Here is a 121,896-nt window from a genome sequence, read left to right on the forward strand (position 1 = left end):
ACTCCATTAATGCAAACAGTAGAAACGGGGGGGGGGACGCAGTTCTATATCACATTCTTTTCTCTCCTTCTCATCTTAGTTAGTAAGAGGAGAGTTATATTATTTATTACATGTTATATTTTGTTACTCCGGTCAAATTGAAATTAGTGTGTTTTGTTTTCTAATGTCATATAACCTATTTTAGTTAACTATTATGTTATTATATTCAGGGAACTCTTTAAAAAGGCTCCATGCAGACCATGTACAAACATAATTGTCTTGTGTGTTGTTCGCGCGTCAGATAGCAATACTCCCATACGCATGATGGAATTAAGTTCTGTTATCCAGTCACCAATGGGTGGTGTATGGCTCTTTTTCCAATATCTGGGTATTACTATCCTGGCTGCTGTCAATGCAAAAGCTAATAGCGCCTTTTCCGTGATGATGATGTAAGTCGGGGGAATTGACAGAAGTGCTAAAGCAGGGACTGAGGGTCGGTCAGTGGCCATTACTTGCGAGGTGCATTTTAATATTGCTGTCCAGTATCCTTGTATCGTAGAACATTCCCACTAAACCTCTCTGGAGGTTACATCTTCAGCATGTGTTGGGCGAGGTGGGGAAAATCTAATGTAATACCGCTGGACATCTATACCACCGGGAGAGGATTTTATAATTGCTTTTCTGGCAGGTCCTGGCCAAGTTAGTTTGGCAACCTAGGGAAGGGCTCAAATCAGCGCCCTAACCCCCTGTCCTGCGTTAATATTTCCCACCTTACCATTATGTTTTTTTAATAAAGAAAACACATTAATGAAACTTTTCATTTCTGTAAATATAAATACTTCAAGTTTACAAACAAAAATAAGGTACACTAAAAAAGTTGTATCCTGTTAAACGAACATAGTGCAAATGAGGGGTTCAAAAATACTGGAATGTTTTTGCTTTTTACACAACTTCTATGAGAAAATTACCTGTGCCAGCAGCCATTGCCCATTAGCCATCAATATTGCCCCCAAGACCCAAACCCCCCATCTGTACACTGTGCCAGCAACCATTGCTCATTAGCCATCAATATTGCCCCCAAGTCCCCCCATCTGTACACTGTGCCAGCAGCCATTGCTCATTAACCATCAATATTGCCCCCAAGACCCAAACCCCCAAACCCCCATCTGTGCCAGCAACCATTGCCCATTAGCCATCAATATTGCCCCCCCATCTGTACCTGTGCCAGCAGCCATTGCTCATTAGCCATCAATATTGCCCCCAAGACCCAAACCCCCCATCTGTACCTGTTCCAGCAGCCATTGCCCATTAGCCATTAATATTGCCCCCAAGGCACAAGCCCCCCAATCTGTACCTGTGCCAGCAGCGTCACAAATCACAGCAATAAAAAAGCCCGGCAGGTATTCTGTGTCTCTTCAGTACGTAGCGTCAGAATAGAAAGCTTCAAGTACATTCCAGGGGACAAGTGGGGAGCGCCTTCAAAACTTAAAACTTAAACAAATGAGAGGGGGTTGGGGCAAGTGGTTTTATTAAGGATAATCAAATCATTAAAGGCCAAGCATACCAATGTGGAACAAACATGGAAGAAATGACTGCGCCCGAGGCAGTGCCTACTCTGCCTACCCCTTGTTCCGGCCTTGTTTCCTGGACCTAACAAACAGTTTCCATAACATGTGTCAGCTTAAAGCTTGTGTGCCACTCTTCTTCTGTTATTCTACATTTGAGGTATTTTGCCCACTTTTCTGTGAATCCTGAGGTGTCACTGTTTGAGGTTCTGTATTATACTGTTTTGTAAAGTTGTGAAATGGTATGTCTTGGTGGCTCTTTAGTTAGGCACAAATCATGGTGTTGTGTCTTTTTTTTTTCTCAGGATGTGTTTGAATCCAGTGTACTGGTTAATGGTACATAAATTTAAAGGGGAAGAAATATGCCTGTTCACCTACTATGGTATTAAGGGGGGCTATTCCAGTAGGTTTTTTAACTAGTATGAAGTGAAGGGGAACATTTACGGTCTTCGTTTATGGAGGAAGCCTTTGTTTAAAATTCCTGGTGGAAAGGTTCTCAACAAGGGGGGTCATCGGTCCTGGTCATAATGAGAGGTTGTGTTATTATTATTTGTCCCAAATTGATAGAATTGCTTGTAAAATTAGGGGTAGCGATTGTTGGATCTATTGGATGTTTTTATCCTGGGTAAGGCTGTTAAGGGCTGTTGTACTTGGCTTTGTTCAATTTGAGTCCATGAGGCAAATTCACTAACCTGCGGAAATTCATCAGCGACGTCTTCGCTTACATCGCCACACTTCCCCAGCCGAAAATTCGCCAGGACAACGCTAATTCACTAAAATGCAAAATTGCGTCCAGGGTGCCGAACGATGGCGAATTTTCGCTAGCATTAATTTGGCAAGCAAAGCGAAGTTGCGCTAGCGTTGGCTAATTTGCATACGGCGGAAAGTGAAAGTTAAATGGACGTATATGTTGCAGCAAATACATTACACTACACAAGCCCAGGGAACCTTAATAAAATAAAATAAAGTTGTTATATTGCCCTACACATGAGCCCAGTGTATAGTTTATGTGCCATATGTTAGGAAATGTAGGGGGAAGCCGGGTACCCTAAAAGAAATGTAATCCAACCAAAATTGGGACTTAACCCCCAAAGACTCCTGCTGCTGGGTAATACAATATGACAAAAGATATATCAATATAGTGTTAAAAGGCAATATTTAGTCACAACCATGCCATGAAAGTATATATAAAATCATGTTAAAAACAAGCAGTACTGCATCTGAAAGGAGGGACCCCCCCCCCTTTTTTTGAGGTTCCTAGACTACACCATCTAATAAATGAAACCAGATGTAAGAAAAAATGAATGGTGTGGACTTAACACTGTGTTGGTAGCTCAATAAAGTTCATGCTACAGTGTGTTAGTGAGCATAATAGCCACATTTTATGGGCATAACAAAGTTAGAAAACCAACTTGAATCCAGTTAGTCCAATGTTTGTGTGCAGGGGTTAATTCCCAAGTTGTAAATTCCTTGTGGTGCACAATGATTGACAAAGCTACTGTAGTAGCGAATATCATCGGGTAATGAAAGCATAAGGTGCTGTTAAACACATTCCTCTGGAACTTCACAAATTGGAGTCGGCTCGCTGGCAGGAAGCCTAGATACAGTATACTGTCTGTATAAGCCTTATCTTTACTTGATTTATATTCAACCAGCACCGGGAGCATGTGTGGCCAATACACCATTGAGTAATATGGAGAGCAGAACTGCATAACTGCATTACAGCGATTGCTATCCCGCCAAACATCTAACGGGACTGAACAGTTTGTTTCTGCCTTATATACATGTTTGATCATGGGATAATACACTTCAACTCCATGAATTATACTTCAAATACCACACTAGACAACACCAGCACCAGTAACATTACTTTGGATGACCTTTAACCTGACGGCTGGTTGGCCTCAGCTGCTGAATACATCTTACGGAACACGCTACATTAATCATTGTGCACCACAAGGAATTTACAACTTGGGAATTAACCCCTGCACACAAACATCGGACTAACTGGATTCAAGTTGGTTTTCTAACTTTGTTATGCCCATAAAAAAAGTGGCTATTATGCTCACTAACACACTGTAGCATGAACTTTATTGAGCTACCAACACAGTGTTAAGTTCAAGTCCACACCATTCATTTTTTCTTACATCTGGTTTCATTTATTAGGTGGTGTAGTCTAGGAACCTCAAAAAAAAGGTGGGGTCCCTCCTTTCAGATGCAGTACTGCTTGTTTTTAACATGATTTTATATATACTTTCATGGCATGGTTGTGAATAAATATTGCCTTTTTACACTATATTGATATATCTTTTGTCATATTGTATTACCCAGCAGCAGGAGTCTTTGGGGGTTAAGTCCCAATTTTGGTTGAATTACACTTCATTAATTGTTTGGGGACACCCCAGCCACTCCAGCTCCTGGTTACTTCTTAATTTAGCTTGCTCTGCTTGAGTTTCAGGTATACCCTAAAAGAAATTTACGATCTTTTGCACCCTGAAAAACTGAAAAGCCGCCAGCGTTTTTTGGGACTCAGTACAATTGTCAAATTTTTTTTTTTAGGAACTCCTATCTACTCTATTGCACTTCGCCTGGTCTGAGGTGGCAAAGGCAAGTCTGGCGCAAGAGGTAACTTTCCCTAAAATCCGCATCTTGGTGAATTTGCGTAGTTACGTCCATTCGCCAGAGCAAAGATGTTGTCTAAATTGATGAGTATTTTCAGAAATGTTTCTCATCCTTTACATAAAACTTTGGAGTCATATCGTAGCTCTTTCCAGCAGGTAATTGTATTTTTTTAGTTAACCGTGATGTGTAATGTATTATAATGTAATTATGTACAATGTGTGTTTTTTTCGTGTGATTGTATGTTAAACAAGTAAACTCTGGCATAACAATTTCCCTTGGGATTAATAAAGTTTTCATCTATCTTTTAATTTATATGTAAAACAATACTTTTTAAAGTCAATTTGTTAGACTTAACACTGACCCCATACGATATTAGTCTTTAGTCCTTGCACCCAGACCTCTGAGTCCAGAAGTCCTTCCATACTTTCCGCAGTTCGTCTCCCTTATAATGGTGCACTGTGATCAACTTGTTAAACTTGCAGCAGTCATAATCTATCCTGTGCCCATTAAATATATTAGGAGGTGGATTAGTGGGTGGGATCTTCAGTTCATACAAACAGATTCCCATAAACGAATCCTCCATTGGCACTACCCTAATGGTCTGGGCTACATCATAAATCTTTTTTGCCATATCTGCAGAAAAGGCATAGCCAGGACCAGAGCAGTATGGGGGATAGGTGTCATTAGGATACACTTCCTTAGGGACATACCACTTGTATTCCTTGCCTCTTAAAGGACCTGTGTTGGCTACAATATATCCTGTAAAATAGTTCTGATGGACTGGTAATCCTGGTTGCAGGAGGTGGTGGACAAGATATTCCACATTGAGAAACATATCATTGTCTATCTTCATTACGTAACTGGCACCAGGACAATATTTAGAAATCCACTCCATGCCCATTAGGGTTTTAAGAGTCAAATTATAATAGGTATCCATAAAGTCCTGCTGTACTATGTCCCCATAGGTCTTCATTTCCTCTTCTAACAGCTTCTGACTGGTCTCCGTTTTAACACGAGGGATACCTATCAGGAAAACGGTGACCACAGCAACATCTCTGTAGTTACTTTCATTTCCCCAGGTTTCCCGAATGGTTAATCGTGAGTTGGCATCATGGCTGTCTCCAATCACAAGTAAAACAAGGAAGGGCTTCTGCTTCTGGCATTTTTCTTTTGGGTTAAGGAGGAACTTATAAGGGTAAGGATAAGGGGGTGTCAATGGGTGTCTTGTAGTAGACAAAGGTAACGTCAAGCCAGGGTTCTCAGTTGGCTGTGGCTTGAGTTCTGTATAGTTTGTTTGTGGCTTGAGTTCTGAAGGGTTTGGTGTTGGCTTGATTTCTGAAGGGTTTGGCTTTGGCTTGAATTCTGAAGGGTTTGGCTTTGGCTTGAATTCTGAAGGGTTTGGCTTTGGCTTGATTTCTGAAGGGTTTGGCTTTGGCTTGAATTCTGAAGGGTTTGGCTTTGGCTTGAATTCTGGGGGGTTTGGCTTTGGCTTGAACTCTGGGGGGTTTAGCTGTGGCTTGAACTCTGGGGGGTTTAGCTGTGGCTTGAATTTCGGAAAGTTTGGTAATAGAGATGAAATGTGAACATAGTCATTCCTCATAATGAAGTAGTAGAATGCAGATAATGAAAATATAGTGAGGACTGAAAGTTTAAAGTACCTCCAAAATGTACGTTCGCCAGCCATTCTAACTTCAAAATGATGCTGTATGGAGAAGAGCAGATAAGTCAAATGTGTGAATTGGAGGCGGAGTATTGCATAGGCAGCTAATGTTAGCACTGTTGTCTTTTATATTCTTCCAGATAATGTAATTGAAATTGTATTTATTTGATTAATTTCAGATTATGGTTTTAGGCCTGAAAATATGTGATGCACCAACTAACTGGTCTTCTGAGTGAAAATATAACTGAATGTAAATGTAAACTCTAGAGATCATAAACAGCCATATTGCAGGAGCTAGAAAAGCTTTTCCACCAAGAGAACATCATCCTTACTTAAGACTTCATCCTTTGGGAAAAGCTTGTCCGCCCCAATCCAGGCACTACTGCCTCTTAACTGGGTATATTGACTGGAAGGTCAATCAGTCCTTTGGAGGGACACATTGTGTTTACAGACCTCCAGACATCGCTGGATAAGTTATCTGTATACTTAATATTTATTATTAGTGAGGACAGCCATCATTCGAACTGGAATAACTAATCCTCAGAGTCTATGAAAGACCTCCTGAATCTTCAGGAAATCTTTTGGCATGTTGATTTTACTCCACAATAACTTTAGTGACTCATTCTTTAAAAGTGGGAGTATCCTTGTTTTAGTCTGCAAGAATGGTAACCTGGACCCAGCAAATGTCGTTGAAATAGAATATGCAAACTGTATATAGTGTGAATCTTCTCACACACAAACCTTTTCCTGTGACAGGCTTGTGATTCATCAGTGGCATTTACATTTGCATTGCTCTTCCCTAATTATCAGATTTACCTGTAAATACCTGTTTGTATCAGGTTCCACCCTCTCCAATAATCTAAAAGATTAAATAATCTTGTGGGGTTGCGGCGATAAGGTCCTGCACTTAAAGCCCATAAATGTAATCAGCTAAAGGGATAATAGTCTCTGGGAAGTGAGTGTGACTGTGGGATAGCAGGTATAGTAGGGAGAGATGGTGCCTATAGTAGCAGTGGGATAATAGTCTCTGGGAAGGGAGTGTGACTGTGGGATAGCAGGTATAGTAGGGAGAGATGGTGCCTATAGTAACTGTGGATAATAGTCTCTGGGAAGGGAGTGTGACTGTGGGATAGCAGGTATTGTAGGGAGAGATGGTGCCTATAGTAACAGTGGATAATAGTCTCTGGGAAGGGAGTGTGACTGTGGGATAGCAGGTATAGTAGGGAGAGATGGTGCCTATAGTAACAGTGGATAATAGTCTCTGGGAAGGGAGTGTGACTTTGGGATAGCAGGTATAGTAAGGAGAGATGGTGTCTATAGTAACAGTGGATAATAGTCTCTGGGAAGGGAGTGTGACTGTGGGATAGCAGGTATAGTAGGGAGAGATGGTGCCTATAGTAACAGTGGATAATAGTCTCTGGGAAGGGAGTGTGACTGTGGGATAGCAGGTATAGTAGGGAGAGATGGTGTCTATAGTAACAGTGGATAATAGTCTCTGGGAAGGGAGTGTGACTGTGGGATAGCAGGTATAGTAGGGAGAGATGGTGTCTATAGTAACAGTGGATAATAGTCTCTGGGAAGGGAGTGTGACTGTGGGATAGCAGGTATAGTAGAGAGATGGTGTCTATAGTAACAGTGGATAATAGTCTCTGGGAAGGGAGTGTGACTGTGGGATAGCAGGTATAGTAGAGAGAGATGGTGTCTATAGTAACAGTGGATAATAGTCTCTGGGAAGGGAGTGTGACTGTGGGATAGCAGGTATAGTAGGGAGAGATGGTGCCTATAGTAACAGTGGGATAATAGTCTCTGGGAAGGGAGTGTGACTGTGGGATAGCAGGTATAGTAGGGAGAGATGGTGCCTATAGTAACAGTGGGATAATAGTCTCTGGGAAGGGAGTGTGACTGTGGGATAGCAGGTATAGTAGGGAGAGATGGTGCCTATAGTAACAGTGGGATAATAGTCTCTGGGAAGGGAGTGTGACTGTGGGATAGCAGGTATAGTAGGGAGAGATGGTGCCTATAGTAACAGTGGATAATAGTCTCTGGGAAGGGATTGTGACTGTGGGATAGCAGGTATAGTAGGGAGAGATGGTGTCTATAGTAACAGTGGATAATAGTCTCTGGGAAGGGAGTGTGACTGTGGGATAGCAGGTATAGTAGGGAGAGATGGTGCCTATAGTAGCAGTCCTCTGCAGGAACATATCACATGAGTAAGATTAAGGGGACAGAGAGAAAAATAATAATAATTTGGAGGAATGCAGGGTATTGCCATAGTGAAAGAAACTGTAGAATTTGGGGAGCAAAAAGGGGCTCCTGGTGACTAGTCTAAGGAGCAAAAATCAAACAAAAAGGAATATGAACAGAAGAGATAACAGAAATGGAAAGGAGAGGGAGAAAGGGAGCTTGGATAATTCACACTGAAAGAAAGTTGCCGGAGAAGAAACTAACCCCAAGGCTCAAATCAGAAAGTGACCAAATAAGAAATTAACATTGATGTGGTAATAAATAAGATAATAAAGAGGATGAGACACAGAGAGAGAAGAGACAGAAAGAAGAAGTAGAGGAAAAAAAGAGAGACTCATTGCAGAATCAGTGCACAATATAAACCAATAAAGCAACAGAGAACAAGAAGCATTAACAACATGTGATCAAAACAGCACCTTGTTATACAGTTATTGGGAGAGTAGGTAGGAGCAGGTGAGGAGAGACCATCTCACTCTGGGGGAGGGGGGTTTTTATGTCCCTTACCTGGCAGTCAGCCTGCAGGAGCTGCTTTCAGATGAACTCAATGGCAAGTGCAGAGCTCACAGGCACCTGCTGCTGATTGAGGGAGGGACACCAATTATCACTGAACAATCCCCTAAAGGGGTGGTTCACTTTAAAGTTAACTTTTAGTATGTTTTAGAATGACCAATTCTAAACAACTTTTCAATGAGCCTTCATTGTTTATTTTTTATAGTTTTTAAATTATTTTCCTTCTTCTTCTGACTCTTTCCAGCTTTTAAATGGGGGTCATTGGCCCCCTCTAAAAACAAATGCTCTGTAAGGCTACACATTTATTGTTATTGCTACTTTTTATTACTCCTCTTTCTATTTAGCCCCTCTCCTATTCATATTCATATTTAAGGTAAAAATCTTAAAGGATAAGTAAACCTTTGAAATAAGTGAATGTAAAATTGATGAGGGGGCTATTCTAAGGAATACATGTGCTGTTAATATGAATGGATTTTGATACAACAGCGCCACCTGCTGGTCAGTTTCCCACCAGTCTGACCACCAAGTAGTCAAGGAACTTGTCAGGAGAGAGAAAGAAGCTGCTCTGATGTTCTTCTGCTTAGGAAAACAATTAGAAACCTTTCTCACATCTTTACATGTGAGAGATGTCTGTGGGTCTTCAACTTGGAATCTGAGCAAAGAACTTGCAGCACTGAGGGGGCAAACGTGGGGAAGGAAAGGAGCCTCACAGAGCAACCACTGGCAGGGGCAGTGGAGGCTAATGAGGGAGAAAGGTCTGTTACAGTCAGGAGGGGAAGTAGGGGAAGGAAGTGTTGGGGGGGCTGGTCCACAGCTCACCCAAAGCAACAGATTCACCATTTTGGCTGAAGATGCTGGGGAGGAAAGCTCTGAACTGGTGTGTATGGAGCAGACTGACTCTCACAGCACCCTGGGAGGCAGTGTCTCTAATACGGGTGATGGGGGAGTGCAAGGTAAGAAAGGCAGGTTTTAGTTATAGGGGATTCAAATACTAGAAAGGTGATAGGGTAATCTGCCGTAAGGACCCTTCATGCCGAACAGTCTGCTGCTTGCCTGGTGTAACGGTTCTGCATGTTGTGGAACAGTCTGCTGCTTGCCTGGTGTAAGGGTTCTGCATGTTGTGGAACAGTCTGCTGCTTGCCTGGTGTAACGGTTCTGCATGTTGTGGAACAGTCTGCTGCTTGCCTGGTGTAAGGGTTCTGCATGTTGTGGAACAGTCTGCTGCTTGCCTGGTGTAAGGGTTCTGCATGTTGTGGAACAGTCTGCTGCTTGCCTGGTGTAAGGGTTCTGCATGTTGTGGAACAGTCTGCTGCTTGCCTGGTGTAAGGGTTCTGCATGTTGTGGAACAGTCTGCTGCTTGCCTGGTGTAAGGGTTCTGCATGTTGTGGAACAGTCTGCTGCTTGCCTGGTGTAAGGGTTCTGCGTGTGGTGGAACAGTCTGGTGCTTGTCTGGTGTTAGAGTTCTGCATGTGGTGGAACGAGTGGAAAGATTATTGGGAGGGGCTGGAAATACCCGGCAGTCTTGGTACACATACTGTAGGTAACATTGACAAAATTAGAGGAAGTGGTGAAAGTCCTCTAGAATGATTTTAAAAAAACTGTGTAAAGTTGAGGGTAAGAATTTTCTCAGAGATATTACCTGTGCAACGAGTTTAAGGAGATTAATGCATAACTGAGAGATTGGTGTAGGGAGGAGGGTTTCGGGTTTGGGGAGAACTGGGCTTATTACTTGCAACATGATCTTGACAAACTGGCTGCCAAGGTCGGCTCCCTAAATCCAGAAAAGTTGCCAAGCTCCCTGGTCACATCTCTGCTGCCGCCTGTAGCAGCCGCCTTTGGCCTCGGGAGGAGCCCTCCACTACTCAGATGCCACCAGGTCTTAATAAGAGAGGAGCCAAGCAAGAGTTCTGGACAGACAAATGGGCACAATTGTTACCGACATTTTGGATGGAAGGCAACAGTTCAGGGTATAGACGAAAAGCGTAGTCAGGCAGGCCGGGGTCAGTACAGGCAGAGTTCAAGCAGGGTCAGACAGGCAGTGGTTGGTTCAGGTGGAGTTCAAGCAAGGTCAATCAGGCCGGGGTCAGCCCAGGCAGCGTTCAAGGAATAGCCAGGCAGGCAAGGGTCAATACTGGTAGAATTCAGAGTAGTCAGGTAGGCAAGGGTCAGGATTGTCAGAGTTCAGAATAGTCAGGCAGGCAAGGGTCAAAACAGGAATCAAACGAGACAGGAATCGCATCCAAGGAAGGAAGACCATGCAGCAGGCGTCCCGCCAGGCCACTGGACCACCAGGGTACGTTACACTGGGCAACTAAGTGGCAGATGAGATTAAAAAATATAAAAATATCCACTTGATGGGACTGCACTAGGAAAATCTATTATGGAAAAGGGCATAGGGTCCACGATTGGATCAGCCCAATATCTCCCACTTCAATGTGGGCATATCGGGCATCGCCAAACAAGAGGATCTCTACATCTATGGCCACCTTAAGGCAGGTTAAAATAGACTTAAAAGGTTGAACTTGATGGATGTGTGTCTTTTTTCAACCTAACTTACTATGTTACTCCCAAGAGACTTGCTTATCTTAAATTGTTACAAATGTATCTAAGTGCAGGTGCAGTGTGTTCTGCACCTAGGGACATATGTTTGACTGTTAGAGGAGTTAGAGGAGTATTGACATCATTCGAATTCTTTGGGATATATTGAAATGCCTGAGTTTTGGAACGTTTGGTTGGATTTACCCTGTCTTTGACTCTTTGATGATTTATTTGTATCAGAGATACAGAATCTTGCCAGAAGCTTTTTAGCAACTCAGATCAACGCTTTTATTACAAAAACCAGAATTGCAGCTTTGAAAGTCATCAATTGTTATAGACATTGTAGATGACATCTGCAGATATGTGCAAAGATACTTGTAAAACTTTTATGGGTTGAAACTAAGCCACGTTATATGTTGTGTGTGAGCAGCCTTTACGTCACAGCAATGATAACTGCTAAACTGTAGGGCAGAGATCAGGATCATTCAAGGGGTTGTTCACCTTCAAACACTTTTTTCAGTTCCATTGGTTTCAGATTGTTCACCAGAAATAAAGATTTTTTTCCCCAATTACTTTCTATTATGCATTTTAATATTGACGTGTTAAATTTCATTTTTCACCTTCTAAAGCAGCTCTGGGGAGGGGGGGTCGCCGACCCTTTAACTGTTCTAAATTGATACATTTAGTTGTTACATTTGTTATCTTTGTCCCTGCTGAGCAGAATCCCTGAGTTTCATAAAAGGCAGCTGTTAGACTTGATACAATAATTGCTAATATTCCACAGATACTGCTGAGAAATGTAACAACTAATTGTATCAAATAAATGGAGCAAATTGTAACCGTTCAGAATTTGCTCCTGGATCTGCCAGACTGAGGACATTCAACTTTAAGGGGGTTATTTATCAAAGTCCAATTTCATCTCAATTTTTTATGCTACAAACTCCTATCAAATCCAATCAGGTTTTTTACGCTTATTTATTATTACATTTTCCCATTTGCGGGAAAAAAAAATCAGATTTTCACTATTTTTTCAGATTTTTTACCTGAAAACCCAGATTTCTTATGCTTTTTTCTCGAAAACTCCGAAATCTTTTTCGAGTATTGCCCGAAACCCATCGCACATCAAAAAATTATTTGTGACTTCTCCCATTGAATTATATGCAACCTCGACAGGTCTGAGAAGCTGGATTTTCTGATTCGGACTTTTCCATCCTCAGGGTATAATAAATTCTGAAAAATTTGTGATTTTTTTTAAAAGTCAGATTTTATACTAAAAAATCACAGATGTTTCAGGATTTTTGCATTCGAAGTTCACTAAATAACCCCCTATATGTAAATTTTTGGAAAACGGTTAAAAAAAAATAAAAGATGTAAAGCAATTAAAAAAAGTATTTGTTTCTGGTGAATAATCTGAAAACAACTGAACTGAAAAAAAACGCCCTTTAAACTAATTTGTTCTGTGTTTACACAGAATAGTTTATGGGACAAACAGAGCCAAGCCATCTGGTCATCCTAGGCAACCTGGCCGGCCACTTTGCCCCACAACCCCCTTGCCCATGTGACTACTAGGAGTGGAGGGTCAAGGACTTGGATTTGGGGTAGGCAGATAGAGGAGGTGCCCAGCACGAGCCTCTTCTGCCTATACCTAGTTCTGACCCTGGGGACAGACCTGTATTTTTTCCAAAATCCCTTTTCATCTGCCTTATGTTGTCTTTGTAGGGGGCAAATAATTTTGGAGGACTCTCCCTCTCGCCACGAGTTGAGGTTGAGGCATCAGGGGTGGAGGGGAGATGCAGCACTGACGTTGGGAGAGGGGACCCTTGATGTCATTCTCTGTATCATTTATATGGGACATGGCAAGTTCCTCTTGGGGGTAATCATTTGCCCCTGTCATCATTATATATGCCCTGTATATATTGATTGGATTATACACAATAATGTTTTTGATATTGTTTTTTATGTGTGCATGTGTGTGTGTAGATTTCCTCCAGGATTCATTTCAGCCTTGCTCCTTTAATTTTCAAATAAGGAAATGATGAACCAATAAGCACATATTGAATTCCACCAGATTACTCACCGCATTCTATCTGCGGACACTATTGCCTAAGAGTAAATTGCAGCCATCCTGTTCTTTTTATAGTCTTTAAATACATGTTAATAATACCAGGAAAATTGGTAAAAAGCTGGGACAGTAGAATTTAGGGCAGGAGGCAGTCTTACGCTGATAAGATCATTTAAAGGATTAACACCATAGTTTACATAAGTTGAATATTTTACAGGTGCCTGTGATTGTGAAGCATTTGTAAAGAGACAAAATCAATGATCTGGCATGTGGGTCCTATGTAGGGATACACTGAATCCACTATTTTGGAGATGGCCGAACCCCCGAATCCTTTGCCAAAGATTTGGCCGAATACCGAACCAAATCCGAATACTAATTTGCATATAAAAAAGGATTCATCTTAATCTGAATCCTGCTAAAAAAGGCTGAATCCTGGCCGAATCCCAAACCAAATCCTGGATTTGTTGCAGCCCTAGTCCTATGGGATCTCGCTTGATACTTGTAGGGCCAAATACAAGCCCCCAAAAACACCAGTTGACTCTGCTTGGTGCTCTTCTGTTTTTGTACAGAAGACTTCATACAGGTTAGGATTTCCATTTTTAGGAGGCACAGGGCACTCTGTGCATCCCTCCTTACTGTCCTGTTTTCTGCAGGACAGTCCCGATTTTGACATCTCAGCCTGCAGTCCCTGGTTTCTTACTGAAATGTCCCGAGTTTCTCTTAGATCTCCTGTACTGACGCTATAAAAATACAAAGTATCTGAAACTTAAAGGATAAGTAAACCTTTAAAATAAGTGGATGTAAAATTGATGAGGGTTTATTCTAAGCACTTTTGTCATGTGCATTCATTATTTATTTTCTTTCTATTCCAAGATATTAAGGGATACATGTACTGTTAATATGAATGAATTTTGTTACAACAGCACCACCTGCTGGTCAGTTTCCCACCAGTCTGACCACCAAGTAGTCAAGGAAGTTGTCAGGAGAAAGAAAGAGGCTGCTCTGATGTTCTTCTGCTTAGGAAAGATGTGAGAAAGGTTTCTAATTTTTTTTCCTAAGCAGAAGAACATCAGAGCAGCCTCTGACAAAAGTGCTTAGAATAGCACCCTCATTTTACATTCACTTATTTTACAGGTTTACTTATCCTTTAATTAAAAGAAGAGAGGTACAGAGCCCAGAATGTCAGCAGCTGCACTTAGATACGTTTATAACAATTTAAAATAAGCAAAGGAATAATTGTAACTATTGAGGATAAGCAGGTCTCTTGGGGAAATGGAGACTGGCTAAACTGTTATAACTATGGCTATGGGGTCAGTAATTCCTTCACGGAGCTTAATTAAATTGGGGAATATGTAAAATACATGTAAAATAAGAGAATGAAGTTGTAGTGTCAGATATGTTTTAGCTTCTGCGGTGCCTGTGACTTGTCATTTAAGGATGTGGTTGCTTCAGAGATTAATTTGTACAGTCACACCTTGACAGACTATGAAATATTTGTTTAAATGTAGGTGTTGCTCTGTAGTAACTTAAAATAAACTTGGCCTGGGTGCTTGGCAGCTGCAAATATCATTCCACCCTGAGATGAGGAAGCTGATCACAGCTGAAAATACATACGAAAAGAAGTTGGTGGAGGGCACTCCCAATATTCCCAATAGAAAAAATACTTTTTTAAGGTATATGAGGTGCAAATAACCCCAGGTAATCCCACAGTCAGTTACCCAAAACAGTATATAGAAATGAAGAGGGGTTGCACACTCAATGAGACTTAGTAGAAAAGGTATTTAAAAAAAAAATTCTTTTATAGTAAATGGCAATTATTTTTTTTACATCAGACAGGCTGGTATATCAAATACAACAGTATTAACATAAATACTGTATATACATACCACCAAGTAACAAGATCAAGGCAAAAAGAGACAAACCACAGGGAGCAGATACACTTGCCAAAAATGAGAACACCCCAACATTTCAGCACGAAAGCCATTGTCAAGGGGAATTCAGTCGGAGAAACAACAGCCTGCCAGAAAGCAGTTCCATCCTAAAGTGCTGGCTCTTTCTGAAATCACATGACCAGGCAAAATGACCTGAGATGCACCTACACACCTATATTATAAAATTATACACTTGTTGGTTCAGGAATGACATTTTATATTGTAGAGTGAATTATTTGCAGTGTAAACAGTGTCATTAAGAAATAAAAACTACATCATAAAAATCATGACAGAAACCCTTGAACTCCCTCTGGGATAATGTGGAGCTCCATTGAGTTCCATTGACCCTCTGTCTCAGCTGGGCCCTCGCATACATGTGCGGAGGAAGGGAGAGGTAAACATCCATCTTGTTCCACAGAGGAGGAGTAAGCTGCACCCAGGGCCGTAACTAGGTGTAGGCAGAATAGGCACTTGAGACTTGGAGGGTGCCAGGTATGTACCTTCTTTGTTTCCTTGCCTCCCTCTAGTCCAGCAAGTGTCCCCTTACTGAGCAGTTCTGCCCTACAAAACGCTCCTATGTGCTCCATATTGCACGCTTACATGTATGCGTCTCACCTACCCACCCTGGCTCTGATAATGATGATAAAATCTGTGTACCAGATAAGGTCATTTATTATTGTTAAATATTTGCTGGTTAACTAATCATTCTGAGTGTATAGTTTGATATGACATTTCACAGAACAAATGATGAATGAGCAACGATAAAGGAAAACTATACCCACAAACAATGTAGGTCTCTATAGAAATATACTGAATGAAACCGCTCGTGTGTTAAACCCTGCTTCATGTAATATGCTTTTTTAGTAGTATGTGCCAATGGTCAATCCTAAATGGAAAATTATCATCTTATACAATTCAATTCATGGTGCAAACAAACCAAGGGCACACATACTTGTTGGGTCACATGAACCAATGAGTGCACAAAGTTCTGTCTTTTGCTCCCACACTTCTTCCTGTTCCAGTTAGAGCTGCAGTATGTCTGGTCAGGTGATCTCTGAGGCAGCACACAGACACTTGGCAATATTTGCTTAAATATATATTCCAGTTTGATAAGATTTTTTAATGGGCCACTTAAAGGAGAACTAAATCCCCTTTAGCCAAAAGTCCCCACTGATCCCCCTCCGCTGCCCCCCCCCACCCAGCCTCCCCCCTGCACAGTCATGCATTGTTTCCCCTCTAGAAATACTGACCCCACATACACAGAGTCAGAGCAGCAGAACTCACGGGTGCCATCTTCCGGTGCTTCGGTATTCTTCGTGTCTTCTTCCTTTCCTTCTGCAGTTTCTGTTGCTTTCTGCGTATGCGCAGTTGTAGCAAACCGGAAGATTGCTGATCTGTTGTATTGAGTATTCATTCTGGGAGGTATAGTTTTCCTTTAAAGGAGAACTAAAGCGTAACTAAAGAAGTAGCTAGAAATGTTGTACATGATGTTTTGTGCTTCTGTACCAGCCCAAGGCAACCACAGCCCTTTAGCAGTAAAGATCTGTGTCTCCAAAGATGCCCCAGTAGCTCCTTCTTTTCTGCTGATTCACTGCACATGCTCTGTGCTGCTGTCACTTACTGAGCTTAGGGACCCACTTACAATATACAGTACACATAGAATAGAAATGTCACAATATAAGGCTGATTAGTAATTAATACACATAATTACTACATGACAGCACAGAAACCAGTGCAATTAGCATCAGAATTGAATAATCAGCAAACCTGTAGCATCAGCTTATATTACAGCCAGGGAAGCTCATTTTCTGCTGGATAATTAGTGACGAGCCCTAAGCTTAGCTTCTCAACAGCCAATCAGAGCCCACTGAGCATGTGAGTGTCACAGACACTTTCCAAGATGGTGACCCCCTGTGACAAGTTTGAAGTCCTGGATCATTGCTGCTATTGAAAAGCTCAAACTTTAGCCTCGTGCAATAAGTTCACTATAGAAAATATGCCATTTTTAGCCACATTCATTTTTAGGGTTTAGTTCTCCTTCAATAGTGTCAATGTCTGTAATAGATTTTCCAATATGCCCACATAAGAGCATGGAGATCAGAGTCAGTGGTGTAAATACTGGGGGTTGTGCATGGAGGTCGTCAGGAGACAGTTAGAGTAAAAAGAATGGGGCGGGGGTGCATGGAAGTGTGGGGCATGCCTTTAATTTATATGGTAATACTGTATGTTGGACATTGTACAGTTACGCACAAGGACGCCCAGATATTACAAAGCTTAATTCTGTTGTGAGATTATAAAATGACTTTTGATAACGCTCATGAGTTAATTTCTTCCCTCCCACATCCTAAACTGTATATGTGACAGGCACTAGGACAATTAAAAGAAAACATTGTCAGCCAGTCGTTGATTTTCTGTTGGTAGTTCCATTAGTGCCACCGTGAACAATGTGCTTTTCTTTGCCTGAACAATATCTCGGGTCACAAGTTGCCCCTTAGCACACTAATGGCTTTTATCTCACCCTGTATTTGCTGGCGTTTTCCCAATCCACCTGGTGCCTTTTCCCTCCAGGATGTCACTACCTGCTGCAGCGACTGTTGGTTTATGCTGAACTCCATCGACTCACTTCAACTCCTTTTATATGTGAACCCATACGCTGGGACTTGGGCGATTGTATTTTCAAAGTGCAGCTAAAAAGCTAATGGGCTTCTTGCACCCCGTATGCCCACACCACTGATTTTTCTGCAGTGACGGAAGACAGAGTTGTTTTATAAATGTTCTATGTTACAGTTATTTGGAAACAGTGAGGGTTGCATTTCAGGAAAACTGGAAGGGTCACAGGTCAGGACAGTGGTCCCCAACCAGTAGCTCATGAGTAACATGTTGCTCAACAACCCCTCGGATGTTGCTCCCAGTGGCCTCAAAGTCAGTGCTTAATTTTGAATTCCAGGCTTGGAGACAAGTTTTGGTTGTATAAAAAAACAGGTGTACTGCCAAACAGAGTCTCCTGTAGGCTACCAGTCTACATAGGGGCCACATAGAACCTCCTCTCTCCCCCCCCCAGCCTAGTTTTTACTTACCCCTCGGTGCAGATTCAGGGATCGAGTTCATGGCAGCCATCTTCCGGGTCTTCGGTAACTGAGAACAAGACCGGTGTGTTGGAGTATGCACAGTTGGACAACTGAGAATGCGCTAAAATTGCTAAAGCACCAGAAGAAGACATGGAGGCCCGGAAGATTGATGCCGTGAACTCTGATGCACCAAGGGGTAAGTAAAAAGTTAGGGGCATTTGCCTAGGGGGCAGTTAGGCTGGGGAAGGAGGGAGGGGGTCTACGTAGGCTAGGGTTTTTTTTATTAAGGGGTTTGTTTCTCCTTTAACATCTCCAGTGGCCGGAAGGAGACCAAAGCAAACACCTACCACCACAACAGGTGTCTTTATACTTGGGTGGGTAAGAGACTCTAATTTTCTATTGATCTACCAAATAATATCAAGGCTCATATACTAATTGCAGGGGATGCGGCAAAATATAAAAATGGTGCCCTACGACTCTTTTTTTCAATTTTGCCCTGTCCTACACATGGGCAGATTAATCAAGGGTCGAATTGTAAATTCGAAAAAAAAAAATTATGTTTAAAACTCGACTAGGGAGTTATTCAAATTTGATTTGAATTTTTAAAAAAATTCAAATTAAATTTTTAAGATTTTTTCATACTCTGGCCCTTTAAGAACTCGAATTTGACTATTCGCCCCTTAAAACCTGCCAAATTGATGTTTAAGCCAATGGGAGAGGTCCAGGGATCAATTTTGAGATGCTTGCAGCCTTCGTGACATTCGAGTTTTTTTCAGAGAAAATTTGATACAAGTTTTCAGGTCGAGAAAATTCGATTCAAAGTTTTCAGGTCAATTCTTTTTATCTGAGTTTTAAAAATGTGATTTTATGAATACATTTAGAATTTCAAGTTCATGGGAGTTTATGGGAAAATGAACCCACGTTAATTCAAAATTCGACCTTTGATAAGCGTGCCTCTTAGCACCTGGCAGCCATTCAAATTTTTTCTTTCAATGTTCAACTTGCTGGCTACAAAAAAATCACTGTTTGTTTGCTGCCTTTGTGAAGTTTTGCACAGTGTTTATAAATGAGCCCCAACATGTTCCAAATTACAGAAACCCCCCAGGTCCCAACCATTTAAAATAATTAATCCCATACCTGCAATACAGGAATTCTGCTCTACTATTTTTTCCAAAATCCCTTCCCTGTTTAAAACCCACTTAACTTTCTCAACTTCCATCATCATTATTAGTACCATTACTATTGTGCATTACATTGTAGCCAGTTCTAACCAAACATCAAAGCAAAAGGAAACTATGATGTAATGCCTTGTGAAAGTGTCAGATATGTCCTGATTTTAATGTTCAATAAGGCAAAAAATCAACAATGTGGTGCCCAGCAATGAAAGATTGATTGATTGATGATTATTTATGAACATATTCTGCTATTCAGAATGAATCTGATGAGCCTGTATCTGTAGACTGGTCTGGCAAGAGGGTGGAAATGGACTCAACAAACACTGTGGGTGAAGGGATTTATTTAACGACACTCTCTCTCTTTATGTTAATGCTTTAAGACTAAGCATTAACACACTCAGATTCGGGGAGATTAGTCGCCATCGACAAATTTCCTTTTCTTCGGGACGACTAATGTCCCTGAACTGCCTCCCGCCGGCTAGAATGTAAATCGCCGGCGGGATGGCACTTGGAGCGCTTCATTTTCCGAAGTCGAATGCCGGCTAGATTTACATTCTAGCCAGCGGGATATAGTTCAGGGAGATTAGTCGTCGTGAAGAAGAGAAGATTTGTCACCAGGCGACTAATCGCCCAAATCTGACCCTTACAATGCTCTTAGATTATAGGTTTAATACAGGACAGGAAGTAGGTCTGGAACAATCCCCATTGTGCGGCACTAACTACAATCATAAATATCGGCACATCTATGGAATTGCCACTGCTATCTCTGTTTTCCTGGCAGTTGGGATTCCATCTGTAACCCAAGGTTTCTAAAATATCCCCTATCCATCTGGCTATAAGGCACAGGGGCGCCACACCAATGAGGTGAGTTGAGAAGGGGGCAGCAGCAGAAAAGCCACCTCAAGGTAGGAGAGGGGTCAGGATAAGCGAATCTACCATCTCTGGTTTTTCAGAGTTATTAGCTCATAGAAATTAAGTTTGAGTCTTATTTTATAACCCTGGGCCGAGCTAGTGAAGCCTTTAGCATCTTTCACTGTTAAAAAAGAAGTTATTAGCTCTTTAAGATCAACTTTTTCCAAATGCCCCATTGTTGCTTTAAATTTGAACACACAATCAACCTGTCCAAACTGTCATCATTCTCCATGACCTCTTGCCCTGTTTCATGAAACCTTTCCACTTTGCTTTTTGACAAAAGAAAAGGAAAAAACAACACTTTTTGATATTTTTAACCATCTGCAAATTAATTATTGTTTATGATCTCATGGGTGGGGACTTGAGTGTTGAGATGTAAGGCAGTGTGCCCCATATTTATCCACCTTGAAGGTCCAAATGTTGGTCAGGGCCCACAAGGTTAACAAGAAAACATTTAGTGTATTGTTTCCAATGCTACAGTTCCAGGGGTACTCAGGGGTAGCAAAAAGATGTTTATCCAAAATGTCACAATAATTTACCATCAGCATGGTCTTTCTGGTGTAGCTTTCAGAGCAAATAAGCATTCTCCACAAACCTCGCCCAAACAAAACTTGAGTAGGCCTGCCATTACTCCCAGCCTGGTGCAATAAGTTCACTATATAAAATATGCCATTTTTAGCCACATTAATTTTTAGGGTTTAGTTCTCCTTTAATAGTGTCAATGTCTGTAATAGATTTTCCAATATGCCCACATAAGAGCATGGAGATCAGAGTCAGTGGTGTAAATACTGGGGGAGATAGTTAGAGTAAAAAGAATGGGGGGGGGGTGCATGGAAGTGCGGGGCATGCCTTTAATTTATATGGTAATACTGTATGTTGGACATTGTACAGTTACGCACAAGGACACCCAGATATTACAAAGCTTAATTCTGTTGTGAGATTATAAAATGACTTTTGATAACGCTCATGAGTTAATTTCTTACCTCCCACATCCTATACTGTATATGTGACAGGCACTAGGACAATTAAAAGAAAACATTGTCAGCCAGTCGTTGATTTTCTGTTGGACAATTAAAAGAAAACATTGTCAGCCAGTCGTTGATTTTCTGTTGGTAGTTCCATTAGTGCCACTGTGAACAATGTGCTTTTCTTTGCCTGAACAATATCTCGGGTCACAAGTTGCCCCTTAGCACACTAATGGCTTTTATCTCACCCTGTATTTGCTGGCGTTTTCCCAATCCACCTGGTGCCTTTTCCCTCCAGGATGTCACTACCTGCTGCAGCGACTGTTGGTTTATGCTGAACTCCATCGACTCACTTCAACTCCTTTTATATGTGAACCCATACGCTGGGACTTGGGCGATTGTATTTTCAAAGTGCACCTAAAAAGCTAATGGGCTTCTTGCACCCCATATGCCCACACCACTGATTTTTCTGCAGTGACGGAAGACAGAGTTGTTTTGTAAATGTTCTATGTTCTATTACAGTTATTTGGAAACAGTGAGGGTTGAATTTCAGGAAAATAGGAAGGGTCACAGGTTAGGACAGTGATCCCCAACCAGTGGCTCAGGAGTAACATGTTGCTCAACAACCCCTCGGATGTTGCTCCCAGTGGCCTCAAAGCGGGTGCTTATTTTTGAATTCCAGGCTTGGAGACAAGTTTTGGTTGTATAAAAAACAGGTCTACTGCCAAACAGACCCTCCTGTAGGCTACCAGTCTACATAGGGGCCACCAATAGTCAATCATAGCCCATAATTGGCACCCCAGGAACTTTTTTCACTTGTGTGTTGCTCTCCAACTCTTTCTAATATTTGATGTGGTTCATGGGTAAAAAAAAAAGGTTGGGGATCTTGCATTTTGGCCCCTTTATGTAAATGAGACAAATTATATCTCTGCTTATTAAACAATATCAGGTGCATCAAAAGATTCAACGGCACACTTTTAATTGCAGATTTAGGGGAGGATTTATTTAGCCCTCAACATTCAACATTTGTATGTATGTATGTATATTTTTATTTGTAAAGCGCTCCTTGAGGGCAAAGCTCTGTACAACAAAACAATAAATTAGTAGTAACAAACAAGGGGTCTTTGGAATAAAAAATAACAATAAGTGCAGTATTAGAAATACAATTCACATAAATATAAAAAAATATAAAAAATATTGCCCTTGAGGGCTAAATAAATCCTCCACTTGATGTTCCAAATTACAGAAACCCCCCAGGTCCCAACCATTTGAAATAATTAATCCCATACCTGCAATACAGGAATTCTGCTCTACTATTTTTTCCAAAATCCCTTCCCTGTTTAAAACCCACTTAACTTTCTCAACTTCCATCATCATTATTAGTACCATTACTATTGTGCATTACATTGTAGCCAGTTCTAACCAAACATCAAAGCAAAAGGAAACTATGATGTAATGCCTTGTGAAAGTGTCAGATATGTCCTGATTTTAATTTTCCATAAGGTAAAAAATCAACAATGTGGTGCCCAGCAATGAAAGATTGATTGATTGATGATTGTTTATGAACATATTCTGCTATTCAGAATGAATCTGATGAGCCTGTATCTGTAGACTGGTCTGGCAAGAGGGTGGAAATGGACTCAACAAACACTGTGGGTGAAGGGATTTATTTAACGACACTCTCTCTCTTTATGTTAATGCTTTAAGACTAAGCATTAACACACTCAGATTCGGGGAGATAAGTCGCCATCGACAAATTTCCTTTTCTTCGGGACGACTAATGTCCCTGAACTGCCTCCCGCCGGCTAGAATGTAAATCGCCGGCGGGATGGCACTTGGAGCGCTTCATTTTCCGAAGTCGAATGCCGGCTACATTTACATTCTAGCCAGCGGGATACAGTTCAGGGAGATTAGTCGTCGTGAAGAAGAGAAGATTTGTCGCCAGGCGACTAATCGCCCAAATCTGACCCTTACAATGCTCTTAGATTATAGGTTTAATACAGGACAGGAAGTAGGTCTGGAACAATCCCCATTGTGCGGCACTAACTACAATCATAAATATCGGCACATCTATGGAATTGCCACTGCTATCTCTGTTTTCCTGGCAGTTGGGATTCCATCTGTAACCCAAGGTTTCTAAAATATCCCCTATCCATCTGGCTATAAGGCACAGGGGCGCCACACCAATGAGGTGAGTTGAGAAGGGGGCAGCAGCAGAAAAGCCACCTCAAGGTAGGAGAGGGGTCAGGATAAGCGAATCTACCATCTCTGGTTTTTCAGAGTTATTAGCTCATAGAAATTAAGTTTGAGTCTTATTTTATAACCCTGGGCCGAGCTAGTGAAGCCTTTAGCATCTTTCACTGTTAAAAAAGAAGTTATTAGCTCTTTAAGATCAACTTTTTCCAAATGCCCCATTGTTGCTTTAAATTTGAACACACAATCAACCTGTCCAAACTGTCATCATTCTCAATGACCTCTTGCCCTGTTTCATGAAACCTTTCCACTTTGCTTTTTGACAAAAGAAAAGGAAAAAACGACACTTTTTGCTATTTTTAACCATCTGCAAATTAATTATTGTTTATGATCTCATGGGTGGGGACTTGAGTGTTGAGATGTAAGGCAGTGTGCCCCATATTTATCCACCTTGAAGGTCCAAATGTTGGTCAGGGCCCACAAGGTTAACAAGAAAACATTTAGTGTATTGTTTCCAATGCTACAGTTCCAGGGGTACTCAGGGGTAGCAAAAAGATGTTTATCCAAAATGTCACAATAATTTACCATCAGCATGGTCTTTCTAGTGTAGCTTTCAGAGCAAATAAGCATTCTCCACAAACCTCGCCCAAACAAAACTTGAGTAGGCCTGCCATTACTCCCAGCCCCCCAAGGGTGGAATGCCTCAAAGTTTATGAACAACTGTCATAGAGTACAATACCCTTTTTTGCATCCTTTGTTAAAAGTCCCATTAGTACAGGAGAGTTAGGTTGTGTATCCACATAGTATAAGTGCTGAGTGGGACGGTAGTTACTTATTTTCTGTTCCATTCATGAAGAGGGGGAGGTTTTGTCCAGAGTTAACATTGGAGTAGACTTTATAGAAGCTGTGAGTGATAGCCTGAGGTGGTGCAGTCAACCCTATTGATAACAATTATCCAGAGAGTTGTTCAGTCCTATGTGTAGTTGGTCTACAACAACCATAGGCAGTCTTCAGCTCCAGTAAAAGGATAGTAACCTCGGTGAGTACATGAGTATTCCTCCTTTTTTGTTTACACTATTTACTTCTGATTTTAGGTGTTCTTCGCAATTATGTCACCTACAAAAGTTTTAAGACGACTCTGTAATTGTGGCCAGTATCAGAGGGGGACAAGATGCTGAGTGTGATTGGTAGTTTTGTGGGGTGGTATAATGTCTACATTTAAATATGGCCAAAACTAAGGAGTTAGTAATGGATTTTAGAAAGTTGAGAACTGCTCTTCAACCAGTCTGTATAAATGGGGTTGTTGTAGATGTGGTAGAGGAATATAAATACCTGGGTATTTTTATTGATAATAGGTTGGACTATTTAGGAAGGGCACGTGTAGGCTTTTCTTCCTTAGAATATTAAGATCATTCAAGGAAATGATGCTAGTGTTTTATCATTCAGTGGTAGCTAGTGTTGGGTTTTTTGGTGTGTTGTGCTGGGGAGGTTGACGGAAGGCAGCTGTCATAAATAGACTTAATAAATTGAATAGGAGGCAGGTTCTGTTTTCAGTATGATATTAGAGACCTTAGATATGGTTTTGAGGCAGAGATACATGCTCAGGTTCGGGAGATTTAGTCGCCCAGCGATAAACCGCCTCTTCTTCAGGGCGACTAATCTCCCCAAACTGCCTCCCGCCTGCTAGAATGTAAATCGATGGCAGGATGGCACTCAGAGCGCTTCGTTTTTCGAAGTCACTCGACTTTTCGCTGTGAGGCAACTTCAGGCTCGACTGCGGAAAGCAAAGCACTCCAATTGCCATCCCGCTGGCGATTTACATTCTAGCCGGCGGGAGGCAGTTCGGGAAGATTAATCACCCCCCGAAGAAGAGCGTGCGTCTCTGCCCTTACAGAAGAAGATGTTGTGTAAATGAATCAGCATTTTGGGAAATGATTCTCATCCTTTACGTGAAATTTTGGAGTCATGTTGTAGTTCCTTTAGTAATCGATTGATTCTAGCTACATGATATCTACTGATATTGTTATAAGAAATGTTTTTAATTCTTCTCTTTTAAGCAGATAGTTTTTGTTTTGGTTATTTATGACGTGTTATGTATCATAATGTAACTATGTATAATATTTGTGTTCTGTGTGATTGTTAAATGAGCAGACTCTGGCATAATAATTTCCTTTGGGATTTTTATCTATCATTTATCAATCTAATTGTGAACACTACTAGAGTTTTTCATAATTCTGGTTGTAAAGCTCTAGTAAAAGATGGAAACAAGAAAAAGGACAACAACAAAAAATAATTCAAGTGAAAGGTAACAGATTTTGGGGTAAAATCTTTACTTCACAGTGATTAATGGCAAAATATGTTACTCCCAAAGAGTCATCAGCTGCACCTTCTGTGCACAGAGCTGGATACAGAGTGGCCAAACCCCTACAAGACAAATGGAATGTAACTTGCTATCCGCAAGACTGGACACAACAGACAACTTAATAGGTCAAGAGTTGCGCATCAGGACTCGAAACACAAAACTAGAATTAAAACACAGTATTCTAATCATGTACGGATACAAACAGATTTACACTTATACAATGGACACAATCAACCCATGGGACGGTCATATAAACAATACTGTACCATTATTATACCTGTTTATCTCAAAGACCAACATTTATTTGGAGAATGGGTTTCATATTTCTACAACTACATTGGAGTTTGGTGGTTGCCACCCTATCAAAAATATGCGCTCCAAAACCCGTTCCTTTAATGGTGGACTTATGTGTTTGAAAAAGGATATTGGTCATAGAGATGTCTAAGGTACAATAGGAATAATCACTTGTGCGTCCAATGCTTTGGTCAGGAGACACTTTACCCCAGACAATGCAGCCAAGTAGAAGGGTGAAAGTCTATGAAAATTATGATCAGAGGTAAAGAGTTAGGGCCACCTTATGGGGCTACTTTGATATTGGTATGATGGTTTAATGTCTAGTCAATAATTAAGAAACCTTCTCTTTTTTTTTTAAATGTGTGCACCTGCTGAGAATGTCTTTGTTAAACAATGAGCTTTCAAATGTGCATTGATACATGTTTTGAGCATCTAAGACTAAAGACCAGCATCTCTAACACTGAATGGACCGTCCGAATTTGGCAACTTTAGATGTTTCCCATCCAATCTGTATAAAAAATAAGGATCCCTAAACCTCAAGATTCCTTTACTGCTTTAGGTGTGAGGATGAAGGGTTGGTTCCCTGATTTGCTGGTGAATGTTACTATGTAGAAACCCTAGCAAATCCACCTCATTCACTTATTTTAAAGGTTTATTTATCCTTTAAGGTAAGACCACACTAGCAGCTAAGGGGGGAAAAATGAGGAGTCAAAAATGGTGCAAACATGATCGCTAACGGTGTTTGCGAAAATTTTTGGCACTAACAAAACATATCACATTCCCCCATAAGTCTTTGAAGTGCCTCTGGATGTATAACGTTGGGATATTGAAACCCTGTAGGATAAATCTTACTTTCTGATTGGAACAACAAACAGGCGCCATGAGAATCATTTGATTTTCTAAAGTCTAGGGACTCATTCAATATTCAATATTCACCTACTTACTCCATTACTTTTTGCTGCTTGTGACTTATTTTCCAGAAGGGGCTAGCATGGCTACAAACCAGTTTCTCCTGGCCCTGCAACCAATAACTTCTTTGAAATAACCCAGAAGCCCTCAACTCATGAACTGAGAGGGCATTGTAGCTGGCAAATCATCTCCCTTCTTTTAATACATTCATCTAGTCGTATAAACCAGAGGATACAAAGAGCAGAAAGTGCCTGCATGTCTGAGAAGCCACAGGACAAGAGTTATTTACAGGGTCAATGAGTAGAGTGGAGATCAACAGGTTCCTCGCATGTTACCAGGACGTGGCAATGAAGCCACTATACATTTTCACTGTCAGACCCAAGAGAGACAATGTCCCCACGTCATGACCTTTTCTTGTCCTTCACTTCCAGAATCTCACAACGTTATCCCGCAAGATTTGACATTACAGATGGGTGCTGTCTTTCATTTCATATACCGTGCCTTCCGAGCGGGTAACACTAGCTTTGCGAGACTTCAGAGACACTAGAGTAAGAGGGTCTGGTCGGATGAGGTAACTGCAAAGTAAACAATATATACACTTTATAATTGAATTTAAAGGAGAAGGAAAGGCTAAAACTAAGTAAGCTTTATCAGAAAGGTCTATATAAATACACCAGTAAACCCTCAAAGTAATGCTGCTCTGAGTCCTCTGTCAAAAGAAACACCACATTTCTCTCCTTCTATTGTGTACTCATGGGCTTCTGTATCAGACTTCCTGTTTTCAGCTTAAACCTCCAGGGCTAGGGCTTGAGCATGCTCAGTTTGCTCCTCTCTCCCCCTCCCTCCCTCCCTCCCTGTTGTAATATTAGCTCAGAGCTATGAGTGAGCAGGGAGAGACTAAGATAGGAAGTGATGTCGCTAATATGGCAGCTGCTATCCTAAACAAACAGAGAGCTTCTAGAGCTTTTTATTTAGACATGATAAAGCATTCTGCAGAATAAATACAGTGTTATCTCTTGCACTATTGTGGCTAATCTTTTGGCAATAAACTGCTACGGTAGCTTTCCTTCTCCTTTAATCCCTGGTTTGCATATTCAGATTTGTGAAAAACAAAAACAGAAAACTGGTATGGGGTGCCACTGTGGATGGGGTGGTGGGCCCCAAACACCCTAGTCCAACATTGCTCAGGCATATATTATATATAAATACATTCCATCCTGCTAGTTTTCTTTTGAATGGAAATCATTGCTCTGTGAGCCTCTAGGTGTGTTCTAGGCTTGATAGATAACATTGAAGCAATTCAGTGTCTGGTGATATTGATGCATAAACAGGGGCTATTGGGATCTTGGAGGGGTATAAACAAGATACATATGTTATTGCATTGTGAAGAGCACCCAGACAACAATGAGTTGTCATGAAAAACAGAGAGAAAAACTTACATAACATCATTCAGTTCCAGTTTGGTATCCGGAGAAGGGTTTATTAGGATATAGGACAATGTGTTGTCAGTGTCCATAATGTCCACTGTAAAAAAAAATTAGATTTAGATTTAGATTTTAGAATAATAATATTAATACCCATGCTCAATATAAATCTCATTGCCTTGTTCCTTATTATTTACAGTAGGGGGTACATTATCCCTTATAATACATGAGTGATACTCAGAGTTCCCTGTATAACTCAGCCTGCAGCCTTGTGTCTTTATATGGTCACAGAACAACCCCTCAGTGAATTCTAATATCCTTATCATTTACAGTAGGGGGTACATTATCCCTTATAATACATGAGTGATACTCAGAGTTCCCTGTATAACTCAGCCTGCAGCCTTGTGCCTTTATATGGTCACAGAACAACCCCTCAGTGACTTCTAATATCCTTATCATTTACAGTAGGGGGTACATTATCCCTTATAATACATGAGTGATACTCAGAGTTCCCTGTATAACTCAGCCTGCAGCCTTGTGCCTTTATATGGTCACAGAACAACCCCTCAGTGACTTCTAATATCCTTATCATTTACAGTAGGGGGTACATTATCCCTTATAATACATGAGTGATACTCAGAGTTCCCTGTATAACTCAGCCTGCAGCCTTGTGTCTTTATATGGTCACAGAACAACCCCTCAGTGACTTCTAATATCCTTATCATTTACAGTAGGGGGTACATTATCCCTTATAATACATGAGTGATACTCAGAGTTCCCTGTATAACTCAGCCTGCAGCCTTGTGCCTTTATATGGTCACAGAACAACCCCTCAGTGACTTCTAATATCCTTATCATTTACAGTAGGGGGTACATTATCCCTTATAATACATGAGTGATACTCAGAGTTCCCTGTATAACTCAGCCTGCAGCCTTGTGCCTTTATATGGTCACAGAACAACCCCTCAGTGACTTCTAATATCCTTATCATTTACAGTAGGGGGTACATTATCCCTTATAATACATGAGTGATACTCAGAGTTCCCTGTATAACTCAGCCTGCAGCCTTGTGTCTTTATATGGTCACAGAACAACCCCTCAGTGACTTCTAATATCCTTATCATTTACAGTAGGGGGTACATTATCCCTTATAATACATGAGTGATACTCAGAGTTCCCTGTATAACTCAGCCTGCAGCCTTGTGCCTTTATATGGTCACAGAACAACCCCTCAGTGACTTCTAATATCCTTATCATTTACAGTAGGGGGTACATTATCCCTTATAATACATGAGTGATACTCAGAGTTCCCTGTATAACTCAGCCTACAGCCTTGTGCCTTTATATGGTCACAGAACAACCCCTCAGTGACTTCTAATATCCTTATCATTTACAGTAGGGGGTACATTATCCCTTATAATACATGAGTGATACTCAGAGTTCCCTGTATAACTCAGCCTGCAGCCTTGTGCCTTTATATGGTCACAGAACAACCCCTCAGTGACTTCTAATATCCTTATCATTTACAGTAGGGGGTACATTATCCCTTATAATACATGAGTGATACTCAGAGTTCCCTGTTTAACTCAGCCTGCAGCCTTGTGCCTTTATATGGTCACAGAACAACCCCTCAGTGACTTCTAATATCCTTATCATTTACAGTAGGGGGTACATTATCCCTTATAATACACGAGTGATACTAAGAGATACTCATTTTTTTTAAAGAAAGAAAAAAAGAGGCTGCTCTGATGTTCTTCTACTTAGAAAAAAAAGTATAAACCTTTCTCAAATCTTTCCTAAGCAAAAGAACATCAGAGCAGCCTCTTTCTTTCTCCTGACAACTTCCTTGACTACTTGGTGGTCAGACTGGTGGGAAACTGACCAGCAGGTGGGGCTGTTGTAACAAAATTCATATTAACAGCACACGTATGAATGTAAATTACAAAAGTGCTTAGAATAGCACCCCCATCAATTTTACATTAACTTATTTTAAAGGTTTACTTATTCTTTAAAGAAATCTTAAAAAAGATTTTAATTCTTTAAAAAAATGTAGTCATGGCCACTTAAAGGTTTACTTATCATTTAAGAAACATTTAAAAACTATGAAAATATAAATCTGTTATGCTGATGATGTAAAAATCTACATATATGACACATTAGTATTGGGTGTACTCTGTTTCATACTGTAGTCAGCAGCAGAGAGCCCCAAATGCTTCATCCTGGCCTTGACGAGTGAATTAAGTTCCTGCCGCTCAGATCGTCGGTACAGACTCATTCGCTGCTGGCTGATTCTTTCTGAAGCCGATTTCCCAGGCTGCCTTACTCCCTTGCGGCTGAGCCTCCTGGCCCACTGCATGCTCTTTCTGCGCAGCAGAGGGTGCTCTGATTGGTCACTGGAGGTTGAGTTCCGGTGAAGCGGTCGTCCCTGGTTAGGGTCTCCCCAACGAGTCTCTCTTGTATCTTCATAATCCTCAACACTGATTGATACCTGAGACTTCAGAAGGGGGGTTGTAAGAGGTGAATGTAAAGGAGGAGAGAAGAATAATCAGATGTGAATACTAAGAAAATATGGGCAACATGGGCAAAAAGAAAGATTGACCAATAGTGATCTGGCCAAGAAGGTAAAATGGGGAATGGAGGTCATCAATGGTACCTCAGAGGCAGGCAGTAAGTGTGTCTCAGTACGGTATATACCAATGGGAATATCCCCAGTAGTGGAACAGAGCTTCTGATATAACCGCCCATAACTTCGGATCCACAAGTCTTCTTCTGTCACTCGCAGCTAAAAACAGGTAATTTAAGTCATAAACTGTGCAACAGGTCTAGTAACCAACAACCCCCAAACTGCTCTCCGGTTTAGGAGCAAAGATCCCCTTGCTTCCTATACTGCACTAGACTTTTGCTACATCATCATCCCATTATAATTGCAGGCTTGAAATTAGAAGTTTCAGAGAGTGAGAATTCATAGAGTGATCTAGGCCAACATCAGGAGAAAGAAGACCACGGAGGAAAGACTTACAGCACAGAGGAATCCAGAACCAGGCATTGAATCCAGGCCAAGCAAAAGTCGTGTGATGGAGATCATGTAATCCTTAACAAATGACTGCAAAATACCAGGAAGAAGCAGAAGCAACAAAATAAATTATAAGAGGCTCTAGGCAAAGCAATTGTGTGTTTATATAGATTGATGATGGGTGTAGAACCTATTCCAGAACAGATCAGATTCATGCAATAGTATTCACTAAATTATTTGCAGTTATTTTTCAGCCTGCCACAAGGGCTCACTGGGACTCTGGATGGTAGGGTGCTGAAAAGAGGGTTATTTGGTTGGAAATTGTTCACTTTGAGAACATTTATATACATTGCGTTAGTGACCAATATTACATTCTCCCATAAGTGAGAAGTGAGGGGGACAGCTGGTTAAGACTGACCATCAAGGCCAGATGGAGTAAAAGGGTTGGGTTTTCAGAGGAAATAGTGAGAGTATAATATATAAGGTACAAAGTGTGCTGCAAGTCTAGTAACCCTTAGCAACCAATTAGTAGATGACAAGTCAGTTAAAAGAAGAGCACATGGAGCTAAATTTATAGTCCTGTTTGCAAAAAGTTGCTCTTCAGTTCTGGGACCAAAGGACCTAATAGAGACAGGCACAATGACTGGATCAAGCATATTTATGTGGGTAAAGTATATACTGTATATGCATAGTTGCACAAAAATGGAGTAGAGACTTGGTGCTTTGGTGCCCAATTTCAAAGCTGCTTAATGGACCAGTAACATAAAAAAATTTTTTTAAACATTTTGTTTCTTTGTAACAAAAAAAAACCACCAAGACAGTTTTAACTTTTAAATCGCAAAGCTTTTATTAAGAAATTACTTACCGATTCTCTGCATGCGCTCCTCTTCAGAAACGGCGACAGGGCGACTATCCATTGTGCGGCACTCGGTTTCTCCTTTCTGCCTTCTATAGGAGATAGCCAAGGAGGAGAAATCGAGCGACGCACAATGGATCGGTAAGTAATTTCTTAATAAAAGCTTTGCGATTTAAAAGTTAAAACTGTCTTGGTGGGTTTTTTTTGTTACAAAAAAACTATTTTTTTAATTTTTTCTTATGTTTCTAGTCTTTTAAAGGATGAGTAAACCTTTAAAATAAGTGAATGTAAAATTGATGAGGGGGCTATTCTAAGCACTTTTATAATTTACATTCATTATATATTTTGTTTTTATTCCAAGATATTAAGGGATACATGTGCTGTTAATATGAATGAATTTTGTTACAACAGCGACACCTGCTGGTCAGTTTCCCACCAGTCTGACCACCAAGTAGTCAAGGAAGTTGTCAGGAGAAAGAAAGAGGCTGCTCTGATGTTCTTCTGCTTAGGAAAGATGTGAGAAAGGTTTCTACTTGTCTTCCTAAGCAGGAAAACATCAGAGCAGCCTCTTTCTTTCTCCTGACAACTTCCTTGACTACTTGGTGGTCAGACTGGTGGGAAACTGACCAGCAGGTGGTGCTGTTGTAACAAAATTCATTCATATTAACAGTGCATGTATCCCTTAATATCTTGGAATAAAAACAGGAGGTGGGGTATCACACATCACGAACATATCACACACTTTTGTACCTGGTATAGGAGGGTGTCTAACATGCTGACACTGAAAACCTTCCCAGCGGCAAAGGGCAGTCTGAACATGAAGACCAGGTTGGAGCCCCGTTCCCGTTCCCTCTGTGGGAGGAGAGAGCTGTGAAGAAGGGACAGGAAGAAAAAGAAAGAAAGACAGAAGGGGTGGGTGAGAACAGGAAAGATGGAGCGGGAAGAGTCAGAGGGAGGAGAAAGAGAAGGGAGACGCAGATATTAAAAGAATACTAAAGAGAGAGAAGATGATGGTGATTACTGAAGAGGTTACAGCAGAAGATATGGGTACCTTCTCCAGCTTCGACAGTACAACAGAGTATTTATCCTTGGCTTTGAACTGCATGAACCTCATGTTTGCTGGATGCGTTAGTTCTGTGATGATGTTCAAACCTGGGAATAGCCTAAGAAAATAAGAGAGGAAAACTAACAGGATTATGGAGCAACATGGTCAGTTGTCAACCTCTAACAACCAATAGCCACATGCTCCATGATAGTCTGGCAGTTGATGTAGAGCAGCGTTTGTTTGAGTTTCTCAGTTCAAGTTCCTCCTTGGAGGTCCATCATTTGCCTACCCACCTCTCTATGTTACAGGATAAATGGAGTGTCAAGACCAGTGGCTATTTTGCAAACTTCAGGACGGAATGAAAATGTACAAAAAACATGGCTACTGACTTGCAAATAATTGGCTAAATCAAGTTGCCCTAATAATTTGAGTATTGTGCTTTTTTTGGATACAGGCTGGATATATCTACTTCAAAGTTGGACAAACAGAGTAATGACAGCCTCTAAAACAGTAATAGCAGTTGTGCCAAGTGACTGGGTTACAGCCAAATGACCAAGAAAAGTGTTTTTCTACTTCTTTATAAGAAGCAACCTCAAATACACAGGGGTATTGAGCTTCAAACAGGCCACTAAACTCTATACCTGAATAAAGTCTGAACATTGACAATAGTGCGTGCGTCAGCCATGTAGTCCTCTTCTGCAATCATAGAGCTTTCCTCTCCGACAACCACCATGTGTGCCGCATAACTGACCCCACAGCGGAGCATATCATCTAGACTGGGGAGAGAATGGAAGAACCATCATAGACATTTACAGACTTCTTCAGATAATTCATGTACACGTACAATTTCTAAGTTTCTGGAACCTCTCCTCTGGCTGATATAGGCAGGTGTCACCCGGAGTGTTGCTCATAGTTACTTACTTATCAATGGATCCAACCATGTAATAGACCAGAGGGAACCAGCATATGGCTTCTAGGAACTGAACATCTGGCCTGGGGGAGAAATTTATATAAGTATTCACAATATGCAATGAAGATAATTTGATAATACTTGTTTGGTCAGATAAACAGTGACACACATAAAGTGACTGGTCATTCAAACCATCTTAAAAAGAAAAGTTTACCTAAATAGTAATTGTTATGTAATTTAAACCATTATAAATAAATATAAACCATTATACATAAATGGGAACTATTATATAGCGAAGTTGTACCAGTTACAGGCAGCGTTACAAAGACCAACTGGAGGAATTTAAGGGAAGTAGTTGTATAGATCAGTTATTGGGTGGAGTTTAATGGAGCAATAAGAGCTGCAAAAGCTTGAATGGATATTAAAGCATAAGTAAACCGTTAAAATAAGTGAATGTAGAATTGATAAGGGTGCTATTCTAAGCACTTTTGTCATTTACATTCATTATTTATTTTCTTTTTATTCCAGATATTAAGAGAGTTATTTATTAAAGTCCAAAGGTAAAAAAATTTAAAATCCTACTACTTGGTGGGAAACTGACCAGCAGGTGGCGCTGTTGTAACAAATTTCATTCATATTAACAGTACATGTATCCCTTAAAGGGGTGGTTCGCCTTTCAGTTAGCTTTTAGTATGTTATAGAATGGTCACTTCTAAGCAACTTTTCAATTGGTTTTTATTATTTATTTTTTATAGTTTTTTAATCATTGGCCTTCTTCTAACCATTTATAGTGTTGAAATGGGGGTCACTGACCCCATCTAAAAATAAATATTCTGTAAGGCTACACATTTACTGTTATTGCTACTTTTTATTACTCATCTTTCTATTCAGGCCTCTCCTATTTAAATTCCAGTCTCGGAAACAAATCAAAGCATGGTTGCTAGGTAATTTGGACCCTGTCAACCAGATTGCTGAAACTACAAATAATAAAAAATGAAAACCAATTGCAATTTTTCTCACAATATCACTCTTTACATGATACTAAAAGTTCATTCAAAGATGAAGAACCCCTTTTAATATCTTGGAATAAAAAGAAAATAAATTACAAAAGTGCTTAAAAATAGCAACCTCCTCAATTATTATAACACACATACACGTTAAAGGGCCCTATACATGGGCTGATACAAGCTGCCGACAGACCGAGTCTGCATCTTATTGGCCCACGTGTGGGGCCATCCTACAGGCTTCCCCGATCGATTGGGCAGGTCAAAAAATCCCGTCAGATTGCAGCCTCATCTGTGTGTGTATGTGGTCCCGCAATCCGCCCGTCCGTATCGGATGCATTATGATCTGTTCGTTGGGCCCTAGGGCCCACAATTGGATCAGCCCGATATTGCCCACCTCAATGTGGGCATATCGGGGAGAGATCCCCTCGTTTGGCGACATCTCCAAACAAGAGGATCTCTGTGTCTATGGCCACCTTCAGGCCCCCTTACTGGCGCCAATAAAAGCTGCCGACAGACCGAGTCGGCAGCTTATTGGCCCATGTGTGGGACCTCTGACGGACTTCCCCGGTCGATATTTGATTGAAAGTCGGGCAGATCTCGATTGGGCAGGTTAAAAAATCCTGTTGAATCGAGGCCGCATCTGTGCATTTATGTGGTCCCTCGATCTGACCACCCGTATTGGATGCATTATGATCCAATATTTAGGCCCTAGGGCCCACAATCAAATCAGCCCGATATCACCCACCTCAATGTGGGCATATCGGGGACAGATCCAAATGTTTGATGACATTGCCAAACAAGCAGATCTCTACGTCTATGGCCACCTTAAGTCTTATAACTCCTCTTACTGAATAATAGAACCTCTCCTCTTATTGCTTCATTTAACTCCGCCCTATTTAACCCCCTTCCTTATTATTCCTCCAGTTGGTCTAAGTAACCCTCCCTGTAACTGCTATAATTGCGCCATATAATGGTTTCCATTTATTTATCCTGTATATTGTTTCTCACGAGTTCTCCAGCAGCAGGATGATGGGGCTTAGCTCCTTCTTTCCTCGGTAGTAGGCTCTTAGTGGAACAATAAAGTTATACAGCCCATTTCCAGCATGTTCTGCAGACACTATCACCAGCGCATTTTTAAAGCCATACGCCCTCGCATCTTCATATGGGTAATGTTGGCAGCTCTGTGAACGGGGAAAAAGAAAAATTTTACATACTTAGTATGGAATAGAGACCAATAGTGAACTAGGAATACAAGCAAGATTTGAGTTATAGTTGATAGATTACATATCAGAAGACCGGTACAGATAAACTGGCAATATGGTACCTTGTCAAGGCGCAGGCAACAATATGGGCTCTTCTGCTGGAGCAAGTGACACAGAGTAGGGGAGCTGCCAATATAAGGTGTGTTTGATGGGTATCCCTTTACCAAGCTGAAGAGATAAAAGAAGAACTTTGAACTCAGTGTGGATTATACTCTCTCTCTCTTATTCAGTATTTGAGTGTGTGCCTCTTCCATATAAACATTTAAAATAAAATATGTGGTACTGTGTTGCCATATAAAAATCCCCCAAGTCTACTTTCATAACACCTACTTGATGGAGTTATCCAGTTCCTCGTCAGATTGGCTGGTCTCGTCTTCTGATTGGTCACTCAGGAGGTCGAAATTTGTACTGCTGTCTCCATCCACAACATCTGGCACTGCATCGATACTGTGTTTCCTTTTGTGGGTTCCATCAGCAGGTGGGCTCAGCATATTTCCATCTACACTTTCTGAGCTTCTGGACCCCTGCAGATCCATGGCCACCGTTCCTAAAGAAAGGTTAGAAATTGTCTATGCCGTTGTATATGTGAGGACACAAACACTACTGATTGTTGCTCATGAGTCATAAATTCTTACGACTTTTTGGTAGTTATTTCAGCTTAGCTTCAAAGCACATCTTTCTAATTTCTACATCTTATCTATTTCTCCCCAAATGCAATTTGTTGGTGTAATGTTTGTTGTAGAATAGCGTAGTGCTTACCCATGCTTGCTATAATACTGTGAACAGGGAGCCCCGTCAGGCCATGGTAGGTAGACTTTAGGTACCCTGATTTCTTGGAATCTTCGTTGTCTTTCAAACTGAATGCTGAGTTCTCTTCTTTTGAGATATTTATGTAGAAGCAGGTGTCTGTTGAGGACATTATATGACAAGGCCCTGGATTAAGCAGGATGCTGGTTTTGTTATCCCGACGGACGCCAATCAAACAGACCCCATACCTGTAAATATCAAATGGGTCACAAATTACAATACTTTCAAGGTCATCTTTGTAGGGACTATCATTGGGATTAGTTTAGAAACCCAACAAGCAAGTTTTGGTTTGTCGAATACTCAATACTCATGTCTGCTAAATATTTCTTAACCTTTAACTGAATCTATTAATTTTGAAAACAAAAGAATGCTGCAATTCTTTAAATGGAGGCCCATGAGACCTATTGTTTTTGGGGCTAGGTGTTGCTGAGGGGTGGGGGTCTCCCTTAGGGCCGCCGTTAGAAATCACAGAGCCGCGTACAACAAATTTTTGGGGGCCTCTAGGCCCTTTGGGTCTTTTCGCCGCTTCAGGATTTCAATTTCGGCTGTTTTTGTGACTTCGGGTCTTTTCGCAGCTTCCGGACTTCGATTTTAGCTGTTTTCGTGACTTCGGGTCTTTTCGCCACTTCGGGACTTCGGCTTCGGCTATTTTCATGACTTCGGGTCTTTTCATAGATTCGGGACATCAAAACTTTCAGCACTTCCGCATTTCAGCTGTTCGGGACTTCAGAAGGAGGCGGCACAGCTTCGGCTCTGTCGTAGGGGGCCCGGCTCTTTCGAAAAGTTCAGCACTGCCAGGACGCCCTTCTGGCCCAGGCCAGAGACACTTGTACCCCCTGTGCCCCCTGATGGCGGCCCTGGTCTCTCTAGTTGTTTGTTTTCAACCCCCTCCCCTTGGCTCAAGGTCAGGATGGGAGGGGAGGAGATTAAAGTTTATAAGGTGAGGTGGGGAGGAGAGGGGCCAGATAACCATTTTGTTCAATGGTTTGGCAGTGGGCTAAAAAGGAGTGTGCCCCATAATCTGGTTTAGGAGTCCCCTATTTTTTAATGGCATTTTTGAATGTGGCAGGACAGAGAAAGCACCAGAGAGTAGGGTCTATGCCCAGGCTAGCAGGCTGTGATCATATGGTTAGGCTTGTGCGAATACCTTGGGTATGGAACATCATGGGGCACACTGAGAAGAGAGAAACCAGGGAGAGCAGCGCAAAGGGCTCTGGGCTCCTCCTTGGTGCTCTTAAAAATTACATGTGATGTCAACTGGGCCACATTTGGTGGAGGGGACTTAATATTTGAAATGTTTAATAAACCTGTGACCTCTACTGAAGGGGCGAATCTATGCCATTTTTGCGAAACGGAGAAAACTTCATTGAAGTCAATGATGTCAAAATAATTTTGATCCATGACAATTTTGACCTGAGGACAATTTTTATACGTGCGACTATTTTGTCCAAATGCATTAAAGTCAATGGGCGTCCGAATAATTCTGACGCGTGACTATTCTGACGAGCGACAATTGTTTTTGTTCCGGTGAATTTTTTGCTGCTAATTTTCACCGCAGAATTTATTCGCTGGTGGCGAAACACAGATATTCATCGCAAATTATAAAAACATTTGTAGCTGTCCTGAAAATCCCCAGTGGAAGAAGATTAATTCAGTGGAAGAAGATTAATTCAAGATTAATTCCCCAGGGTTTTGATAGCACACTTTGTCCTGTGCTCAATGGGGGAGAGTGAGTGAACCATTACAAGAAGAAATCTAGTGGGGAGGGGGTTTGAATCTTTAAGATATTTGTTAGTGATTAACACATTCTCTGTTGGGGTTATTTATTAAAGTCCAAATGCCAATAACTTGAAAATTTGGACTATAAAATACGAATTTTTAGTGGAAAAAAAAACTTCGAATTATTCAGGATTTATTATACCATGAGGATGGAAAAAGTCAAAATCCAAAAATCCAGCATCTCAGCCCTGCCGAAGTTGTATATAAGTCAATGGGAGACGTCCCGAAGATATCCTGATCTGGGTTGGGTTGGCAAAAATCTTTTCAAAAAATTTTGTGGTTTTGGGAGGGAAATTAAAAAAATTCGTACAATTCTAATTTTCGGATGATTTTCGCATTTTTTTTCCAAGTTATTTCCTGAACTGGAATTTTTCGAGAAAATGTATCGATAAATAACAGGAAATAACCCGTGCAGATTTGGTCGGAGTATATTTCAGAAAATTATGGGATAAATTCAGATTTTGATAAATAACCCCCTTCAAGGGGTTGCTCACCTTAAAATTGACTTTTAGTATGATGTAGAGAGGGATATTCTGAGACAATTTGCAATTGGTCTTTATTTTTTATTATTTGTAGTTTATTTAGTGTGAGTTATTTAGCTTTTTATTCAGCATCTCTCCAGCTTGTAATTTCAGCCATCTGGATGCTAAGGTCCAAATTACCCTAGCAACCATGCATTGAGTTATAATGGCAACTATGGAAGCAAATCTTAACATCCTTCTAGAGTATTGGGTAACTCCTCCCATATATACAGTATATAAAGCACCGTCATTATTAGCTGCATGCAGTCATTAAATAAATTCATATTGAATAAACTTACAACAATCACCATACTTGCACAAGGAAATGGCATCATAATGACAAGGATTGTGTAGAATTTGAAGCATGATTGAGAAAAGACAATTGAAGATGTAGTTCTGGTTAAACAAGGGACGGGCCTCATGCCAAGCAAGTGTCGGACTGTGATTTTAATCACATATTAAAGTGGTTTGGGTTTTTGCATCGCACCACTACAATCACTGTGTTTGTGCGCCTCTTTTTGTCAACTGCAATCAGATTTGATTATTTTATGATTGCGGTACCTGGGTGCGTGATAGGGGGGCCTTTAATTTGTCTCCTTCTTATTAACCACGTGCATGGGAGGATAGTTGCTTATTATGTTTTTGCATGCTTCCAATCATAGGATGCAGCTGACTGAAGAGCAGATAATAAGGCATAAAGGCAGGGAGGCAATTAAGTCATTAGGTGACACTTTAGGCTTCAAATTGCTGTTGCAGGGAGTCTTTGGGATCTGTCTTTGTTGCACCTGCACCTAAAAACATACACTATGCCTGGGGTAATGGGCAATAAAGGTCTTTTTATTAGTAAGATGTTAAATCAAATGTTTCTAGTTATAATAGATAAATGAAAGCAGAACTAAACCATAAATATGGCTAGCAATGACACATCATGGCTAGCAATGACATATTAAATATGGAACTTACTGTACCAATCTGCAGCTCTATGTCACTAATGCACCATTATCATTAATTAAAGCAGAAGGAACATTTTTTCCCCCTCTGAGGCAAATTGGAGAGGGTTCAGATGGGGTTTTCACCTTCCTGAGGATCAACTGGCAGTTAGGCAAGTTATATATATAGACTTAAAAGGTTAAACTTGGTGGACGTGTGTCTTTTTCAACCTAACTTACTATGTTCCCCTTGGATTTTTTTTTTCAAATTTTCAGCTTGAATTTGACCTGCAAAGTGACCCATAGGAGAAAGAGATGAAAAAGGCGACGGCAGCTTGAATTCTTCTGTGCGTTGAACCAGAAGTCAGTTTGGCCTAAAGCACTTTTGGACTAAAGCAGGTTTGTTTTTAGCGTCTGCAGCTTATATTTATGTTTTTATTCCATTGAACAGCTTTGGGGGTAATGAGCATATATTAAAGGATAAGTAAACCTTAAAAATAAGTGGATGTAAAATTGATGAGAGTGCTATTCTAAGAACTTTTATAGCACATTTTTTATTTTGTTTTTGTTCCAAGATATTAAAGGAGACATATAGGATAAATGAAAAAATCCTAATATTGTAGGCAATTATGAGTAATATATGGTTTTGCTTTTACATGGTGCTAAAAATTAATCTATAAAAATAGCCCCTTTATTAGAGCTCCCTATAGATGTTCTCTGGTCCCTGTTTCAAATGAGGGGTGGGCGTGTCCTAACGGTCCCTGCCAGAAGCACAGTAGGAGGGGACAGCCAATCACAACCCTGCATTCACACAAGCACAGACAGGCTTCAGTTCCCTTTCAGGTCCTGCTAGCTGCTGATTGGTTCCTGTCCTACAGTGCAGTGAACTGAGAGCTGCCAGCTCCCCTGCACAGCCTGGGAATTCAGGGAGCAGGAAGTGGCAGAGAAGGGAGGGATTATTAGGATTTTTGCAGAAATATTCAATAAATCAGCCTGAAACACTACTTTTTTAAGCACAATTCTTCTATATCTAAATGAGTATAACACACTGGTACATTATTATTTTTCACACAAAATGTCTCCTACACGTGCTGTTAATATGAATACATTTTGTTACGACAGCTCCACCTACTGGTCAGTTTCCCAGCAGTCTGATCTGACCAAGTAGTCAAGGAAGTTGTCAGGAGAAAGAAAGAGGCTGCTCTGATGTTCTTCTGCTTAGGAAAGATGTGAGAAATGCTTCCTGGGACACCGGGAAAAAACCCGGCGGGCCCCCGACCCTCATGGGCCCCCGCCGGGCCAGACCCCCTCTCCCATTATCGACACCGTGCAGCGCATTTGCGCATGTGTGCCGAGTTGCACTGTTTGTGCATGGCGCTGTTTGGGCATGCGCGCCGAGCAACTCCTTCATGCTTAGCTCCTCACAGTAGTGGAGCGGAGGGGGGCCCTGGACAGCAGTCCGGTGGGCCCCAGCCCCCCCAGTCTGACCCTGTCCATCACAGCTAACAATTCCACTATCTCCCCAGGCCCGGTGCCTTGGAGTTATCCTAGATTCTGCCTTGTCTTTCACTCCTCATATCCAGTCACTTATTACATCATGTCACTTCCACCTAAGGAACATATCCAAAATACGATGATTTATCACCCAAGATGCTGCCAACATTCTTATTCACTCTCTCGTCATATCACATTTAGACTACTGTAACTCTCTTTTAATTGGCCTCCCCCTCCAGAGACTGTCACCTCTCCAGTCCATAATGAACACTGCCGTGAGGCTCACGAGCCTCTGCAACCACTCCTGCTTTGCCAGTCCCTACGCTGGCTTCCGCTACCTTTCAGAATACAATTCAAATGAATGACCCTGACATTCCAAGCACTTCATAACTCTGCCCCACCCTACATCTCTGAACTCATCTCTTTATACTCACCCAACCGCTTACTATGCTCCTCTACTGACCTGCTACTCAACTCTTCTCTCATTACCTCCTCACATGCTCGCATTCAAGACTTTGCAAGGGCTGCGCCCCTCCTCTGGAATTCCCTCCCACGGTCTGTCTGACTTTCTCCCAACCTTTCTGCTTTCAAGAAATCTCTTAAAACGCACTTCTTTAGAGAAGCCTATCCTCACTCTGCTTAACTACCAAATGCAATACCACATACAGTACCACATCTCTCACCCACTTAATTCTGATCTTGCCCACTCCCACACCTGGTGTATTATTCCCTTCCCTTTAGATTGTAAGCTCTTTCTGTACAGGGCCTTCCTCACCTTTTGTACCAGTATTGATTGTGATGTATGTAACTCCATATGTTACATAGAGCTGTATGTTAATATAACCGTAAGAAATCAAAACACAGAACAGAAGTGGATAGAAATAAATAATTCAGACATGTTTATAATGCAGGAAGTATAGCAGCATCTTATAAAAAAATCAGTAAGCTGTAAGGGAAATTAAATTGCAAAACTGAAAGAACCAAGAAGCATTTAGCAGGGTGACACCCAAGAAAATCCAATTTTTGAAGGCTTGGATTTATCTGATTTGCTTTTCTGTTGCAGCTGATGCTTGGACCTTTCTATAATGCAGCTCGCAGTGTAGCTGAATGCAGGTCGGAGGCCAGGCTATTTCTGTACTCAGAGATAGAATGCAAAAAGCCCCTATTAATGGCATTTTCTTTCCTTCTAATAGATCTGTGATGTAAGGGGGAATACTATCGAGTTCTTTCTGTAGGCAACTATTAGTCATTATTTTATTAAATAACTATAGTTTCCCTTTGTATCTGTCTAGAGGAAGTTATAATATAGTATGTAGATAATTATGCTCAGATTTGATTAGTTTCCCTTAGCTCTTATATAGGCTCTCCTTGAACATGCTGCCTTGTACAAAATCCCTACTGCTCTCATTCTATCCACGTCTTCTGCCTCCCACAAAGAACTAGTGGTATAGTTGCTGAGGTTAAAAGAAGGCACATATTTCAACCTTTTGCTTCTAGTTCCTATCTAACTATTGGATGATATGGAAGAAGGTGGGGAAAACATTAACATGAAGCTGCCAGAAATGGGAAAACTAATCCATAGAGCTCCATGAGCACTTGTGTAAGATGGTGCCAGATCAACAAAAATGCATCCCACAAGTCGGATACTGTCTCATGGGTCAAAATATAATGGGAAAACTCTGATGCATAAAATAAATGTAAATTTTCCATCTGACATGGCACAATTGTCGCATGTGAACGCTGCATGCTACTTCTTCATCCGACAAGATTAAACGGATGGTGTCGGAAAGACTTTTTTTTCTTATTGACATATATCGACTGTGAAATGTAAGCACATGAAGAAAAGACATTCAAATTTATCTGAGCCAACTTTACATTCTAGCCTAGGGGGATTAGATTTTGTAGCATCCTACAGAATCTCATGCTGTTGTGTGTTGTTGCATGGAGGATCGGATCTGACCCACAAAATCTGATGAAAAGTGCTTGTGGAGATTTAACCAGGGTCGGACTGGGCCGGCGAAACACTGGGGAAAAAAATCTGGTGGGCACCGGCCCTCGTGGGCCCCGCTGGCCCAGATCCGTTTCCCCGATCTGCTGGACCCCAAAAGAAAAAAACAATGCACGGCACGCGAGTGGTCACGCATGCGCGCTGTGGCCCCCAGAAGTTTGGAACCTGGTGGGCCCTCAAAGCTCCAGTCTGACCCTGGTTTTATCCTAATTCCAAATAAACCAGCACTTCAAAAAAAGCGATGCTCTTGTGTTGTCCAGAGGGATCTACTGGTAAGTAACCAAACTGAGAATTAAGGGCTAAACTCCACTGGAGATTTTGTAGGATGGCGTCGGATTGACAAAACGCATCCTGCAAGTTAGATGTAGTCCCATGAGTCAAAATATAACGGGACTGATACAAAAACCTTAAGTGTTAACTGCATGGAAAATTTTCCATCCAAAGTAATGTGACGAATGGGAATGCAACATGCTCCTTCTTCATTCCGACGAGATAAAATCTGCAAATGTATCTGATCCGACTTTACATTCTAGCTATAGGGGGATCAGATTTTGTAGGATTCTACACATCTTGTGCTGTTGAGTGTTGTTGCACGATGTTGCGTGGTGTTGCATGACAAGATCAGATAAAATCTGTGTAGTTTCCATAACCATTTATACAAAGCGATCGACTCACCCAGCAGCACCTCTCTCACTAGAGAAATGGTTTTTAATAAGGGCTACTCACTTTTTATGGGCATGGAAGGATGAATAAGTGAAGCTTTTTCCTTCGTACTCTCCAAAGAATTTGCTTTCGCTCAGTCGGATATGATAGACCTCATTAGCTGAGCAGCGGCTGTAAGTGTTCTGCCACTGATCCGGAGAACTGGCGCTGTCTCTAGAAAGGCAAAATAAATTATTATATTAGTATATATATTACTCAGCTGAGTTATAACAATATAAATGTTCCTTGGGGGCAGTTCTGGGGAAGAAAGTAAAGAATAAGCATGGGAGGTTCTAAACTGAAGAGGTGGCCTCAAATGGAACACAGGGCACAACAATTAAGTGTGTTAACCTTAACATTATGCATTTTAGAGGAGCTAACACATTGCTAGGAATGATGACATCTCAACTGCAAACAACTTCAAATCAATTTTCTGGTTTTGCATTTTGGTTGATACCCCCCTTTCCCCCAATTCTGAACTACGCCGATGAAGACAAGAAAATGAAGCGACACAGGATGCAAGGAAGAGAGAATAGTTCGTAAATAAAGACCACTTGCACTTACTGCCCTCTAGAGGTGTGGATGAGCAGAGTGATCAAGGTGGAGGTCGCTGGGCAGACACAATTCAGAGCCAACATGGCGTACTTAAATTCTTCTTCACAGACTACATGATCTATAAAAGAACATAATAGAAAAGGAGGTAAAAGAAGAAGAAATATTGCACATTCTGGTGGTAGATTATGTTATCAAGAAACATTTTACCTATCCCTTCAGTGTTTTAGGGTTGTATTTAACTAATACTCAAACTCAGGCCGTCAATACCTCCTATATCTATATCTCTGTCTCCAGTCCTCAAAATACAGCACACAAACGACATGTTATGTTTGTTGGAGCCACTAGAGGTCTCACTTGTCTGGTGCAGGGTGAGAATTTCTAACAAACTTGTTGCCTGTAAGTAGTGGAGCAAACGAACATTACTAATGGCCGCAGCCGTATTTCTCATATAAGGTTCTCCAGGATGTACGTATGACACCATAACAAGGGGTTCCCTAACTTTATTCGAAAAAAAACCAATAGATTTTTCAATTAAATATTTTTAAAAAAATGATATCATCAATCCTTTAAATATTATTTTTTCATATACTTCCCTGTGCATATTCATGAGAAACTATAAATGATAACAGTTTTAGTGCTGTTTAACTTCTTCAGACCTCAGTTACTGGTCTCCAGCTCTGGGTGTATAACCAGCAGTGCAAGGGGCCTTTCTGCTACACCAATAACTGACTCGTGACAGTTACCTGCAAATTTAATATGAAACTTGTTTTCTGGTTTGAGTATCTGAACGTAGAGGGGACAGTTGGGTGCAAAGTCCTTCACGGCCCAGGCACGCAGGATTGTCTGATGATCCTACAGGTAAGGAAGAGCATGACAGATATTACGTCTCCCCCCAAAGAATTGGATTGTCATTTTGGGTCTTTATAAAGTAAGTCTGATATATCTGCTGGTACCCTGGTATGCAGGTGGAAGCATTACCTTGTACTTGATCCCAACTAAGATATAATTAATCCTTATTGGAAGCAAAACCAGACTATTGGGTTTATTTAATATTTACATGATTTTCTAGTAGACTTAAGGTATGAAGATCCAAATTACAGAAATATCCACTATCTGAAAGATCCCAAGTCCCAAGCATTCTGGATAAGAGGTCCCATTCCTGTATGATGTAGAGAGTTACATTCTGACATAATTTGCAGTTGGTTTTAATTTTTTATTATTTGTGGTTTTTGAGTTATTTAGATTTTTATTCAGCATCTCTCCATGTTAGAATTTCAGTAATCTAGTTGTTAGGGTCCAAATTACCCTAGTAACCATGCATTGATTTGAATAAGAGACTGGAATATGAATAGGAGAGTCCTGAATAGAAAGATGAAGAAATAAAAAAGTAACTAACTATAAATGTGTAGCCTTAGCGAGCACTTGTTTGTTAGATGGGGCTAGAAGGCATGGCAAGTACAGTAATTTAAAAACTGTTAAAAAAAAAATGAAGCCCAACTGAAAAATTGCTTAGAATTAGCCATTCTTTAACATGCTAAAAGTTAACTCAAGGATAAATAAACCTTTAAAATAAGTGAATGTAAAATTGACGAGGGTGTTTTTCTAAGCATTTTTGTAATTTACATTCATTATTTATTTTTATTCCAAGATATTAAGGGATACATGTGCTGTTAATATGAATGAATTATGTTACAACAGCGCCACCTGCTGGTCAGTTTCCCACCAGTCTGACCACCAAGTAGTCAAGGAAGTTGTCAGGAGAAAGAAAGAGGCTGCTCTGATGTTTTTCTGCTTAGGAAAAGAATTAGAAACCTTTCTTACATCTTTCCTAAGCAGAAGAACATCAGAGCAGCCTCTTTCTTTCTCCTGACCACTTCCTTGACTACTTGGTGGTCAGACTGGTGGGAAACTGACCAGCAGGTGGTGCTGTTGTAACAAAATTCATTCATATTAACAGCACATGTATCCCTTAATATCATGGAATAAAAAGAAAATAAATAATGAATGCAAATGACAAAAGTTCTTAGAATAGCCCCCTCGTCAATTTTACATTCACTTATTTTAAAGTTTTACTTATCCTTTAAAGGTGAACCATCCCTTTAATAACTCTGTGAATCCGTCTAGCAAATTGGCCCCTAATTCTTCTATATCGTTTGTGTCATTCTCTCCATCTGCTGGGGGGAAGGACAGATGTTTTTTTTCTGGCCACAGTACTTAGATGAATCACGGTTATTAGCAGTACATCTAATGGCAGTCACCCCCCTCATCCCCAAGCCCTGTTAGACATACAGCTGCGATGCGGTCTCGCTCAAAACGATTGCTGAGTATAAAACAGGCTTCTGCGTCATCAATTCTAGGAAAAATCAGAAAGCAAGAGGAAAAGAGAGGAGATGGGGAGGAAAAACAAGGGGGAATCATATCATAAGGTGAAAGTTTGGTGGGAGAGAAGTAAGTTGGAGTCGGACACATGAGGGAAATGGAGGGAAACAGACATGAGGAAAGATGGAGTTATTGAGAAGGTTGCAGAAGGAGCAGGGAGTGTATACCGAGGAGGGAGACGTTGGGGAAGTAGGGAAGGGAACAAATATGGTATGGTTAGTATTGTTACTGACTTAACTTGGCAATACAACACAAAGTATGCCCACAAATATCGGCCATGTTGGGCGGGGCAACTAGTCACAATATCATATGGCACCATTAGGGTTGCCAACATTTTAGTTCCTGGAAACTGGCAGGAGTCGGGGCAGACGATGTTGGGGGCGGGCCAGTGATGTTGGGGCGGGCCAGTGATGTTAGGGGCGGGGCTGATGCCGTGCCATGTCATTAACGTCATTGTCCTGTCCAGATTTCTTAATTTGGAAATCCAGACAGCCACTTTTCACTAGGGATGCACTGAATCTAAGATTTAGTTCGGTATTCGGCCAGGATTCGCCTTTTTCAGCAGGATTTGGATTCAGCCGAATCCTTTTGCCTGGCCTGAACTGAATCCGAATCATAATTTGCATATGCAAATAAGGTATGGGGAGGGAAATCACGTCAAGTAAAAAATGTTTTTCTCCTCCCACCCCTAATTTGCATATGCAAATTATGATTCGGATTCGGTTCAGTATTCAGACGAATCTTTCGCTAAGGATTCGGGGGTTTGGCCAAATCCAAAATAGTGCATCCCTACTTTTCACCCAAGCAGCCCTTCCAAAAACCAGGCTGTCCAGGTGAAAATCTAGACAAGTGGTAACCCTAGGCACCATTCCACAAGGCACACTGCAGGAATGGCCAATCACAACATGTCTGCCCAGGACTTCAGCTGTATTGCCAATGGCTGGCCTCCTGCTTCTCCTCAGTGCACCTCTTGCTTAGCAATACTGGCTCCTCAATAGAGCAAGCTCTACCTATAAGATGAGCCCTGTCTATCAGCACCGCATAGGAGGAGGAGTGGCTTCAAGGCTAGGCAGAGGGAGGAGCTTTAGGTTCAAGTGTGTGAGGGAGAATTTTCCAGCCTCCATTTTGTGACATGAGCAATCACAAACAGTAGATCTGGGGGAGGGACTTTGTTTCATCAGGGGTACAATAGTTCTCATTAGTTTAGTTAGGGATTGAGTGGGTAGGTGAGTTATTGGTTAGTCAGCCTGTTGATATAGAGAAGTCAGAGCTTTGCACTCACTTGGCTCTCATGAGATCCTGATCCTTAAGGGCAGAACCCTGAAGATAAATGACCCGCTGGGACCAGAGAGGAATTTGTAGGACTTTCCTCACAGGCAGATCCATCTCCGTGGGGCAGAGGAGAACAACATAGTGGTCCTGTATATAAGACACAGATAATTCTGGTAATTACATGTATATATACAAAATCCCCTTATAAAATTCACTAGAGACTAGACAGCATCCCCCTATCAGGGTAAATTTGACTTTGTCTGATTTCCTCTGGATCCAGTAACATAACTAAATGTAAATGTTCCCTTACATATATTTATATACAACAGGGTTTAGTTGCTTCCCTCTGCTTTCACTAGAGGGAGTGGCTTCTTTATTTATCATTCTATATATATATATATATATATATATATTAATATTGCCTGTATTTGCCAACCTGAAGCCGGGGATGAGCATAGAATTCATTGAGGAAATCCATAAGCAGGTCAATCTTCAAGGAGCTGACGCACAAGACCACGTGCTTCTCTGTCTGGGCTCGGTACCGGCTGTAATTCCCGCCGGATTTCTGTCTTTCCATCCATAGGAAGACGAGCTGCTCAAACTGACACACAGAGCAATCCATTAGTATCATCTTGTGCTTGGACAATGACCATCTTGCCCTTTAATACCTCATTCTTTGTGCAATCAAAAGGGGTTTATTCAGTAACTGTTTCTGTTTCTTCCAAGCAACAGAACAGCATCACTTCCTTACTTTATGGCAAGCATTCTAGATGCACACCCTTGTGCCATACATGAATAGATTTGCAAATGAGTGGATGTTTGCCTGGTTTGTTATTCATCTTCAAGGCCAAATCAGGCTGTTCCAACTGTTGGCGGGGTAGGGCTGGATCTAGGGTTAGGCAACTGTGTTGGGGGGGAGGTGCTAGGACCCTAGGCACATAGCTCTTCTGCCTCTGATACTGGCATGGCACACACAGTGGCTGTTGAAAGCAGTTTGCAATTCAGAATTGTAAATGGCAACAGAAAAGAGGGTAGATGAATGACCAACAGGGAGCAGGGGAGGGTGGCGTTGGGCAAAGTGGTATTGCTACTTGCCCAGCTCTAGGCAGAAGCCAAGAACTGGATCCTAACAGAGACCTGTTGAGAAAAGACTGCACCAGTTCTCTGATGTGTTACTCGCCCAGAGTTGGACTGGGCTGGCAGGAAACAAGGTAAAAACTCAATGGACCCTGACCCTCATGGACCCTGTGGAACCAGACCTGATCCCTGCCTGCCCTCCTCTGTCGCTCCTCAGCTGCCTTCCATCCCCCAATCACAGCAAGTATAAGGACTGTCTACTGGGGGAGAAGCTGGCAGTAGTGGAGGCCCGTGGGGTAGCAGCCCAGGGGGGCCTTGCACACCCAAGTATGACCCTTTTCTCACCAGATAGAATTTTCAACCCTGCTCAAGATTGGCTAATGGAATGTGCCCATACATGAGCCCCTCATGAGCCTATGACTAAGTGTCCTTGACATGAAACGCGTCAGGCATGAATAGTTTATACAAATAAAGATTTCTATTTTTACTTAAATACTGGAGTGCCTTGCTCCAACATTTTTGCTTCCCCTCCAGACCAAGGCAGCAGGCATTCATACCTCCCAACATTTTGTAAATAAAAAGAGGGACAGACAAAGAGAAAAAAATATTTAACCACGCCCATTTTTTGTGGCCACACCCCTAATTGCCATGTTCATTTTACAAAATTTGTCAAGTTATGAAAGTTTGACCATATTTCTGTGTTTTGTTTTTTTTTTTTGCTAATGAAGGTGAATTGCCCTTTAAGATGTGAGTCTAACATTTCCCAAGGGACCTGTTATCTTATATTGTTACAATTACTTATTTGCTTATCTAGAAAGTGTTACAAAAGTATCTGGAGCTGTGGCTTTTTTGGGCCAAAAAGATAATCAGCTGTTCAATGTAGAGAAAAATAAGACTTTCCAGTACAAATGAGGGACTGCAGATTGAGCTGTCACTCTAAAAGTTGGGAGGTATGGGCATTATGAGTCCGTGTATGGCCGGTATTACAGGGTATAACTATGAGGGTGGAAGAGATAAGAGACAGGAATGTCCATTGAAAAATTGTGCAAAAAAATTAATGGCATAATGCAAAAAAGATCGGATAAATATGGGATGACGGTATCTCTATAAATATTCAGACGAACAAGAGAGGCAGAGGAGCCTTCTGACAGGTTAAGTGATCCGTTGTTTTTTAACCTTTAAACATGACTTATTACATGGGCCCTGAGTCTGGGGAGAGGTGACAGTGAGTGTTTTGTTGTCTTCCTTTTTCTCTTCCCTGTTCTATTATCTGTCATCTCATCTAATCACAAGTGTCATTGGCGGCCGATGAGATTCCGCCAGGAAGCTCAGTGTGTCTCCCGCGTTCAGCTTGTGATTTAGAGAGAGGAGAGAGAGGAAGAGGAGATTGTTCAAGGCAGAGCGAAGAACAGAAAGAACAAGTGACAAATGTGACAGCAGAGGCAGAAACACAGAGGCTCAATGTGATCAGGGTGAGAGATAGAGAAGAGAGGGCCTTGACTGTCAGGGGATGATGGGAGATGTAGTATAAGAAAATATAACAGCTTTCCTTCCTGGAGTTAATATCTTGGATAAAACAGAATGTACTACAGGTATGTGATCCATTATCCGGAAACCCATTATCCAGAAAGCTCAGAATTACAGAAAGGCCTTATCCCGTAGACTTCATTTTATCCAAATAATCCAAATTTTTAAAACCTATTTGCTTTTTCTCTGTAATAATAAAACAGTCGCTTGTTATTAATAACAGCCAGCCCATTTGGGCTGATTTAATGCATTCATGATTTTCTAGTAGATTTCAGGTATGAAGATCCAAATTACAGAAAAATCCGTTATCAGGAAAGCCCCAGGTCCCAGAGCATTCTGTATAACAGGTCCCATACCTGTAGTAGGTCGTGTGCAATCTTATGAACAATTTTAATAATACATACTATTAATGCATTAATGATACTTAATAATGGGCCCTTTTTTTTTGCAAAAGGGCCAGAAGAGGCTCTAAGGACCAAAGTTAGCGACTGCCCCAAAAAATAGGGACAGCTATAAGGTAAAACTCCTTTCCCCCATGCCTAGATGGAATATTGACAAACAGTAGGTGACAGTTGTTACCTGGATGGGCAGCACAATGAGTGCCACACAGATCATAATGACAACCAGGAGCTGCGACGGCCAGATCTTTGGGGTGACATCTCCAAAGCCCACAGTGGAGAAGGTGACAATGCAGAAATACAGCGAGTCAAAGAGGGTGAGGTTATTGCCAGCTCTCTCTAGATGCTGAATCCCACAGATACTGAAAGAGAGGCAGTAAAGTGAGCAAGAAGGAAGAGCATATAAGAGAATATGACATGATGGCAAAGATGACATCGTCTGTAGCAGCAGATATGAAGGACATCACTGCTGTAATTCTAAATATGATACCATTTCAAATATAACAAGGAATCTACTCCAAAACAGTGTTTATAGCTTCAATGACTGAAATATCTCAGTGGAGAAGAGGTGCCCCCCCCTCTATGAGTTGACTTACCCCCCCTATGGCTTCTTTTAAACTACAGAAAATGTTGGAAATTGTTCTACCATAGTTTAACCAATTCACCTGTAAAAAATATATGTTATACTGTATGTAAATTCATGTGAAGCAAATACTCCGGCAGCCTTACAAAGCCCCAGAGAGGCCTACCAGGTGAACATGAGGCAGATGAGGGTGCATATCAGAATGAAGACCTGGTTAAACATGGCCGAGTGGGTCCTCTGAATGGCTCGATGCAAGTCATTCTAGGAAAGAAAAGAACAAACTTGTAAATATAGGGAAGAATACAAAGTATGCACAGAATTCATCATTTTGGGGTTTGGCCAAAAACTTACAAAATGTGGTAGAATCCCAAAGCCTTATTTGCATATTTAAATTTGAGCAAAATTTAAACAGTCATTGTCTAAAAAGAAAATTCTGGATTCAATGCATTAGCATTAGTCATTCACTAGAATGCACCAGGCCTATCACAGCTACTACCTCATTGGCTGATTCAGATGCATCTTAATGTACTGGTGCACCTAGTTTTGCTCCATGAGTAGCACCAGTAGCTAAGTAAAGGCCCAAGGCCCAAGATGCAAACCCAGATGCAACCCAAAATGTCCACTCCCCCATGACCACTAGTTTCTTAATCTCAGCCATTTTTCCCACTCATATCTCTGGACCTTGAGTGTGGGGTTGTTCCTTGGACACTTGACACACATTTTTTCTGGTTCAAGATCCAAGGTCGCCACTTTGTGCAATAGGACTTGCTCATCATGAACCTCCTGAAATGGAGCCTGAGAAAATCAGAAAAAGTGACAGGCTTAAGCTGAACTAAGCTCTCCAAGTAGTCATAGGTGTTTTCCATCAGACCCAGGGCCCTTGTTCACATTCATTTTGCCTAAAAAACATTTAAAGGGATTGTCATGATTTTTATGATGTCGTTTTTATTCTAAATGACACTGTTTACACTGCAAATAATTCACTCTACAATATAAAATTTCATTCCTGAACCAGCAAGTGTATTTTTTAGTTATAATATTGGTGTGTAGGTGCATCTCAGGTCATTTCGCCTGGTCATGTGATTTCAGAAAGAGCCAGCACATTAGGATGGAACTGCTTTCTGGCAGGCTGTTGTTTCTCCTACTCAATGTAACTGAATGTGTCTCAGTGGGACCTGGATTTTACTATTGAGTGCTGTTCTTAGATCTACCAGGCAGCTGTTATCTTGTGTTAGGGAGCTGCTATCTGGTTACCTTCCCATTGTTCTGTTGTTAGGCTGATGGGGGGAGGGAGGGGGGTGATTTCACTCCAACTTGCAGTACAGCAGTAAAGAGTGACTGAAGTTTATCAGAGCACAAGTCACATGACAGGGGGCAGCTGGGAAACTGACAATGTGTCTAGCCCTATGTCAGATTTCAAAATCAAATATAAAAAAATCTGTTTGCTCTTTTGAGAAACTAATTTCAGTGCAGAATTCTGCTGGAGTAGCACTATTAACTGATGCATTTTAAAAAAAAAATCCATGACAGCATCCCTTCAAATATTATATCCTTTGTCAGCCACTGACAACTTGTTTGAGATGAGCAATATGAACATTGAGGAAAAGGACTTTTTATACACATTTGCTTTTTCTGAGTCCTCTGAAACCACAATACCAAGATCTTTAATGGAGTTGCCTGCTCAACCTGCAAAGGGTTTTTGTAATGCATCTCTGCATGTGAAGCAATCTGTTCTTCATTTTCTAATTAACTTTCTTGATTGTTGCTTTACAAAACATGTTGTAGTATTTAAAGGTTCTAAAATAGGGGGTCTGTCCCCTCTAACGTAAGGTGACCATACACGAGCAGATTAAAGATGTCGATATACATTTTATAGTAAACAAAAAAAACAACTTTTTTGTGTTTTTGGCATTTGAACTTTCATAAATAACCCCAAAAAGGTTTTTGTAATGAATCGTTGCAAGTGAAGCAAATCTATTCCTAATTTTCTGTTTTTGCTTTCTTTATTGAATTTATTTACTCATTGATTGCCGCTTTATAAAACTTGTAGTATTTAAAGGCCCTAAAATAAGAGTTTACGCATTAGTGATGCACAGGTTGGGAAGCCTGAGCTTCAGAAGGGACTTTTATACCCGCATGACCTGTCCTTTATGGCAACATCATAGAGAACATCAGAAGGGAAGAGCTCAGCCCAGAGTTATATTACCAATAAATGCTGGCAGGGTGGGGAAACCAGCTAGAGCACCCAGTTACTGTGTATTATGGCTGCTAATAAGCAACCAAACAAGCCAGATCTGGATGCACAAGCTGCAGCCTGGACCTGCCCAATCTAAGATGTTATAAGTTCCTCCAGGTCCATGAACTTATAGAGTCATACTTACGCATATTTAAATATTTGCTTTCATCATTCTTAAGAGTTTTTGACTGGCAAATGCTAACTCTTCGCTGGTTGCTATGGGTTACTTTACCTGGAGCAATTTTGTCCCTCCAAAATTCACTTAAAATGTTTTTTACTTACTATCATGTTCTCCAGAGCGTGCTTAGCTAACCAGCAATTGAGGAAAACAGGAATGAAGATATTCCTCAACGGAGGCCAGAAAATCTGGGAAACAAAAGACCAAAGTCAATCAGTGAATACCCAAAGGAAACCAGTGAGTGAGGAGGAGGAGGAGGAGATGGAGAAGAAGGACTGACACAATACAGTCATTCCTTTATTTGTATGGAAACTACAAAGAACACAATATGTATGATAATGTGGGAATGTACAGAGAGCAGGCAATTTCCTCCTGACAATTTCCCAAGCAATAATAATTCATATACAGTGAAGACTGGGCCGCCTCTGATGGGAAGCAAAATGCAGATGTCTAGAGGGAGTAGCCAAATTTACACTATTGTACTTGAGAAAAGTAACAGCAAAGACAAGCAGTGCAAAATGCCAACATTAATTATAAGCAATGGAAAATACCCACCCCAAATGTATAAGTAAAGCACAAAAAGTAAATATAGACGAGGAAGAGTCTTACAGTTCACCCCAATCTAAGGGTGCATGATACAAACTCAAAAATAGAAGAATGGTGTAAGGTTCCCAAAAATTAAAAAAGTATTTAAAAGTAAAAATAAAATCTTCTATTAAGTACCCCAAGAGGCACAAATTCATAAGGTCATGGTTTTCTATGTCTTAATAAAACAGGTTTGGTTTTTTTTACAACTTTTGGGGAATCTCACGCGAAACGCATTAGGTCATCTTTTGTATGTCATAATAAAATTTTTTTTTTACTTTTAACTAGTGATGCGTGAATGTATTCGCTAGGCGCAAATTCACAGTGAAATTGCGCGATCCGCTGCCGGTGAATAATTTCGCGAAACGGCCACAAAAATTCACCGGCGTCAAAAAAAATGTCAATGGCGTCCAAACGGACGCCATTGACATTGCCGGCTGCAGCGCACGCAATCTGCCGGGGGCGCCCTGCAGGGGTGCAGACCCTGGCCCAGTTGCACCCCCTGCTCACCCGCTAGTTACGCCACTGCGCTCATATCAACTTGATTTGCCCTGCTATTGGGTCAGAGGCAGGCCATCCAGGCTGGCAAGCTCTCTGCACCACCCTCATGTACTCTGCCAACTTGCCCACCACGCATGTGTGTATGACTGGGCCCGCACACTGATGACCCAGCAGTACAGAGAAAAAGTGGCAAGTGGTGAAGGCACTAGGGCTCAGAACAGGGATAGGCGGCAGAAGAGGCCATGTGCACTGCACCCTAGGCATGTGCCCAAAGTTCTGGCCCAGCAGTAGGTGGTCAAGTGAAGCCAAGATCTTCTCATTTGATGACCTTAGGCAGAGATACGTTTTCAATATTATCAATACAAACCCTCACTCAACTGGCTACAGACTTGCTCATCAGCAGCCAGCACTCCTGCAAGATTGAGAAACCAACCTGGTTAGAGTGAGATGGGCTAAAAGAAGCCAAAAAAGCCCTTTACAGTGCAAGATGTGCAGTGTAAAGCCTTCTGGAAAAATAAGGGTTTTTCATGCTACACACACTTAAAGGATAAGTAAACATTTAAAATTAGTGAATGTAAAAATGATGAGGGTGTTATTCTAAGCACTTTTGTAATTTACATTCATTATTTATTTTCTTTTGATTCCAAGATATTAAGGGGTACATGTGCTGTTAATATGAATTCATTTTGTTGGAATAAAAACAAAATAAATAATGAATGTAAATTAAAAAAAGTGCTTGGATTAGCCCGCCCCCTCATCAATTTTACATTCACTTACTTTAAAGGGCATGTAAAGTCTAAAATAGAATAAGGCTAGAAATGCTATATTTTGTATACTAAATATAAACATGCACCACAAGCCTAATCAAACAAATAATTTATGCTTTCAAAGTTGGCTACAGGGGGTCACCATCTTGTAACTTTGTTAAACATCTTTGCAAGACTAAGACTGTGCACATGCTCAGTGTGATCTGGGCTGCTTAGGGATCGTCATAAACAAAGCTGCTTGAGTTCTGCATGGCTGGGAAGTAAGGCGGGGGCTCCCCCTGCTGTTCATAAGTATGATTGTTTCCCTGCAGAGCAGTTAGGGACCGTCTGACAATTCCTATCCACAGCAGTAAATGAAGGGAGAATTTCACTGCATACAGTCAGGTTTCTTATAAAAACGGTACACATCTTTTAATTAAAGTATATTGGAGATAGGTTTCTTTTTCATTAAAGAAAGTAAAAATGGGATTTTATTTTTTTGCCTTTACATGCCCTTTAAAGGTTTACTTATCCTATAAAAAATTATGGGCAGAGACATGCAAATCACTCCTTTATGTCCCCGTGGCCAACTATGCATCCAGAACTGCTGGTTTGATAGCACAAATACAGCCTAATAGTTCAGAGCCATATTTCCATATTTTCAATTCATTGGGGCCCCATTTTACTTGTTTGCATGGCCCTCCATTCAAAGGACCCTGTTGACCAGTAGGCTAATAATTGTGGCCCCCTGTGGGGCTCCATGATAACTGATCAGCAACTATAAACCTGGAGAGTCTGCCAGTTCCCAGGCATTTGGTGAAGATGGAATCCCTGAATTAAAGGGGAATTTTGAGCAATAAACATTAAAGAGATAGAGGCAGAGGAAAGAACTAGTGTCTCTGAGAACAGGCCGTGTTTGCTGAAGCTGTTGGAGAAATGACATCTGTAGCATACGGTTCCCATTGTCCCTTATCTGGTGCGTGTGTTTAACAGAGAGAGACACCCACAATGAGTGGGACGTGGGGCCTGTTTGACAGGTTCTATTTAGGTACTATGAAAGCTCAAGAGTGGGAAGCTGGAAAAGAAGAGTATAAGGAAGGAAGTAGGGAATGTAAATATGTAGGAGAACTGTGTCAGAGAGTTGGAGGAAGGAAACTACAGGTATGGAACCTGTTATCCTGAATGTTTGGGACCTGGGGTTTTCTGGATAACGGATCTTTCTGTAATCTGGATCTTCATACCTTTAGGGCAGAGACAGATTCGGGGATTTTTAGTTGCCTGGCGATAAATCACCTCTTCTTCGGGGCGACTAATCTCCCCGAACTGCCTCCCGCTTGCTAGAATCTAAATGACTTGCGGGATGGCACTCGGAGCACTTTGTTTTCCGAAGTTTCCTCGTGAAAAAATTAGGGTTGCACCAAATGCACAAATTTGCACAAATGCAAATAGAGCTGCATCCCTTTGGTGCCTATATATAAATACAGCCCAGGCGCAAGAGCTCCTTCTATGAGCAATAATTCTTAATATTTTGTACATTTACAACACATGGGCAGTTTGGTTTGATTCATTAGCCCTCGTTTTCTCTTGTTATCTGGGAATGTGTGCATAAAACAGCCTGTGGTCTAGCGTTGGCAGCCACAGAGAAAGGACAACGGACAATAAGGGATATAAAGACACAGAGAGGAAATAAAGGGGACAGGAGAAAGTGACTACTCACTGTGACAAAGAATGGCAGGGTGTTCAGCATCTCTAGAACGAAGGGGATTCGGAGGAGCTGCTCCCATATGTTTCCCTGGCAAAATAAAGCAGCATGTCAGCCGTCAGGACACCCACTTATGAGTCAAGGGTTTAATTAGCGGCACAAGTCTGTCATTGGCGGGAAAAGCTGTAAGTATGGCCATCTGCAAATATGCTTGGCCTCACGGACTTGGACTTCTCCGTGGTTAAGCTTGCCCACTTACATTTGTTCCAGACGTTGCCGGCTCATACAGATAATGTGACTAATGCCCTAAAAAGTAAAGAGCTAGCAAACTTTTACAGCTGTATTTGTTAAAAGGGACTATTCAAATGTAAAAAATTAAAATGTCATTCTTTCTCTCTTTAGTTTTTCAATACTGCAGGAGCAGCCCCTTAAATTTCGATCAAGGATTGGGGATATTTACCTTGTATCCAAGGTAGGTGACAAGCATTGTTTCCCAAAAGCTAATTAGCGCCACTAGTACCTGTTTGTGGAGAGAAAGGGAGAATTTCATGCAAAGAGAACAGTCATGAATGAAACAGGGCAACGGGGCTGGACAATAGACAATGATCCATGTATATGGGAAGGGCTGTTGGAGAAGAAGCAGCTAATGAGTAAATCTAGGTGGTTATGTTGCTAATCTAAATCTTCTTAATTAATCTCTCAGCCTTTATTTCCACCATAGCTACAGTCTCAAGCTGCTTTATAAAACCCATGAGGTAGAATCCCCAGTTGTCTCTTCATCACAAGCACTTGAGACTTGGTATTGGGACTCCCTGGTGTAAAAACCTTACTGCTCAGCAATAACAGTCCTTACAATGGTCCTTCTCAGACCCTCCTATTTTTACAATGGCTCTTCCCAGACTCTCCCAATATCCTACATTTCCAATTAGAGGGCATACAGGATATCCCTCAACAGTGAGTGTGATGGGGGAGAGGATGCTAAGGTGATGGTGCCCCTTTGATTTAATATCTTACAATAAATAGAGAAATGCCCAGAACTAAGCCTCTTTCCCATGGTCACCTGCTTACCTGAAGACCCCATAGGGGAAGAGGTCTGTTCACCCAAATGATTGGGGTCCTAACAGGAAAGTAAATTGAATAATTAGTCATGTCATTGGTTAATTGTTTAATTACCATAACAAGCAGCACATTTTTATTACCAGTCAAATCTCTGCTGTGCAGAATAATTCTGTTTGGTGCATTCCCAGCTGAAACAAGAGGAAAAAACAAATAAATATATGATTGGCAGAGTCGTAACTATAAAGGAAGTTGACCCCAAGTCTGGGCTGCAGATACACGGTGGGTGCAAAGTAATGGAAGAAGATGAAGTACGGCAAACTCACCATCCTCCCTTGCTCTCTTTTGGGTCATCGAGAAGGACCCTTATAATGTACAGGAGACAACTCAGTAACTTCAGGGAACAATTAAAGACTCTGACTCTCAAACCTGAAGAGCAGACAAAAGACAGTGGGTAAGAATGGAGGAGGGAAGGGGAATATGGAGAATTTATAATGTATTGTATTGGAAGTGCAAGTCTTTAGGGAAGTGAGAATAGGAAGCATCTGGCCCAATCATATTTAGATCTCCAGAGCAAAACATGTAGGTAGGAAGACTGGGGAACAGTAATGGGGCAAATTTACTTAAGGTCGAATATCGAGGGTTAATTAACCCTCGATATTCGACTGTCAAAGTTAAATCCTTCGACTTCCAATATCGAAGTCGAAGGATTTAGCACTATTCGTTCGATCGAACGATTTTTGTTCGACCAAACCAAAAAAAACTAGCAAAGCCTATGGGACCTTCCCCATAGGCTAACATTGACTTTGGTAGCTTTTAGGTGGCGAACTAGGGGGTCGAAGTTTTTTCTTAAAGAGACAGTACTTCGACTATCGAATGGTCGAATAGTTGAACGATTTTTAGTTCGAATCTTTCGATTCGAAGGTCAAAGTCGAAGGTCGAAGTAGCCCATTCGATGGTCGAAGTAGCCAAAAAAACCATTCGAAATTAGTTTTTTTTCCTCTATTCCTTCACTCAAGCTAAGTAGTAGCTGGTCAACAAGATGATGACAGTAGGACAAGATGGCAATATTAGGGTAAGATGATAACAGTAGGACAAATGGCAATATTAGGGTAAGATGATAACAGTAGGACAAGATGGCAATATTAGGGTAAGATAATAACAGTAGGGCAAATTGGTGACAGTAGGGAAAGAGGATGTTGTATGAGCAGGATGGCAGCAGTTATTGTTTATAGGATCCTTGCCCTTAGATGCCCACCCATAGTGAAGGTACAGACTGACACTAGTATAGTGAGCCTTGCCAGCATAGTAGATAGGCTATAAAGAACTAAACTGAAACCTCATGACTGATAGAAAATGCTTTGCTTGGAGCATGTGTAGGATGTTACATTATATCTGTGTGACTGTGACGGTGCATTTATAGGGCAATGATCAAAGGTGGTGACACATGGGCTGCTGTGTTGGTTACACGGGTGTGTGGCTAAATTGCACATCTATCACAAATAGCTGACACATCAGATTAATCCCCTTCCGGTTGGCTAATGGCTCACTTGGCCATGGTGTTTATTGACCAGAAGGAATCTATGGCAGGAGAATAATAGAGGCTGCTGGGTTCATGCAGAGCTGACTTTCACATTGACTCTTGTTTGAGCAGTTGTTTCAAGCAAGAACGGTTCCGTCTCTCTTTGGTTGTATTCCTGGAAGTACAAAGTCCTCGGGAAAAAGAAGCAATACTTACTTGATCTCTGATTCTTTATAAAAAATAATTTTAGTCGTTCCTTAAACGAGTTTTCATTTACATAAAATTCCACATGGACCCTAAAAAAAACAAAAAAACAAGTGTTAGAAATGTGCTTCGTACTGCGAAGGGGGTTTGGGTGGAGTTCCCCTGCAAAAGGCAGTTAGTAACAATTAAAATCTCTGAAGAAGAATCAGAATCTTCATGTTTTGTCTAGGGCCAAGTTTACCCAATCAGCAGTTAGCTCACTTGTCTAGTTGAGTTACAATACTGAAATCAAACATCTTATTGGTTAGTAGACCTGGGCAAACTTTGCTTTACTATTACATTCCACCAACTAATGAGCAGGTTGAAAAATAATAACCCAAAAGGTTTTGTTTAACTTAAGTATGATTTAGAGAGCATTCAGCAGCTTCTCAGTTTGAAATATCAGCAATATGGTTGCTAGTATTCCAATTCCCCTAGCAACCATGCATTGATTTGAATTAGAGACTATATAAATAGGAGAGGCCTGAATTGAAAGATGAGAAAGTAGCGATAACAATACATTTGTAGCCTTACAATTTGTTTTTTAGATGGGGTCAGTGACCCTCATTGGAAAGCTGGAAAGAGTCGAAGGCAAATAATTAAAAAAAAGATTGAAAAGACATAATCAAGACCAACTGAAAAGTTGCTTAGAGCCATTCTATAACTATATACTTAAAGTTAACTTAAAGGGGTTGTTCACCTTTGAGTTAACTTTTAGTATGATGTAGAGAGTGATTTTCTGAGACAATTTGCAACTGGTTATCAATTTTTATTAACTAAGATTTTTGAGCTATTTAGCAGCTCTTCAATTTGCATTTTAAGCGATCTGGTAGCTAGGATCCAAACGACCCTAACAGCCATGCATTAATTTATATAAGAGACTGCAATATGCAGCGGCGATTCTTACTAAGGAGCCGCCTGAGGCGGCTCCTGCAATGCCGCCCCCCCTCACCAACTTACGCGTCGGGAGGGGAGGCAGAAACACTATTGCGGAGAGCGCAATTGCGCTCTCTCGCAATAGTACAGCCGAATTTCCGGTTCAAAAACCGGAAATTCGGCTCTTAAAGGTGCAGGAGCGGCTTTTTGCCGCCCCTTGAATCCTTTCAGGCGCTGCCGCCTGAGGCGAGCAGCTCAGCTCGCCTCATTGGCGGCGCGCCCCTGGCAATATGAATAGGAGAGGACCTTACTAGAAAGATAAGAAATAGAAATTAGCAACATCAATACATTTGTAACCTTACAGAGCATTTGCTTTTTAGTTGGGGTCAGCAACGCCCATTTGAAAGCTGTAAAGAGTCCGAAGAAAAAGGCAAAAAATTATAAAACTATAAAAACTAAATAATGAAAACCAATTGAAGGGTTGCTTAGAATTGGCCATTCTATAACATGCTAAAAGTTAACTTAAAGGTGAACCACTCCTTTAATGTTTGTGGATTAGGGTTGGAAGCAGGATGAGTTTTTCCTGACCTGTAAATCACTATTATGTAGGAGAGGAACATTAGTGATGTGTGAGCCAGTCAGGCGGGTTCTAGCCAACCTCACTGCATTTGTGGGTTGCAGGTGGGGAGAGCAGGTAGAAGAGCTCAATCTGAACCCACCAGCGACCCGCAAATGGTGCAACGAGGTTGGCCTGAATGTGCCAGATCCAACCTTACACTGCCGACTTCTGGCTTCTGGTTTTATAGGCGTGCTCCTGCCCCCCCCCTTATGTGATGTCATCAGCGGGGGGAAGCCAGGTGCAGATGGGTGCAGATCAGGTGGGTTCGGGTCAGATGCAGGTCATGTTTTTCTCGAATCGCACATCACTACAGCACATGCCTGGGGCACAGGTTGGGGGTTGTGTGATAAAAGGAGGGAAGAACAGCAATGAGGAGCCTGTTCCATTCCTAATGGAGCACTGGTTTGTGCCATGGGGTTTGTTTGGCTGAGACAAGGTCGGTTTGAATGAGTGGGCGGCCTGGCCAATTATTATTGCCTTGGGGAGAATACTTTTTAGCCTGACTCTTGTGTCACAAAAGGCAAGACGAAAAAGGTAAAACTAAAGGCTTAGGGGAGAAAAGACACTTTAAAGGAGAAGGAAAGTCATTTAGCACTTGGGGGTGCCAAATGTTAGTCACCCCACCTGAAACCCCGGTCTGGTGCTCCTATCAGCAGAAAACTGCACTTCTTCTTTTTTCCAATTTCCCAGGGCAGGCGCATGCGCAGTAGAATGAAAAAGCCGACTTTTTAGTTAAAGTTCGGCTTTTCACTCTAATGCGCATGCGTAGCTGCGCGAAGAAAGAAGAATCCGGAAGAGGATGACTCCGTGGTGCTCACTGGTGTAACCCCCTGGGCCCGTGCAGTTTTCTGCTGATAAGAGCACTGGCCCGGGGTTTCAAGTAAGTATAAACAATCACTTGGGGGTGCCTAATGTTTGGCACCCCCAAGTGCTAAATGACTTTCCTTCTCGTTTAACAGTCTGGTCCATGTACTGTATATGTAGACTGCCCCCCCCCACAACCCAAGACCACCAGATTATGTATCAACTCAGTGAGTGTCAGACTAACCTTCCAGGACACAAATAGATGAAGGTGCTCTGGCAAAGCAGTATATATATATATATTACTATTTATATAGGCCTGCTTCTATATGCAATCAGCACTCTGCTCCAGGCAATAAATGTCAGTGTGCTGCCGTAATGAAAACACAGCGACTCTGAAGTACGGAGATTCAGAGAAATGAGCCTCTCTAGCTGCCGCCTTGAATAAAACATTAGCAAGACTTTTCAGTATTCAATTTCGACTTCCTTGACCCAAAGTGGGAGTTAAGTTTTGAGGAGGGTGACATGACACACTGTAGAAGCCATGGCACGGGTGAGTGGCACCATAACAAGAGGACGTGGGCACCAATACAGGCGGCTGTGATTAAGTGGCCTAATGAGCGAGTAATCCTGTGCATGAATTGGCTGCTGAAGGAGCTCCCGGGGAAAGAAAACCCACCCGTCTGATAATGAATTCTGCAATGTGTTTATTCAGGGTTGGCTGGTAATTTCATGCTTGAGAGGGACTTGAAAGTACAATAGCAGGCTGGGAACAGAAGGGGCAAAAAAAGGAGATAGAGGGATGGGGGGCGGGGGCGGAGGAAGGAGAGAGCGGAGAGCGAAGATAGGAAAAGAGCACAGAGAACAGAATTAAAGTGGAAAGATAACCAGATGGAAAAAAGAAAAATAGCAAAAACAGAAGCAAAGTGACGTATCTGCAACCCAAACTTTAGAAAGCAGATCAGGGGTAAGTAACCTGGTACCAGTGGCATAACTAGATGTCACCCACAGCAAATTCATTTAAGGACAACATATCCAGTGGTTGTGCTGCTTTACCAATAAATAATGAAATTGCACATTAATCAGAGGTCTGCTTCCTCTGTAGGTAAACTCCTGATATTAAAGAACTACACCTCCCAGAATTCCTTGAGAGCCTATAGAAATGCCTGAATATAGAATATAAGATAAGGAGGATTTACACTGGAATAACAAAAAGGGAGGGTAATCAATCATTTCCAATGATCAAGTGGGACTTATTGGCTTTGCACCCAGTGACCCAGTGATGTAATGGATCTGTCACTTTAGGTTTGTCACCAGAAACAGCCACAGTGGCAATGGGGCCAATATATTCAACAGGTGCAAAATGTGTTCTGGGTCTATTAACGCATGGCAAATAGTAATAGTAGATTGTGTGGACTTGTCTGCTTGAAGAAAACGATTTCATAGGTTGCTATGTGACACTAGACCTGGGGCAAACTTTCCTTTAATAAAATTACCTCCTCTTATCTGGGACTGCATAGAAACATCAATATGCATGAGTTTGCTTCTTGTGTACTGTGTTCTATTTATATGCCTTCCTTTTGCAGAGTCTTGATCTCTCTCTGTCCATCCCGTTATCTACCTGCCTATTCTGGACTGTCTCATCTGACTGCCCAATATCTGTCTGTCTCCTGCTGAACTGTGCCTGACCTAACTGCCCAATAGCTGCCTGCCTCTTGGATAATGCCAAGGCAACCACAGTTTAATCTTGAGCAGGTCATTTAACGTCCTAAGGACCCATTTTCTTGCAGCGTGGAAACCCTTCTCTTTGAGCATTTTACACAATTCCCAGCATATTCTGGCACCAATATGTAATTCTTGCTTAGCATTATTTTCTTTGAAAATTGAATACATACAAGGGAGAGAAAAATATATTGTACCCAAAATCCATGGCTGATCATGCAAAAAAGGTCTCACAAGGTCTCATTTTGCATCCACACATTTTCTACTTCCAGTAGAGTTTTTTTTTACTTGGAAAAGATTAAGGCCTACAACCTTCCCTTCTATGCAACCAAACAAGGAGAGATCTGGCCATACGTTAAGTATCTCTCAGAACCCCCACACCCAACAAACAACACAGTATGTGTACCCTGTACACTTCATAATCTCTGCTTTAAAGGGAAGCTAAAACTTTTATGAACACCACCAATCTGCTAGGCTTGGTGATCCAGTGCAGATGCTCAGAGCCCCCTGCAGAAGGGTCAAAGGAGAAATTATAGTTATAACTTTGTTCGCTACTTTACCTATTTTTGGAAGAACCTGCAGAAACCCACAGGGCACTGTTTAAGGTTGGCACTGTAAATGGGGAAGATATGGGCAATGTTGATCAGGAATGTCCATCATAGTGAAGTGTTGGATTTCAAAGAGAAGTCCCAAAGATCTAAACAGCCTGGGTAAGGATTTCTATTGAGAGGATAGCATTACCCAAGTCTGAAGTTCCTCCAAGTGCAGATCCAGGTACTGTGCCTTCTAGGGGCATAAAGACGGGGAAGTAAACCCTAAATTGCTGGGGTAACCCAAAAATAAGGGGTTCTGTACTGTTCCTGACTCCAGTAAATGTTCCTTTAGGTCAGCAGTTTATAATGGTGCACTCACAACTCCACAATACTTCAGTATATCATCAGACAATGGGTCTATTTTAGGAATGGAGTCCTTCATTCAGTATTTAGGCCCCAAGGCCCACAAATTTATCATCATACGGGGGTAAAGCTTGGACCTCCCTTTTGTATACAGAGACAATATCTAAGAACTATTGCACATCATACTTTTCCTACCAATTTCATATTTCCATATTGTTGTTCCTTTTCTTCTTTCCCTTCAAATTTCCTTCCAAATTCTACAGTACCTTTGCCTGACCACCTTATACTGTACGTCTATGAATCTCATTAAATCTTGGCTGTGCATATGCCTAGAAAATTTCCCTCCCACCCATTGGATCAGGGTTTATTCTGATATTGATTAAGCTTATCTGATAATCCCACCAATCAGTGACTCCGTAGGGACCCCATCTATGGCACCATCACTTGACAACATGGGTGGGCAATTCAAAAATGAAAAAAATAGGATGCAATAAATATAATATATAAATAGTCTGTTACCCATACTAATAAATATTAACATTTCTCTGGGCATGCCCACGATCAACCTGAAATCCCACACAGTTTCAAGCAAACTCTGCTCTTTAAGGGAACATTTAAAAGAGAACTGGAGGAGTTCAATCTGATGGTCTTTTTTTCAGCCAAATTTAACTGAACTATGGACTGTACAACCTTAATTAGTCATTGTTTGTCTAACTCCCCCTTTTGAGTCTTCCATTCTTTCTTTCAGGATATTCCCTGAGTATCAGTCAAGTCCTGTACACATATGGGATCTGTTATATGGAAACCATTTATCCAGAAAGAGCTAAACTACAGAAAGGCTGCCTCCCATAGACTCATTATAATCAAACAATCCACATTTTTTTTTAAATGATTTCCTTTTTTCTCTGTAATAATAAAACAGTAGCTTGTACTTGATCCCAACTAAGATATAGTTAATCCTTATTGGAGGCAAAACCAGCCTATTGGATTTATTAAATGTTTACATGATTTTCTAGTAGACTTAAGGTATGATGATCCTAACTATGGAAAGATGTGTCATCCAGAAAACCCCAGATCCCAAACATTCTGGATAACAGGTCCCATGCCTGTATTACCTTTCTACTAAAACCCATTCTATATACTAAAGTTTACCACATTGGGATACAATCTAAAGCTAAACAGAAAAATATCATTTTGTCGCCACTTACCCAGAGTCCAAGGTTGGCCCAGGGAAATTCACTCCCCCAAAGAACTTTAGATCCACCATATTCTTCTAACCACAAGTTCTCCTTTAGTTTTCCACTTTCATGATATTATTGATCTACCTCTGTCTTGTTTTGAGGCCTACGGCTTTCACTTGCTTCCGACCCACATTTCACATATCCCGTCACTTTGTGTCCCAACCAAAAACACCACCGTCTCTGTCAACCTGGAAATTTGAACCCCCGGCTTCTCGCAGTTCCTTCCTCATATAAGAACAAAATAAAATGAGTCTTATTGGAAAGATGCGGCGCGCAAGAACACACGTACAGAACAAGAAAGCTTTTCCCTGGCAAATGAAGGGAAGAAAATTAACGGCTTGTTAGCAATTTGGCTTCTCTTTAATTCCCTCCCACATTGTGTAATAGGTTTAAATCCCCTCTTTTTTTCTTTCTAACGATGCCACCTCGTTAGGATGACAGAGACCATAGCAGGGACACTGATGCTTAAGGGGGGTTGCCATAGCAATATGGGCCTGCACAGGAGGCCAGCCCCTGGTACTTCTCTAAATTAAATATAGGGATTGAATAGCACAGGATGGGAAATCACGTTAGAAATACATTAAAGGGCTCAACAGATGTTATTCTGAGCCGACCGAGGAAAGGTTGTTTTGATAACCCAAATAATGGCTTTTTACCCTATTAGCGAGCTCCGTATAGCCAAGAGTAGAGCCCACTTACCTTTAAATGTAGCTATTGGCAGTATTTGAACTCAGGGATGAATAGTCAACTGGAAAGATGGAGCAAGGAGAGAGGAGAATGAAGCAGGCCTTTGCTACCACTGGCCCTATGAAATTTAAGCAAGCATATATTTTCATGGCGGCATAAGGGGCCTTGACTTTATTGGGTCCACATAGAATATTAGTTGTAAATGGAGTGGGTAATCAAGTAGGTGAACTTTATATCACTGTTCCTAGTCTGAGGCCAACAGTACCTTCATTAAGAGTCACTGGGTACCGTATTAATTAGTTAGAATGATCCTCTCCCCAGGGGGCCCAAATTAGTAACCCATTGGTCACTTGGGCCCTTGGGTGGTGGGACCTGCCAACCAGTAGAATGGAGCCACAATGAAAAAATGGCCTGTGCATGCACAACCACACCCCTGACCCAACTCAGTCACAACTTATCATGCCAAAATCTTGCCACAAAGTCTATCTGCCACACAAGCCCTGCCCTCCCCATGACCCACTAATGCACTTTTACATTGCTGCCACAGTGCCCTTCACTGCAGTACCCCCTGGCCACCCTCGGAGTCCAGCCACAACTACTTCACTGCATATTAAATTCCACAGGACCGATGATATGCCATAGAACAGGGGTCCCCAACCTTTTTCACCCATGAGCAACATTCAGATGTAAAAACAGTTGGGGAGCAACACAGGCATGAAAAATTTTCCTGGGTGGTGCCAAATAAGTGCTGTCATTGGTTATTGATAACCCCTATGTGGACTGTCAGCCTACAGGAAGTTATGTTTGGCAGTACATCTGGTTTTTATGCCACCAAATCTTGCCTCCGAGCCAGGAATTGAAAACTAAGCACCTGCTTTGAGGCCACTGATAGCAAAATCCAACAATGGAGCTCACAAGGATTCTTTCCTTTGCTCCAGCTCCTGTCTAACAAACACATCTCTTAAGGTCCCATAGAGCAGTGGCTCCCAAATAGTGAGGCTAGACCCCTGTTGAGGGGGCTGGAGCAAAGACGAGGCATTCACCTGAAGTCCAGTAAAGGTGATATTTCTGGACAATGTCTGTTTGCTCTCTGTAGTCAGAGAATACTGTAACCTCCCCAAAAGAAGACCAACTACAATATGCTCTTTTAAATGTGTGTTCTCCAATGAAAAGTTGAATGAGGGTCACACCACATTAAGAAAGTGCCCCAGGTGCATTGCCCTGAGCCCTCAGCATGGAGAGCGGATAAACCAAAAAATACTGTAGAGCAGGCACTGAAATGAAGGCAGTCTTCCACCAGGTAGTTGAAGCCAAGTAGAAAAGTTTATTGTATCCACAGCCTGTCAACACAATAAACGTTTCTGCTTTGCTTCAACTACCTGGTGGAAGACTGCCTTCATTTCAGTGCCTGCTCTACAGTAAATTTCCAATGAAAAGCCTTCTATTGTTAGCCTTCCCACACAAAAATGTCCCCCTCCTCCCCTGTTGCTCTCCTAAGTTACTTAAAGCCCAGATTGCCAGTTAGGGTGAGATTTGAGGAAAATGCCAAGTTGCATTGCTGACCCTGACAAAAAGTTGGACCTGATCAGTACCAATAACAACTACTGTAGAGAATGAAATGCCCCAAGTCATATTAGTCTGAATAAAAGAGATCGGTTTGCTCTGTCAAAGTTTCAGCATGCACGCCAGCTGAATTCAGGATGTTTGCGGGTGCCTTTGTTACAACTATCGATTTAGCAAAAACATCTTTAGCTTTAATTGCTATATAGGTTATTTCTTGTTTCCAAGGGGGCATCACAGACTAGTCAACCCATCAGGGCTGCTTCAATTAACTAGCAGAGCCAGAGCAAAGATCCCACAGGCCTCGCTATCTCCCACAATACTTCCCATATCCTACTTAACACACAATAACTTCATTTGGTGCAAGTGTTTGTATTAGGCCTGATTGGAACAAGAGCCAGCGTTCCTTCAAGGCTGCACATCAAACACTGATGCCTTCTACAAGCTGAACTCCCTTCTGTGCAGCCGTGAAGAATTCATCTTAATTAGCTGCTAATGAGAGTGAAGCATTGGGATTAGCCGTATATTAGAGGATTTGGGTGATTTGTTGATTTAATTTTATCCATACATGGAGAAGGGTTACCAACAGACACCTGTTATAAAGAAATGGCTAAACGATTCCCATTTGGCAACACAAACTATCTTAAGGGTGGTTGTTGGAAACGCAATCTCCTCCAGGTACCCATGAAAGCCTTTTCTAGGGCGGTTCATCTCCAGTGTTGGACTGGGAATTTAGGGGCCCACCAGAAAATCATTAGACCATGGACCCACTCATAATCATATTTATATAAAGGTGTGTTGATGATAATGATGCCCATGAACTGCCCTTAGAGTAGGGGTCCCTAACTTTTTTTTACCCGTGAGCCACATTCAAATGAAAAAAGAGTTGGGGAGCAAGCATGAATAAAGTTCCTGGGGATCACAAATTAGGGCTGTGATTGGCCTCTATGTGGACTGCCAGGAGGCTCTGTTTGGCAGTACACCTGGTTTTTATGCAACCAAAACTTGCCTCCAGGAATTCAAAAATAAGCTCCTGCTTTGATGCCACTGGGAGCAACATCCAAGGGGTTGGTGAAAGCCACTGGTTAGGGACCACTACCCTAAGTTGGCCATACACACAGAGATCCACTCATTTGGCGATTTCACCAAACGAATGATCTCTCCCCTATTTGCCCACCTTGAGGTGGGTGATATCGGGATGATCCGATCGTGGGACCTAGGGCCCCACGATCGGATCATAATGCAGGAGTATGGGCAGTCAGATCGCGGGACCACATCAACGAACAGATGCAGACTGCCATCCGATGGTATTTTTATCTCTGCTCAGCCGACATATGACCGACTTTTGTCCAGATATCGATTGGGGAAGCCCATTGGAGAGCCCCATACATGGGCCAATAAGCTGCTGACTTGGTCTGTATGCAGCTTTTATCAGCCCGTATATGGCCACCTTTAGACTAACAGAACCCTTCCCGTGCTGATTCGGAAATGCCCATTCCTGCAGAGTAGAGTAATGGAGCACCCTCAACAGAAAAATGGAGCACCCTCTACAAAAAATGACTTCAATTAGGGGTATCATTTTGCAACCATGGGTCCCCCAGTCTTTCTAGGGCCACACACCCCAAATTAGGATTCCCGGCTAACCCAATCTGTCAGTTTTATAATGTGCCACTTCTGGCCTGATGAAGATATCACTGTGACATCTTTAACTTCAGATCAAGAAGTTCATGGATAAAAAAATACCACCTATTTTTGGTGATGTGAGTTTTAATTTGAATCTCTGGTAAACATCCTCGCCTCCTTCTGTCCAAAACAAATTTAGCTGTTCATCTCCGATAAAACGCCAGCGTAAATAAAGCACAGATGTCTGCCGCCCAGACCCAGCCGCTTTGATGTGCTCCGAGATACTAAACAAATATGTCAGCATGGATTGCTTTACAACATGTAAGATAAGGATTCAGGCTTTTCAGAATATTGTGGAGCAAACACACAAGAGCAGGATTTACACAGCGAGCAGCTAATGGGTTTGGGGGCCTACCTGCCACTCGCTTGCTCTTACCCCTCCCCAGCACATAAACTGTCAGCCTACCCTTGACTTTACAATCTGATAATGAAGAACTCAACCCAAACTGTTTTATGTCTAATAAAAGAAAAGATCATCGTTCAATCAACCAATCAATCGAATCAATTTCCCAATATACAATCATTCCTCATTCTCACTGCTTTTATAGTTATTTGTAAATGACAGTGTTTGTTAATCCCTTTCAGTTCTCTGGGTCTGACTTTTGAAACAAATGTCATTTTCTTTCATTAGGCAAAAGAAAAAGCAGATTGCTGAAACTATGAACTGCAGAGCTGCTGAATAAAAAGCTAAATATCACAAAAACGACAAATAATAACCAATGGAAAACAATTGCAAATTGTCTCTCTACATCAGACTAATGTAGGAGACTGGGAAATATATCCCATTTACTTTACCTTCCCCTAGAGATTGTGCTTAACGGAACAGTAACCCCCAAAAATGAAGGTATTTTAAAGTAATGAAAATATAATGTAGTGTTGCCCTGCAGCGGTGTTTGCTTCAGAAACTCTACAATAGTTTATATAAACAAGCTGGATACACAGTAGATAACAGATAAGTACTACTATAGTTTATATAAACAAGCTGCTGTGTAGCCATGGGGGTAGCCATTCAAGCACAGGATACACAGTAGATAACAGATAAGTACTACTATAGTTTATATAAACAAGCTGCTGTGTAGCCATGGGGGCAGCCATTCAAGCACAGGATACACAGTAGATAACAGATACGTACTACTATAGTTTATATAAACAAGCTGCTGTGTAGCCATGGGGCAGCCATTCAAGCACAGGATACACAGTAGATAACATAAGTACTACTATAGTTTATATAAACAAGCGGCTGTGTAGCCATGGGGGCATCCATTCAAGCACAGGATACACAGTAGATAACAGATAAGTACTACTATAGTTTATATAAACAAGCTGCTGTGTAGCCATGGGGGCAGCCATTCAAGCACAGGATACACAGTAGATAACAGATAAGTACTACTATAGTTTATATAAACAAGCTGCTGTGTAGCCATGGGGGCAGCCATTCAAGCACAGGATACACAGTAGATAACAGATAAGTACTACTATAGTTTATATAAACAAGCTGCTGTGTAGCCATGGGGGCAGCCATTCAAGCACAGGATACACAGTAGATAACAGATAAGTACTACTATAGTTTATATAAACAAGCTGCTGTGTAGCCATGGGGGCAGCCATTCAAGCACAGGATACACAGTAGATAACAGATACGTACTACTATAGTTTATATAAACAAGCTGCTGTGTAGCCATGGGGCAGCCATTCAAGCACAGGATACACAGTAGATAACATAAGTACTACTATAGTTTATATAAACAAGCGGCTGTGTAGCCATGGGGGCATCCATTCAAGCACAGGATACACAGTAGATAACAGATAAGTACTACTATAGTTTATATAAACAAGCTGCTGTGTAGCCATGGGGGCAGCCATTCAAGCACAGGATACACAGTAGATAACAGATAAGTACTACTATTGTTTATATAAACAAGCTGCTATGTAGCCAGTTTTACCACTGCAGGGCAGTAGTACATTACATTCTCATTCCTTTAAAACAGTTTAATTTTTTGCTGTTACTGTTCCTTTAAAGAAGACCCTTAGTCTAAGGAAGGGAGTAATTCACCACTTCCTGGTCATAGTATGACTCATAGCTATCCCAGATTTGGCCACTAGGTGGCAGTGTGATAGAATATATAAGACCGGAGCCATGTGGCTTCCGGAGATTCTGCCAGGGGCTTTGGTCAGGGTTGTTAGTAGGGTTGTCACCTGGCCGGTAAAAATGATCCCTAAAAAAAAGTTGATCCCTTTATCCAAAGTAACTTCGGCAAAATGTTATTATCTGTGTTTCAGCTCTAGGGGCTCCTCTGTGCTAAAGCTTCTACTCACCACGTTGTATCTCCAATCATTTTGGACTATTTAGGAAAGGATGTAAATATCCATTTAAGCACTGTATTAGAAATAGTTAAATCTTGTCAGTGAGCTCTCCTGCTTTTAACCGTAATTATCTATTTATAAATTGTTATTTATATGGAGCAGACATATTGTGCAGATCTTTATAGAGATTATACATCATTCCCAATCAGTGTCTGCACCAGTGGGGCTTACACTCTAACATCCCTGTCACAGTCACTCGTTAGGGTCACTTTTATCAATTAACCTGCCCGTGTGGGAGGAAACTGGAAGACATGGGACAAACATACAGAAGGCAAGCCTGTATCATGGTCTTTTCCCATTTGTGTATGTGAACAAAGAGGAGATGGAAAGATGGAAGAATTTATAATACTCTATAAAGTGAAAAGACTAGAAGAATAAATAGTATGAGGAGAGGGGAGAGTTTGGAGAGCAGTCCCATGGTTTTTTTTGCTGCGTCACTGGCATCTGAAAAAAAAAACTCGGGAAATGGAATTTCAATTAAAGTCCCTTTAAAGGAGAACTAAACCCTAAAAATGAAAATGGCTAAGCAGCTGTTGAGAAGCTAAACTTAGGGGGTCGTCACTAATTATCCAGCAGAAAATGAGGTTGGTCTGTAATATAAGCTGATGCTACAGGGCTAATAATTAAATTCTGATGCTAATTGCACTGGTTTCTGTGCTGCCATGTAGTAATTATGTGTATTAATTACTAATCAGCCTTATATTGTGACATTTCTATTCTATGTGTACTGTATATTGTGAGTGGGTCCCTAAGCTCAGTAAGTGACAGCAGCACAGAGCATGTGCAGTGAATCAGCAGAAAAGAAGATGGGGAGCTACTGGGGCATCTTTGGAGACACAGATCTTTACTGCTAAAAGGCTGTGGTTGCCTTGGGCTGGTACAGAAGCACAGAACATAAAGTACAACATTTCTGGCTACTTCTGTAGTTATGCTTTTGTTCTCCTTTAAACTGGCAGACCTGTCACAAAGCTTGTATTTTAAGGAGTCATCCATATTAATACCCCTGTTTAGGGTGGAGTAGGAGCAGCGTTGGACTGGGAGGGGGTCCAGGCCCACCGCAGCTGCTGCATCAGGAGCCTGCACAGCCCCTAGACCTCCCTCCACCCCACGGGCCCACCATCCCTGCCAGCACATACATTATCTATTCATGCGGTTGGGCAGGGGGAGGTCAGGTGCTCGTGGTGAGTGGGTCTGGACCAGCTGAGCCCACAAGTGCTGGGGACCACTCAGGATTTATAGGGGTCCAACTGCTATTGTTGTCAGAAAAGAGTAAAATATATCACCCAGGTCACTAGACCTGCTATGGCCCTGCCTTGATCCAACCCTGATGGTGGGTGCTCCATAGAGGGAAGCTTGACAACACGATGATGTAATAAGGCCCATAATTCATGCATATAACTTTATAGGAAACCAACTGTGTCTGGAAAATGAGAAACACCAAATCCACATTGTCTACTTTTTCTCTAAATTGTTCAATTTAATATCTTTTATGGAGCCCCAGGAGGACAAGCTGCCTCTTGCCCAATATACAGAGAGCGAGAATGACAGTGCAGCCTGGGATTTTGTTTTTTTTTGGGGGGGGGGGGGGATTCTAAACCTGAGATTTCCATGGAAACCCTACTGGCAGATCTCCCAGGCTTTGTATTATCTAGCTGGCAGCAGGAGTTAATATTGATTTGTGCTCTTTCCTCTGATAAGTGGTAATCATAGGCACACAAGGAAAGGAACAAGGGGTCAAGTACACTGACTCCGGCAGTGAAAATACAACCAGAAGCTGGGAATACAGGCAGGGAGGAAAGAACTGTCACTCATACAACCATCGCCTTAGGTATCCTTATTTAACAGGCCTCTTGTTCTACTGCAACATATCTAAGGAATATCCAGGTAGCCCCTATCATTTTAATGGAGTCTCACCAGTTAATAGACAGGTTTGCAGTCTCGAGTAGGCTTGCACTCCATCCAGTACAAAAAGTCACAGTGAAAGTGAAATCACTCTGTCCCTGAACTTCAGGGTAATGGTGTCAGGAATACTGATGATCCATCAAGGGATGGTCCAGACACACAACAGAAAGGTACAGAGGTTTCTATACAGGGCCCTGCCATTCCTGAGAATGACCGTGGAAAGCAATGAAAAGGGGAGAAATGAAGTTTATTATTTGGGGCTCCAGACTGCCAAAAATGTTTCCATTATATAATCTTGTCAAGGCCCAGAAAGCCCTACAAAATAAAAGGCTATTATTAGACTAAAAATATAATTCTTTAAAGGAATGCTGCTGTTAGAGTACATCTTAATTTTAATAAGGAGTAATAAGGCATTTTAGCTAGAGTTAAAGGACCTTTAAAAACCTCAACTTGAAAGGAACGTTAGAGCCATTAAAATAGCTACTAGAGAACAAGCCAAACCAAGTTGGGTCACCATCTGGAACTGCAGTGCTAAAAATGGGCTCATGGTAAATGGGGACCAGTTGAGTTGTTACCTCAAATATGATGGCTCTCGTCTGGGGTTGTTCTGCTGCTTAGGAAAAAAATTAGAAGCTTTTCTCAAACCTTTCCTAAACAGAAGAACATCAGAGCAGCCTCTTTCTTTCTCCTGACAACTTCCTTGACTACTTGGTGGTCAGACTGGTGGGAAACTGACCAGCAGGTGGCGCTGTTGTAACAAAATTCATTCATATTAACAGCACATGTATTCCTTAATATCTTGGTGCTTAGAATAGCCCCCTCATCAATTTTATATTCACCTATTTTAAAGGTTTACTTATCCTTTGAAGATGTACTCAGTTCCTGAGAAATTCATAGCTTGGAGACTGGGCAGTCCCATTGAGCCTTCCAGGGGATCAGCCATGGTGCCTTGTCCTGATACATCTCGTGTCTCACACCAGCACCCACTTATTTCAGGAGCAAAGAAAGTTCTGGAAACTTAACGTAGGGAATGAAGTTTTGCAATAATAACTTTATGAGCATGAAGATCTAATAATGATGAAGTGGGTGTCTCATGCTGATCTAGGAGACTGACTCAGAAGCTAAGGGTGCCTACAGAGGGTTCATCAATTATTAGCAGAGAAGAAGGCTGTCTCTGTCTTTTTGTAGGCACACAAGAGAATTTCTAAGTAATTAACTGGTAATAGAAGATATTATTGATCATTAGAAGCTGGAAAAGCACTAGGGGGTTCCTTAACTAATTAGAAAGTGATGGTGTTATTACATAAATACCCTTTTTACACAAAAACTCTTGTTTTGAGGCATACTAATTTCCATTTGTATAACCCCATTAAGGTTTAATCACTGACATGAATTACATTAGTTTGTTGGTTCTTCATTTGGGTTTGCCGTGCTGGGTTGACCTCATAAAAACCTAACACAACATTGGATTTAACCCTTTTAGAAGTATTGATTAGGAATTTGTGTTCAAAATTGTTCAACTTACAACTATAGACTGTGGTGTGACATAAAAAAAACTATATTTTTAAAGGTTGTGTAATTATTAGGCAGGAGCCCATCTCAGTAACATTCTTGGAAATAAATGCTGCATTGTGGGTCAAAAAACAGGGCATTTTGCACCTGTTAATTGATGTACTGCCTCTAGGTTGACACCTGATCAGTGCCAGACATTGGGCTGATTGTGGACAAGGCAGGACGCACTACCAGGGTCGGACTGGGCCGACGGGACACCGGGAAAAAAACAGATGGGCCCCGGCTGTTTTGGGTCCCACCGGCTCAGAGCTGCTTCCTGCTAAAATAATCTTCAGGTCATGTACCTGCACACATTTGCACTCACGGCTCACCCCAGCGGGGCATGGGGCAAGTGGCAGTGGTCCCAGAGGGGGGCCCCGGAGACAGCAGTCCCAGTGAGCCTTGAGCCCCCCAGTCTGACCCTGCCCACTGCTTATCACTTCTCCCTCCTGCTGCATCCCCACCTCTGCAGTATATTTCCCAACTGCACAGCTACTCGTACTACAACAACAAGCTGAGTGGGTCAGGGGAGAAGAGGGAGCAGTGACAGGTGGGTTGAGAAGGAGCAGCCAAGTTGCTGAGGAACAGCAGAAGGTTGGGACAGTGCCGGGCCAACCCGGGCAGGCGCCCCAGGCAGCCTGGCCCGGTAAAGCGCCCAATACCCGAGTGCGCATGCGCGAAGAAAATACGAGTGCGCATGTGCGAAAAAATACGAGTGTGCATGCGCACTTCCGTTTTTTCGCGCATACGCCGGCCAGAACAGGGACCGGACTAGGGGGATAGCAGAGGCAGAGAAGGTGCGTGCCTGGCGCCCCTCCAGCTTTGCACCCTAGGCACGTGCCTTCTCTGCCTACCCCTCGTTCTGGCCCTGGGTTGGGAACTCTAATTGGGCAGGCAGAAGCAGTACATGCATAGTGCTCCCCCATTATTGCACCCTAGGCAAGTGCCTCTTTCACTTACCCTTAGCTCAGGCCCTGCACCTGGCTATTATTTCACTGGGTTTTTCCAAGTATCCCCAGGGCTAGTCAAACGCTGCATACAATTAAGGTTCTGCTGCTTTATTCAACAGTAGATCCTCGAAAAATCAATACAGCATGTTTTTAAAAATGCCATATTTTATATAGTGAACTTATTGCACGAGGCTAAAGTTTGAGCTTGTCAATAGCAGCAATGATCCAGGACTTCAAACTTGTCACAGGGGGTCACCATCTTGGAAAGTGTCTCTGACACTCACATGCTCAGTGGGCTCTGAGCAGCTGTTGAGAAGCTAAGCTGAAGATGAGAAAAGAAGATGGGGAGCTACTGGGGCATCTTTGGAGACACAGATCTTTACTGCTAAAGGGATGTGGTTGCCTTGGGCTGATACAGAAGCACAAAACATCATGTACAACATTTCTAGCTACTTCTTTAGTTAAGGGTGAGGGCACACAGGCAGATTCGGGGAGATTAGTCGCCCAGCGACAAATCTCCTCTTCTTCGGGGTGACTAATTTTAGCCTTCCTGTTGGCTAAAATGTAAATCGCTGGTGGGATGGCACTCTGAGTCATTTTCTGAAGTCGCCCAAAGTTGCCTCACAAGGAATCACTCTGAGTGCCATCCCATCATTTAGCCGGCGGGAAGGCAGGGGAGGCAGTTCAGAGGGAGATTAGTCGCCCCGAAGAAGAGGAGATTTGTCGCCGGGCGGCTGATCTCCTCGAATCTGCCTGTGTGCCCTGATACTAAAGGGGAACTATCGTGAAAATGGAAATTTTATATAAGCTTCATCGTACTAAAATGAAAAACTTTCAAAGGGGGCTCCTTTCCTAGCAGATGTATTAGGGCTCACTCAAATAACTGATTCCAGTACAAACAAAATAACTGCCTTTTGCACAAATTCTGCATGTAGAGAGACATGATGTCTGGTGAGTTTAATAGAGTGAGCTCTAATACATCTTCTAGGCAAAAGGAGCCCCCTATAAGATATATTGGATTATTCATCTGACACCCAACTGCTGCATGAAGAGAGAATGAAGAGAAACAGATGCTGAGAGAGGGATAGTGAAGATAAACTTGATTATTTCATAAGCAATGCAGAATATTTAATTGATTGTATTTAGAACGTTTCTTATTTCAGAATGCTGAAGCTTATATTATTTTTTTATTTTCATGATAGTACCCCTTTAAATAAAAAAATGATCTGCAAAATTTTTCACATGTGAGATGCATGGAGAAAAACACTTTGGCAAAATGTTGATCCCGGAACTGGTCAGACTGACATTTTTTTGGAGACCCTATTCCTGCCTCTTGTGGATCAGCTGTAAGTTGAGTAGAACTTTCGTAAAGCAAAGGTTGAACCTGATGGACACATGTCTCTATTCAATAACTATATAAGCAGACAACAGAGGTTACTAGGAGTAACAATATCATATACATCTCTATACATATTCAACCATCCATCTTCCCCAATGTTTTTAGTGGAGGTACTACCTTGCTGCAGGTTATCCTCCATTAGAAGCTTTTTCTTATACCTGTCTACAAGAATTAGAAGGCCTCTCCAATTAGAAAATGGCCTTATTAATTCATTTGCCTCTGTTTCTGTAAGGCAAACACACTTTCCAGGACACAGACTTGCAGATAACAAGCTCTCTCCCCATTAGTGCACCACGCTGGTATTAAGCTAACTGGCTTCTTGCATGGCAGGTCACACCGAATGCTGCCTGTCAACATCCGGAGTTTGCCAAGGGATTATAAAAAGGAAATTGCTCATTATTTGTCTACATATAATCTGCCATCTTTTAATTACAGATCAGAAATATAAAACCATTTACTCATGTGCACAAATACGTCAGGGCTATACATGCATTGAATACCGGGTCTGAAATCAAGCGATCTTTCCATTAATATCTGCATTTATATCTAGATTTACATATACAGGGCCAGTTTACAACAATATCTGTAAATGTAACAATATACAATGCAAGTATTTTTTTTATTGATACAACTCCTTGGGAGTTGTATTACAGTTATACACAGTGCAGCTCCTCTGGGGAGGGATCCAGTAATATCTGTGTATTTATATAGTTCCTTTCTATTACAGTTATACACAGTGCAGCTCCTCTGGGGAGAGATCCAGTAATATCTGTGTATTTATATAGTTCCTTTCTATTACAGTTATACACAGTGCAGCTCCTCTGGGGAGGGATCCAGTAATATCTGTGTATTTATACAGCTCCTTTCTATTACAGTTATACACAGTGCAGCTCCTCTGGGGAGGGATCCAGTAATATCTGTGTATTTATACAGCTCCTTTCTATTACAGTTATACACAGTGCAGCTCCTCTGGGGAGGGATCCAGTAATATCTGTGTATTTATACAGCTCCTTTCTATTACAGTTATACACAGTGCAGCTCCTCTGGGGAGGGATCCAGTAATATCTGTGTATTTATACAGCTCCTTTCTATTACAGTTATACACAGTGCAGCTCCTCTGGGGAGGGATCCAGTAATATCAGTGTATTTATACAGCTCCTTTCTATTACAGTTATACACAGTGCAGCTCCTCTGGGGAGGGATCCAGTAATATCTGTGTATTTATACAGCTCCTTTCTATTACAGTTATACACAGTGCAGCTCCTCTGGGGAGGGATCCAGTAATATCTGTGTATTTATACAGCTCCTTTCTATTACAGTTATACACAGTGCAGCTCCTCTGGGGAGGGATCCAGTAATATCTGTGTATTTATACAGCTCCTTTCTATTACAGTTATACACAGTGCAGCTCCTCTGGGGAGGGATCCAGTAATATCAGTGTATTTATACAGCTCCTTTCTATTACAGTTATACACAGTGCAGCTCCTCTGGGGAGGGATCCAGTAATATCTGTGTATTTATACAGCTCCTTTCTATTACAGTTATACACAGTGCAGCTCCTCTGGGGAGGGATCCAGTAATATCTGTGTATTTATACGGCTCCTTTCTATTACAGTTATAAACAGTGCAGCTCCTCTGGGGAGGGATCCCAGTAATATCTGTGTATTTATACGGCTTCTTTCTATTACAGTTATACACAGTGCAGCTCCTCTGGGGAGGGATCCCAGTAATATCTGTGTATTTATACATCTCCTTTCTATTACAGTTATACACAGTGCAGCTCCTCGGGGAAGGGATCCAGTAATATCTGTGTATTTATATGGCTCCTTTCTATTACAGTTATACACAGTGCAGCTCCTCTGGGGAGGGATCCCAGTAATATCTGTGTATTTATACGGCTTCTTTCTATTACAGTTATACACAGTGCAGCTCCTCTGGGGAGGGATCCCAGTAATATCTGTGTATTTATACAGCTCCTTTCTATTACAGTTATACACAGTGCAGCTCCTCGGGGAAGGGATCCAGTAATATCTGTGTATTTATACGGCTCCTTTCTATTACAGTTATACACAGTGCAGCTCCTCTGGGGAGGGATCCAGTAATATCTGTGTATTTATACGGCTCCTTTCTATTACAGTTATACACAGTGCAGCTCCTCTGGGGAGGGATCCCAGTAATATCTGTGTATTTATACAGTTACTTTCTATTACAGTTATACACAGTGCAGCTCCTCTGGGGAGGGATCCAGTAATATCTGTGTATTTATACAGCTCCTTTCTATTACAGTTATACACAGTGCAGCTCCTCTGGGGAGGGATCCTAGTAATATCTGTGTATCTATACGGCTCCTTTCTATTACAGTTATACACAGTGCAGCTCCTCTGGGGAGGGATCCCAGTAATATCTGTGTATTTATACGGCTCCTTTCTATTACAGTTATACACAGTGCAGCTCCTCTGGGGAGGGATCCAGTAATATCAGTGTATTTATACAGCTCCTTTCTATTACAGTTATACACAGTGCAGCTCCTCTGGGGAGGGATCCAGTAATATCTGTGTATTTATACAGCTCCTTTCTATTACAGTTATACACAGTGCAGCTCCTCTGGGGAGGGATCCAGTAATATCAGTGTATTTATACAGCTCCTTTCTATTACAGTTATACACAGTGCAGCTCCTCTGGGGAGGGATCCAGTAATATCTGTGTATTTATACAGCTCCTTTCTATTACAGTTATACACAGTGCAGCTCCTCTGGGGAGGGATCCAGTAATATCTGTGTATTTATACGGCTCCTTTCTATTACAGTTATACACAGTGCAGCTCCTCTGGGGAGGGATCCCAGTAATATCTGTGTATTTATACGGCTTCTTTCTATTACAGTTATACACAGTGCAGCTCCTCTGGGGAGGGATCCCAGTAATATCTGTGTATTTATACATCTCCTTTCTATTACAGTTATACACAGTGCAGCTCCTCTGGGGAGGGATCCAGTAATATCTGTGTATTTATACAGCTCCTTTCTATTACAGTTATACACAGTGCAGCTCCTCGGGGAAGGGATCCAGTAATATCTGTGTATTTATATGGCTCCTTTCTATTACAGTTATACACAGTGCAGCTCCTCTGGGGAGGGATCCCAGTAATATCTGTGTATTTATACGGCTTCTTTCTATTACAGTTATACACAGTGCAGCTCCTCTGGGGAGGGATCCCAGTAATATCTGTGTATTTATACAGCTCCTTTCTATTACAGTTATACACAGTGCAGCTCCTCGGGGAAGGGATCCAGTAATATCTGTGTATTTATACGGCTCCTTTCTATTACAGTTATACACAGTGCAGCTCCTCTGGGGAGGGATCCAGTAATATCTGTGTATTTATACGGCTCCTTTCTATTACAGTTATACACAGTGCAGCTCCTCTGGGGAGGGATCCCAGTAATATCTGTGTATTTATACAGTTACTTTCTATTACAGTTATACACAGTGCAGCTCCTCCGGGGAGGGATCCAGTAATATCTGTGTATTTATACAGCTCCTTTCTATTACAGTTATACACAGTGCAGCTCCTCTGGGGAGGGATCCTAGTAATATCTGTGTATCTATACGGCTCCTTTCTATTACAGTTATACACAGTGCAGCTCCTCTGGGGAGGGATCCCAGTAATATCTGTGTATTTATACATCTCCTTTCTATTACAGTTATACACAGTGCAGCTCCTCTGGGGAGGGATCCAGTAATATCTGTGTATTAATACGGCTCCTTTCTATTACAGTTATACACAGTGCAGCTCCTCTGGGGAGGGATCCAGTAATTCTGTATGTTTATGCTGACCTTTATTGTTACAGTTATACGTAGTGTAACGAGGGTTGCCACCTGGCTGGTATTTTACTGGCCTGGCAGGTAAAAATGATGGTTGATCCCAATGTTATTAATAGGGAAAAAAGAAATCTATAGGAAGGCCGGTATTTTTTTCCAGAAAAGGTGGCAACCCTAAGGGGCAGATTTATCAAGGGTCGATGTGAATTCAAGGGAATTTTCGAAGTAAAAAAATTCGAAATTCGAAGTATTTTTTTGGATACGTCAACCATCGAATAGGATACTACGACTTAGTTTCGACGTAAAATCGCTCGAATATTCGACTATTCGATAATCAAAGTACTGTCTCTTTAAAAAAATGTTGATTTCAATACTTCGCCAAATTAAACCTGCCAAAGTGCTATGTTAGCCTATGGGGACCTTCTACAGCATTTTTCTAAGTTTTTGAAAGTTGAAGTAAAATCATTCGATTCGAAGGATTTAATCGTTCTATCAAACGATTTTACTTTGTCTGCAGGATACCCAAATTCGATGAAAAAAAACGTTGACTTCGATATTCGAAGTCGAAGTATTTCAATTCGATGGTCGAATTTCGAAGTATTTTTAACTTTGAAATTCGACCCTTGATAAATCTTCCCCTACGTGTAACCCCTGTTAAACTTGATATTCCCCCCCCCCCCAGTGACACCTAAATTAGTGGCAGGAGGAAGGAACTGCAAGTTTGTATGTCTGTATGTTTCTGTATCTGTGTCGGTTTTACAAATTCTAAATATGTATACAGGAAGTTTAATTAGTTGAATTCCTCATTAAATAGATCATATTGTGTGTGATAGAGACATTAGATTGTGAGCTCCTCTGGTGCAGAGACTGATGTGAACGATGAACAATCTGTGTACCTCTCTGCAGAATATGTTGTTGCTATAGAAAAGGATAAGAATAATGTAGATGCTGATGTTCTGACATTTTGACAAATGGTCTCCAGTATTATTTACTTGTGATTTCTGAACTATTTGCCTTAGTATTCTGCCTGTCTCCAGCCTGATAAATAAAAGGCCATTAGTTTGCAGAAAGCACATTATTAATTGATACAATTTTTTCCTCCTTTTTCTCCTGCATTACGTATTTATCTATTCAGTCCTTCTCCAAACCATCTCCCAGCCACTGCCCGGTTGCTAGGATAAATGGGACCTCGGCAACTAGATAATAGTTTAGCGCTCTAGAATGCAACAAGTTAAATCATTCAAAAATGACAAATAATAGACGTTAATGACTCACTGCAGAATGCCACTGTCTCCAGCATATGATATTATATAACCATTATGCCACATGTGGCTCAATCTGATAATACATATAAAGTGAACATGTCACTCAAGAGAGATTCAACTACACGTATGTTATACAGAATGCATGGGACCATGTTTCCAGATAACAGATCTTTCCCTAATTTGGATCTTCATACCTTAAGTCTACTAGAAGATCATTTAATCATTAAATAAACCCAATAGGCTGCATTTGCTCCCAATAAGGATTAATTATATCTTAGTTGGGATCAGGTACAAGCTACTGTTTTATTATTACGGAGAAAAAGGAAATCATTTCTAAAAAATTTTGATTATTTGGATAAAATGGAGTCCATGGGAGAGGGCCTTTCCGTAATTTGGAACTTTCTGGATAAAGGGTTTCCAGATTACTGATCCCATGCCTGCACTATGTTTTTGGGGCAAGATCCTTTAAAAAGATTCCATTTACCCCATTGGCATCTCCTTTACCTGTCGTCCTGTTGCCAGTCTCCCATCAACAAGTCTCTGAACCGATAGCGAGGGGGCAAAGGTTGCACATCTTTCTCCAGCTCCATAGTCCGTATTCTCTGTCCCCTGCAAACACTTTTCCAAGATCAGGAGGGCTGATACTCTTAGAGTTCAATCAGCAATGTCCATTCCTTAAGGAAATGTCCATAAGAGCAGAAGAATATGGTTTTTATATCAATAGAAAGAATCCTGCCACCCTCTTTCTTTATTGCTTATTTTCATGTACTGAACATACCACTAGCATTGTTCCCTTTGAAATAAACTGGCAGCTGGCAGCTGACAGCAAGACTTAAATGTCTATGGGACGTAGGATGAAGAGGAGAGATGGTTAACATTTCCCATACCTGTAGGAGTTGGGTGCTGCAGTGAAGTACAGCAGTTTGGGTCTTGTATCTGCAGGAATAAACATCCACAGATCACAGGCATTTCTTCAGGGTAATCACAGTCTTTACAACATTCTTTTCACTGATGAAAGTTCTTTAGATCCTAATTCCTTTGAGGGTGTCAGTGCTTTTAGAGGAGATGTCCTTATTTAATATAGTAGGAGTGGGTAATGCCTGCTGTGAAGATGAGTTAAAGAGAAGGAGAGCAGCTGGCAAAGTCCATAGATAAATCTCCCCAGCAAGAGAATGGAAGATAAGTGCCTGGTCCTTGCTAGGAGCTGTATATCTCTATATATGTGTAATATGCTTGGCTGTAGAATTTCAGGAGAAGAGGGAGGGAGATGGAGGGAGGAGTGAAAAGAGGAAGACATTAAAAGAACGGTGCTTTATTCTGAGAAAGCTCTTAGAAAAGGAAACGGGGGAATAAAAGGAGAAATGACAGAATGAATATAGGAAAGGAAGAGAATAGAAAGATGAGAGAGATGCCAGTGACAGGTAGAATGAGCTGGAGTGGAATTCACAGACAGAAGAGAAAGACAGGTATAATGAGATGGTGATATATAGGATAGAGATATACGAGGGGCTGTTCAATTAGAGAAGGAACTCTGAGGGCGAGGGATGGGAGAATTATCCAGTATAATAAAGAGAAGCAGAAGAGTGAGGACAGACAGTTATTAGAGTCGGAAAGATATAGAAAGAGTAAGAGAGATAAACGTGATGAAGAAGAGGAGTCACCAGAAGATAATGGGCACAGTGGGAGATAGAAAACCAAATCTAGAATAGATATACCGTTTGAGTTCGTAGGAGAAAGAAAAGTGAGACACAGAACTGTCACCCCATTGGTCTCTGAGTTTGTTTCTTGTTCCCAGTCATGGCGAACTTTACAGCAAACAACTGCCATATTGAAATTGCGACTGAAGTCCCGTCTCATTCCGTTTCAAGCTCAGATCTATGAAAAAGTTAAAGATATAGTTCTCCACCAAAAAAATTTCCTATTTGTGCTCATGGGGTACTCCATTGAGGATTGCCTTTTCCTTCTACACAATAGGAAACTTTGATACAAAATGGGATATTGTTCCCAGAATTCAGTATTGGACAATAATGAGGTGGGGCTTAAGACAGTGATACATATATTAACAGCCTCTAAATCTGTAATTCCCCATTTGTCTGCCCCTGACCAGCACAGTTATGCCCCAGTCTGCCCCAGTCCATGGCCATCAAAGCCAGTTCAGTTTTACCAAACCTTTCAATACCTTCCAACTATGCCATTTTCTGTGGGACAGTCCCAATTTTTACAGCTCAACCCACAGTCCTGGGTTTCTTACTGAAATGTCTGAAACTTAATTAAAATATGATGCTTTTTGGCAGAGAGCCCAGAACACTCAGCAGCTACACCTAGATACAATTGTAACTATTTCAGATAAAAAAGTTTCTTGGGGAAACTGAGACTCGCAGCTTAAAGGGCAATGTCAGCTTCATTAGCAAAACTCCTATGTGTTCAAACTTTCATAACCTGCCAAATTTTGTCAAATGGACATGGTAATTAGGGGTGTGACCATAAAATGGGCGTGGCCAAAAATTGTTTAGCGCAGCTCATGTTTTTTTCCCTCTCAATTTTTCATATGTTGGGAGGTATGCCTTTTCCTGATCTGCCCATTTCACGCCATCTTCCCGCTTGCATGCTGACCTAGGGTTGCCAACTTTAATTATAAAATATCCTGGCCAATAGGGAAAGGGGGATAGGGCAGTGACATCATGAGTGGGTGGGACCATAATGTAAAGGAGTGGATTGGGGAATTGGTGGGTAAGGAAAGGTGGTGGAGATGAAAGAGGGGATTGGGGTAACTGGGAATTACAAATTTCCACTATTAAAGGGGTTGTTCACCTTTAAGTTAAATTTTAGTATGCTGTAGAGAGGGATATTCTGAGACAATTTGCATTTGGGTTTTCAATTTTTATTATTTGTGGTTTTTGATTTATTTAGCTTTTTATTCAGCAGCTCTCCAGTTTGCAATTTTCAGCAATCTGGTTGCCAGGGTCCAAATTCCCCTAGCAACCATGCATTGATTTGAATAAGAGACTGGATTATGAATAGGAGGCCTGAATAGAAAGATGAGTAATAAAAAGTAGCAATAAAAATAAATGCGTAACCTTATAGAGCATTGGTTTTTTGGATGGGTCAGTTATTAATAAATAGTATTTAATAAGTAATTAAAGTGACGTCACGTTGACCGGAAGTGACGTCACGCGAACATTTTTAACATATTAGGGCTGATTTTTTGATGTATCCCCTTCATTGGCCACCTGCAGTCCCCCCCCCCACTGCAGAGGATTGGGTAACCACTGGACACCCGCACTCTGGACAAATGAAGAATAATGAGCCCGAATCCCAATCATATTGTGGCTGTTAATGACCAGTAACGTCAAAGAATTTGTTAGTATACATATAAAAAAACCAAGACAAATTAAACTATAACATCGCAAAGCCTTTATTAAGAAATAAATTACCAAACAGGGCGGCGCTCGATTTCTCCTCCCTGGCTATCTCCTATAAGGAAGGCAGGGAGGAGAAATTGAATGGCGCACGATGGATCACCCGATCGCTTTCTGAAGAGGAGTGCAAGCGGAGTTTCGCTAAATTTTATCTTAATAAAGACTTTAAATTTAATTCATCTTGTTGGTTTTTTTGTCAATGTATACTAGTGAATTTTTTTTTAAAAAAATGTTGACGTTATTGGTCCTTTAGGCGGGTACCCAACACAAAGCAGGACTCTATCCTCGTATTCTCCTCTACTGATTCACTGCACATGCTCTGTGCTGCTGTCACTTACCTGAGCTTAGGGACCCACAATGTACAGTATATATATATATATATATATATATATATATATATATATATATATATATATATATATATATATATATATACATACACACACACACACACAATATAAAAGTCACAATACAAGGCTGATTAGTAATTTAATCACTAGTTCAGAAACCAGTGTATTTCACCTCAGAACTTATTAATCAACCCTGTAGCATCAGTTTCTATGACAGATGAACCTCCTTTTCTGCAGGATGAATTGCCATGACTCAAAGCTTAAATTCTTAACATCCGCCCAGAGCACACTGAGCATGTGCAGTGCCACCGACTAAGAAAATCCAAAATGGTGGTATCCTCTGACAACTTTAAAAAGCCTGGATCATAACATTTAAGACAGTATATATAGGCTTTTCTGTGTACTTACCCCTAGTTCTGGCCCTTGTTTTTGGGGAAACTTTATTACCGGTGCCTGCAGTGTTGTGTGTCTTGTTCCACCTTTGCTCCCCACTGTCATTTTGGGTGTGCATGCATGTGCCCATTTGGGGGGAGCCAATTGTGGGTGCCATGCCTTGGATGCATAGAGAGCTGGGCCCGGCACTGTCCTCTATAGAAGTTCTGGGTGCGTGTATAGACGTGGGTCGGCGGTTCTGCGGGTTTGCGGATTGTGGTCTTCTCAATAGCGATTTTTGCTCCTTTTTTTCTGATCATGCCTACTTCCGAAGATGTCACTTCCGGTTTACAATGACAGCACTTCCTGATTCTTGATGGTCAGCGGGTCCGGGTTGCTGATATTGCTGATAAGGTACTTGCGGGTCGGGTAGCGGGTCCAAGCGGGTAAGAATGCGGGTTGCAGGTCCGGGTTGCGGATTGCAGTTTGTGGGTACGGGTTAGTATGGGTTCCAAAAAACGGACCCGTGCAGGACTCTACTACCAGCTTCTTCTGGGGCAAGCACATGCGCAGTAAAACGAAAAAGCCGACTTCTTCGTTAAAGAAGTTTTTACCAACCCAGGGTGTCAGGTCAGTAAATGGAATCACTTGGGGTGCCTAACTTTTGGTAGAAAGTATCTTTGCTTCTCCTTTAAGTCAAATGCATGCGCATAATGAGCAGAATGGTGCACTCCAAAATGGCCGCTTGCACCAGGAACTCCCTCCCAGTGTGGGTGGCTCAGCACTCTCCATGGGTATTTTTGGAAAATACTATAGATTCCCACTAGTAAGGTGCAGACCGATATCCGTTGGACCCGCGGGTCGGGCAAGTTTGAGCCAACCTCGTACCTCTCATATCGGGTCGTGGGTGGGTTGAGCTCTTTTGAATGCTTTCCCCAACCGCAACCTTACAAATGCCGGCTTCTGACGTCTGGAACTTTTATAGACACACGCCCTGCCCCTTTTGTGGCGGGGCAGTTCTGTGCGGGTCTATAAATGGAACCCGGAAGTCAGGCTCGGGCAGGCGCTGGTGGAGGGTCGTGGAGTGGGTCGCTGGCGGGTGGGTGGAGAAAATCCCGAGCAGCACATCACTAATTCCCACTAGTGGAGTGCACGCTCTATTAGCCCACACCTTTCAATGGGGGAACTATTTAATTGATTATAAAATTTGCACCGGTTGCTGTGCAGGCCGGGCTCCTCCATGGATTTTGTTTTTTGAGGAGCTGCCTGACAAGAAGAACAGAAGGGAAGGAGGATGAAGAGGAAGAAAGGGGAAGGAAGATGCACTGGTTACTGGCTGGTCAGATTGGTATTCTGCATGAGTAGGAAAGAAAGGCTGATTCACAGAGCAGAATGCAAATCCAGATTAATATTCAGAGAGAGGCTCGAGGTTCAGAGACGGCTATTTGATGTCAGATTTAGGACTGCCTGCAGCGAGCACCTGGTTTAGAGAGGGAGCACTTGTCCTAAAATGAGATTGCCGCCATACTGAGCCCACATCAGATGAACAAGAACTAACAAGACTTTGCTTGGGGCCACTGCAGTACATGGAGACAACCTGCTGCTGGAAATGTGTACAAGAGACTCCTCCGAGAGACAACTAGTAGCTTGTGCAGAGAGGGCCCCTGCCTTGGGTTCCCTTGCAAATAACAGGAAAATATGAATAATAACAAATTATAATTGTGTAATATTTATTAGATGTAGAGCAACTAGAAGACCCTGCATCGACAGTATACTGTATATATAGAGAAAGTCACAGTATAAGGCCAATTAGTAAACAATTTCAATTATTCAAACACGGCAGCTCAGAAACCAGTGCAGCTTGTATCTCAGCAAACTGCACTGGTAACATCCATTGATCTGGCTCATTTTCTGCTTGATGATTTGCGACGACCCTTAAGCTTTGCTTCTGCGCAGAACACACTGAGCATGTGCGGTGCCACTGACACTCCCAACAAGATCCAAAATGGGGAGCTCCTGCGCACAGTTTTGAAGGCTTTACTGTTACAGAGATGTGGAACCTTTCGGCTGCTGCAATAAGTTCACTATATAAAATATTTTATATGGTTTAGTTCTTTTTAAATAATCAGTTAGTACCATTCGGATAGACATGAACAACGATTATTTTGATTTGATTTTAAATGATTTGCTTTTCTATTCTCTGTCCTTCCTATGAAACTAAAACTGATATCTGGCTGCCAAGGCAAACAATTGAAAGGTTAGATTTACCCTCTCTTAGCCCTTTGCTATTTGTCTGCCAGACCTTTAACCATTGCTTGGTTGCTAAGGTCAGTTACACTAGCAGCCCCACTGGGCTAAGATTCTAAAAGGACGACTAGCCCATCTCTCAAGTCTTATCCACAGTATAAACAAGCCCCCATATTCAGGGGTTTTACTGGACCCCACAGCAAAAACATTTTAGGGCCCCACCCATTTACCAGCTGTCGCCAGCTCCCTGTTGTCTCATTGACATACAATAAATGAGTCTTAAGGCGATATAGCCGAGATTCTCTAAATGATCTCAATCTCCAATGTGGGATTATAATTGGGTTACAGAGAGGTACAGAATGGGCTGCTCAGAGAGAGAGAGGAGAGGCGGCATTTAGTCAACATCTCACATTACCTGGACTGTGTGTGGATTTGCCTGTGTCTGGCCTTTCATTCTAACGGCTTCCACCACAGCATCAAGTAGCAAGAGAGAAAATATAGGGTCATCTTTTCAGTGGCTGTTGTACTACAACTCTCAACCTTCAACCTTACATTCTATCCCACAGTCACACTCCCTTCCCAGAGACTATTATCCACTGTTACTATAGACACCATCTCTCCCTACTATACCTGCTATCCCACAGTCACACTCCCTTCCCAGAGACTATTATCCACTGTTACTATAGGCACCATCTCTCCCTACTATATCTGCTATCCCACAGTCACACTCCCTTCCCAGAGACTATTATCCACTGTTACTATAGGCACCATCTCTCCCTACTATACCTGCTATCCCACAGTCACACTCCCTTCCCAGAGACTATTATCCACTGTTACTATAGGCACCATCTCTCCCTACTATACCTGCTATCCCACAGTCACACTCCCTTCCCAGAGACTATTATCCACTGTTACTATAGGCACCATCTCTCCCTACTATATCTGCTATCCCACAGTCACACTCCCTTCCCAGAGACTATTATCCACTGTTACTATAGGCACCATCTCTCCCTACTATACCTGCTATCCCACAGTCACACTCCCTTCCCAGAGACTATTATCCACTGTTACTATAGGCACCATCTCTCCCTACTATACCTGCTATCCCACAGTCACACTCCCTTCCCAGAGACTATTATCCACTGTTACTATAGGCACCATCTCTCCCTACTATACCTGCTATCCCACAGTCACACTCCCTTCCCAGAGACTATTATCCACTGTTACTATAGACACCATCTCTCCCTACTATACCTGCTATCTCACAGTCACACTCCCTTCCCAGAGACTATAATCCACTGTTACTATAGGCACCATCTCTCCCTACTATACCTGCTATCCCACAGTCACACTCTCTTCCCAGAGACTATTATCCACTGTTACTATAGGCACCATCTCTCCCTACTATACCTGCTATCCCACAGTCACACTCCCTTCCCAGAGACTATTATCCACTGTTACTATAGGCACCATCTCTCCCTACTATACGTGCTATCCCACAGTCACACTCCCTTCCCAGAGACTATTATCCCACTGTTACTATAGGCACCATCTCTCCCTACTATACCTGCTATCCCACAGTTACACTCCCTTCCCAGAGACTATTATCCACTGTTACTATAGGCACCATCTCTCCCTACTATACCTGCTATCCCACAGTCACACTCCCTTCCCAGAGACTATTATCCACTGTTACTATAGGCACCATCTCTCCCTACTATACCTGCTATCTCACAGTCACACTCCCTTCCCAGAGACTATAATCCACTGTTACTATAGGCACCATCTCTCCCTACTATACCTGCTATCCCACAGTCACACTCTCTTCCCAGAGACTATTATCCACTGTTACTATAGGCACCATCTCTCCCTACTATACCTGCTATCCCACAGTCACACTCCCTTCCCAGAGACTATTATCCACTGTTACTATAGGCACCATCTCTCCCTACTATACCTGCTATCCCACAGTCACACTCCCTTCCCAAAGAATATCTCGCTGTTTCTGCCTAAGTGATTAATCCCTAGGTGGGGAGCCTTGCACTGATTCTTGATCTGCCGTCTGGGGAACAAAGGCTGTTATGTATTTTTATCTCTTATTAGGATTCAAACCTTTAAGCCTTAAAGCTACCAACAGAAACTTGAGCCACTGAACCAATCTCTAAACCAACAATTATTTTGTAAAAAAATATTTGTCTTAATTTATTATATAAAAATATCACATAAGGCTATGAATTAGCAGGTGTTTGTTTTCCTTTTTCAGAGGAAGAACCCATTATTAGACTGTGTGGCCCATGAGTGCCCTCTATAGGCAATGTTACATGCTATAGCAGTAATTCAGTGTATCTTCTGCAGAGCTGGGAAAATAAATGATGCACAAGCAATAAGATGAACACTGACAGGAAGAAATAGAAAAGGCATTGTAGTTATTACAGGAATAATAGTAAAGCTTTATAGAAAAGAAAATTGCTCAATTTTTAATAAAAAAAATACTAATTAAGGCACCGTTAGTACTCATCTCTGAATACACCCAGTGATGTGAATAGAATTAACACTGTCTCACTCAGTCCTTGGTAGTGTAGTTTGCGAGAATGTACAGTGCAAGAGATGTAGTGATTAGCCAGAGTACTGCAGCTACAAAAGATAAGATTCCTTAAAGATAAGGAATCTCTGCCTATTGCTTGCTATTTCTCAACGGTTTATACCATTTTAGATAAAACCTTGGGGGGTTCTCTTAAGAAAAAAACTTTTTATAGTTATCTGGGCGCTTCTCTTAGCCCAGATTAAGGAGATTCCTTATCTTTAATCTTGTTTAACTGTTTTCACTATAAGTGCTCTGGAATTTGTGTGTTTTTTTAGAAAAGATAGCTCTTCATTCAGTTACCGTATATACTCGAGTATAAGCCGAGTTTTTCAGCCCCCAAAATATGCTGAAAAACTCTACCTCGGCTTATACTCGGGTCAAGCGCAAAAACGGTCGCCGGCGTCTAAGAATAGTCGCCGGCGCCTAAGAATAGTCGCCGCATCCAAGAATAGTCTCCAAGAATATTCGCCGGCGTCCAAGAATGGTCGCCGGCATTCAAAAACAAGACGCCGGCACCTCCAATGGGAGCAGAAACCCTAAATTTTTTTATTGAAACTTACCAGAAGCTGCTGCATTTCTCACCCTAGGCTTATACTCGAGTCAATAAGCTTTCCCAGTTTTTGGAGGTAAAATTAGGTACCTCGGCTTATACTCGGGACGGCTTATACTCGAGTATATACGGTAGTTAAAATAGAATTGAGACCACAGTTCCAGAAGCACTGACTTCTCTCTCTTTGTGGGGTCCCGCAGTTAGTAAAACAATCAGCTAGAAAACACGGGACTTCGCCACCCACCTACCAATTTCCTTTTCCTACCTTTTCTTGGAATCAGAGATATTAATAATTGCACTTTAGTTGATTTACAAGTGAATTGATCACAATCTGTTGGCACTTTATCACCCTTATTGGTGTTTTAGTTAATTTTTAGTAATCTAACAATCAATTAATGTTACATGAATTGTTTATGAGTTAGAAATTACAAAGCATACACAATATTTAAAAGAAAAATTTATTGAGTTCTAGTTTTATTCTATTTAATGCTATCTAATTAAGGTCAGGCACCAGCACTATGTGGGACTACTTAACAAAGGGGGAAACCCATATATAAAGAATCACGGGATTAAATGGTTTAACTGGAATTTAAATTATATAGTGATAACATATATTTACCTATATTTTCTTGTGTGTTTTTTCTGATCAAAAAGACAGGGATACTTTTTTTCTTTTCTCCTAAATAGGGAAAGAAAATTGAAGAGAAACCAAAGCAAGGGAAAATATAACCTTGAAATATTTGGGAATAGCAAATTAACAATTGTACCCAAGCAACTATTCTTTACTAATATTCCTGGCCTTCAACGGTTTCCAAATAAATAAATAAATAACAAAGCCAAAGAGCTTCCAATTATAGATCCTGTTCACGTTGAATCAGGGGAAAGGAGACTGAAGAGAAAGCAAAGGAAGGGAAAATAAAACCTTGACATATTTGGGAATAGAAATTTACAATTGTACCCAAGCAACTATTCTTTAGTTATATTCCTGGCCTTCAACAGCTCCACTTGTTAATATGTTATTAGAGAGGTAATCAATGTATCTATTAGACCTCCCTAGTTAAGGAATGTGACTTTCTCCTGGCTGTAAGGAATCCTTCTCTTTGCTGTTACTCCCTTGACCTTTCAGTCATATGACAAGGAATGTCTTTATGCTGCTTTTCTTGGTAGAAAAAGGTTCCTCTAGGGATTTCGGTGTTGTATTTCTACAGTTGCTGTTATATAACCATGGATGCACCTGCATTCCAATTAAACAAAGCATTTGGTAAGATTCCCTTCCCAACTCAACCCCTCAACGTTTGATATCTTCTGTTACCATTGTGTCAGGTATTTCAATTAACCAAATATGTATTTTCTGTAAACAAGAACCTCAACTGAAGATTTAATCAGTGGTTGAATATCCGTTATCCATAAACCCGTTATCCAGAAAGCTCCGAATTACAGAAAGGCCATCATTTGGATTGTTTTATCCAAACAATGAAAATGTTTAAAAATCATTTCCTTTTTCTGTGTAATAATAAAGCAGTAGCTTGTACTTGATCCCAACTAAGATATAATTAATCCTTATTGGAAGCAAAACCAGCCTATTGGGATTATTTAACGTTTAAATGATTTTCTAGTAGACTTAAGGTATGAAGATCCAAATTACATAAACCCCAGGTCCCGAGCATTCTGGATAACAGGTCCCGTACCTGTACTGTACTATACGGCTGTAGTAAGCTTTAAATCTGATGCCAAACACCAGGGGAATAACTGGATTCCAGTCTAGGCATGATGGTTTGTCTATAACAGACACCTTTGCCTTTTTGCCTGGCCCTAAGCAACTTGGGTGCCACCAGAATCAACTATGGGGCAAGAGAGTGAGCCAAATGCAAAACTCAGGGAAGGACAGATTTAAAGGGATACTGTCATGGGAAAAAAAAACATTTTCAAAACGCATCAGTTAATAGTGCTGCTCCAGCAGAATTCTGCACTGAAATCCATTTCTCAAAAGAGCAAACAGATTTTTTTAGGGCTAGTCCACACGGGGAGATAGCGACGCGTTTGCGGTCGCGGCGACAAAGCGCCGCGACAGTCGCCGCGACCGGCGCAGGCGACAGTTTTGTATGGGCGCCTATGTAAAAACGCCTGTGCTAACCACACGAGGCGATGCGCTTTTCAACAGTCGCCTGAAAAAGCCTGGCGAGGCATTTTCAGGCGACTGTTGAAAAGCGCATCGCCTCGTGTGGTTAGCACAGGCGTTTTTACATAGGCGCCCATACAAAACTGTCGCCTGCGCCGGTCGCGGCGACTGTCGCGGCGCTTTGTCGCCGCGACCGCAAACGCGTCGCTATCTCCCCGTGTGGAATAGCCCTTATATTCAATTTTGAAATCTGACATGGGGCTAGACATTTTGTCAATTTCCCAGCTGCCCCCAGTCATGTGACTTGTGCTCTGATAAACTTCAATCACTCTTTACTGCTGTACTGCAAGTTGGAGTGATATCACCCCCTCCCTTTCCCCCCCCAGCAGCCAAACAAAAGAACAATAGGAAGGTAACCAGATAACAGCTCCCTAACACAAGATAACAGCTGCCTGGTAGATCTAAGAACAATATTCAATAGTAAAAACCCATGTCTCACTGAGACACGTTCAGTTACATTGAGAAGGAAAAACAGCAGCCTGTTAGAAAGCATTTCTCTCCTAAAGTGCAGGCACAAGTCACATGACATGGGGCAGCTGGGAAATTGATAAAATGTCTAGCCCCATGTCAGATTTCAAAACTGAATATAAAAAAATCTGTTTGCTCTTTTGAGAAATGGATTTCAGTGCAGAATTCTGCTGGAGCAGCACTATTAACTGATGTGTTTTGAAAAAAAAAATTTCCCATGACAGTATCCCTTAAATTTAGTCAGATGGACTGGGTTAGAACCAAATAAACAACCATAGACTGAATTGTGAGGCAAACAGACTGAGAACAAAACCAGGAGATCAGTAGAAGGGACAGGTCAAAGGCAGGGCAGGAATCAGAAAACAGGATTCAGAGCACCGAGTTCAAGCAGACTTGACCTACAAAGGGCAGTGAATAAACTCATATCTGGGGATTATATAGTGAGGCTGATGGGAAACAGCAGTTGTGGCCAGACTGAGAGCAGATGAAGACCATGTCTACCTGGAAAGTCAAGGATGCCAAATTATTGAACCAGGAACCTAGCCATCTCCTCATACGTATTGCAGGCTGCACAAAAACTTGCAGGGTCCCTTTCAAAATTTGTCTTGGATCCATAGGTCTCTAAATTAGGGATTCATCAAACCCCCGAATCCTTTGCAAAAGATTCGGCCGAATACCGAACCAAATCCTAATTTGCATATGCAAATTAGGGGTGGGAAGGGGAAACATTTTTGACTTTCTTGTTTTGTGACAAAAAGTCACGCGATTTCCCGCCCACTCCTAATTTGCATATGCAAAATAGGATTCGCATTCAGTTCGGCCGGGCAGAAGGATTCGACCGAATCCTGGATTTGATGCAACCCTACTCTAGATACACAACCGTTTCTGTTTGTTGGACCCCCAATATGAGACTTCTTAATTTCAACCACCCAACCCCCTTGAAGCCAAAACATTTGGTCAGGCCTACTTGTGCTTATAAAAAGTTACAGATCCTTGCAGTGTCGGACTAGGGGGTCTGGGCCCACCCGGGCTGCCACATCATGGGCATGCATGCACCTGTTCTGGGCCACTGACCCCCCTTGCCAACTTTAGGGCCCCCTTGAGAAGCTTTTTTCTAAAGGAGATTGTTGGGGTAAGTTCTCCAACAGATCAGCCCACACACTGAACAGAGGGAGACCATACGAAGGACTGCACATAGTATGGCCACCTCTCTATTGTTCAAGCACAAAAATTGGGAATTTTTCAATCAGCTGCTTCCTAAACCAGTCTTAATCCGTTGTATTTTTTTTCTTACCACGTTCTGCTGTTCTTGATAATTTCAATAATTTAACAGCCTCAATCTTGAGAGGAACTGAATAATCATGTTCAATTCTGCCTTAATCAGATAATGATTTCGGGTCAATCAGAACCCAGGCAGAGCCGAGTCTATAAAACATTAAATAAAGGGGTTTTTTTTGTAAATGCCAAATGAAGATGGAAATAATTTCGCTCACAAAAATATACCCATTGAAACATGAAATAAGGCAGAAGCGAGAATGAGAAGTCTCACATGGGAGGACTGCAGGTTTATTCGAAAATAAAATGTTTACAGCATTTGTTTTTTGTAGCCTGTAAACAAATGGAAATAAATACACTTGGGAAGATGAGATTTAAAATACGACACAAGAACCTGTTCGCTGCAGAAACATAATTATGGTTTAAATGACCATGTGAGAACAGAACCCCCCAGAAACTGTTTTATCTTGAGAAGTGCGACAATAGGATTTTGACCTGGACTAATAGGAGCAATTGGCTGATTTTTAATAGGGAATAAACAACGTCTGCTAGAGACAAAAAGCTCTAAAAATCTCCTTAAAGAAGAAACAAACCCCTTATTTAAAAAAAACCTACCCCCTACCCTCCCCCCCCCCAGCCTAGCTGCTACCCTGGGCAAATGCCCTTAACGTTTCACTTACCCCTCAGTGCAGATTCAGGCATCGGAGTTCAGTGCAGCCATCTTCCAGGATGTGTCTTCTTCTGGCAATTTGCCAATTTCCGTCAATTTCGACACATGCGCAGTTGTCTCGAACCCAGAAATTGCTCATGCGTCGCCGCGTCAGATTACCGAAGACTCAGAAGATGGCTGCCGTGAACTCCGATCCCTGAATCTGCACCAAGGGGTAATTGAAACGTTAGGGGAATCTGCCTGGGGTAGCAGCTAGGCTGGGGGGAGGAGGGAGGGGGGTCTATGTGTGGTAGTGTTTTTTTTAAATAAGGGGTTTGTTTCTCCTTTAACGAAACATCCTTCACCATCAATACGTTTTTGCTGAATAACCCAGCATTCCCAGTGTGCCTAAACCCAGGATATTTCCAGAATTGGCTAATACAAGGAAATCTTCAACTGCTGCACCTAATAGAAAAGGGCGAGTTTATTACTAAATAAAAATTCTCAGCTACCCTATCCCAGCCCCTAACAATATTCTAAAAATACTGCTCAATCTACACTTTATACAACTGCATAGTAATTTGCTTCTAACTATTTGGCCTATTTCATGGTCATTTCCTATTTCTTTAATGGGCTTAATAATGGAAGAATAGCGTATAGTATGTAGAGATAAAAGACTAGGAGAATAAAGCAGTTGAGTGAAGAGAGATGGAATAATAGTTTCGAAAGTGGACCCACAGTCAAAGGTTTTCTGGTGGGCCCCTGGCATCCCAGTCCGGCACTGTATCCGAGATATATTGGAGATGCTTAGGAGCAAAAGGCGATATGACACATATATTTTGGGAATGCTCTCAGATAAAACCTTATTGGGATCAGATAATTTCCCTGTCTGAAGTAATTCTAAACCACACAATAAATAGAAACCCTGCATACTGCCTGTTGTTTCACACTGAAAGCCCTATCTCCGTCTTCAAAAAATCCCTACAACCCTACATTTTAAATGCTGCAAAGTGTCTTATTCACAACATGTACCAACGATAAAGGACTGGCTCACAAAAATAGAGGAGCTTTGTGTTTTCGAGGAACTGTCCACATATACAGAAGAACAAAGAATTCAAATATAAGTTACTGCACCAATAAAGGCACTTTCTATTTTCTTCTCCCCCTTTTTTTCTATCTTTATTCCACCTCGTTCCTTCCCTTTTTACCCTGATCAGACCTTGCCCACCTCCTATCCCAATGATGATTGTGTAATTCTTGCAACCAATTATAAGACGTAATTGTTATAGATATATACTATTTAGGTCCTGTGAGACTGACAAAATTTTAATAAAAATAATAAAAAAAGGTATAAAAACCTAAAACCGAAGACCTTCACAAAAGGCAGGTATTATACTTTCTTCCATTAGAAATTAATGAACTGGGAATATAATATAATTAATAGTGTACCAAATCTTCTTGTTCGTCTTTAAATTTCTAGAATGGTGGCAGATATGGACTGGGGCGCTCCGCCAAAGAGGCGGCAAAAAGCAGCTCCTGGTACCTTTAAGAGCTGAATTTCCAGTTTTCAAACCACAAGTAGATGAGCATGTCAGTGTACACGGTGATGTGTAGGTTGATGTATGTACTGGGCTCCTCTGAAATTATTTTTGCAAGGGGCCCAGTGCCAGGTTGGTCCACCGCTGACAATTACCATTTCAATTTCTGTATGAGAGATTGGAGAAGATATGGAGTAAGAGGACTGCATTGAAATTAATAAGGAAAGTGTGAATAAAATAGGAATGATGGTTTGGAGAGTGGACTATGAGTATCAGTGAACAGGCAGGAAACGTGTTGGGCCAAATATACTTTCCTTTTTTAATTTAATCTCTATCCCTTCCAGGTACCGTAACTTTTAACTCCGGGAAATGTTGACCGGGTTCACTGACTGTCAGCCCATGAATAATGTAACAAGACAAGCGATAGCTGTAAAAGGACCCAAGAGATTACATTGTATGACACAGTCATTTTGTTATTCCCTCTGCTGCAAGTATGTCTTCTCTATTATCAGCCATTTAAGGCTCAGAGAGGCTCAGTGCAATGGCCGGTACAGAGCTTAGTGCTACATTTCTACAACAGCTTTGGATTTGTCTCCTTTGCTTCGCTGAGCTTCTAATTTCCCTCTGCTGTTTAACCTTGTTAAGGGCTCAAAACCCTGCTGTGACAAAAAATGGGAATAAGAGAGGAACTCGGAACTCTGGGAATTGAATGTTTTAACGCAAAGGCAATATAATCTCAGTCATAAAGCAAGATGGAGATGGAGACGTACTCCATATAACCCCTCCCTATAACTCCTCCTATTGCTCCATATAACCCCTCCCTATAACTCCTCCTATTGCGCCATATAACCCCTCCCTATAACTCCTCCTATTGCGCCATATAACCCTCCCTATAACTCCTCCTATTGCTCCATATAACCCTCCCTATAACTCCTCCTATTGCTCCATATAACCCTCCCTATAACTCCTCCTATTGCTCCATATAACCCCTCCCTATTACTCCTCCTATTGCTCCATATAACCCTCCCTATAACGCCTCCTATTGCTCCATATAACCCTCCCTATAACGCCTCCTATTGCTCCATATAACCCTCCCTATAACTCCTCCTATTGCTCCATATAACCCTCCCTATAACTCCTCCTATTTCTCCATATAACCCCTCCCTATAACTCCTCCTATTGCTCCATATAACCCTCCCTATAACTCCTCCTATTGCTCCATATAACCCTCCCTATAACTCCTCCTATTGCTCCATATAATCCTCCCTATAACTCCTCCTATTGCTCATATAACTCTCCCTATAACTCCTCCCATTGCTCCATATAACCCTCCCTATAACTCCTCCTATTGCTCCATATAACCCTCCCTATAACGCCTCCTATTGCTCCATATAACCCTCCCTATAACTCCTCCCATTGCTCCATATAACCCTCCCTATAACTCCTCCTATTGCTCCATATAACCCTCCCTATAACTCCTCCTATTGCTCCATATAACCCTCCCTATAACTCCTCCTATTGCTCCATATAACCCTCCGTATAACTCCTCCTATTGCTCCATATAACCCTCCCTATAACTCCTCCTATTGCTCCCAAATAAATCCCTTCCATTTAGTGCAATAGGAGTAAAGGGCAACATGGCCTCAGTCACAGAAGGCAGTGGGGCTCAATAACAAAATATTGTGTTTGAAATGGGAAATATCCACAAAAACGAAATGTAGAACAGCCTGTAATATAAGAGAGAACTTAAAGGGGAACTCCTGCTTCCAAATCAAAATCTGATAAAGAGGCTCACATAACAACACAAAAAAACCCTAATATACCCATAACAGTTACCTGTTTCTTTAAAAAGTATAAATAAATGCCATTTTCTATGCTGAAATCCAGCTGTTTAACAGTTCCTCTCTTTCTGCATCATTTGAAATCCTGGCAGGGAAGGAGGGACTAAACACTGTAATTGTAAAAACTTCTCCACAGCTTAAAGACAACATGCAGGAACTACATAACCCACAATGCATTGCACTGTGATGTTCCCTTCCTTATCGAAGTCACATGAGCAGGGAATTGTGGGGTTTGGAGGATGCAGGCTGAGGACAGATGGCTGTAGATACAAAGTAACAGTAGTCAGTCAGCTCAGCAAAGTAGTCAGACAGATCAGCAGGAGAGTAGGGGGCTAGGCTTAGGGAACTGTCAGAAACCATTATAAATCATGAAAAGTAGGCATATTTTTTAATTGATGTATATTGCAAAGTTGCTTGAAATTATGTTTACTTTTCAAAAAGCTTAAATTATGTTTTTGTGGAGTTCCCCTTTAACATGATGCCTTTAATGGTTTTTATAATAAAAGTGCTCAAGAGAAGAAGAAGAGCTTTATGTGGACATTAATGAGACAAGGAGCAACCAAGAGAAACGTCTGATTGATCAAGAAGAAGCACACGGTCACTTAGATGATGTACAGAAATAAATCCCCTAATGAGCCTCAAGATAATGCATTTGTTCAGGAAGGGAATGAGAGCACAGAAGGTAAGTCATAATAGGTAACAAGGCACTCTCATGGCTGTCATTAGGAGGCATTGTACAGAAAGTCTCTTCCATTGAAGATGAAGAGAAATAGATCAGTGAAATCCTTCAGTGTTTCCCATTCTGCTGGACACGGGGGGGATGATTATAGAAAGGGAAAGAAATGAGAGACACCCTGGAAAGTGAAATCACAGAAGAGCTGATGGATTCCCGAGAGCATGGGGAGCTTTTGTCTGTCTCTTCTGAAAGACGGGGCTCCCGAGGGAACAAGGAGAGGGACAGAAGTAGAAAGAGATGATATTCGAGTCACACAGATCTGCTCTCTTACTGTCTTGTGTCTGATATACACACGTATTATTCATTCTGATAGATATATAATCATTCTGACACATATATATACATACATACATACAATATACACACATACAATATATATATACACACACATACAATATACATACCTACAATATATATATATATATATATATATATATATATACACACATACAATATATATATACTGTATACACACATACATACAATATACATACATACAATATATATACACACATACAATATATATACATACACATCTTACTGCAGGAGGCAACATGAGAACATCACAACACACAAGTCCCTCTACAGACCCTTATATTGCATTACTATTCTTATTCTAAAAGGCCATTTTATGTATCAGTGTTGGATCCTTTACCAGGAAACCCGTTATCCAGAAAGCTCTGAATACAGGTAGGCCATCTACCACAGATTCTATTTTAATCCAATAATTACAATTTTTGAAACGGATTCTCTTTTTCTCTGTAATAATAAAACAGTATCTTGTACTTGATCCCAACTGAGATATTATTAATCCTTATTGGAAGCAAAACCAGCCTATTGAGTTCAATGAATTTTTAAATTATTTTTTAGTAAACTTAAAGGAGAAGGAAAACTTAAAGGAGAAGGAAAGCTACCGAGGCATTTTATTGCCAATAGAATAGGCACAATAGTGCAAGCTAGAATGCTATATTTATGCTGTAGAATGTTTTACCATACTTGAGTAAAAAGTTCTAGAAGCTCTCTGTTTGTTTAGGATAGCAGCTGCCATATTAGCTTGGTGTGACATCACTCCCTGCCCGAGTCTCTCCCTGCTCACTCATCGCTGGGCTCAGATTACAGCAGGGAGGGGGGGGGAGTAAGAGGAAAAAACTGAGCATGCCCAAGCCCTAGCCCTGGAGGTTTAAGCTGAAAACAGGAAGTCTGATACAGAAGCCCATGAGTACACAATAGAAGGAAAGAAATGTGCTGTTTCTTTTGACAGAGGACTCAGAGCAGCATTACTTTGAGGGTTTACTGGTGTATTTATATAGACCTTTCTGATAAAACTAACTTAGTTTTAACCTTTCCTTCTCCTTTGAGTTAAGTTTTTTTAGTATGTTATAGACGTCTAAGCAACCTTTCAATTGGCCTTTGTTTTTTCTTTTTTTATATAGGTTTTGAATTATTTGTCTTTTTCTTCTGATTCTTTCTGACTTTCAAATGAGGGTCACTGACCCCATCTAAAAAAACAAATGCTCTGTAAGGCTTAACATACATTGTTATTGCTACTTTTTATTACTCATCTTTCTATTCAGGCCTCTACTATTCATATTCCAGTCTCTTATTCAGATCCGTGAATGGTGGTTAAGGTCATTTGGACCCTAGCAACCCGATTGCTAAAACTGTAAACTGTAGAGGTGCTGAATAAAAAACCACAAATAATAAAAAATGAAAAGCAATTACAAATTGTCTCAGAATATCACTCTCTACAGCATACTAACAGTTAACTCAAAATGTGAACCACCCCTTTAATAGGCTGCAGAGGAAGAGAATGAGCAGAAAATCATCCCGAGACACTTTATGCATCAGTCATTTAACACTGATGGTTGTGTTTAACGGTATAAATCTGCTAATTTCAATAATAATAAAAAAAAAACTAAAGATAAAGCGCATCTATATAAAAGCTAGAGAGAGTTTTCTATCTCTTTGGGGGGTAATGAACTTTAATTCTTCTTTAAAAGGTGAGCCACCCCTTTAAAGTCATGGGATTCTGAAGCTCTGGAAATCTGAACGTGACAATGTTATTTTCAATACTGCAATTTTTATTTCCCTTCATACTAGAATTTTCAAATCATGGTTCAGATTCACACTCTGGTCACTGCCCAAAATCCTCAAAAATTATGGATTTAGTGCATCCCTACCATTTAGATTTTAAAGATGACAAATGTAAGAATTCTTCTCTGCAGTTCGCTCCCTCCTTGCTAGAGAAACTCTACTATAGTTTATATAAACAAGCTGTTGTGTAGCCATGGGACAGCCATTCAATCACAGGATACACAGTAGATAACAGATAAGTACTACTATAGTTTATATAAACAAGCTGCTGTAGCCATGGGGGCAGCCATTCAAGCACAGGATACACAGTAGATAACAGATAAGTACTACTATAGTTTATATAAACAAGCTGCTGTGTAGCCATGGGGGCAGCCATTCAAGCACAGGATACACAGTAGATAACAGATAAGTACTACTATAGTTTATATAAACAAGCTGCTGTGTAGCCATGGGGGCAGCCATTCAAGCACAGGATACACAGTAGATAACAGATAAGTACTACTATAGTTTATATAAAAAAATTGATGTGTAGCAATTGAGGCAGCCATTTAAATAAGAAAAGTGTATCCTGTCCTTGAATGGCTGCCCCCATGGCTACACAGCAGCTTGTTTATATAAACTATAGTAGTACGTATCTGGTATCTACTGTGTATCCTGTGCTTGAATGGCTGCCCCCATGGCTACACAGCAGCTTGTTTATATAAACTATAGTAGTACTTATCTGTTATCTACTGTGTATCCTGTGCTTGAATGGCTGCCCCCATGGCTACACAGCAGCTTGTTTATCAGGGCAGCACAACACTACATTATATTGTCATTCCTTTAAAACACATACATTTTTTGGTGTTTCTGTTCCTTTAATAAGGACATTACAAAAAGCAGAGTCAGTAGTAAGAGAATGTGCAAACCGTGGATAGTCCAGACTAGACGAGAGAGCAAAGTACAAGATATTATGGATAAGGGAAGAAGATGAGGTTAGAACCAGTACAAAGAAAGGTCACATTATTAATGGAGACAATTTGGAAGGTTTTCTCTGAGGTTTCGCTACCTGGAGAGGAGAATTCAGGACAGCAGTCAGAAAGGAAGGTGTTTAAGGATAAATATAGAACAGGCAGATTCTGTGAAGTTGTGGATGATGCTGTAACTCTTCGTTCTGCAGCGGATCATTCTGACTTATTATAAGAATCGGCAGTGTTCCGTGTCCAATTCAGCTGTCAGGAAGGATTTCTGGCTTGAAATGAAGCATTTACCTACCCACAGAGAAGAGCAATACTAGAACAGTCAGTAATATAGTGATAAAAGGGAAACTGGAAAAGTTAGATTGAAAAATAGAACATATGCAAGAATTCAAGCAATTTGGCTTGCTTTACTTACTAGGAAACAAATAGAATCCCTCTTATGAAAAGTACCAGATAATTGGGGTCCATGTTCATGGCAAACTGCTAGATCACAACTATGCCTTTAGGAGGGGGGTCTCCTTTTATATCAGATAATTGTAATATAAAGGAGGCTCGTCACTAATTCTAAAACAATTCTTGGGTCATAAAGCGGATTTAAGCTGCGTCCCCCTGAGAAGAAGTAGGCTCAGAGACATTTATTTTCCCCATTAAATTCCATAAAATCCCTCCCTATAGTTCTAATTGTTCCACACAACATCCCTTTAGAACAGGGTCTCCAAACTTTTTTATTTTTGAGACACATTTAAATGTAAAAAGAGTAGGAGAGCAACAAAAGCATGAAAAAGTCCATGGGGATGTCAAATACCGCAAGAGCTGCGATTTGGTAGCCCATATATGCACTGGTAGCCTACAGGAGGCTCTGTTTGGCAGTACATATGGTTTTTATACAACCAAAACTTGCCTCCAAGCCTGGAATTCAAAAATAAGCATCTGCTTTGAGGCCACTGGGAGCAACATCCAAGGAGTTGGTGAGTAACATGTTGCTCATGAGCTACTGGTTGGGGATCACTGCTTTAGAATATCACCTAAAGCTCCACATAAATCTCAATATAACTCCTCCTATTGCTCCCTATTAACCCTCCCAACTCCTATTGCTCCATATAACCCCTCCCTATAACTCCATATAACACCTCCCTATAACTCCTCCTATTGCTCCATTTAACCCTCCCTATAACTCCTCCTATTGCTCCCTATAACCCCTCCCTATAACTCCTCCTATTGCTCCCTATAACTCCTCCTATTGCTCCCTATAACCCCTCCCTATAACTCCTCTATTGCTCCACATAACCCCACCCTATAACTCCTCCTATTGCTCCACATAACCCTCCCTATAACTCCTCCTATTGCTCCACATGACCTTTCCTATAACTCCTCCTATTGCTCCATATAACCCCTCCCTATAACTCCTCCTATTGCTCCATATAACCCTCCCTATAACTCCTCCTATTGCTCCATATAACCCTCCCTATAACTCCTCCTATTGCTCCATATAACCCTCCCTATAACTCCTCCTATTGCTCCATAAAACCCTCCCTATAACTCCTCCTATTGCTCCATATAACCCTCCCTATAACTCCTCCTATTGCTCCATATAACCCTCCCTATAACTCCTTGTTGCAAGTCAACTGCATATTGTTTCTTAACAAACAATTGTTAAAAACTTGGCCTTTTATTTAAAAGTTTAAAAAAAAAAAATAAGAAGTAATTCATAAAAACGGAACTATGAACACAAGATTTTTGCCAATAAGTTATAAGCCCATTGAGGGCTATTGTGTCTGGCGCAGAGTCTCCGTTCAGTGTGAAGTCTACAATATAAAGAGGCAGATTTCATGTTTTGCTCCTTATTCCTCAGTGGCCAGAGTAAAGTACAGACGTCACTGCAGGGTGATGCCGACTGTCTCCAGAGCAGCCACAGCCCATTGGGGATACTTGTCTTTGCTGCCATACATGGTTTTCATAAAGTCCTGCACAAACTGGGGGAAACGACCCTGCAGGATACTCTCCCTCACAGAGCGCATAAGGTTCAGCTGAAACAAAGACATTGGCTGTCAGTTCAGTGTTAACTACAGAGAATAACACCCCCCCCCCCCCCCAATAGGGCACAGGTCATCTGATTAACTGCTCACCTGATAGGCAATGTTATGTATTGTAATGTGGTGCATAGCAGCAGTGTCACTTTTAAACAAGGCATTGATATAGGACCGGCTGTACCTGCATGTGAGACAAACAGGATAACAATGGGTTAATATAATGTTCTGACAAATGAGCCTGTCACTATCACCCTCAGACTCATGTCCCATAGTTCCCTCCTGTCTGTGTCACTGTATCACCCTGCAGTGGGAGGGACAGACTCATGTCCCATAGTTCCCTCCTGTCTGTGTCACTGTATCACCCTGCAGTGGGAGGGACAACTCATGTCCCATAGTTCCCTCCTGTCTGTGTCACTGTATCACCCTGCAGTGGGAGGGACAGACTCGTGTCCCATAGTTCCCTCCTGTCTGTGTCACTGTATCACCCTGTAGTGGGAGGGACAGACTCGTGTCCCATAGTTCCCTCCTGTCTGTGTCACTGTATCACCCTGCAGTGGGAGGGACAGACTCATGTCCCATAGTTCCCTCCTGTCTGTGTCACTGTATCACCCTGCAGTGGGAGGGACAGGCTCATGTCCCATAGTTCCCTCCTGTCTGTGTCACTGTATCACCCTGCAGTGGGAGGGACAGGCTCATGTCCCATAGTTCCCTCCTGTCTGTGTCACTGTATCACCCTGCAGTGGGAGGGACAGGCTCATGTCCCATAGTTCCCTCCTGTCTGTGTCACTGTATCACCCTGCAGTGGGAGGGACAGACTCGTGTCCCATAGTTCCCTCCTGTCTGTGTCACTGTATCACCCTGTAGTGGGAGGGACAGACTCATGTCCCATAGTTCCCTCCTGTCTGTGTCACTGTATCACCCTGCAGTGGGAGGGACAGGCTCATGTCCCATAGTTCCCTCCTGTCTGTGTCACTGTATCACCCTGCAGTGGGAGGGACAGACTCCATGTCCCATAGCTCCCTCCTGTCTGTGTCACTGTATCACCCTGCAGTGGGAGGGACAGACTCATGTCCTATAGTTCCCTCCTGTCTGTGTCACTGTATCACCCTGCAGTGGGAGGGACAGACTCATGTCCCATAGTTCCCTCCTGTCTGTGTCACTGTATCACCCTGCAGTGGGAGGGACAGACTCATGTCCCATAGTTCCCTCCTGTCTGTGTCACTGTATCACCCTGCAGTGGGAGGGACAGACTCATGTCCCATAGTTCCCTCCTGTCTGTGTCACTGTATCACCCTGCAGTGGGAGGGACAGACTCATGTCCCATAGTTCCCTCCTGTCTGTGTCACTGTATCACCCTGCAGTGGGAGGGACAGACTCATGTCCCATAGTTCCCTCCTGTCTGTGTCACTGTATCACCCTGCAGTGGGAGGGACAGACTCATGTCCCATAGTTCCCTCCTGTCTGTGTCACTGTATCACCCTGCAGTGGGAGGGACAGACTCATGTCCCCTAGTTCCCTCATTGCCTTACCTTTGACAAGTGGGACAATCACAGTTCTTGTCTATGGGCTGGAAATCTTTAGCAAACTGTTTGCTCTTTAGCTGCAGGGAACCCCAGGGAACCAGCGCTGATCCGAACCTCTAAAACAAGAGAAACACATGAGTCGTGCACCCGCAGTGGCCAATTCTCACATTGCTCTCACATGTTTTTTTGGGGGTACAATAACCATAAATTAGACAGAAAATCTTCTTGCAAAAAATCTACAGTCCCTCTAGTTGTTTTGAACTAAAAATCACCAATGTGCCGAAATCTGTTGTGGGATACTGGGACTGCAGGTAACACCAGTAACAAAATCACATCCAAACAACAGCTGAGCTCACCAATTAATTATTTCTGCTTTAATATCCTACAAATTGTACTTGTCTATTTTACATTGGGAGCCGTGCACCTGACAGTATGAGTAATTAAAGGGATGACATTATTGGTGGACATTTCTGCACAGATAGTGCTGTGGTTAAACACTATGGATAACAGAGATGAGATTATTAGGGTCTGTTGGTAGCGCTTCTGCAATGTCAAGCAATACGGAGGCTTTTATTGAAGAATCACACATTCCTTGAAATTCTGGCCTTGCAGTCATTGTGTAATGAGATAATGGGAAAAATGTTTTATTTTCAAAACACAGTTAATAGTGCTGCTCCAGCAGAATTCTGCACTGAAATCAGATTCTCAAAAGAGGAAACAGATTTTTTTTACATTTAATTTTGAAATCTGAAATGGGGCTAGACATATTGTTAGTTTCTCAGCTGCCACCAGTCATGTGACTTGTGCTCTGATAAACTTCAGTCACTCTTTACTGCAAGTTGGAGTGATATCAACCCCTCCCTTTTTCCCCCAGCAGCCCATCAGCAGAACAATGGGAAGGTAAACAGATAGCAGCTCCCTAACACAAGATAACAGCTGCCTGGTAGATCTAAGAGCAACACTCAATAGTAAAATCCAGGTCCCACTGCGACACATTCAGTTACATTAGAGTAGAAGAAACAACAGCCTGCCAGAAAGCAGTTCCATCCTAAAGTGCTGGCTCTTTCTGAAATCACATGACCAGGCAAAATGACCTGAGATGCACCTACACACCAATATTACAACTAAATATACTTGCTGGTTCAGGAATGAAATTTTATATTGTAGAGTTTATTTGAAGTAAACAGTGTAATTTAGAAATAAAAACTACATCATAAAAATTCAACCCTTTAATATAAAAAAAAAAAAAAAAACATATCCCACACACCACGGAGACCACCTGCCCTCCCCCCCCCCGCCGGAAATGCCCCATACTTACCCCTCGGCAGATTCTGGCATCAGAGTTCCACGGAGCCATCTTCTGGACCTTTGACAGTTTTCGCGAGTTTCGGCGCATGCACAGTTGTTGCAAACCAGCAAACTGCTCCAACTGAGCATGCGTGAACATGCCCATCTCCTACTCAGCTTGCCGAAGACCCAGAAGATGGCTGCGTGGAACTCCGATGCCAGAATCTGCGCCGAGGGGTAAGTACGGGGCATTTCTGGTGGGGGGGCAGTTAGGCTGGGGGGTACTGGTATTTTCTTAAAGGGTTGAATTCTCCTTTAAGAACCAAGAACATTTAAAAGGGTTTCCGACTATATGAATGAAGGAACATACAAACTCCCTCTGCTGCATGGCATGAACCATGTAACATGTATACTCTCAAGATCAGGGCCGTATTTATTGCGCGGGCGCCCCTAGGCTGGCCGGTCCTAGCACCCACCCCCAAGGAATCTGGTAACAGATCCCATACCTATACTTGATCCCAAACAAGATATATCCTTATTTAAAGCAAAATAATCCACCTGGGTTTAACTATTTAAATATTTTTTAGCAGACATACAATGAAGATCCAAATGACAGAAATATCCCTTATCCAGAAAACCCAAGGACTCAAGCATTCCGGATAACAGATCCCGTATCCTTATTATACACAAACTTGTCCCTGAGATCCCATAATGGAAACACCTTCAAATTACCAACCCTACTCCTATATACCTGCGATTGATTAAGGGATACACCACCATTACCCCAGTTTGGGGAGCTGTTATACTGCAGCAAACAAGTCCCCCCCCCCCCCCCGGTGCAAACTCCCTAACACATCTATCGGACCAGTTGTTTATTTGGAGAAAAAAAATAATCAATAAAGCAGAGAAATGAAAGTGAAGCCGTGCATCATGTACAGCATTATGGGCAACCCCTCTGCACAGTGTGGGACCAGCACAAAATAAATGATTTAGCAGGAGAATAAATCCGTAAATCAGTGTGAGAGCTAAAGTGTGAGGGAGTTAATCATCCCATGGAGCGCCATGGCCCAGCAAACACATAATAAAGCTTAGTTCATCGCATTTGTTCTTTTTCCTACAAACCCTCTGAACTGATGGCAATCACGTTCTTCTAACCAGAATTCTAATCCTGCAGCACTGACACCCAATTAAAGGCAGAACATATTTACAGATTCTGTTCAGCTCCAGGGACAATTTATTACTAGGGATATAAACAGGTATCTGCTCTAGTCCCCCATTATCCATCTGTGAAATATTATTACAAGTCCCATCCTGCTTCCCCTCCAGCTGCAAATTCACACATTGAACACCTTATTACACACACTTCATCTCACATTGGGGCCTTCCTCCTTCTACTTTGTACCAGGTCTCCTCCAGCCCTGATCAGCATTAGTATGAGCTGTGCTTCAACCCATTCTGGGTGTCCTTAGAATTTAGTTTCCCTTTAACTGGATACATGTAGGATACATGAATAAGGAGTCACCTTTGCCGTAACTTTTTATTATGTAGAGAGGGCAAATAGTACATTTTTAATATTTTTTTTTTATTATTATTTAGTTGGAGGCGCAGCAGTATTCCAGTTTGAAATTACAGCAGCTATGCAGTTGCTAGGGTCGAATTTACCGTAGCAACCTGGCAGCGACTTGAATGGAAGGATTATGAATAGTAGGGGGCAGTGGTCAGTGACCCCCAATTAAGAGCTTGAAAAAGAAGAAGGCAGCAAATAACCCAGAAACTATAAAAAAAAAAAAAAATGAAAAGTTGCTGATAATAGGCCATTTTATAACATACTAAACAGTTATCTACCCCTTTCATCAGTTGTGTGAAACAATATGCATTTAGGGAGAAAAGCCACCAATATTGCCTATAGTCTGTTCAGAGTTAAGCTTTATCGGTATTGGAATTCTCACGCACCAAGGAACAGCCCCTCAATTTGCTCATATCTTGTACATAGAAATTTCATGGGACTGAAGCACCCTATATGCTAACCACCATTTAGTACACAAAGCCCTGTAAACCTGCTCACAGCCTCCACAGAAGAAACAACATAAAACTAGGTCTTGAACTTTGCACAGTTCAGCAGGAACAGCCCTTAAGTGTGCTCTTTTGTGTATATTTTCTTTGTTCCAAAACATGACACAGAAAATTGTGCACATTCGTATAAATATGACCCCCAAATATGGTCTCCAGTGGGTACAAATGAGTAGAATACAGAATTGTTATTATTAGACAGCTACGGCAGCATAAACAGACCAGGAGTTTGTACTACAGGTAATCAGGACAAGTGATCTGCAGAATCAAACAGCAAGACCCTAGAGGTCACAGAGAGCCGAGGGGGGTCACAGAGAGAGCCGAGGGGTCAGCAAGAGAGCTGAGGGGTACAGAAGCCGTGTGAAAGCAAAAACTTGTGATGGGCTGTAACTCTTTCAGATCTCAGCCAGCTCATCAAACTCGTGCCACTGCACATGCTCTAGGCAGGCACATCTCCGATTAGCACCTGTGTGTGCGCAACTGGTGTAGTATAAATCTTCACCACAGCAGGCACGTCTTCCTTCAAAATGTAGCCCTACGAATGAACTATATAATTTCTATTGAAAGCTTTCTTTGCTCCTTACTTGCTCTTTAAGGCCTATTTTGAAAAATAAATAATTAAATGCTAAAATGGAACACGTAACATGCCAAGGATAAGAACACATTGTTGCACCCTTAAGATGAAGCATTCTTGGAGGCTAAAGCTAACAATATGGTTAAGGAGAAACTTACAGCTGTCCTTGTTGGGAAAACGCAGTCGAACATATCACAGCCCAGAGCTACACATACCACAAGGTCAGTAGCGTACCTGCAGATGAAACACAGTCAGGGGCTGAAAATCCACTAACAAAAAGGATCTTAGACGAGTACCACCTGCAACAAATCCCATATACTGAGGTTTAAGTGGGAGGGTTCTGAAAAAAGTAACATACTACATCACATCTACATCATACCTACAAGTGTTTTCTACTATGTTACCAAGTATGTTACATTAATTCGAGATGATTTACCCCACTCCCATAAGGTAACGAGGTTTGTCCCGAGGCAAATGGTCAGTGCTGAGGGTCACCATCCTCCAGAAGTGATCTTTCTCTTCTCCTCCGCTCAGGCCACCAATAGCAAAGCCAGGGACATCCCGTTTAGTCATCTCTGCAACAAGAGAATTAAAAAGAAACTGGAATTGGAGAAGCATTGTGCAATCTTGCTGGATCTGCCATATGGATAAGGACCTGTCGTATTTTTATGTGCCAGAGGAGAAGCCGTTAAAGGAACAGTAACACCACAAAATAAAAGTGGTTAAAAGAATTGACAATATAATGTAGTGTTGCCCTGCACTGGTAAAACTGGTGTGTTTGTTTCAGAAACACTACTATAGTTTATATAAACAAGCTGCTGTGTAGCCATGGGGGCAGCCATTCAAGCACAGGATACACAGTAGATAACAGATAAGTACTACTATAGTTTATATAAACAAGCTGTTGAAATGTAGAAATGGCAGAAGTTTAAAAATCAAATAAATGCTATATGGCACAGGTTAAATAGTGGGTAACAGATAACACCGTTATGTTCTACAGAGCTTATCTGTCGTGTAACCCGAGCCTTTTCTACTTTGAATGGCTGCCCCCGTGGCTACACAGCAGCTTGTTTATATAAACTATAGTAGTACTTATCTGTTATCTACTGTGTATCCTGTGCTTGAATGGCTGCCCCCATGGCTACACAGCAGCTTGTTTATATAAACTATAGTAGTGTTTCTGAAACAAACAAGCTGCTGTGTAGCCATGGGGGCAGCCATTCAAGCACAGGATACACAGTAGATAACAGATAAGTACTACTATAGTTTATATAAACAAGCTGTTGAAATGTAGAAATGGCAGAAGTTTAAAAATCAAATAAATGCTATATGGCACAGGTTAAATAGTGGGTAACAGATAACACCGTTATGTTCTACAGAGCTTATCTGTCGTGTAACCCGAGCCTTTTCTACTTTGAATGGCTGCCCCCGTGGCTACACAGCAGCTTGTTTATATAAACTATAGTAGTACTTATCTGTTATCTACTGTGTATCCTGTGCTTGAATGGCTGCCCCCATGGCTACACAGCAGCTTGTTTATATAAACTATAGTAGTACTCATCTGTTATCTACTGTGTATCCTGTGCTTGAATGGCTGCCCCCATAGCTACACAGCAGCTTGTTTATATAAACTATAGTAGTACTTATCTGTTATCTACTGTGTATCCTGTGCTTGAATGGCTGCCCCCATGGCTACACAGCAGTTTGTTTATATAAACTATAGTAGTGTTACTGAAGCAAACACACAGCAGTTTTACAAACGCAGGGAAACACTGCATTATACTTTAATACTTTGAAACACTTACAGTGTTTGATGTTACTGTTCCTTTAAATTGCAAAGTTGAAGGATAAAAGTAAAGAAATTACTAATTTAATATACAAATACAATGGCCTCTAAAAAGCCATAAGTAGAAGAACCGATAACGGTAGAAAGGGATCACATTCTCCATGAGTCATGGCTGTGGCTGCTGTATAGGGGTTTGGCCTCTGGTACCCGACATCAGCCAAATAAAGCCCCTCCCCCACCGTTAAGTACATACCCTGCAAACATTGCTTGCGCAGTTCAGCATCCAGACCACCTTGGATTATGGCAAACAGATTCTGCCGATCGGGGTTACCGTTGGCCGCAATACATCGATCCAACCAGCGGATAGACCTGAACACAAGGAACGGAGGATCAAAAAAAAAAAAGAAAAAAAAAAAGAAAAGAAGAACTTAAAGGGGTGGTGGTGCTAATTCTAAGCAACTTTGCAACTGGCCTTCATTTTGTTCTTGCTTATAGTTTAAAAAAAAAAAAAAAAAAAATTGTCTTCTTTTGATTCTTCCCAGCTCTCAAATGAGGTCACAGACCCCATCTAAAAAAAAAAATGCTCTGTATAGCTACAAATGTATTGTTTTTGCGACTTTATTACTCATCTTTCTATTCCAGCCTTCTCCTTTTCATAATTCACTCTCTCATTGAAATCAATGCATGGTTGCTGGGGTAATCTGGACACCTAGCAACCAGATTGCCGAGATTGCAAACTGGAGCATTCAATAACTCAAAAACCACAAATAATTAAACATGAAAACAAATTGCAAATGGTCTCAGAATCTCGATCTATTGGTCATTCTATAAGTTCATTTAAAGGTAAACAACCCCTTTAAATGCAGGCCTTACCTGTGCATGGCTTCCTCCACACGGGGGCCTGAGATTGTGCTGCTCACTACATCATCTAGTTGCATCATGATATCAGAGCCTGTGTGGGGATGAAGACAGACTGTTTAAATTGAGGAAGGGAATCAGGAGGCATGAGAAGCCCTGATCTTGGCCACCAATAGAGCTCTGGATATTGTACAACTGGCTAAGTACAGGGTAAGAGAAGGAACCCTGGACATAGAGACAAGAAAAGGGATTGAACTGCAATTCCCAACTGGGCCCAGAACACGGATATATAGATACTACTGCATGAGCTACTGTAAATGCCCAGTTTGGGGGGACACTTTACAGCAGATAATGTGAATTACCCAATGCATTTTGGATTTCAATGGATTTCTCTGGGGTGAGCAGGATCTCTTTCCCATCGTAGGGAGATCTGAATTGCACCCCTTCTTCCGTCACCTTTGACAGCTCCACCAGGGAAACCATCTGAAACCCACCGCTGTCCTGAAATAAGAGAAAGAGCAGAATCAACCCAAATTCACCCGGATCCTGTCCAACCCACACTGCATTACCCAGTTACTACATCAAGCAGTAACCCTGCACTGTCCAGGCCTGTCTCTTGCTAAAAAGTAAATGGATTGTTCCACTGGAATTATGGAGTGTGGATTTATGAATGCATTATGGTATCTTTGTGAATAATCTACAAAAAAATGCCATGCACCATTATCATATACCAATTCCACCAGTGCATAAGATCTAACCATCTAGTCATGCCTGCTACTGGCTTCTTGCATGAGCTATAACAAAACAGGGGGTCTATGGGGAATAAGGGTTTTGTTTGTAGACAGTCCACTAAGGGAAGACCTATGTGTTGATTTATTTATACCACCTCCTGCACTTGTCCAACAATGACAATGAACCCATGCATTCTGCGCAGTCTAAATCTGACCTGCTGGGCTGTTAAAAAGCCTCCCACATATCAATGAAGCACAGCTATGCCCAATCATTACCAGTTTTATATATTTTCCCATTCTCTATTACCCTTTTGTACTTACAGTAAGAAGGTTTCTGTCCCAGTTCATAAAACCGTGGAGGCCACTTGCCTTCTTCATGATCTCAGGACCCTAAGGAGGGTAAAAAAAAGGCTGTTACTTGACTGCAAATCATGCCCCCTGACTGCTCATTTCATGGATTCCCTCAAGCCCCCTAGTAGTGCCCAGGACTGTCCTTAAAGGAAAACTATACCTCCAAAATGAATACTTAAGCAAAAGATTGTTTATATCATATTAAGTGACATATTAAAGAATCTTACCAAACTGGAATATATATTTAAGTAAATATTGCCCTTTCTTGCATTGAGCAACCATTTTGTGATGGTCTGTGTGCTGCCTCAGAGATCACCTGACCAGAAATACTACAGCTCTAAATGTAACAGGAAGAGATCACCTGACCAGAAATACTGCAGCTCTTAACTGGAACAGGAAATTGTGTGGAAGCATACGGCAGAACTCTGTCTGTTAATTGGCTCATGTGACTTAAGAAGTATAGTTTGCTTGGTTTGTTTGTGTGCACCGTGAATCGTACATCCCAGGGGGCGGACCTTATTTTTTAAAATGGCAGTTTTCTATTTAGGATTACCCAATGGCACATACTACTAGAAAAGTATATTATTATGAAAATGGTTTATTTACATGAAGCAGGGTTTTACATATGAGCTGTTTTATGCAATATCTTTTTATAGAGACCTACATTGTTTGGGGCTATAGTTGTTCCTTCATGCTGCAAAACTCCCTTTAGTCACATAAATGCTCCCCACGCTTGGAAAATGTTCTCTCAGACTAAACCCATACATAGTAAAGGGAAAACTAAAAGAAAATTAAAATAGTGATCTCTGGTTAATTCCCAGAAAAAGTAGAGTGGGAGAATCATGAATTTTTTTGGGTAGTGAAGGTCACATGGGTGCGTGATGGCGGCACACCCCTCTCTTTGCCTTGATTTTTATTGGCCACGTGATCGCTATAACAGAAACTTGCAATAAATATACAGTTGTGTTGAGAACAATAGCAGTGTGTTTAAAAAAGTGAATAAACTCAGGATCCTTACAATAGCTTTTATTTCTATACACACCCATGCAGTGGGAACACTGAGCATTTTATTCTAAATCAAAAGATAAAGAAAAATGTATCAAATTTATATTTTTCCTTTACAGAAAGTCAAGAAAAGGGAATATTAGGCTGTTCCAAAAAATAGCAGTCCCTGAATTCTTTTTCACAAACTGAAACATTCACTGTATAAACTGAAACAAGTCTTGAGATTTTGCTTTTCCTTGGAATGACAACTAATATTGAGTTGTATAACCAGTGTTTCTGAGAACTGCTGCACATCTGTGTTTCATGGACATAAACTCATTTAAAATCTCAGCTGTCAATCAAATGTTGCCTGCCCCTCCTCTATGCCTTAGGGCTTAGGCAGACAATTACTTTCACTTTCCATTCAGCACTTCCTAGATGTCACTGCTCTCCCCACAGTTCTCTTTACTGTATAATTGTGTAGCCAGGACATGGGGATGGACATCAGGTCCCCCATTCTGGTGCACAAACAAGATTCTGAGATGATGCAAGACTTGTCTTAATAACAGTGTCCACAAAATGGCTCCTGCCTGCTTGTTATAATTATGAATTCCCAGACTGAAGGAAACAAGATTCAAATAATTGATATAGTGTAATTAAAGTTTATTTTGCTTGCCTAATATGATGAAATAGGATTTTGAATAATTTTTTTTTTTGGGTGACGGGTCCCCTTTAAATAAGGGCCAAAATTGGCTCCTGTTTTTTCACAGAATGAAGAGCTCACTAATTGAACTCCGCACTGCTATTATTTAGAACAAGCTATTATTATGTAGAACACTGCTATTATTTGGAACAAGCCTTACGTAATGATTAAATGACACACAGAGTCAGCATCATATCATGACAGTTGGGTCTGTTGGTTTCTATTAATCTACTTCACCTACTAATAAATTATTTGACATATAGAAATATAATTTCTACCAAAACAGGGATTGATCAGGTAAGTGATGTCAGACGGCTGCTATTATATTATTTCTTTATTATTATGCTGAACACTCCAGCTCTATGCAGGTATCTGTTCATATGAATGGCACTGCAGTTTAGGCCCAGGCTAGTGCGTATCCTGTGGAAGATTTAAAGGGGAGGTTCACCTTTAAGTTAATTTTTGGTCTGTGATAGAATGGCTAGTTCTAAGCAACTTTTCAATTGGTCATTTCTTTTATTTGCCTCCTTCCTCCAAGGCCTCTCCTATTCATATTCCAGTCTCTTATTTAAATCATTGCATGGTTGGTAGGGGAATTTGGATCCTAGCAACCAGACTGCAGAAATTACAAACTGGAGAGCTGCTGAATAAAAAGCTAAATAACTCAAAAACGACAAATAAAAAGCAAATACAAACGATCTCCGAATATCACTCTCTACATCATACTTAATTTAAAGGTGAACAACCCCTTGAAAGCGAGCAGCCCCTTTTGCTGATAATGGTATAAAAGAGTGGCACGTGTTGAGTGTGGGGCTAATAACACATATAGACAGAGCTGCCATGTCACGTGTCGCGCTTCCTCTCACCGGCCTCATCCCGAGGTGATACGTGTTCCCCAGGCAGATCTCACAGCCCAGATTCCGCAGCTGATCCGCCGTCACCCCTTTCATGGTTCCCTGCGTCCCGACGGGCATGAACACGGGAGTCTTCACTGGGCCATGGGGCATCTGTAACTCACACGCCCGCGCCTTGGTCACCGGGCATTCCGCTAACACCCGGTGTACTAGAGCGTGGCTCTTGGTCGCCGCCATCTTGCTCTGAAACGCGGAAGCAGCGCCTTGCGTTCCAGCGCCATAGCAACGCTTTATTGGGTTTTTTTTTCGCCTCTAACTTTATTTAAACCTTTTATTAAATCGCGAACACAAACCGGGCAACCTGTTGACTTAAACGGTTAAGTCGCTGTCCCTTCAGAAATCGAGTTATACATAAAAGAAATGGTGTGCGTGTCCCAGTTAACTGAGCCATTACATAATAAAAACGCCACAATTAAAATTACCTCAGAGAATGTTGGGGTTTTTTTGGGTAGAGGAGGAGGTGGGGCTTATGGAAATAATAGTAAAGGTGGCCATAGACGCAAAGATCCGCTCGTTTGGCGACATCGCCAAACGAGCCATTCTTTCTCCGATATGCCACTAACGGTCATGGCTATATCGGGGGTAATCTGAACGCTCGGCTTTAAGGCCGAATGATCGGATTATTTTGAGAGCGCAATGGCTCCGGCGGGACGGTCGGGAGAAAATCAAACCTATCCGATCGACTAAACGACCGATCTCCGCCACACTCTCTACACACGGTCAGAAAATCGTACAAATCCTCGATTCGTACAATAGGATCTTTGCGTCTATGGCCACCTTAAGGCCTGTGGGTAGGTGTTTAGGGTTGTCACCTTATCTGGAAACCGTCGGCTTTCTTACATTTTATCTATCTTCCTCAGAGCTGTCAGATAATTAAAAAGTATTGTAAGGGATTAGCTGCCTTGTGATGTCGGTGGAAATTAAGCTGGCCATAGATGTAAAGATTTTTAAAAGATCCAATCGTTATTGTGAGACCACGATTATCTCTAAATGATCGTTTAAATGTACGATGTGTCCCTCAACTAAAAAGACCATTTCAGGCGATATTGCCAGCAAAACTGAAGAGTAGCTGCCTGCTTGGCCCTGCAAACATAGATAGATTGCACTGGGGCAGATAAAGATTTTTAAACCTGGGTGATCAATTTTCTGACAGTCGGCTGAAAAATCACAAGATGTACGATCGTTCGAATCCCACTAACCGCGCGATAATTTGACGTATTGGTAGGACTGCACTGAAATCGGTCATTCACCAAAGAAGAATCCTCGCGTCTATGGGGACCTTTACAACACACACACACCAGGGGTGTAAGAGGAAGCAGATTTTTGCCCCCAAATTGTCTGAAATTGAGGAAAGTCACCAGAACCCGCGAGAATGCTTAAGAGTGATGGGAGACTGGGGGTACAGAGCCCAAAATCTGGTAACTCCTGTCCTCTACACAAGTCAGTCCCATTGCATGCTGGGTATTGTAGTCTTACTTTAAACTTGACAGTTGGCAAATTGTTAAACAAAAACTACATTACCCAACATGCATTAGGAGAATCAGGATTGGCACGTTAGGGCAAGAAAAAAACTTTGGCTGGTTTCCAAAGTACAAACCAGCCAAAGGCCCAAAAAGAAGCCCAAATCCATACCTTGGCTAGTTTGTACTTTCAAAACCTGCATAGGCTTTAAATTAGTAGCCCAATTTGGCTGGAAAACCCCCAACCTGGGGGAAAAAAACCGGCCTTCCTCTATATATATATATATATATATATATATATATATATATATATATATATATATATATATACACAAACAAGGTAAAGTTGTGCTCACCACTAGTTTTTAAAACCATTAGGCGGGGGTGCAGCGATATATATATATATATATATTTTTTTTCACTATTAATAACATTGGGATCAACCATAGTTTTTACTGACCAGGCCGGTAAAAAACTGGCCAGGTGGCAACCCTAATAGGTGCCCTAATTCATATACGATTTCAATAAATATTGATAAACCAGGTCAACCTCGCCCAAAATCTGTAACTCCTGACTACTAAAGTCAGTTCCATTGCATGCTGGGTATTGTAGTCTTACATTAAACTTGGCCGTCGGCAAATTGTTAAAGGAGACATACAGGATAAATGAAAAACACCTTAATTTTGTAGGCAATTATTAATAATATATGGTGTTGCATATACA

General features: G+C 41.5%; 3 protein-coding genes across 6 annotated transcripts; all 3 read right to left on the bottom strand.

Moving 5' to 3' along the window:
- Positions 1 to 4,309: 4,309 nt before the first annotated feature.
- LOC108703476 (beta-1,3-galactosyltransferase 2) lies at positions 4,310 to 8,682 on the bottom strand. Its single transcript, XM_018239608.2, has 2 exons — positions 8,575 to 8,682; positions 4,310 to 5,868 (listed from the first exon to the last, which is right to left on the bottom strand). The coding sequence occupies exon 2, from the start codon at positions 5,848 to 5,850 to the stop codon at positions 4,546 to 4,548; it is 1,305 nt and encodes a 434-aa protein (XP_018095097.1). The 5' UTR covers positions 5,851 to 5,868; positions 8,575 to 8,682; the 3' UTR covers positions 4,310 to 4,545.
- Positions 8,683 to 25,748: 17,066 nt separating this feature from the next.
- kcnt2l.S (potassium channel, sodium activated subfamily T, member 2 like S homeolog) lies at positions 25,749 to 85,630 on the bottom strand. 4 transcript variants are annotated; one of them, XM_041588873.1, is made up of 29 exons: positions 85,146 to 85,630; positions 61,280 to 61,359; positions 59,868 to 59,970; positions 59,685 to 59,732; positions 59,554 to 59,602; positions 58,946 to 59,005; positions 58,501 to 58,575; positions 55,056 to 55,139; positions 52,704 to 52,798; positions 52,136 to 52,316; positions 49,389 to 49,553; positions 48,963 to 49,099; positions 47,591 to 47,654; positions 46,045 to 46,153; positions 45,311 to 45,419; positions 44,771 to 44,920; positions 37,266 to 37,501; positions 36,837 to 37,053; positions 36,569 to 36,674; positions 36,253 to 36,425; positions 34,249 to 34,320; positions 33,969 to 34,103; positions 33,334 to 33,445; positions 33,033 to 33,134; positions 31,433 to 31,516; positions 31,067 to 31,195; positions 30,598 to 30,907; positions 28,429 to 28,513; positions 25,749 to 27,564 (listed from the first exon to the last, which is right to left on the bottom strand). In XM_041588873.1, the coding sequence occupies exons 1-29, from the start codon at positions 85,229 to 85,231 to the stop codon at positions 27,453 to 27,455; spliced, it is 3,468 nt and encodes a 1,155-aa protein (XP_041444807.1). In that variant the 5' UTR covers positions 85,232 to 85,630; the 3' UTR covers positions 25,749 to 27,452. The 4 variants fall into 4 exon arrangements, 3 of the variants coding, with proteins under 3 accessions (XP_041444807.1, XP_041444806.1, XP_041444808.1); XM_041588872.1 differs by having other exon boundaries at positions 30,586 to 30,907; XM_041588874.1 differs by lacking the exon at positions 85,146 to 85,630 and adding an exon at positions 67,429 to 67,860 and having other exon boundaries at positions 30,586 to 30,907.
- Positions 85,631 to 107,552: 21,922 nt separating this feature from the next.
- On the bottom strand, positions 107,553 to 119,907 carry qtrt1.S (queuine tRNA-ribosyltransferase 1 S homeolog). The gene is given in 10 exon segments (NM_001096060.1): positions 107,553 to 107,929; positions 108,029 to 108,113; positions 109,462 to 109,571; positions 113,545 to 113,620; positions 113,823 to 113,961; positions 115,426 to 115,541; positions 116,046 to 116,124; positions 116,393 to 116,531; positions 117,083 to 117,151; positions 119,666 to 119,907. Coding segments are annotated over 10 exon segments (1,191 nt in total). The 5' UTR covers positions 119,891 to 119,907; the 3' UTR covers positions 107,553 to 107,776.
- Positions 119,908 to 121,896: the final 1,989 nt, after the last annotated feature.

This window comes from Xenopus laevis, chromosome 3S, assembly GCF_017654675.1.
Source record: "Xenopus laevis strain J_2021 chromosome 3S, Xenopus_laevis_v10.1, whole genome shotgun sequence".
NCBI classification, from domain to species: Eukaryota; Metazoa; Chordata; class Amphibia; order Anura; family Pipidae; genus Xenopus; species Xenopus laevis.

Bases quoted from the DNA above. Each gene is read 5' to 3' on its own strand.
- LOC108703476 (XM_018239608.2), bottom strand. From the start codon at position 5,850: ATGGCTGGCGAACGTACATTTTGGAGGTACTTTAAACTTTCAGTCCTC.
- kcnt2l.S (XM_041588872.1), bottom strand. From the start codon at position 85,231: ATGGAGCTGGAGAAAGATGTGCAACCTTTGCCCCCTCGCTATCGGTTC. The intron at 49,100-49,388 runs GTTGGCAAATAC...TCTTATATACAG, and splicing joins ATGCTCATCCCCGGCTTCAG to GACCACTATGTTGTTCTCCT. The intron at 37,502-44,770 runs GTGAGTAGCCCT...TGATATTTACAG, and splicing joins TCCTTCCATGCCCATAAAAA to GTATGGGGTCTGTTTGATTG.